We start from the raw sequence: 144179 nt of genomic DNA on the forward strand, positions 1-144179 counted from the left end.
CCAATCTTGTAAAAATATGAACTTCAATCGCTCATCAAAATTTTATTTGAATTGCGTATAGACAATTTTTTTTTTTAACAAAGGTAGGCAAACTTATGAGGAATCATGTATTATATTGTCAAATCTTATATTTAAATAGAAAAATGTTTATGAATTTCAAATCAATATAAATTGCATATTTTCGTGAATTTTACGTATTTTGTCAATATTTGAATTTTAAATGCTTTTAAAAAAAAAGTTGTGACTAGATTTTCTATATTTTTCATCTGTCTTTGAAACAATATATTAAGAGCCTTCTATAAAATTTCTAATATGTTTACCTTACAAATATAATTTTATTGATAGTTGTAACAGAGCAGTCTTCATCATATAAAAAGGTCCTTTTCAGGACCACCAATCACAACACAGTACATAATAAAGGACACCATCGTAGGGATTTAGCGGCGAATTCGACACCCTTCTAGTCACTTTACATCCCCAACAAGTACGGCTATGGAGGGGGTGGAATATGACGAAATAAACAACACCCGTCCCATAACCATAACTCCAAAACTACACAAATAGTGAGGTAAACCGTACCGACGGTAAGCACGGACACACACGGCAGCACACCCGTGGTTTACGATTCAGTACGGGACACCATATATAAACCGGTCACATCTACGGAGCAGCCATCATTCTTTCGTCAACACTACAATCGTCAACATCTACAGTTAAAGATGAACGACGAAACAGGTGACCAGCGTTTTACTGAATTACCAACGTGGCGGCGAAGACACTCGTGAATACGAGGCAGCGATTGACGACCCCGGTGTTCATCCTATTAAAATTACCAGCGGCTTATACGCGGTCTTGTATAACTTACAGTCGATCTACCATCGCGATTGATAGAAAAAAAACTTCTTCTTAGAACCGTCAATCTAGTCCCCACCCTGGTGCGCCTGCTTAGGTATCCACTACGAGTTTGCCCACTTGAACACGACTTACACAAGACCATGGAAAGGTGGTTGTAACTCGTCCCTCCTTGTTTTGTATAATTTTAAACGACCCAACTTTATATTTTTTGGTCACGCCTCTACAGGCCCGATACCGCCCGCCGCAGTCCGCTTATTTAAGCCAACCTCACGGCCCAGATGTAAAAATTCCCGATACACTGTTATACATTTAAAACTTAATTAATAAATAAATGTATTTATGAAAGAAAAAACAACCAGAATTTAATCATTCACGATCACGAGCCGTCGGATGTCAACAGACCGTATCATATTTATAGAACAAAAAACCATAAAAATTTGAATCTGAAAATATCCGCAAACAGCTCAAAATAAATCAAAATATTTTTAAAATATTATGGTGTACAGAAATGCTTGTATAAAAATTCAGTCAACATTTCATGTATCTGGTTATTTGTTTTAGAGTCACACAAATTGATTTTACGTAAAAATGTCCGGTTTCCCTTAATTTTTCTTTTGTTTTTCAAGGTGCTTTTGAAAACCACTGGTTTAAAGTACCAACTAGATTCACTTTCCTGTCAGAAAAGATACTGTTGAAGAAAATTCAAGCATTTTTACTGTTCTTAAAGGTGTTACGTATTTTATATATAAGATAGGCGAAGGTACACACACGAGCATTGACAAAGTACGACTGCTTTATTTATCATTACGCACGACGGCGGACACACATAATAATCACATAATGTTGTATATATATATATTTATCGTTACAGATAACATATCGGAGTATCGGACACACCGTACAATGTACATACATAACATCTTTCCCTTCTATATAATTTTAGTACAATAAATTAACTTATACAAAATTCATACAATTTAGAAAATAATAATAATGATTTAACATTTACAATTTTACACAATACATAATAAATATAACTTAAAAATTTAAATAGATAAACAATATATTTTTTTTTTTTTTTTTTTTTTTTTTTTTTTTTTTTTTTATTATTATTCAAGTTCCCTTGGATGTACCTCATCATTTAAATAACTCTTTTTCAATTTGTTTACATGCATTAATCTGATTTTATCACCAACCCGGACTAAATAACTGCACGTTCCCAACATTTTCATTATACGTCCAGTTAACCATTTCTGCCCTTTTGAATTATTTCGAACAAGAACTTTATCATTTATTTCGTACTTAGTAACATTAATATTTTTATTCTTTTCTACAATATTTGGTGGTTTTAATATGGACAAATGATTTTTTGGTTTAAAATTATATATTAAATCTGACGGACTACAACCTGTGCTTGTTGTTGGTGTGTTACGATATGATACTAAAATATTATTAATTTTTGATTGTATTCTTTTTACATCTCTCTCTACACACAAACTCTTTATTAATAATTTTTTTATCGTTTGCACTCCTCGCTCTGCCAACCCATTAGACTCTGGATTGTATGGCGGCGAATGTACTAGTTTTATACAATTTTTCTCACAATATGCTTTAAATTCATTTGCGCCAAAAGGTGGACCATTATCGGTTACCATTATCTCTGGGGAACCAAAACGACAAAAACAATTTTCTAAAACTTCGATTACTTTTGAAGCCGTTGTACTTCCCATTGCAAAACACTCAATCCATTTGCTAAAACTGTCAACAATGATTAATAATTTAACTTGATTTATTTCTAGAAAATCGATGTGTATTCTTTTCCAAGAATCTGATGGATTTTCCCACGGAATATACACTTTCTCACTAACATTCTTATCGTTTTGATTACATTGGCATTCCGTACACGTCTTAATAAACTTATCTATATCAATATCGATATTAGGCCACCATACATACGACCTTGCGAGCATTTTCGAACGAACAATACCCGGATGGTTTTTATGTAATAACATTAATACGTCTTCTCTTAATGACTTTGGAATTACTACGCGATTACCTAATATCAAACAGTCATTTACTAACGATAATTCTTCCCGTCTTTTATAATATTGTTGGCAATCTGATTTTAACGACTTTACCCCCGGCCAACCTTCTTTCGTATACTGACTTATTTCTTTTAATACTTCGTCTGTACTCGTTTTTTTGCTCACTTCCTTATACGTTAAAGGTAAATTTTCTAATAATAAAATTGAACAAGCATTTTCCCCAGTATTACTACTTTGAGGTAATCTTGATAACGCGTCTGCGTTACTTATGTCTACCCCCTTCCTATGTTGAATCTCGTACTGATAACTAGACAATATAACTGCCCATCTTTGTAATCTAGATGAAGCTACAACAGGTATATTCTTTGACGGATTAAAAATTGATTTTAACGGCAAATGATCAGTTACTAAAATAAATTTGCGTGCAAACAAGTATTTATGGAATTTTTTTACTGCGAAGATTATTGCTAACCCTTCACGCTCAATTTGTGCATAATTTTTTTCTGCCGCTGATAAGGTGCTAGACGCGAATAAAATTGGCTTCTCCTCCCCATCTATCAAATGACTAAGAACTGCACCGACACCATAGCTAGAACTGTCACACGTAACTACTAGAGGTAAATCTGGATTATACGTGACTAATAATTGACTTTTTATTAATACCTGTTTTATATTTTCAAACGCTGATCGACATTCGTCAGACCAATTCCAAGGTATTTTATTTTTTGTTAAATTGTACAAGGGAGCTAATATAGATGACGACATTGGAATAAAACGTTGATAATAGTTTATGAGACCGAGAAATGATTTTAATTGTACTACATCATTAGGGCACGGTGCGTTTCTTATCGCATCCATTTTATTTCCATCGGGATGTACGCCTTGACAATCTATTTTATGACCTAGAAATTGTACACTTGAACAATAAAACTGACATTTCTCAAAATTTACTTTAACTCTATACTCATTTAAACGTTCTAACACCGCATTAACATTTTCTTCACACTCTGACCTTGACGAGCCGCAGATTATTATGTCATCTAAATATACTTGTACTTTAGAAACACCTCGTAAAATATTTTCCATGACTGACTGAAATATACTTGGCGCTGACGCTACCCCATAACATAAACGATTAAAACAGTACAACCCTTTATGAGTATTAATTGTAAGAAACTTACGACTTTCAGGTGCAACCTGTAATTGTAAATACGCTTCTGCTAAATCCAAAACAGTGAATACACTTCCCCCGGATAACTCATTAAACACATCATCGACTCTTGGTAATGGGTGTTGTTCAATTTGTAATTTTGGATTTAAGGTAGTTTTTAAATCTACACATATTCTAATTTTATTATTTTTTTTTGGTACTACTACAATAGGCGATGCCCAGTCACTAATTGAAACCTTACTTATAACTCCTTCAACTTCTAATCTATTTAACTCAATTTCTACAGCAGACTTTAGTGCATATGGTACTTGATATGCTCTATGGAAAACTGGTACGCTATTTTCTTTTAAAGATAAATTGACCTCATGGTCTTTTATATAATCAGCTGGTTTATCATTTAATTTAACCACCCCGGGAAACTTGAGTTTAATATTGTTAATTACATCTATTTCACTTAAAACGCAATTATTATTATTTACAGAATTCATAATATTTTTCCCGATTTTGCAATCTACATTACTACTTATACAATTTAGACACATATTCGATCTCCAGTTTGAATATAACTTATCTAACCAAGATCGACCTACTAAAACTTTTTTTACAGAGTTTTCCGTTATAATTAAATATAGTTTAATATTTTTTTGATTTGACATCTCGACATTTACAAGTGTTTGACCTAAAACCTTGACTGGTTCACAATTTACAGAACTTAATTGAATATGTTTTTTTTCTAATTTACATGAATTATTAAAATACATATTAAAATATTTAATCGGCATAACTGAAACCGACGCTCCACTATCTACTTCAAACGGAATAAGCTTATTATTAACTTTGATTTTAATCACAAGTGGATTTCCCCCACTATTCTGAGACACATTATTTACTAAATCAATAGACTCTAAATTATTTTTAATTTTTGTCTTACACATTTTCGACGTATGACCTTCTAATTTACATGAAAAACATTCCCACTCTCTGGCTGGACACGTACGGACATCGTGCTTCCTTCCACATCTATAGCATTGACCAAACTTAAGACTTCGTGAACTTTGACTGCCGTGCTGAATTGACTGACCATTTTTTTGACCAGGTTTTGACGACTTCCCAGACCACGGTTTTCCACCAGAATTTCCGTTCCACTTGAGTTCCGACTTCGATGACGAATGTGTTTGACGAGACACATTTTTCCCATTATTGATAAAATTTACTTGTGATTTATTGTTCATTTGTTGTGTTTGATTACAAACCAACTCCGAATCCAAAGCAATTTTACATGCTTCTTCAAACGTTAGGGACTCTATACCAAGTAATTTTCGTTGACACGATTCATCACTTATCCCTACAATAAGCCGATCTCGCAGTGCATCGTTTAAAAACGAACCAAATACACAAAAACTTGATAATTTTTTTAATGCTGTTATGTACTCCCGAGTTGACTCACCCTGGTTCTGTGTACGTTGGTTAAAAATAAATCTTTCACTCACTACAAGACGACGTGGTGAATATATTTCTTCCAATTTGGACACTAACTCGTCGTATGACTTTAATTGTGGTTCCTCCGGCAAACAAGCATCTTTTAATTGACTATATGCTTCCGAACCAATGTATGCGATTAAATAGGACTTTTTATCAGCCTCTTTAACTTTTAAAACGGTCAACTGCGCGTTTAATCGATCTAAATAATTACTGAATGATTCCGAACCCGGTATGTATTGCGAAATATTCGACATTATAATCACAACAAGAAAATTAAATAATATTTTCACCGAATTTTCATCTTCGTCGCCAAATGTTACGTATTTTATATATAAGATAGGCGAAGGTACACACACGAGCATTGACAAAGTACGACTGCTTTATTTATCATTACGCACGACGGCGGACACACATAATAATCAAATAATGTTGTATATATATATATTTATCGTTACAGATAACATATCGGAGTATCGGACACACCGTACAATGTACATACATAACAAAAGGTACGACAGACACAAAAAAAAAAAATGTTTCATAATTTCAATTGAAATAATACGAAATTGAAAATATCACTTTTCTTGAAATATTCAATGAAATTATTGATAGCTAATTAATGTTTTATTGGGCCGAATTATGGCAATATGACATTTTTATTTTGTTTATTAGTATTTTATATATTGTCCATATTGATTGTTGTACGTTACTATGATAGTCATAAGTTCAAAGTTGTAAGTTGTAACTACCTACTTAATAACTATACGCCTATTATAAGTTTTAATTTGTGAGCTAAAATTATTACTTATTAGCATATTACTTATATGACCATAAACTATAAATAAATAAATACTATTGTTACAGCACAATTTATAATAACTTATTTATTTATTATTATGGACAAAAAGAAGCACGATGTTTCCAGATGTTTTCGTGATGAGTAAAAGAAGGAAATAAGTCTCGAAATGAATCATTAAAAAACATATGTAACTTTTGTTCTTGGTCGACATTTTCAAATGCTTTTCTATAACAAAAACATATTTTGAGTTGCACTAGCTGCTGCCTTCTGATGTAAAAAAGAATTTTAAACACCATCAAAAATGTGTACCTAGTGAAGTCTTCTATAAGTTCATATAATCATAACAGAAAAACTAGAATTTTAGGTGTTTAAAAATCAATAATCTTATACAAATATACAGTAAAGTAGGTAGTACAGTAGTATAATTATTTATACTGTTATATACGATGTACTTATAACTTAGTTAACAACTTTTAAATTGTATGTAAATATGTTATATATTTTGTTTGTTTCATATTATAAACCAACTTTAAAAAATATTCAATTGGAAGTTTATATATTTGAAGATATAATAAACATTTTTTTTATTTTTCATGGAAATGAAATATTTCAGGAATTTTCCATGAAAATAAATTTCATGAAATTTTAAAACCCTAATCTAAAGTATTCTCTGTGTTGTACAACTAGTAGAAACTCGACAACTGAAAATGCCGTATGTGGTATGTCCGAAGGCAGAATATAGAATATGCAAATGTTCGGATACAAAAAATATTATCTTTTATTAGTTTTATTGCTTTGATCGGTACTTTCATAATATTATGTTCACAGATATTTGACAATACAATTGTTTGTTGTACATATCTGTGCACTACTCATTAGGTAAAGAACAAGTGTGATAAAAACAAACTATAATAAAAAAAAGCAAGGTCTAAACTATAGAAAAGATAGTAAAATATTTTTTATATCTATTAAAAAATGTAAAATTCATTAGGTAGGTATTTTATTAACAACAATTTATATAATTCACTCCACACATAATAGGTAGGTAGTTTATTTTTAGCAGACAATTTGACAATTTGACATTACTATATTAATTATTAGCTATATAGTTTTAATTATTTTAACATTAATTATAGGTAATTAATGTAACTATTCAATATTTTTATAACAACCATTTTATATGGTTAAATTTGAGATACTATTTTATATAGTTGAAATTACTATAAAATAAGTTGGAGCCACAATAATTTTTTAACTAATTAATTTCAGTTGGACGTTAGTACGTTACTAAAATAGTTGTAAGTTCAAATTTGTAAGTTGCAACTACTAGTCAAAAGCCACTAAATAGTAACGCCAGAAACGTAGTTTTCCAGTAGAAAAAAAAGTGTTCAACACTAAATTAGTCAGTAAAGTTAAAATAATAATTATTCAGACATTAAAATTATAGTAGGTATGTTATTAGGGATATATTGTAAAAGGAAACTATAAAGCACAAAAAAAAAGTTTTCTCGTAACAGATAATGTGTGTTAATGAACTTAATGCTTACTGTAATGTATTAAATAAAACACCAATTAATGTTAAAACAATCTTTATTAATTAACAACTTATCTAAATTACTTAACAAAATATATTTATTTAAATTGACAAAAATGTGTATGTGGTGAGAGAGAATGACATGCTGAGAGCATGTTTTTAGATTCTGAGCGAAGCGATGAATGTATTGATTTTACAATGATGTGTGTTTTTTTTTAAATTTTTTTTTAAATTTTTTTAACTTTTTTTTTTATTTTTGTGTCTGTCATTACCTTTTAGGACAGTAAAAATGCTTGGATTTTCTTCAATAGTAACTTTTCTGATAGGAAAGTGAATCTAGTTAGTACTTTGGGGGGTCAAAAGTAAAAATTTCCCAGTAGTTTTCACAAGCGACGTGAAAAACAAAAGAAAAATTAAGGAAAAACGGGAATTTTTACACAAAATCTGTTTTCGAGAAAATCGATTTTGGTTTTTGGTGTAACTCTAAAATAAATTACTGTAGATACTTGAAAATTCCACTGAATGTTTATATTAGAATTTTCTATACACGATAAAATTTTGAAAATATTTTGACTCTTTTTGAGCTGTTTACGGACATTGTCAGTTTTCAATTTTTTTAGTTTTTTTTCTATAAATATCAATAAATTTTTATTTGTTGGGTAAAAAAGCGTGAAAATTTAATAGAAGGCTCCTAGGTTATTGTTTCAAAGGCAGATGAAAAAAATTAAAAATCCTTAGTCACAGTTTTTAATTATAAGCATTTAAAGTTCAAATTTTGACAAAATACGGAAAAATCACGAAAAATAGCAAATTATTTTGATGAGAATTCATAAAAATTTTTCTTTTTAAATCTAAGATTTGAAAATGTAATATAAGATTACTCATAAGTTTGTCTACCTTTATCAAAAAAAAAATGTCTAGAAGAAACTTCAATTAAATTTTTATGAGCGTCTGAAATTTATATTTTTACAACATTTGATATTTACTCGATTTCTCATGTAACAATTTTCTTATTTTATTGTAATTAAAAAACGAATGACTGTAGATACTTGAAAATTTCACTGAATGTTTATATTAGCATTTTCTATACACCATAAAATGTTGAAAATATTTTGACTCTTTTTGAGCTGTTTACGGACATTGTCAGTTTTCAATTTTTTTAGTTTTTTTCTATAAATATCAATAAATTTTTATTTGTTGGGTACAAAAGCGTGAAAATTTAATATAAGGCTCCTGATATATCGTTCTAATAGCAGTTGAAAAATATTAAAAATACATATGCACAATTTTTTTTTATAAGCATTTAAAGTTCAAATTTTGACAGCATTTATCAAATTTATAATTTATAAATTATTTTGTGGTTAAAAAATGTTTAACTTTTATGGCTAAGGATTGAAAATTTAAAACAAGGCTCCACGTAAATAGGTTATATATAAATTACTTTATTCACAATAATATCATCAAATATACTTGGTAAAATCATAGGCTGACTGACCGTTTTCGCTCCGAATCGTTTTTCTTATACAATAATATTATAATATTGAATTCAAATTTAACACCATCTATTACAGTGACCCACTTGTAACCTACTGTACAACAGAGCGACATCCACTTATCCACCTATTTATCATTATGTATATCAACAGGTTGTGTGATAACTGATCTATCAGTTATCACACATATTACTTATACTAATACTGTTTATCGCCGATACGCTCCTACGAGTTAGGCGGTTGGCGTTGTCGACTCGCAGTGTACAGAGCTTAGTAGGTAAAGGACGGAAAGGGTGACCCACCGGTGAATAATACTGGCGAATAAAATATAACGCTGTATGTACATACTAGCGGCGTACGAGACGCCTAACAAAACAATATATTAATATATGAATAGCATATTTAAGTAATTAAGGGCGCCCCAATATACAGTGGTATAAATTATAAACAAACAAAATTACGATTACACAATATTATGTAGGAAAAAACCTGATCCGCTGTCGACGGTTGATAGGTAGGTGGTGTGTGGCTCCGACGTGAATAGTAGTCCTGCACGGCGGCACGTTCACAGGGTACTCAATGCGTGGTGGCGGCCCGCTCAGCGATTAACGGCAACACACAATAACAGCGGCGGCACGCAAGGTAATAGCGGCGGCACACAAGGTAATAGCGGCGGCACGCAAAGTAATAGCGGCGGCACGCAAAATAACGGCAATGCCAGCGGCGGCACACAAGGTAATAGCGGCGGCACGCAAAGTAATAGCGGCGGCACGCAAAATAACGGCAATGCCAGCGGCGGCACACAAAGTAATAGCGGCGGCACGCAAAGTAATAGCGGCGGCACGCAAAATAACGGCAATGCCAGCGGCGGCACACAAAGTAATAGCGGCGGCACGCAAAGTAATAGCGGCGGCACGCAAAATAACGGCAATGCCAGCGGCGGCACACAAAGTAATAGCGGCGGCACGCAAAACAACGGCAATGCCAGCGGCGGCACACAAGGTAAAAGCGGCGGCACGCAACGTAAAAAATAACGGCAATGATGATGCGACTCCCCGTCGCACACGTGGAAACAATGCGCGTACAGGATTTTGGGGCACGGCGACGCGGAGACGAGGCGTCGTGCCAACGGTTAGAAAAAGACAAAAGACAAAAAGCGCGCAGTCACCGAAGCTGGGCTGGCGTCGCCGTCGTGCGATCAAAGCGCTAGAACACCCAGGCGGCTTCGAGAGTGTTCGGCGCCGACGGCGCAGCTGGTGGTCAAGTCAGCGGGCGCGAACCGGTGGTTCGACAGTCCGCGTTCGAACATACACCCCCCCGTGAGCTGTGCGTCATAGAAGAAGGCGAGAGAACCGGACCATGAACTGGAAGTTGACCGAGGCACTGGGTAGACGTTGGGGCAGGTCGATGATCTGGAACTTGAAGCGGATTAGCTTCAGGTTTTTTCCTTTACATTTTTTTTTTTTAATAATTTACTAACATAAAAATAAAGATAAATTTCAACATATAACAAGACATTATTACACAATATTCAGAATTGAACCAGTAAAATTCACCAAGGGGGTTAACCTCTTAATTCAACCAAAACAAATATATATTTTTTACAATGAGTGGCTTAACGGTGTATTTTGACCAGCCATCCCCTGGGGTACAGTATTCTGTGCGAACGCTCCCCGTTAGTCAGCAGTAGGTAACAGTACTATTTTTACCACTGGTCGTATCACGGTGCCCGCGCTAGTCAGCAAGCGGACGACGCGTATCTGCCCGTCAGATCCTGGTAACAACTCAACGACTCGGCCCATGCGCCATGATAGAGGGGGGCTCTGGTTATCGACAATGACCACCATGTCATCAACTTTGACGGGAGGGCTACCTTTGGTCCACTTGGACCGCTCTTGGAGAGTGGTCAAATATTCGGCGGACCAGCGCCGCCAAAAGGCTTGGTGACACTGGTCCAAGAGTTTCCAACGATTGGTCAATGTGCGACTTGTGTCCGGGCTTGACCGAGGGGGTACGGCTAGTAGCGTTTGCCCTATTAGAAAATGCCCAGGCGTTAGGCACTCGAAGTCATGGGGGTCAGTAGACGCCGGTGTCAACGGCCGGGAATTAAGAACGGCCTCTATACGGCACAGAACCGTTGTAAACTCTTCATATGTAAAGGTGTGATTCCCAATGACCCGAATTAGTAGTCGTTTCGTTGACCGTACGGCCGCCTCCCACAAGCCACCGAAGTGGGGCGCGCTCGGCGGGTTAAAATGCCAAGTACAAAGAGCACGCGCGTTACCTACCGCGGCCTGACCTTCGGGGCTAAGAATGAGTGACCGTAATTGCTTGTCCGCCCCCACGAAATTCGTCCCACAATCTGAGTAGATATCACTCGGGAGACCACGACGGGCGACGAAGCGGTCGAACGCAGCCAGGAACGCGTCGGTGGATAGGTCAGATACAACTTCCAAGTGCACAGCCTTTACGGCGAAACATACGAATACCGCGATGTATATTTTGTATTCACGCGACTTTCGGAGTCGATGTTCGCGCATTTGCAGTGGCCCCGCGTAATCGACGCCTACACACATGAACGGCCGTTGGGATCGCACGCGTGTGGCCGGCAAGTCAGCCATAAGGGGAGTCGGTGGTTTTGCGTCGAATCTAATACATCGCGCGCATGACGTCACTACGTGATGCAACACCGACCGCAATGAAACTACCCAAAACTGTCGCGCGATAAGTGCAGCCAGCACGCGTGGGCCCGCGTGGCCCGTCAACAAGTGCCATCGGCGACATAACAATACAGCGAAGACTGACCTTTTTGCCAATAACATCGGGTGCTTACAATCGTAATCTAGCAGCGAATGACGTAACCGACCGCCTACACGCATAACACCATCGGGATCAATGAACGGGGCTAACCGTGCCAACGGTCGAGACGAAACCGGTCGACCACCTGACAACTCCCGGTGCAACACAGCGAAGTGGATGCGTTGAGACTCGGTGACCAAGGCCCGAGTGACCCGGTCAAGTTCGAATTTTTGCAAATGCGTCATCACACATGTCCCTTTTCTGCGACATGCGTCAATGAAGCGATACATTCTTGCCACCACTCGTAACATGCGGTCGTAGGACGAAAACCTGTCAAACCATTCGCGCGGTACCTCCTCCACGCGAGCAGTACACGAAACGGGTCGGACCTCGGGTAAATCGCTTAGTGGTAACGAAGGCGGACAGGCGGCCCACACAACAGGGTCCGTGTAAACAATGGGTGGTCCACACCAATATAAATCAAGTTGTGCTAAAGCGGAGGGCGTTACTCCGCGTGATGCACAGTCGGCGGGATTGACGAGCGACTCGACGTAGCGCCATTCACAACCCGGCAACAGTGATTGGATTTGGTGTACGCGATTGGATATATACACCTTTACCGATTCGTGGGGTACGGTTAACCATGAAAGAACGATCATAGAATCCGACCAAGCGTGTATTCCAACTATATTGAGCTGCGACTCCAAAATACGGCGGAGACGTCCTAACCACCGGGCCAACAATAACGCAGCATTCAATTCCAACCGCGGAACAGTTAATGATTTTAGTGGCGCTAACTTTGTTTTTGTACCGATTAAAAAAACTGATTGGTGCGCCGGCGCGTCTCTCATTCGCACGTACGCAACTGCGGCATACCCGTGCAGCGACGCGTCGCAGAAACCTAACAGGTAACACGGGGCATTTTGGATCGAGTTAATATAACGCGGTACTTTAATGAGTTTTAACGACGGCAAATCCGACACGAAGGCGACCCATTCGTCACGAACGTCCGGTGGTAGGGGTTCATCCCACGACAACTCTTGTCGCCAAGTCCGCTGCATGATGGTTTTGGCCATAAAAACGGCCGGTCCGAAAAAACCTAGGGGGTCAAAGATGCGCGCCACTAGTGAGAGGATACCTCGCTTCGTCAGTACAGGCGACGTATCAAGGTGAAGCGCACAACAAAAATAGTCGCCACCCGGGTGCCACTCTAGTCCCAATATTTTTGTTCCGTAACCGTCAACGTCTTCGAATGACGTCGGTTTACTTACGCGGTCCGCGACCGGAACGGCGTCCAAAATCACCTCGGTGTTGGAAGCCCACTTTTTTAAATCAAGACCCGACCTTTTAAGAATGGAAATTAAATTCGATTGTAGGTTTAACGCATCGTCGATCGAATCGGCGCCGTCGCAAATATCATCAACATAAGTTTGGCGCGTTAAGGCATTCTGTACCGGCCCACTAATAGCGCAATCGTCCCGCGCAATAGCCTGCAACACACGCAACGCGAGGTAAGGTGCGCAGTTTACGCCGTATGTCACGGTATTCAATTCATATTCGATTAATTCGTCGTGTGGAGACGCGCGCCACAAAACATGTTGAAACTGCCGGTACTCGGGTAAAATTAACACCTGCCGGTACATTTTGCATATGTCAGTTGTAAATGCATACCTATGGACCCGGAAACGAGTTAATATATCAATAACGTCCTGCTGAAGTTTAGGGCCCGGCAACAATACCTGATTCAACGACGGCCCACGAGCACCATGCGCGGACGCGTCAAATACAACTCGAATTTTACCAGCGTTCACCTCGGGGCGGTAGACTGCGTGATGGGGGATTAAATACCGACCGGATGACGTGGCAATCGATATGTGACCTAACGAAATGTACTCGGACATGAACTGCACATATAGTGACTTAAGTTTCGGATCTTTTGACAATTTTCGTTCGAGAGACTCGAACCGCCGTACAGCTACGTCACGGGAACCAGAAAAGGTGTCGGCAGACACTGGTGTACGGAACGGAAGTGGCACTGAAAAACGGCCCGACGGCAACCGTACGTGTTGATCGCGGAATATTTGTTCACAGCGCCCCTCGTCAGTAAAAATTACGGGGGCTTCTTCCGGTTCTTCCACCTGCCAAAATCTTTCCACTAACCCTTCGAGCGAAACCGTCAACGACACGAGTAACGCTTGGTGCGGATGGGTAACACTATGCGACAGGGGGCCTATCAAAATCCACCCGAAAACAGAACTAAATGCCGCAGGAAGAGAGGTATCTACCGTCACCTTCCGACCGTCCATAATTGACGCGTATACGTCACCACCCAGTAATAAATCGATCGACGACGAGACGTTAAAAGCAGGGTCGGCCAATGCGAGGTTCGAATAACGGTTTAAGAGCTCACGCGGAAGTGTCTCTCGAGGTAAGTCTCCCGTAATGGATGGCAAAATCCACGCGTTTACATCAAGCAGGGGCTCATTCGCGAATCGTGGTTGCACTGCGAGATTTACGCGGCCCTGGACGTTCACAACCGGCACCCCCGCTAACCCACTGATCGGAGTAGTCCACCGCTTGCTCTTTAGACCTAAACGGCTGACACAATCAACGGTCACCGCGCTTATCTGTGATACGCAATCAACGAGCGCGCGCATTGTGTGCCAGGTACCTGAACGATCGCGTACATGCACTAACGCGGTACCTAATAATACAGCGGACGATTGGTGTTGAGGCGGCTGTATCGCAGCTGCACACACGGACGTGTCCGGAGAGGGGGTTTCAGTCACTTCGGCGGTCTCGGTCGCGGGAGGGTGAAGGAGGACATGGTGCCTGCGCGAACATTCTCGGCAACGAGTTTTTGATCTGCACTTTGGGGCCCAATGGCTGCTACTAAAACAAATATAGCACAACCGCTTCCCTTGAATCCATTGCGCACGCGCATCGACAGACCAAGACTTGAAACGCGCGCATGTCGTTAAACTATGAGGACCCGCGCAACATTGACAGACACTAGCACTATTGTTAGATTTTGAAGTCACTAACGACGTGGGCCGGGGACCCTCTACCTTCGCATGGCGCTCGCCGCCTTTACGGGTCTGTCCAGTCGCCTGTCCGGATTTTGAAGCGGTTGCTACGCCTCCGGTTTTTCGCGTTTCACCAGCAAGCTCGAGCACCGCCGCTCGGGATTGCACGAAGTCTAATAACTGCTGTACCGACGGGTAGTCGACGTTGACAGACGACTCAAAAAGTTTACGAGTATACACCGGCAAACAACGAAACGCAACAGTAAATAACATAAATGACCCTAAGTCCGGAATCTTGAGGGCTGTTAACAACGACATACTCTCGTTAAATACACTCACGAAATTATTCAAGTCTGGGTGGGTTTCTTGAGTAAAAGCCGGCGCGCTTAACATCTTATCAATTAAGGAGGCAGCGACTAAGCGCGGTCGATGGAAACGCGCGGCTAACGTGGACCATAACAAATTATAGTTGTCGCCGGACACAGAAATGCCACGAACGGCGTCGGCTGCGCTACCCTTTAAACTGCCAATTAAATAATATGTTTTGTCGAAGTCTGACAGGTGGGGCCATTGACTTAACACTGTTATAAACCTATCACGGAAGGAGGGCCAGTAGCGACAATCCCCGTCAAAAGTAGGTAGCGGGATCTCAGGTAACCGCGGACCTTTGACTGGTTCTTCAACACGCGTCGGGTTAGAGGACAATCTCTCGTGTAAGTATGACAGGTCAACCAAATCGGCACCTTTCGGGGCTAACGCGTCGGCTATTGCCTTGGCCGCATTTACTAACAACCGTACTTCATAATGTAAGTCCGGAGCAAACGACTCCATCTTTTTTAATGTAATGCAATGCTCTAGCACCGATTCATTCTCCACTTTAAACATCGTCCACGCCCCGTCGAGATCAGCCGCGTTAACCCTGAACTCAGCGGCCAAATCTGGCTCATCTTTGACCCGTAAAGCCATCGCGTAGATGCCACGGATTTGGGACACGGCGACCGTCCGCTTTGCCATAGCATGCTCCAGTAGGCGCGTACTGCGCTCCTCATCTTTCCTTTCACCCATAACTACCGGGGAACCGACCACAGCACTGCCCGAAAAAAAAACGTACTAACGTCTAGTCAATAGAACTACCAGCCCAAATACACCACTACTGAGACCTACGTAGAAGCCCAGTAACCACGCTCTGCTACCAAATGTTTATCGCCGATACGCTCCTACGAGTTAGGCGGTTGGCGTTGTCGACTCGCAGTGTACAGAGCTTAGTAGGTAAAGGACGGAAAGGGTGACCCACCGGTGAATAATACTGGCGAATAAAATATAACGCTGTATGTACATACTAGCGGCGTACGAGACGCCTAACAAAACAATATATTAATATATGAATAGCATATTTAAGTAATTAAGGGCGCCCCAATATACAGTGGTATAAATTATAAACAAACAAAATTACGATTACACAATATTATGTAGGAAAAAACCTGATCCGCTGTCGACGGTTGATAGGTAGGTGGTGTGTGGCTCCGACGTGAATAGTAGTCCTGCACGGCGGCACGTTCACAGGGTACTCAATGCGTGGTGGCGGCCCGCTCAGCGATTAACGGCAACACACAATAACAGCGGCGGCACGCAAGGTAATAGCGGCGGCACGCAAGGTAACGGCAATGCCAGCGGCGGCACACAAGGTAATAGCGGCGGCACACAAGGTAATAGCGGCGGCACGCAAAGTAATAGCGGCGGCACGCAAAATAACGGCAATGCCAGCGGCGGCACACAAGGTAATAGCGGCGGCACGCAAAGTAATAGCGGCGGCACGCAAAATAACGGCAATGCCAGCGGCGGCACACAAAGTAATAGCGGCGGCACGCAAAGTAATAGCGGCGGCACGCAAAATAACGGCAATGCCAGCGGCGGCACACAAAGTAATAGCGGCGGCACGCAAAGTAATAGCGGCGGCACGCAAAATAACGGCAATGCCAGCGGCGGCACACAAAGTAATAGCGGCGGCACGCAAAACAACGGCAATGCCAGCGGCGGCACACAAGGTAAAAGCGGCGGCACGCAACGTAAAAAATAACGGCAATGATGATGCGACTCCCCGTCGCACACGTGGAAACAATGCGCGTACAGGATTTTGGGGCACGGCGACGCGGAGACGAGGCGTCGTGCCAACGGTTAGAAAAAGACAAAAAGCGCGCAGTCACCGAAGCTGGGCTGGCGTCGCCGTCGTGCGATCAAAGCGCTAGAACACCCAGGCGGCTTCGAGAGTGTTCGGCGCCGACGGCGCAGCTGGTGGTCAAGTCAGCGGGCGCGAACCGGTGGTTCGACAGTCCGCGTTCGAACAAATACATTACACTTACTAACTTATTGGCTTATCTTTATATGAATCAGAAGACTAAAATCAGTAAGTACACTTTGATTTGGATTTAACTGCAAAATTCTGCCTTCTGATATCATTGAAATTTGTGTTAATAAATGTATATACATAATGTGTGTTATATATTTTTAGATATTTAATTAAGTTGTAATCACATATAAGTTGACTCTTAGTGGCTATTGTTTAAGGGGCAATATTTAGGCAATTTATTACCTCGTCATTGCCACCCGCGGTCGTTGCGATAGTCGTAAATGATTATTAATTAATGTGAGTGTGAATTCCTTATCAATTATCACCCAGCTGTGGGTTAACGAGGCGACTACATTATATGGCATACGTGCGTACAAGCACAATATTTGATCAAAAATATTTTTGTGCTTAAAAAAATATTGAATTCATTACCTTCTATTATAATTTCTATGATTTATAGGAGATCGATTTTGGGTATTTTTAAAAATATATGTATTACGGTTCCAAACAAAATTACTTAATTTCTCAAAATGAATAATATGTAGGTAGGTAGGTACCTACTTTAAAGGGCCGACGAGACAAAACATTTAAAAAGTATTCAAAACTAAAATTGGACTACTATAGAAGTATATTTATTTTTTGCAGGCTTAAGGATCTAAATGTATGATAAATCCAATCATTAGAGCCACCGCCAACCTTTAGTCTTGGCTTAAAAATATTAAATATAATAATATGTAGTCATTTATTTTTTTAGTGCATTTAAAGTTCAAATGTTGACAACATCATCAAAATCAAAAAAATGTGTAACCTTTTTCATAGTTAAAAAATTATAAATTTTTATTTCAACTATAGGCACTTATATAATAATATGTACTTCTATAGGTATTTGTACTAAATTGTATGGTTGAAAATTTGACATTACTATATTAGCTACAATAGAATAACAAAAAAACCGCTAAAAATAGGATTTTAATTTCTAACGCTTTCTTTATCACCATACCAACGAATAAAAATAATAATATAATATTAATTCAACTAACAGGCTATAATAAATACATAATTACAATATAAAAAAAGTGGGTAAGTGGATGTCACTCTGCTGGACAGTAGGTTACGAGTGGGTCAATGTATAATGGATTGTATTAAACTTGAATTGAATGATATAATATCATTGTATAAGAAAAACGATTCTGAGCGGAGACGGTTTGTCAGTCTGGATATTTTATATTGTTATTATTTATTATATGATGTAAGATGAATTAATATTATAATATTATTATTTTTTATTCGCTTCTATGGTGATAAACAAAGTGTTAGAAATTAAAATCCCATTTTTAGCGGTTTTTTGTAATTTTTGGTGGTTTTTCCCGTGGCATTAAATAACTATTGATAAAATCGAAAAATAACCTGTTTAAATTACCATCTTGATCCAATTTACTAAAAAATAAGGTACAATATGTTGAAATCGAATCACTCCTTCTGGTAGAAATTTTGTTTTTCAGGATAAGAAAAAAAAAAAATACCATTGTAAAACCACTAGCTTTCTCGCTCCGCTCAGAATCTAAAATCCAGACTGACCAACCGTTTCTGCTCAGAATCGTTTTTCTTATATATTATATCATTAAATTTAAATTTAATAAAATCCATTATACATTAAAAGAAAAATTTAAATATTTAAAAATATTATTATTATAAGTTGGTCCTTACATTGTGTTTACATAATATGTTTTACTGTTGAGAATTGTTATTTTCTATTTATAACTTTTTAACAACAAAATAATTTGTGAATGTTCAGTTTTAAAAAAGGTGGGTAAATGGATGTCACTCTGCTGTACAGTAGGTTACAAGTGGTCACTGTAATAGATGGTGTTAAATTTGAATTCAATGATATAATATCATCGTATAAGAAAAACGATTCAGAGCGAAAACGGTCAGTCAGCCTATGATATTACCAAGTATATTTGATGATATTACTGTGAATAAAGTAATTTATATATCTACTTATTTACGTGGAACCCTGTTTTTAATTTTCAATCCTTAGCTACAGAATTTGAACATTTTATAAATTTTTAACTACAAAATAATTATAACATTTTAAATTTGATAAATTTTGTCAAAATGTAACGAACATGATAAATCGAGTAAATATCAAATGTTGTAAAAATATGAATTTCAAACGATCATAAAAATTTAATTTGACTTTCTTGTAGATATTTTTTTTTGATAAAGGTAGATAAACTTATGGATAATCTTGTATTACATTTTCAAACTTATATTGAAAAAGAAAAATTTTTATGAATACTCAATTAAAAATAATTTGCTAATTTTCATGATTTTTTCGTATTTTGTCAATATTTGTACTTTAAATGCTTACAAATAAAAACTGTGAGTAAGGATTTTTAATATTTTTCAAATGTCATTGTAACAATATAGTAGGAGCCTTCTATTAAATTTTCAAACTTATTTTCACAACAAATAAAATTTTATTGATATTTGTAGAAAAAAAAACTAAAAAAAATAGAAACTGAAAATGTCCGTAAACAACTCAAAATGTGTCAAAATATTTGGAAAATGTTATGGTGTATAGAAAATGCTAATATAAACATTCAGTTACAGACCTACGGTCATTTGTTTTAGAGTTACACCAAAAACCAAAATCGATTTTCTCGAAAACAGATTTTGCGTAAAAATTCCCGTTATTCCTTAATTTTTCTTTTGTTTTTCATGTTGCTTTTGAAAACCACTTGGAAATTTTTAGTTTTGACTCCCCAAAGTACCTACTAGACTCACTTTCCTATCAGAAAAGTTACTATTGAAGAAAATCCAAGCACTTTTACTGTGCTAAAAGATGATGGCAGACACAAAAAAAATTTAAAATAAAATTCGCTCAGAATCTAAAATTAAAAAAAAATCGAAATTTTACGGTTATAGAAAATGCGATTATGAAAATTTGGTGGAAATTTCGTGTATCTATTAACAGTTAGTTTCATTTTCAAGTTTTAATTATTGTCAGCCATTAATATTTAATATTTTAAATTTGAATGATATACATAATATCAAATACTAATTAGTATCACATATTTGATCTACCTACACAGTAACTTATATTAAAAGTATTAATAAAATAATCAACAAATTAATAGTATTATTCATTTCTCGAACCATAATAGCAATAAACAACTTTACAACTTGTGATAATAGCTTTTTTTGTCATAAGTTATCGAATTCGATATTTTGTTAATTGTATTTTGTAAGTTGTGACTTACAGGTGTACATTTTTTATGCATGAACATAAAACGGGCCGATAACTGTCGTACATTAATTTGTTTGTGGACTATTATAGTTTTATAAATAACTAGCTGATCCCGTGCACTTCGATGCCCGTTAAATGTACCAACTCTAAATGACTCAAACTTTGTTCAATTTGTTATTTAATATTCGATGTATGGTGTTCAAAACTTATCTTAACTTTTCCGTTGCCCGGAATAAAAATTCTGGTTTGCAGCAGTAGGTATATTATACCTGCGGTATATCACGGACCCCGTGCTGTCTGTACGTATTTTTATGATTTAACTCTAGAGTATCAAAGTTATACCAAGTTAGTCATTTTTACTTAATTCAACTTGTGATGGATTAATATAATCAATTAATACAAAATCCTAATGTAACCGTACTAAAATCCGATGATTAAAAAAAATCAAATTTAACCCTTATTAAATTAGCCTATCTTCTTCCCGGAGGTATAATCTACACACAAAAATTCATTTATATGTATAAAATGGAGCGTGAAAATGTTACCTCATCAATCGAGAACAGCTGTTTTTATATATTGACAAAAAATAATAATACAAATAAAGAAACATGCCCGTAACCAATAGCAAACAATATACAATTCACTATTATTATTTTAATCCGAAACTAAATTTTTTATTATTTCGTTAATTTTTTTCTGGATAGATGGCGCCACTATTGTATTTTTTGACATTCAAATTTTCTACTTTTCCGGTGGATTTTCCTAAAATTTTCTTTCGTAAGAACTTTTTCCTGGCAATTTCAATCATCAATCTAGATTCTAGAGTAATGTGCAGTTTTTTCCGTTAGGTTAGGTTATATATATTTTTATACTTTATTTTATAATTCTAACGCCTGACGGTAGTTTTACAAAGATATCAATTAGTAATTTCGATATAACATCAATACACTAAGAGTAATAGATTAGGTAATACATGTAATCTTAACATTTAAAACAAAGTCCCTTTTTCTCGCTGTATGCTTAGATCTATAAAACTACAAAACGGATTTTGATGCGATTTTTTTTAATTGATAGAATGATTCAAAAGGAAGGTTTATATGTATATAACATGCATAATACTATTCTAGAGAAACACTGCCCTTTTTTGTATGTACGAGCATATCTCGTAAAGAACTCTACTTATTTTAATACGGTTTTCACTAATAAATAGGTCCAGTCATGGGGAAGGTTTTAATGAATAATAATTTTCCTTGGTGAAATGAATTGGATGGCTGAAACTCTGAAAGTAATAATAATCTATGTCTATATGTAACGTCATAAATTGGGGGTAGGATATCAGTTGTTATCATAATTTCATTCGATAGATTTAAATTTGTTTATTTATTTCAAAATTAATCAGATTACATAATTGCATAATTGCTACATCAGGTGTAATACAAGGTGAACATTTATCACCACGCTTATTAAAAAAACTAAAAACTAGTCAAACAGTATTTGATTTTTTTAGGTTAACTCCAATAAAAAAAACTAAGTGGATTTAGTGACCACTGTATAAATTTATATCTATCTCACCCCCCCCCCCCCCCAAATCAAGACAAAAACCTAAATACGCCATTGGACGACGCACAAGTTCTTATATTTTAACTTCAAAATTAATAAACATAATATAATTTTTAATCAATATAATATATCAAACATCAATTGATTTTGTTTTTCTGGTTTGAAGAAAAATAAACAAACCACGTATACACCGAATTATCGAATATGCTTTTAAACGAATATGATATTATTTTCTGTATACTGTATAATATTGTACTTTAATCAAAAATATTTTTAAAATATTCGTATTGATGAACACGTAACATGTATTTTTTTAGCACTATAAAATGTATAGGACTTTCGTTGTGCATCATGCGCAACATAACTTGCATAATATATTTTAATCTGCAACTCAAATTTTGAACACCAGATTTAGACACACCAAAAGTTTAAAGTAATTTTGACCTTGACCTAAATAACTATAAATTATTGTTTTTTTCAAGAATCATTCAGGGATTTTCCAAATTTCAATGTGATTTCACGTATTTTGTATCTAACTTTAACTCGTTGAAATTCAAGTAGCGTCATTTTTAAAAGATCCAAACCACTTAAAATAAAACACTCTGTAGGGTAGGTTATCTATACCTACTTTTTACACATCCATAATAGGTTAGTGTATCATGTTATTATGATTATGTTTACAAAAGTAATAGAAAAATTTCACTGCGTACAATGACAAAAATAATTTTTATTCAAGTAGAATTTAACAATAAAAACATATCAAAAGTACATGATAATATACAAATGATTTGATCATTACTCATCAATTTTATTTGTACACCAGTTATTCAATGTTATCGCATTCGTAGAAAAAATAAAACTTATAATTAACACAGACGAAACAAAAATAAAATATTATAATATTCTTAGGTTTTCTATTATCATTGTTATTATTATTATTATTAGTACTTAGTTGTTTTGTTAGAGATTTGATTTCCGAAGTCGGTACCCTTCGACAGTCGTTCCGAATGCATTTTTCGATGCATCGCAATGGCACGCGACGGATGACAATAATTTATTTCTCATAGCATGATAGGCGTGCGAACGGGTGTGCAGCAAACGGTACTCCGCCTTCGCTGCACCTGACATTTTTTTATGGATTTAGTGAATGTCTTATTTATAAGGCTTAGGTAGAATTATTGATTTTGAAAATATCGAGATTAAAATATAATTGAAATATGAATGTTCTCCAATGTTTATCAAATGAAAAGTGATAAACATATTAATTATCAAGGCGAAAAGACTACAAATAGATGAGTTTTATATCGACAGACACATCCGCACACCAGTACATCAGGGGCGTCCTTAGGCGTACATTTTTAAGGGAGGGGTTGGAACTAAATGTACAAACTCAGTCTTTGCATAATATTATATTTATTATTATATTGCTTATTGCTTATTGCTTTATTTTTATAAATATCTTTTAAAGGGAGTTGTATCCTCATGTGTTATCTCGGTCTTGGACATGGCATATTTTACGTTCAAAATATTACCCTGTTGTTTTATATTCACCTTCTATTAAAGTTAAACGTAAGATTATTATTTAGTGTTAGTAGATCAAAGTCATTTTTTGTACCTCTTATGACTTTTAAGTAAGTTACGACTCAAATTTGTATGTATTCACATATTTTTTCTAGTTGGTCGTGTATATTGTATGCCAAGCAAAAAATATGTGTGATTCGAAATACGATTTTTTTAGAGCATATTTTATAATTTTAACTTCGCATTTGGTCTTTTAATTCTTAATTGAAAATAACCTATCATGTATTTTATTTATCATATTTAACTCAAATGTCAAAAAAATTATTTTTTCTTTTGTTTATTTATGGGTCAGATAATAACGTATTGTCTTATAATCTTGATAAATAGTGTAGTATAAATTATTAAAGTCTACTATCCCTTAATAAATGATAGTATACTGATAATATTTAAAAACAAATTGGTTAAGGAAATAATAATAACAATTAAAATAGGAACATTGCTTTGAATTGTTTGATATTAATTTTAAGTCAATTTCATAATGATTTTTTTTTATAAAATAAGGTTTTATGGGCATATTTATCCATTTTATTGGCATAAACGCATTTTTTTAAGAACTTATTTCATGATTTTATAGTGCATACACATTTTGGCCCAAGTTATAAGTATTTTATTAGTTTAAAAAAATGCATTGCTTAAAAATGCTCATAACTTGTTATAAAATTTAATTATCAAAAAAATACTAATAAGGGCCTTAAGAGGACGCTACACAGATATTTGTTGTCTCCGTCTTACAAGTGCGTTATAGCAAATTTACGCTCAGCACATTCCGTTAGTTTAAAAATTTGAGTGAATCGACCTATTAAGAAACTTAATGGTAAGACTGTTTGCATGTGGGTTCTGTACGATAATTCAGTTTTAAAGTGAGTTATAAACATTTTTAATTTACGCTATATTAATATTATATACGCATAACTTGCTAAACAATTGAACAGTCGTAAAAAAATCACATACAAACACAGATAATATTCTTACCATTCGGTTTCCTAATAGGTCGATTCACTCAAATTTTTAAACTGACGGAGTTTAACGTGTTCTGCTGAGCGTAAATTTGCCATGTTTTGCAATTGTAAGACGGAGACAACAAATTACCGTGTAGCGTCCTCATAAGTAATATTTTTACTTTTCAATTAGGTAAAATTACTCAAACATTAGAAACAACAGAGCAAAATGGATTATTCTGAACTTAAAATTTGATATGTTGTGCGTTAATTCGACAACACGTGCGAGCAGGACTCTAGCACTCTACGTCTTCTCAAGAGGTTACGGATAGACAATTTTAACCTCATAATATTAAGGAACAAAATATAATGTTAACTTAAACATTTAACTTAATTACCTAGTAATCAGTTTGAATCATTCATATACAATTTTATTAGTACCTACTATTAATGTAAATTAAAAAAATTCAGTTACAGAAAAATTAACTTTGAAAACTAAGAATTTATTTTTTGAAAACCTACATGGTATGCGGGGGGTGGGACTGCCCACTTTTCCCACTTCTCGAAGACGCCCCTGATGTACACGTATCCCGTGGACATTATTATAGTATTTACAGCCGTACAATCGGCGCAGTGACACAGTTCGCATTTAGCCCACAACCCATGATTTGCTCGATATGTCTTGATACTTGACGAAATTTTACTCGATCGGATGACAAACGAGAACGTCACTATTTTATCCCATGCATATTCGTTTATCCGTGTCGTGATGAGGAAAATAGGTGATATGCTTATAATTTTATTATTATCGTACTGCTCGGAACCAGCGCTGCGCCAGAGCGACACACAACCCAACGAGCACGCCCATGACTTAAATAATAAGCATCTCTATATCATAATAATACCTACGAAGGTTGGGCGTATATTTATACAATTGATTATACAATAATAAATGTCCGTTTACGAAACGATTTAAAGTGTTTAAACGTTTTACAGCGTGGGTTCGTTTGCATATGATCCTATTTGAGCGTACATGTTCCGCACATCGTAACGCAAATTCTGTCCCCGAATGTTGTTGTCTTCATTGGTCTCGTTCGGTAAATGACCGTTTTGACGCGGAACCGCCGGCCCAGAAACCGCGTGTTCTGCCGCCGTAGTTCGCTTTTCCTGGTTGACTTGACGGATATCGGTGTCGACGTCGACACCGTGGTCGTCGTCGTCCCGGTGGAAAACTGGAAAGTTCTCGCCCTTCATCGTCTCCACCAGCGTGCCGATGAACGTATCTTGTACTCGCTTGTCGTCTGTGTTACCGTCCACCTGAGCCATTAACAGACACACAAATCATTTTAATGATCAACGTATCGCACGCAATAAAGAAATTGTATCCACAAAAAAAAACTAGGAAAACTGGATTTTACGGTGGAAAATTGACGTTCGTAAAGTTGGCCCACCTAAGTACTTAATTTTCTTTTAAATCCATGCATTTATAAAAAAAAAATATAAGTGAATAAATAATTTAAAATGCACAAAAAAACTAATTAATCAATTATAAAAAAAGTTAAGTTATATTTTTTTATCCAAATTACAATTATTATTCTATTTAAATTTTTTTTATTAAACTTGATTTTTTTTAATTTGGTTTTTTATTAAATATGTTATTTAGGTTTAATCATGCATTTTTTTATTCCATTTAAATTTTGTATTCATTTTAGATTTATTTAATAAATTATATTTTTTCAAAATTATTTTACTATTCAAATAACATTTTGAATAAAAAATGGACAATGGAAAATAAAAATCTAATTTAGATAAAAAAAAAGGCAAGTTATATTTTTTAATTCCTTTTAAACTGTTGTATTCAAAATAGATTTTTTATTAAATGTAGAATTATGTTATTTGACTTGATTTTTTTAATTCAATTTAATTTTCATTATTAGATATAGATTTTAGTGATATTCCACGACTTTTTTTATTCAAATTAGTTTTTTTTATGAATTAATATGGCATTTTTTCTTAAAAATAAAGTTTTTTGTGTCGGGGGCCTGCTATAAAATATGTCCATAGCTGTTAAAAGTATGGAGTTGCAAATTTCATAAAGCAAGTTGCAAATTAGTTTTTTGCAATAGATTTTTAGTAGATAGTTACCCTATAAGTCTTTACCAGTCGGGGAGCCAACATCAAAACACCCCGAAAACTGAAAAACTTCAAAAGTAAGTGGCCACTTCATAATTCATAGCGACCACCTAAATGACTTGCAAATTTTAAGTTGGGACTTGCAAATACTTGTAAATACTTGCAAATTAAAAGCTATCATTTGGTACCATTTTCAAAGTCTTAGGGCAAGTTGGGTGGGCTAACTTCGTAATTTTCAAAGCTCATACTGGCACCCTAATTACTTGCGAATTCTAATAATGAACTTTCAAACACTTTCTAACCATTAGCTTTTGTTTGATACCTACTTTGAAATTCTGGAACAACTTGGGAGGGCTAACTTCCAAACTTTGAAAGCTCTTACTGGCTTTCCGAGTTACTATCAAGTTCTAAAACTGGAATTGCAAATACTTGCTAGTCTCGTAAGCTTTCGTGAAATACCTATTTGGAAGTTCTGGGACAACTTGGGTGGGCAAACTTCCAAACTTCAAAGCTCATAGACCTAACGGTTGTACGATGAACTTGCAAATTTTAAAAACAGACTTGAAAATTCTTGCTAATCATTAGCTTTCATTTGGTGCTGATTTAAAAGTTCTAGGACAAAGTGGGTGGGCCAACTTTACAAGTTCAAAAATGTATAGCGGCCGCCTGATGAACTTGCAAATTTTAAAAATCAAAAACTTGCTAATCATGAGCTTTCGGTTAATACCGATTTCTAAGTTCTCGGTCAAAATGGGCGGGCTACATGAAGTTGGCCCATCTTTACATTTTTTGGATTCACGGTGAAAGTTAGGACTTGCAAATTCTAAAAAAAGACTTGCAAATACTTAAAAATAACTTGCAAAATAATAGCATGGATTTAAAATAAAATGAAGTACTTAGGTGGGCTAACTGCACGAACGTGGAAAATTGATAAATTTTAGGTACCTAATCGAGAATGTATTGAAAAAATAGTTTTTCCTCATAAAACATAATTTTTCCCGAAAAATCGGAAAAATATGTGTTGTCAATCATGTGTGGTTGACTGTACCTAATATAAGAGTGAATCGATATATTATCAAGCTTAAAGGTTATATAGTAACTAGGGTATATTTATTGATACGAAAATTTAAAAGCTTATTTAATAATTTTAAAATTGTTGTATTTTATATTTAAATAAGCTATATACACCTATAAAAAATATATCCTAAATAGTATTTACTATTTAGTATACATAATTAATAATGATGTAATTTTTAAAGGCAATATTATTATCTAACTATATTTTTAATTTCATTCAGCAGAATACTTTTTTGAATGATAATGATTTATTGAAACTATTTATTATTAGTTTATTATATTTTGATAATTAAATATTGTGTTATAAATGATACGACAATTGATTTTATCGACTTTATTGATGTTTTAATAAACATTTTTTAGTAATAATAAGGGCTGGTATTTGGATGCACTTTTTATTTTTTTCCAGAAGTTGCTGTACGATGCTCGCCTGGTCACAAATCCGTACATGTACTTTTGAACAAGAATAAGAAAATATTTTATTTTCATTTTTTTTGCATTTTTTGACAATTTTTGATTTTAACGTTATTTTTTTCATTGTTTAGGCAACTATAGGGTTTTTAGGGCTTTATTGGAGTTTTGGGTCCTAAATTCAAACTTGAAATTTTATTTTAAAATTTTACACGCTAACGCGAGTTTTATACGAGTTTTATACGAATTTATATATATATTGTTTTGTATATTAAACAATAAAGTTGGTACCTACTCGTATCTCGTATCAGTCGTATCGTAAACTTGGATAACGAATTTGTGGTGAGGCAAAGTATATTTAGAATTAAGAAGTTAAGCCAAAAGAAATTCTGAAGTTTAACATAAAAGTAATTTTTTTCACATTTTTTTATCACTCATTTTTCCAATTTATTAAAAATAAAAACCTAACAAAACCTAATTTACCTACATTTTTTAAGTGCATTATTTAGAATTTTTAGGGCATTAAAGCATTTTTTAGGGTTTTATAGGTTATTACATTCTCTGCCTTAGTAATAATCAACACTCCTTGCTATTTCATTCTACATATGTCTCTATATAAGTAATCCTATAATCAAAAAGAAATGTTAAAAAGTTGGATTTTTTTTAAAATCTTTTGTTATTCAATTTTTTTTAAATACAAACATTGAATATTATATGATGATTAAAATCATATAATAAAAAGCATAATATATTTAAGAATAACGTCGTATATTATAATTTTCTTTAATTTTTAGACAACAATTAAAGTATCTTTTACTATTGTTATAATACTATTTATATAGGTAATAATTATATTATTTTTAACTTGCTTTCACGAATGTACTGAACGTCTAAATTTGAATTCTCAACTGGTCAATTTTGTCAATTTTGTCCATAGCTTAATAATTTATTATATATTTTAATGTTCTATCGTCCACTCACTACGGCTAAGCGGTTGTCTTTATCCAGTGCCTTGAGCATCGGTAGAGTTTGTTCGCGAAAACTCTGCAGACGCCGGCGAAACGCCGACACGCTGTCGTCTAGCCTTCCGCGACCTAACTGCAACTTTGAGCAATCCAATAGTATCAACTTCGGCCGTTGAGCATACTGAAAAATAATGTCGGGCACATCGTCACACACATATTATTTGATATTTCACATTATATTATTCTCGTATTATTACGCAAAAGTAACTATAAAAGTATAACGAAGACAACACGTTATATGAAATAATTCATCCTACTAACGCCTAGTCATTAACTATAGTAAAAAGTTAAGTTAATTTCAACTAAGTCACATAACGAGTTAATTTTTTTATCGTGATAGATACCTTTTTTTCAAAATAGTTGAGCTGTCCAATATTTCTTGGATAACCATCGATCACGATACCCTCTGCATTTTTATACTTGAGTAACTCTTTATCTAATATTTCGTGAACGATCGACTGCAATTATGCAAAAACAATAATATAGTCAGTGATATAAACGATGATAATATTATCATCGTCACCTCTTCAAGGATATGTCCACTGCTGATCGTCTCTTGTAGCGGATCTAAGGACGATGCCAGTGACCTCATTAAAGGTCCAACGCTAACGTGCCCCCAACCGGCGTTGGCCCTGAGCACTTTTTGGCACAATGAACTCTTGTTGCTGCCGGGGCCACCTGTGCACACCAACACATGAATTAAGGATTTTTGGACAAAAAATTAGAGACCCTAACACGTCCCGCCCGTCAGAATCAAACGGCCAAAAAAAGTGTTAGAACTAATATATTTTAGTATAAAACTGTACCTAGGTTAGAATATATTATTCTTTTTTTAAATCCACACGAGAAATTTATTCAAAAATACTTTTCGAGCTCAATAATTAGTCGAGTCACATAGAAAGGTCGAGAAATTAATTTTCATTATATGTTGCTGAAAATGTGTTTGAAAAATAAATGATTTTCCGCTACTTGATGAATTTATTCTAATAAAAATTGATTTCAACTATATTGCCCAAACATAGATAATCCTCAAGCATCAGAATTTAATTCACTACAAAAAAAAATAGATTCCTTGTTTGTGGTTTAAATAAATTTCGTTCACGGGTAGCCATTTGGTAATCTTTCCGCTAGTAGAGTGTAAAGGCTGCACCTTTAAGTTATTAATCAAGTTGATTTGGAAAAAATTCCAAACGAGCGTAATGTGGCTAAAACACGATTTGCTCATTATTTCGTGTGAGGCCTACGACGTTTGTGTTATTCTCTTGATAGCACTCACCCACAACGCAAATGGTTCGCGGAAACGTTTCCGGTTCCGAGACGAGGTCCATGGCCCGTGGTTCCGGCACGAGATCGATGGTGCGGTGGCTGCTCGGGCGCTCGACGTCTACTTCCGGTTGTCCGGTACCCTGGTTGTCCACGGGCACGGTACCGTTGGCCACTGCTACTGGCGCCGGACTCTTGTGGGCGCTCAATATTTGCAGTACCGAGGACCGGAAGTCATTATACACTTCCGTCGGACTCCGCTCGCCATTCACCTTTGGACATGACAACGCGTGTTCAGTGACATTAGAATAAACACAAACACAGCACCCGCATAGTATTTTTATTATAATTATTATAATTCTCCCGCCATAAGCCATTTTGTTTAAATTGATAGACATTTAAATTCTCTATCGATTCCCATGATAAAAATTAAATGTATAATAAAATAACAATGAAGGTGGTAGATATATGTATATAATATTATATGCATTAAGATTAGAATAAAATAAGCAGTATATCCAAATACTAGAACAAGAAGTAGAAAGTTATCTGAAGTTACTGCGCTTTTCTCCCTAGTAGGTTATAAAGTAACCTAATCTAATTATTGTATGTACAGAGCAGTTTATTAGACTATAGGTATGTCCAACAAAATTCGAAGTTTTAGTTTAAATTTAACATTGGTCCCAAATAGAATTGAATAATTATTGATATTTATACTATGTTACACGTAAGTTGATATTAAATAAACTTTATTCATAATTTTAAAAAAAATTACTTTTAATGTGTTCATAGAGGTATGTTTTATAATTTTAGATATTTAAATGAGATATTATATTATTATCACATGTATATTTTAATATTAAATACATCTGAGTAAATATAACATTAAAATATACACGTGAGTAAACTTCAACTTAATTTAATATCTAAAATTGTAAAACACATAATATAGGAACATCAGTTTATAAACAAATATGCCAATGATATATCAAGGTATTTGTCAGTAACTCCAAATAAAAGCACACCTACTTATTGCTTTTCGTTTTTCTGATTCATATAAGCCAATATGGAGTAAATCCATTAAAACCCACGAAAATGTATGAATTATTTTTTGTGTTCAATAATTCTCGTAAGACATAATATAATAACATTCAATTTGTTTAATGTTTAAAAAATAATTATTTTTACTCTGCAGGCTAATTTAATGTAAAAACTGTTGAATTTTTTCCTGAAAAACTATGTTTGGTAATCACTGCATAATATAGTGGCTTTTGACATCAGATATTATTAATGACAATTTTCATTTCGATTCAACACTCACCGAAATGAGCATTCCCCTCTGGTCGTAAAAGTCCGACACTGGAGTAACGTTTTTGTAGAAGTTGTTCAACTCCATCCTGGCCAGACTCAAGACGACATGCCCTAACTTTGCACCGTAATCGATTTGCCGTTCCAGCACGTTTTGATTCCACGATATCAGAATAACTCCATTTACGACTTTGATCTAAACAATACCAAAATTATTATGCGTAAATCATTTGAAAAAAAATTCCGTTTTATAATATTTACAATTAAAAACGTTACACAATTTTTGTGTTTATTATTATTTAGAATTGAAACGTTATTCAACTTTTGCGTTTATCGTTATTTAGAACTAAAACGTTTTACAAGTTTTTCGTTAATTGTTATTTAAAAGAATGTTAATACCTACCCATTAAATTTTTAAATAATAACTGATGCGAGTAGGTAATGGCCCGGATATGGAATATAATATAATAAATTCTTAGATTGTTTGCATTAAATAAATGTTTCTAGTTTTCTACGAAACCAATAGACATTTTAAATAAATAGATTTTAAAATATTTCGTTTTGCGTTATTTTTTGTTCAATGATATTCTATAAATTACGATTTGCGTCATATTTATATACTAATACTCTATAAATTATACGTTTTGCGTTATGTTTTGTTTAATGATATATAATATATTTTGGTAATCGTTATGTTTTGTTTTGCGGTATTTCATTACTTTTGATCATCGCTTTTTATTATAATTACCTACGTTTGCAAATTTCAATCGTTTTTTTGTCAAATATGACGTTATTATAACGTTTGCAAGCCATGAATAATTTGCGCCGCAAATAATATTTTACTCAGTCACTAATCATTATCATTAATTAAACTATGTTTAAATATATTTTGTCAACGTCCACTGGAATTATAATATTATATCAACAATAAAAATTATATGATATATTATATCAATTTTAAAAGTTCCGAGTAAATTGATAGAACCTACAGGAGCTTAACATTTTTTTTTTTACTGAACACGATAAAATGCAGCTATATGTCAATATTATTTTCAAGTTCAAACAAATACTGAGTAAAGGTAACATAATATGAATAACTTACTACTATTTAAAAATTAAATAATGATTTGATTTAAATAGGTACCTTATTTGTGTATTCAACTACATCACGCATATTTCTTGGGAATCCCGATACCAAAAACGTTTTGGCTGCAGGAGACATTTTCAACTCCAACATCAATACTTCAGTGACAGTTTTACTGGAGAGTTTGCTGAAGTCTTCCATATCTGAATAACGGTTGCACAAAATTATTATCCGTAGGTACAAAACAAAAAATAAACACCTCCTACGATTAATATTCACACAATACATATTACAAGAAATTCAAATATGATTTATAATCCGAAAATAAAAATCGTAGATACCTACAGGCAAACATGCAGTTTGGCACTAAATAATATTGTGTCAAGTGGATATACTATTTTGTGGCTTACATAATAAGTCATTCAACTACCTTAATGATATTTACATTTTTTTAATATGAATAAACGATAACTTTAAGAACAATTAAATTTTAAACACACCTAAACACAAAAATTTAAGCAATAGGTATCTAAAAATCATTCAAATTCCACATATTATAGTGGATTGAACATTTGAAACAATTTTACTCATTGGTAGTTCATATTGTAACAAAAAATCTAAAAACAGTAATTTTACTGTTCAAATTTGGTCAAAATTAGATGTTAAAACGAAAAACAACGATTTTAGTTATTGTGCTATAATTTAAAAATATTGTTTGAGAGTACTAGACATTTTTAAAATATATAATTACATTTTATACACACTATGTATTTTCAAATGTAATTTTTTCGGTAAAAATGTATTTAACCTACTATACTCTGTATTACCTACTAATTCTTAATAGTAAAATAAATTACTGTAATCACAATAATATCATAAAATTGAATTGAATTCAAATTTCACACATATATTAGGTACAGTGACTTATCTATACACCTTATGTAAAGCAGTTACTCACTAGTCGGTTTTTTTTTAAACAGCACAATTTTATTCGTTACCTAGTCAGTGCGAATCGAACTCCAGAATTTTGAACTAATACATTATAACGCCAGTAAAATACTCAACAATTTGTGATATTATATAATATTATGTATATTATATAATATTATGTATATTATATTATATAAACATGAATGTCAACTTCTAAAAAAATCGGGTAAGTGGATGTCGCTCTACTATACAGTAGGTTACAAGTGGGACAATGTACCTATAACGGATTGTATTAAACTTGAATTCAATGATATATATAATATCATTGTATAAGAAAAACGATTCTGAGCGGAGACGGTTTGTCAGTCTGGATATTTTATATTGTTATTATTTATTATATTATGATGTAAGTTGAATTAATATTATAATATTATTCGCTTCTATGGTGATAAACAAAGCGTTAGAAATTTAAATCCCATTTTTAGCGGTTTTTTGTAATTTTTTGGTGGTTTTTCCCGTGGCATTAACTATTGATAAAATCGAAAAATAACCTCTCTAAAGTACCATCTTGATCCAATTTCCTAAAAGTTAAGGTACTTTATGTTGAAATTTGAAGCACTCCTTCTGGTAGAAATTTTGTATACAGCATATAAAAATAAAAAATAATAATAATAAACACCATTGTAAAACCACTATAGCTTCCTCGCTCCACTCAAAATCTAAAATAGAGTTTTTAAAATTCGAGTCCAATTGTAACCTGCATAAAGTATAAATCTTACAAATAAAATATGTTTATCGAAATCTAAATAATTCACGAGGCCTAAAATTTTGCCAACGAGGCAAGTGTTCGGTACTAAAAATGCGTCAGCTCTCTTCACTAAAAACTCAATTAATTTTTTATTGTAAAAATGTTGTGATACGTATTTTTACAGTTACCAAATCGGATTCTGTAATTAATTTGTTTTTAGTAATTATTTAATTTTAAAAAAAATACATTGATACAATATATTTTAATTTGTAAGTAAAGTAAATTGTTTTTGGAATAAACTATAGACAAATATCTTAATTGTAATAATATTCATAATTATTCATATAGTTACAGTGATTTGATAGTATTATTATTATTCTAAAAAATATCATATAAAATAAAGTTTTTATGTTAAGTTTTTTCTTTCTTAACTGTAACCGAATAATAATTATTTTTATAACAGTTAATATTACTTTTAATTTTTACAGTACCATGTTTAAATATATTTTTAGATTCTGAGCGGAGCGAGGAAGCTAGTGGTTTTACAATGGTGTTTATTCTTTTTTTTTGTATATCCTGTATACAAAATTTATACCAGAAGGAGTACTTCGATTTCAACATATAGTACCTTATCTTTTAGCAAATTGGATCAAGATTTTACTTTAGAGTGGTCATTTTTCGATTTTATCAATAGTTATTTAATGCCACAGGAAAAACTACTGACAAATTACGAAAAACCGTTTGAAATAGGATTTTAATTTCTAACGATTTGTCTATCACCGTAGCAACGAATAAATAATTATATTATTATAATATTAATTCAACTTAAAGGCTATAATAAGTAATAAAAATTTAAAAGCTCCAGACTGATAAACCGTCTCCGATCAGAATCGTTTTTTTTATACAATGATATTATATCATTGAATTCAAATTAAATACAATCCATTATACATTGACCCACTTGTAACCTACTGTACAGCATAGCGACATTCACTTACCCGCTTTTTTATATTTTGACATTACTTCTTGGTGGAAAATACTTCATAGCCCATGGGATATTTTAGTATTTCACTGGAAGGGAACGGTTATAAAAAAATGGTAACGAAACTATTAAATACAAATTTATTTAACAATGAAAATACATAACACCAATCCAAAGAATTTAACAGGTGGTTTCATGTGTTAAATGTTGTTGGTAATATTTAAAGATGTTAAAATACGATATTTTATTATTTTTTTTATACCATATTAATGTATTATGCCGTATAGAACCTTGCAATATTTTAAGTCACGATACCAATCCAGATATACCTAGTGACTAGAAATAATTTAAATTTAAAATAACATAGTTCCAAAATTACAATAACTCATAATAAATTATATTTTTAAATATCAAATTAATTTCCATATTATTTTAGCTCATAATTTTTTTATACAGCCTGTATACAACTACATTATATTATTATACCTACACATATCGTTTAGTATTACAAAAAATCACTAAAGAAACATTTTGATACGAATCAGCTATTACTAATAAATGAAAAGTACCTATTACTTCAGTATTTATTTTATAATCAACGTACTACAAATAATTTGGTATATTATATTTTTAAATATATTGTTACATAATATAAGCGTTAAGCGGATATTTGAGTATTTCAAAAATATTGTTTTACCTATTAAACTTTAAATTGTATATAACGTATGTTTATCCTGAATATAAACCACTATTAAATAATTGCACTATATTATTATCTAAATGTAAGCTTTACTACTAAAAATGAGAAGTACAATCAAAAAAGAAATCCATAGATACCGATGATGAGATACCATCGGAATACTTGAAAACATTTAAAATTTAAATTACAATTCATATATGGCACACAACACTATTATTTATATATTATACACTACAAGACCAATTGATTTTCATTGACATTTTATCATCATTATTATTATCTTCATCAGTTTGTATAGTTTTGGTTTGTTTGAATATAGATATATTATTTTGTCATACCTATGATTTTTTATTCTCACAGTTCGTACTGGAAAGTTTTTATAAATTAATGTTACTGTTTAAACAAAAATGTTTTGTACCCTATTACATACACTTCATTGTAACGTATTTTTTTGTACATCATAAAATATAAATGAGCCATTAAAACAATTCGTCGCCGGGACTCCTCCGCCCTTCTTATTTTTGATATGTATCTAAAAATTATAGACTGTCTGTTTGAGTGTTTACTCAGAGCTTCGTAGAAACCGATATGTGCTACGATTTCATTCATACATTACCGCCGACCTTGATTAAAACTTGATATTTACCAAAGCCCGGACTTTGGGTCAGCATATTATTATGTTAGTGTTGTTTTTAAGTTTTTACTGTTTAAAGGAGTAAGAGACCTTTCTAGACATTCAGTAAACACATCACATTTCGTTTTTAAACCAAAACGACCAACTGCTCCCAATTTGATTTAAACAGGTCAGGGACAAACGGCAGGTGCATTATAATATTATTTCGGCCTGATTGGTGTATGTAGGTAATTTACCATCATAAAAGTAAAACGTTTGGTCACAGTCAATACAATAAATTCTTGTTTTGAACATCCTTTTTTTCATTTTTAACACGCAGTTGTAAAAATCTAGCGGTCTTAAACTATTTTTCTTTTTGACATTTTTTTTTTACATTTAGAGCTGTATGGTCATCAGAAAATTGATTATTACACTTTAACATAAATCAAATGTTTTGTTGGAAGAAAAATGTTTAGAATCCCGTTGATGATTAATATTTTAGAATAAAAATAAAAAACCTTCATTTTTCTACAAATTGTTGTGGCCTGAAATGTTTAGTAATATATCATTAAGATCCCGGTGTATTATTTATTTATTATTATTAAACAGTTCAAATTATCGGATTTTGATGAACAATTAGGGTACTGGTGGACCTCGGTTGAAACCATGTTACCACGGTTTCTTATAATTATGGTATATTTTTAATATTTGTTGACGATTGTTGGGTCGTAAATGGGCGAGAATACAACTACTAGTCGTGATAACTACCTAATATATGAACTGTTAGTCGTGGTAGTGAGAGTCGTCAACAACCAAAAAAAGATAGGTCATGATTACTCCGTGAAACCTGCCGAATGTGAAGTTTGTATCGACCCACATTGGCACAACTACGAGGGTTCTAAAAGGCGGTGAAGCCCCACTAACTTAACTCTAAACACCCCCCACACCAACATCCTTGTCGTTATGATTTAAAATATCCATAGTTTTAACAAAATGGATAAAAAAGTTATTATAAAATACAATGAGTTCAATTTTTTTTTCTTATTATTTCATTGTGAATAGTATAATGAATAATAGTATAAGCTAAATATTGGCAATGTGTGATATTAGTGCTATAACATGTATTATAGTACCCCCAAGATTTGAACTCTAATTGCGCCGGATATAGGTACCTCGATGTTATACGGTTACACTTCACCAATCACCACATACAGTGTATAATACTTAAACATTCTGTTTTTGTCTTGTCATTAAAAATGCATAACAGTAATGTTATACCTACCATTTTTATAGCAAACATTATATCATTACTTATTAGTCATTATGGACTGATTTTGTAATTCATTTAAAATAAAGTAAGTAAGTGGATGTCACTCTGTTGTACAGTAGGTCACAATTGGGTCACTATAATGGATGATATTACATTTGAATTCAATGATATAATATCATTGTATACGAAAAACGATTCTGAGCGAAGATAGATTGTCAGTCTAGGTTTTTTTAAATTATATTTGTATTGTTAATACTTATTAGTTATTATTAATACGGTATAGTTGAATTATTATTATAAAATTACAAAAAATTACTAAAATCATAATTCTTGGTTATTTAATATGTAATTTTGTCCAAATTTGAACTTAAAATAACTATTTAAAAAAACTGTTTATGCATATTTTTTAGACTTTTTGGTTACAGAATTAACTACAAACGTACTACCTTGTTTTAAATTTTCAATCCTTAGCTATAAAAGTTGAACATTTTTTAAATATTTTTAACAACAAAATAAAATCCGAAGTTTAAAAGTTTATAAAAAAAAACCTTGTCTATGTATTTTTAAGCTGATATTGTAACAATGTCTGAGCCGCTTTGTATTATATTTTCAAACATCTTAACCCAACGAATACAATTTTATCAACATTTATAGAAAAAAAAAACTAAAAAATTTTAAATTTTAAATGACCGTAAACAGCTCAAAACGAGTCAAGACATTTTGAAAATTTTATCAAGTATAAAGGAATTGATAAAATAAACATAATATGGTGTAAAATTCAAGTGACTATCGTTATTAATTTGTAACAGAGTTAAACCAAAAACCAAAATCGATTTTGCGTGAAACTTCCCGTTTTTCCTTAATAATTTTTTTGTTTTTCCCGGCACTTTTTGAAATCTACTGAGAATTTAAAATGTTGAGCTTCTCGATGTACCAACTAGATTCACTTTCCCATCAAACAAGATAATGAAGTTGAAAATCGTTGCATTTCTTACTGCCCCTAAAGGTTACAACGGACGCAAAAACAAATAAAAAATATTAAAAAAAACACACATCATTGTTACCTAAATCAATACATTCATCGCTTCACTCCGAATCTAAGATAATAAATATCATTATTAGTTGTAACTCCCTATTTTTTAAATGAAAAAGTAATGTTACGCATGATAAAAACAATGTTTGGTAACATAAATGTAATTTATATAAAAATATTTAATGCTACGAGTAACGTAATTTTATTTATTTTCTTAAGTAATTTACCACACACTGTCTACCTTTAATACAAAGCTTTTGTTTATAGAATTGCGGCTGATATTATATAATAATATAGCTAGTAGACGAAAGTCCAGGGGCATGGCGTAGGTACCTAGGTAACTAGAATTTTTGTAAGGTGGTTGTTAATTATATATATTACACAATAATCAATATACATATTATACAAACTACAACTTTGATTTAAATTAACATAAATATTTATATAATGTATAATATTTTGTCTGTTATTATGATCAATAAATAAACTCCTTCGGATAAGTCACTAGAGTACTAGACGACACAGATATTTAAAGAAAAGTGAGTGAAGTCAGGATTACCGAAGGAGTCCGAGCACTAATATATATACATATACAAATACACAACGACCGACGTGGTGACTATCCCCACCCTTCGGTTGAGTTTGACAGAGCCGATAGCTTAATGTTAAGTCTACTTGCTCTGACATGTCAAGGTTGGCTTGAAGTCAATGGACACAATAAATAGTTATATAGGTTGAACAATCATTGATTTATTTATATATTATTTCGTTTCAATATCATTGATTGTATTAACATCATAGTTAAACATTTGAAATGTATAATTTTACAATGAACAATATATTATGAATTTTATATTATTTGATCGATTTTTACCAAAAAAGTATAACTCACTTATTTATTCGATCTTATCATTTTTATTTCAAGATTTTTCAACTTATTTTATTGCGTTGTCATAGAGTTAAATTTAAAAACACAATACATATTGCTTTATTAAAAAAAAATATATTTGCAACTTTTACCTTTTTTAGTTTTTTTTTTTCTTTAGGAGCAATATATGGTTAAATTCAATGGCTTTGAAAGGTCAATAGCCTTTCACATTTTTTTTCTTATAAAAGTATTTTTATACAAGTACAGTACATTTTTTAATGGTCGCCATTTTTTATAATTACATATTTTGAAGCATAATATTTTCTAGAAAATATGCACGGAATAGAAATTATAATAACATTTAAAATGGAGTTATTTAAGCAGTGTGTAGTGTCATGAGAAGAATACGGCCCTTTGCAGTCTTATTCCGCTTGCCCGAATTCCAACCTTTAACCTTTGGTGACACACGTGGAGGCTAATTATTTACCCCACTCTATTTTTAATATGTCATAAATTAATTTTTTGTGAATTTCCCATACTTTGCTATCTTTTAGTACCTTATTATCGTACAATAACAAAAAACTACAAAATACATTTTTTTACGTAACATGTATATCTACTTCAAAATATAGCGTAAAAATAAAATAAAAATGTTTTATAATTTCTGATATAATAATAAAAACACGTGGTAATTCATAAAATTGTATCAAAAATATTATTATTTTTTGAATGGAAAAAAATTACCCCTCCCGCACAACTATGAGGTCTGATACCACACGCGTCATTTAAGGTTAAATATTTATAAATACTTAATACAAGGAGTAAGCATGTAAATACTTGTAAGTCACCTTCAACAATTATAAATAAGCATACAATTAGGGCCCCAATCATAGTAACATTTTACGGCTGTAAATTTAAAATTTTTATAAAAGTATTGTGCGTCAGACTACAAATTAAAAATGTACCTACCTAGGTTAAAATTTAAAAACTTAAAGTTAATAGATTGATTATAAGAATGAAAAAATCAAAGCAGTATAAACTACCAGAATATTGCGTTTAAGTGTGTAACTTACACTGTCTTTTCAAAAAAATAAATTTTCTAAAAAGTTAGTATTTGTATTGTAATTATTAAAATAACTATATGTGCAAACTGTAAGCTATCGATTACCAAACGTGACCAAAAACCAATTACCAGCTACCATTGAAGCTCAATAAACAGAAAGTTAAGCCTTCGACTAAAATATATCATATCACTGGTGATGATTACAAAACGAACTTACCGTTTCCAACAGTGTATTGTTGTAGTAAGTCGGTCATGTTAATATGCACAATACCGCGCTTTTCTATCATCAAGTTGTCGCAGTGCGTGACCTTGCCACTTCCAGGTCCACCTGTATATGCGAAAAATGTCAGTCAAAAAGCTGAACACGACGTCCCTATCGCAACTTTATGCTTACCGAGTACAAAAATTACTGGAACTTTTGGTGTGTCAAATTTCACATGGCCGTTTGTGTACGCAAACATTCCAGTATCATTTCTGTTTGTATCGTCGATATCGTCTGCTTCCCAATTGTGTCTATCTTTGGAACCGTTTTTAAAATGCTCGTCATCGGGAATTTTGTCTGCAATGAAAAATTTTATAAAATAAATATAAACATACGAATATTATTCTTTTTCGGGGACGCAATTCGGTTGTATCATTATCATCGATGTTATCTTATCATCAAAATTAATGACCAATAGTTAGGTATTATAAGCCCGTTTACACGGTGACAGTGTGGTAGTAGCTGTTTTCACGATAAAAGTTAATGGCAGTTTCCGTGACACTGTCAACTATTTACTGTCAAGTGTCAACTATCTAGCAGATCTGGATATTTCGAATCAGGGACTGGAACCGAAACCAAAAAGAATCGTAATGTGTCACCGTAGGCGGCAAGAAGAGAAGATACATGAGTACGTAAACCGACGGGCCGGCGTTAATTGGTCGTCGGTCTTGAGAACAATTGAACCATTTATTTGAAAGACAACGTAAGTCACAAAAAGGTGATTCGGAAATAACAAGAAATACTTTTAACCAGTGATATATGGTAGATAAACCGTGAGGTCTAATGGATATAACTCCGCGAGATACACATTTAAAAAAAAAAAACTTTATTTGGCCTTGTGGGAGGAGCTGGGGTCCATTTGAAGTTTCTGCACTTACGTTGTTTCTACAATAACAATTCTCCGTAGTGTAAATTATTGGTTGAATTACCATAGGTTCATACTGTACTTACGTTTATACTCAAATAAGCTTAGTCTGCCTAATTACGACTGTAAAACATTATTTTAATTTTTCAGGTCCAGGACTTACGTTCTTTCTCTTCCATATTGGTTATTTACAGTGGTGAAACAGTCTAAAAATTAAATATTTTTTTCGTTTCGAATTGAAACTACGTTGTAGTTGAAATAACCTCAATACGGAACATTAGTAATTATTTATTAGAAAAATAAAAATAATTCACTCCTATGAGGGACTCAAACCCAAACCCCTAGATTTATACACATTACTGACCTATCGCCTTAACCTACCTACCTAACGGGACTACGTACAGATCGTGATAAAAAATAACAATTAGGTAAATGAATTTTGTAAACTAATGTAAGTATTCAGTACTTCGTCCACTGTGTTTGTGGAGAAAATTACAAATTACAAATTGCACATATTGTGTAAACGGTGGTGCTGGAGATTTCGCACACTGACGCGCGGCGCATTACCTCCTACCTAATAATATAATATAAATTTAAGATAAATATAGATACTCGAATGACCTTAACATACACTGAACGTTTATATTCTTGTAATATTGTTAATCTTGAGTTGTATGCAAGCCGACATATCCATATTGTTCTATATTATATCTGTGTGTACCGCATTGCACTTCGAGAGCGTTTTCTTATAAAAATAAAAATACTCGGCGTTTGCATTTGTCTATATTATATCATTATACAACCGTAGCATAACACAGTTAGTAGGTACTGACTTGAAGATAGATATATGTCGTATATTCGCATATTATTAACGAAGTGCAATCGATTTTTTAGTATCGATTTTTGGGACGCAAGTAGGTTATAAAAAAAAAGGTATACTGGGACGCAAGGTGGATATGACCTGTTTTTGACCTTTTGAATCCGGACGCAACTTACCAACATATTAAATACCACTCTGTGACTTGAGTAGTAAGTGTTTAGCAAGTTTCCACGTGAAACATATCAGGTAAACGGTTACATAATATTTAAGTTCTCTCGCATAAAAAATTCTCCCGTACGTAAGTTCCCGTAAAAAATTACTGTCGGGACTGACAAGTTGAAATTTGTTTGTTTTTGTGTTTCATAAAAAAAGTCTTTATATTTATAATTACCTATGATATTAAATAGTATGGACAATCTATATTTTGTTGGATTCAGTACTCGTTGATTATTAATTGAGTTAACATTTAATTACAATTTAAATGTAATGAACAATTTATAAAAATAGTTGTTATTAATCAAACTTTTTTTTTATGCAGCACAAAAACAAACACAGTTTAACAACGTCTGAAGTTTAAGTTGTCAGTCTTAATATAGTAAGAAGGAAATTTGTATTCATTATAATTTTTTTTCGCGTTAGAAATTATGTACGGGACTGATGTATTTTTTTCGTGAGGCAAATTACGTATAATACCTACTTTACTTTCATGCTTACTGATTTGTACCTATCTATCGTGTAGGAACTTACATTCACCCAAATAGTATGCACCAAATTTGAGAGTAGCCATTTTGGGGTGTATAAGTTAACTCTGTCAGGACATTTCGGGTTATAAAAAGGACGATGGTAAACTCAGCCCGATAATTTGGAAAACTATTCTCATAATATGACCACGATACTATAAGCGATGAAATGAACGACAATGTCTGATGACCTAGGCCAAACTTAAAGTAACAGACAATATTACAATATATTCACCAAGCCAAATTACATTTTTTGTAATGTGGTAAATATTGAACCAGACGCTCAAAATCTGCAAGTAAATTATATCTTAACGTGTCCTTATATAAGAAATAATATGTGGGTATAACGTCATAGAAGTATAGAAGAATGTCAATAGCTTACTTCAAATTCCTCAAAATTCCTTAAAATTCCTTAAAATTGATCAACGAAGTATATGAGGTATTAGAAAGTAAGTAGGTACCTATACAAATAGTTACAAAATATATAAAAACAAATTGTTCATTAATTAATATGACAAGCATGAAAAGATAATCATTTTTAAATTTGATTTAAATTTAAACGCTTTGCTCATCAAAATTTAGGAATATGTGATTGTTGATGGAACTTGTGATGTCCTCTGGGTAATGTGCTAGATTTTTCTTAAAAATATTAAAAGGTAATTACTAATTAGATAATAAAAGATCAGATCACGTTTTTTTTATTAGAAAATAATGACATAAATAATAATAACTTACATCATTTAGTGGCGTATTGGACTTAGTTAATTGGTAGGGGGGGGGGGGTGACAAAAAATTACTATATACCTTTTTATCAACATAATAGTATTATACAGGATGATACAACTAGCGTGCTCACCATTATGACAAAATTTCAATTTAAAATACTTTAAAAAAAACCATACGTCATTAATGTTTTTAAATTGTTACAATAACAACTTATGAACAACCTTGAAATAATTTTTCAAGCATTTGACCCAACAATAAAAAATGTATCGCCATATTTTAAAGAAAAAAAACTAAAAACATTTAACTATAAATATCTCAAAAATAGTCAAAATATTTTTAAAATTATATCATTTATATAAAATTAACATTTGGTAAAAAATTTAAGTTACCTAATAACAACATTGGCGTGGGGAACTTTTTTTAAAGAATTAAATGTACAGACAACTTCGCAAAAATTTTTAAATTACCAAAAATCAAAAATGTGTCCCCATGCAATCCCCATCTAAGATCGTTTACATACAATAATTATTACATCGATATAATTCACGCATAGGCTTTGCACTTTCGGAAATTATCAGGAGTGCGAACAAATGGAATTGACGAAGGGTACGGGATCAAAAATCAAAAATTATTTATATACGTCACCTATTATTTTTTTAGATTCTGAGCGAAGCGATGAATGTATTAATTTTACAATTATGTGTGTTTTTTTTTAAATTTTTAAATTTTATTTTATTTTAAAATTTTTTTTTTTTGTGTCTGTCATCACCTTTTAGGACAGTACAAATGATTGGATTTTCTTCAACAGTAACTTTTCTGAGAGGAAAGTTTATCTAGTTGGTACTATAGGTCAGTGGCGGCTCGTGCTATAGGGCACACGGGCACGTGCCCCACCTAAAAAAATTGAGAAGAAAGAAGAAAAATGTATATTAAATTATTAAAATTAAAATTGAATAGGTATTTCTTCCATCATGATATAAGTTGGTACTTGGTAGTTGGTATATTATCGAATATTATCGAAAAAAATGTTTTATCAAATACGGGTGCTCCTAGATACGATACGTGTATACTATATATACGCATTGGGCGGCGGGCACAACTAAGTTGTGCCCCGATGACCCGACCAACAGTACTAGATTTCCCCCACTTATCGACACGAATTAATACGGCATTGCCGGGCACAATCGAATTGTGCCCGAATTCTATTTTTATTATGATTTACAAGATTTTGTCGGTCTTATCGCCTTCGTATTGTTATTGTCGACCGCATAATATTGTGTTATAACTTATAAATATTATATTGTATTACATATTATAATGGCATAATAATTATATTTAAGAGGACGCTACACAGGCAAAATATGGCATAAAAACATTGTTTCGTAATTCCAGGAATACGGCTTATTGAAGCGTTTTACAGTATAAATACCTATTACAAAAATTGTAGAGGAGAATTTTTTCTAGAAACGTAAGAAGCCCGATTTTCGATATTCTTATTAATTAGTAAAATAATTAATTGATAAAAAGTTTAAAAAAACGTGTTAATTTACCATGCGATATTGGACGATTGGAACAAGATATCAAAAATCGGGCTTCTTACGTTTCTAGGAAAAATTCTCCTCTACAATTTTTGTAATAGGTATTTATACTGTAAAACGCTTCAATAAGCCGTATTCCTGGAATTACAAAACCATGTTTTTCGGTAAAAAAACATTTAATTACGCTCGTCATGTGCTGCGCCCATTATAGGCAGCGGCAGCGCTCGATACTAGGTGTTCATACCACCACCCCGCGCGCGATAACAGCAGTACCGCACCATAGGTCAAAACGGGTTTTCTATCGCAGCCGTGCGCCCGTACATAGTTTATAAATAACCCAGATAAGAAAATGATTATTATATTATATTTCATGACAAATATTATTTAATTTTGTTCGGTTTTATATCTTGTATTCGTATCCGAATTTCATACCTACTAATAAAAACTATACTTTTGTTCTTCAAGTAATACGGCTTATTGAAGCGGTTTACAATAAAACTACCTATTATAAAAATTGTAGAGGAGAACTTTTTTAACAATCGTAAGAAATCCGATTTTTGATATCGTATTACAATCGTCCAATATCACTTAGTAAATTAACAAGGTTTTTAATTTTTTAACAATTAATTATTCAACTAATTAACAAAAATATCGAAATTCTGGCTTCATACGATTGTTAAAAAAGTTCTTCTCTACAATTTTTGTAATAGGTAGTTTTGCTGTAAACCGCTTCAATAAGCCGTATTACTGGAATTACGAAACCATGTTTTTATGCCATATTTTGTCTTCTATAGTGCGCCCTCTTCGTATTCGAATTTTATACAAATAAAAACTATACTTTTGTTCTTCATGTAATACGGCTTATTGAAGCGGTTCACAACAAAACTACCTATTATAAAAATTGTAGACGAGAACTTTTTTAACAATCGTAAGAAATCCGATTTTTGATATCGTATTCCAATCGTCCAATATCACATGGTAAATTAACACGGTTTTTAACTTTTTATCGATTAATTATTCAACTAATTTATAAAAATATCGAAATTCGGGTTTCTTACGATTGTTAAAAAAGTTCTTCTCTACAATTTTTGTAATACGTAGTTTTGCTGTAAACCGCTTCAATAAGCCGTATTACTTGAATTATCGAACTATTTAGGTATGATAAAAATACTAATTATTGCGATATCGGAATAATTAATAATTATATAAAAAAAAATTAATATTAAATGTCATATAATAATTATATTATAATCGTTTGAATGAATAAATTATTATTACAATAATTAAAATATAAACTATGGTATCGGAGTATTTTGTAAAAAAATAAATAAACAAAATTAATTCAAATGTTATAACATTTATTGAACGTATTGTACACAAATTACAAATATTTAATTATTACTATTTACTAACGAAATGTCATATTATAATCGTTTAAATTACTAAATAATTACATAATTATTAACTGTACAAATAACTATAAATTATTATATAAATATTAAAATATTAAATAAATTAAATATTAAATACACATAAATCATTTATTAAATTTCTAAGACTTATATTTAACAAATGCGTGGATACGATAAAATCTGTATTCTTAAAAAATAAAGTATAACTACCTACTATTAGTATGAAAAAATGTATAAGAGATTTAAATTTACATGTATAAATGTAATTATAAATTATAAAGTAAAGTTTAGTGTTTTGGTGGAGCAATGGGCACAGGACAATAGCCTAAATTTATATTTTCTAAAGCTGAAATATTTTTTTTTTTTTTTATACAGAATTTTAGACTCGCGTATAATATTATAACAGCTATTATAATGATTAAATATTTGTTTGTATATACAAATTCATACGTCTTATTTAATAATATTGAATTTAGTAATTCATCTTGTGTATTTAACTTTGAAATGATTTTTAAAAAAGCTTCTTTGTCGAATTTTAAATTTTTTATTTCATCTAAATGAATTGGTTTTGGATAACGTTGATTAAGTGTAATATTGCAACATGAATCATTTAAAATACTTAACTCTAAAGGTAGTGTTGCAAAAGACGATTCTACTGTTTGCTCTGTTATTAATACGCCTTTAGAAGTATGAGCTTGACACCCAGCTTTCAGAAATAATTTGCCAGAACTTTTCAATGTAATTTTACGAATAAAAGATCGATTATTACAAATTATTGTAATTGTTGTAGGCTTTTCACACACAAAGTACCAATTATTTTTGAAAAACGATGGGTACCATAATTCTTTTTTAAATTCCGTGATATAAGTATCACATTGCGTAGGTTTAGTTAAAGAATTTTTTAATATTTCTGTTACACAAGTGGGATCAGTATCACTATTGTGTAACATTTCATTGAAACCACAAACAAAAATGTCGGAAACTATTAAACAGTTATTGATATTTGACCAAATAAAATATTTTGTCACTACATCATCTGTTAATAAGTACGTTGGATTTTCAGCGATATGTATAAATTGCCCGTGTTCATTAATTGGAACGTATATTGGTATAATGTAATACAATTTGAAAATTTCGCCGATACATAGTGGAATTTTTATTGAAAATATTATTCTATCGTTCATTGGGTGAAGGTCTATATGTAATATTTTGTATATTTCTTGTATATTATTTTCATTAAATTTGATAGGGATTTGTAAATTTTCAGGTAGAATATTTTCTATTTGTTTTATTTCTGACAACAACTGATCTGGTGTAATTATAAAAACATCTAATTTATTTGTTTGAACGTTTGATATCATTCTTTGTAACCTCGTTACAAATATATCTAATTCAAATATATTATTTTCAATTAGGGATATTAATCTTAGAACAATAATTTGTTTTTTTTCGTCTATTAATTCAATATTTATGTTGTTAATAGTGGTTTCAATTTTTTTAATATTTTTGTCAAATAACAATTTATTGTCATTAAATGTTGTTATGGTCTCATTGAAATTTGTTATTGTGCTCCTTAAAATAGAGACTTGGTCTTGAACTATGTGTATCATATCTTTTTGATCATTCTCTAATTTGTTAATCGAACTATCATACCTCCGTACATCGTCAGCATCGGCAATACCAAACATCCACTGTAGTGCCGAACCTCCAGACTCAAATGATCGCTTAACCTTTTTTCTATACCTAGCCATTTGCCTAATTACCTGTATATCTAAATTTATTTTTTTTAAATGCTTCTCTAAGTTATTTATAGTTATTTGGTAAGTGTTATTAATTGCATATGTGTCAATTGTTTTTACCATACTCCTTATATCACTAAGGCTATTTATTAAATATTTTAAATCTATAAATGTATTAATGGTCCAACTACTTTTACATAATTTACCTTCCCCTAATATCTCGTACTGTAACCCCGGACTATTGGTGGTAAGAGTGAGGTTGAAAAATGCATTGTCTTGATTTTCACTGGATATAATATGATTGATCAGCAGAAACTGTAATAGCATGGTACGACAAATCAAGTTCCAGACATCCATTTTCATTGTAATACTCTGATGAACATTTAACACAATTATAATATTATTAATAATAGAAAAAAAAATCAATATGAATTTATAATATTGGTACTTACTTTGTTTAGTAGTTTGACGTTACACTATAGGTATTTGACTATATTGTATTGCAACAAGTATGATATGTGTAAAAAAATATAAATGTAAATAATAAGTATGTTCGTATTTCACAAGAGGCAGTTATTTGCTCAAAAATTACAAGTATTCACAGCAGCTCTGCTATACTCAGCACTGATATAATTACTGTGTTTGTTATGAAATTGGTATTTAAAAATTATAATTATAGCTACAAATTGTTGACCTAACACTGGACCAGTGTCACTACTCACTGGTAATACTACGACCGACTGACTTGATTCGGGTTTGTGTGTTGTCACGACAGTGCTCCGTGTCACAAACAAAAACTCTTATTCAGCAGATCCCACGGTTGCAGCATCGTCCAACACACTATCTATGTTTTATAATTACAATAAATGTCATGACTTTGATTTAGTTTGTTTATGAATATCAGGACGCGTCCGTCGAACGTCTTGTTCTAGTTTCATTAGTGTATTTAGTTGATACGTGACGCGCGATGTAAGTAGATATAAGTCAAATGTGACATTGTAATATGCAAATACAGTGAATATATTATTAACTTTGATCTGTAATTTTTATTGTTTAAACATTTATATACTTACAAAGTTACAAATATGTTTAAAACAAATAATCAACCACATCATTTATATGTATTGACCAATCGGTTAAAAGTTAATTTACGAGAAGCAATACAAATGCTTAAAAATCCGAACAAAATATCAAACAGTGTTGAATGTTCAAAACTTGAGCCACAGCCAGGTAAGTGGTATATTTGTACAGAACATAATAATACAAAATTAATGTCAGATGGCATCGAGTGGCAAGCGACAGGCACAAATTTATTACCTAGTGATAAAAAACCAATTATGCAAGTCGAATACTTTGCATCGGAAAATGTATACAAAAGTATTTTTAAGTTGACTGGAAAATATCGATATAATTACTCGATCCGTTATAGACGAAGGTTGAGAAAATAATAAACATCGCTCCCGAATGAGCACAATTGTCGGCCGGCAGCCGACAATGTGTAGTGGGCGCGGCTTAAACGTCGCGTGCTTGCGGATCACGAAAACACCTAACAGCGCATTCTCTTGGTCATTGCTCGGTTTCGTTTGCCTGTGTAGCGTCCTCTTAATATTTATTTTTAAACCATAATTTTTTTTTTAAATTATTTGTTGTGCAAGATACTTTATAAGCGTATATGGTTTTGGTATCAAAGGTATCAAAAAATGTTTTATTTTATTTAAAAAATCAACAGGAATTGATGGTAAGTTCAAAGTTGTCATAGTGGAAAAAAAAGGAAATATTTGTGCCCCACCTTCAATGAACCCCACAAGCCGCCACTGCTATAGGTGGTCAAAAGTAAGTTCCCAGTAGTTTTCAAAAGCAATGTAAAAAACAAAAAAAAACTGGAATTTTTACGCAAAATCTGTTTTCGAGAAAATAGATTTTGGTTTTTGGTGCAACTCTAAAACAAATGACCGTAGGTACATGAAATTTTGACTGAATGTTTATATTAGCATTTTCTATACACCATAACATATTCCAAATATTTTGACTTATTTTGAGCTGTTTACGGACATTTTCAGTTTCCATTTTTTTTAGTTTTTTTTTCGATAAATATCAATAAAATTTTATTTGTTGGTTAAAAAAGCTTGAAAATTTAATAGAAGGCTCCTTGGTTATTGTTTCAAAGGCAGATGAAAAAAATTAAAAATCCTAAGTCACAGTTTTTATTTATAAGCATTTAAAGTTCAAATCTTGATAAAATACGGGAAAATCACGATGATTAGCAAATTATTTTGAATTCATAAAATTTTTTCTTTTTAAATCTAAGATTTGAAAATGTAATACAAGATTAACCATAAGTTTGTCTACCTTTATCAAAAAAAAAATGTCTACAAGAAAGTCAAATGAAATTTTTATGAGCGTTTGAAATTCATATTTTTACAAAATTAAATTTGATATTCACCCGATTTCTTATGAAACGATTTTCTTATTTTGTTGTAATTAAAAAACGTGTGAATGTAGATACTTGAAAATTCCACTGAATGTTTATATTAGAATTTTCTATACACGATAAAATTTTGAAAATAATTTGACTCTTTTTGAGCTGTTTAGGGACATTGCCAGTTCTCAATTTTTTTAGTTTTTTTTTCTATAAATATATTTGTTGGGTAAAAAAGCGTGAAAATTTAATGCGAGGTTCCTGATACAATGTTACAATAGCAGTTGAAAAATATTTAAAATACATAGGCACAATTTTCTTTTATATGAATTTAAAGTTCAAATTTTGACAAAATTTATCAAATTTTGATTATAATGATTAATTTGTAGTTGAAAATTTATAAAATGTTCACATTTTATAGCTAAGGATAGAAAATTTAAAACAAGGCTCCACGTAAATAAGTAAATATATAAATTACTTTATTCACAATAATATAATCAAAGATACTTGGTAATATCATAGGCTGACTGGCCGTTTTCGCTTAGAATCGTTTTTCTTCTACAATGATATTATATATTTAACACCATCCATTACAGTGACCCACTTGTAACCTACTGTACAGCAGAGTGACATCCACTTACCCACATTTTTAATTATTAGGTTATGTACGACTAATAATTTGAATTTGAATTATAAATAGAGCTAGACAACCGTATTCATGCCGAAATAAATATTAGGCGATGAATCAAGTAAATGTGAAACGTTTCGTTGTTATGTAGGTAATTTAATTGTTATTTTTGAACTTCATTGTTTTTCTACACTTTTGAGTACCTACCTAATACATTTCTTTGTTGGACTTAGGTAATAACTACGACACTGAATGACTGTAATTTCGTGGTATAACAGTATTACCTAAAATGATGGTGCCGTGATAAGCACCACGTGAATGTTATAATTTACCAGTTATCAATAATTAATTACCAATTATTATTATCTCGTCTCTCGTTTTAACTTTATATTTTAGACATCAATACTAGGTTGTATTAACAAGCCAAGTAATTTAATGATTCACTCAAATTCACTAAAACTAAAATTTAAATTTAATCATGACGTTAGCCCTATACTTAATCATAATATATTTTAAGATGTGAGCTCACTATTGATTCATTAAACGGTTAGTAATTGTTTATGTACAATAAGTTAACTATAAGTTAACTTGCTTACATACATGATACATCTTCCACTATCCGGTGTATTTGTTTTTGTTTTATTGTTATTATTTTTCTTTTTAATTAATAGTTTAAGTTCGAAAACTATTAAAATAAAATTAAAATAAATTTTATTTTTCACTTACAAGTTAATCGTGTATTTTAAAATTAACATAAAAAATGTAAAATTCAATTGATACGTCATTATAAACAATATAATGATTAATAAATAGAAATTGATGATAACCGTGAATTTATCGATATTTCCGGAAATTTCCAAACACTCTCGGGAATTCACCGCAGAAATTGTCCGACCCTATAATCACGCACAAGTCACATGCTCGAATGTGAAAATAATATCATAAAACCATGTCAACATAATACCACATAATTCACCACATTATACGCAGTTATATACCATACGCTTACTTTACATAATAATATGGGGTTGCGTGCTATAATAACATATTTTATGCGAGAGAGGTGAGAGGTTATTTGTTTATTCTCAAAGCTATTTGAAAGCTTTGTGCGTGACACTAAATTTTTGTACAGCCACGTGAAGGCGTAAATGCATAATACATAGGTACTGAATGTAAAGGTCAACGGTTTTTGTTTTTTAGCATATTTTACACAATATATTATAGGTATTATAACGTGCCAAACGAAAATTAATTTTTTGGGTGCATCCACCTATTTATGCCAAATTTACCGGAGTAAAATTTTACAATCACGACTTGGTATAGTTCATGTTTAAAGCCATGAAATAGGTACGTTATAATAAAAAAAATAAAATAATGAATCAAATATAAATTAAATTAAATTGTACACAATGAAAATAATCAATATTCCTTTTATTTTTATTTTTAACATAATAGTTATAAGTTTATAACAGACATTTTTCAAACCATATGACTCAATTCTATTTTTTTAAAATATGATTTTTTTTTTGTACACATTTTTTCGTCAACACCAAGTAATTTTATAAAATTCTAACGCAGGTAAATTTGGAGCAAATAGGCTGTACCCAAAACAAATTAAATTTTTTTGGCGCGAATGGGTAATTCTTCTAACGACTCATACGTACTGTTTTTCTTCAAATACCAATGATCCACGTTCAACGGCCTATATCACATGACTACATGACCACCAAAAATATAAAACTATATATAATTTGTACCAAAATCAGTGGGATATAAATGCCGATATAAAATTATAGCTTATATAAGTTATAACTTATAATATATGACATAAGCACTAAATATATTTTAAAAAAATATTATTTTTATATTTTTATGTATTTTAAAATATCCGAATTAGTCAATAATCTATAATCATAAAAACCCTATTTTTTTCATACTAAGATCTATACTTAAGATGTTTTATCGTTATTCATTTGTAAAATTAATTTTCACTACGGTTTAGATTACGTGAATTCCTAGGTACCTACTACAAAAGTAGGTAGGTACTTAGTACATACAATACAAATAATGTTATAATTCAAAAATGTGGACGTTCTATCGTAATCAAATAATACATATTTTGTCAATTGAGTGTATACATTTGGCGTATCGATGGATATAATTCTGAATTTAATACTTGAAATGAAGCACACATGTATTTGGGATTTCATAGAGTATAATATATTGTAAATGAGCATAGATGGTTGATTTTCAAATTATAACTTAAAACCTATTGAACAAGCCAAATATTGTTTAAGTTGCTATTGTAATGTCTATACGCTTTTCAATGTGATTTTGAAAAATAATAAATTGTTGAAATCATTTTTATAGATATTTACAAGTTACAACCATGATTAAAATGTATTATTATCATTTACTTTATATTGTTTTGTTTTAAATCCGAACTTTAAATGTTTATAAAAAAAGGTGTAACTATATTTTTAATATGTTTTAACTGCCATTACAACAATATATTATAAGTCTCGTATTCAAATTTCAAGCTTTCCCAACGAATAAAACGTATTGACATCTATAGAAAAAAAACTGAAAACTTGGAAACTGAAAAATATTTCCGTAAACAGCAACGCTCAGAATCTAAAATATATTATTATAGTATGTAATATTCTCTAATATTTTACGTGATCAAAATTAAAATAGATAACATATATAATATATATTTTGTTTTAAATACAAATACTTTAAGAAAGTATTTGAAATACTTTGTAGAGGTACTTTTTCCAAAATATTTAAAATTCGTTTTTGAGGACTATCTTAAAAAGTATTTGAAAACTTTTAAGTACTTAACAACACTATAGTTATAATGAAATAAATAATATTAAATATTAATATCTATGTATTGGGATGATAATTATAATATGGTTAAATCTGATGTATTAGTTCAGTCGTTCTATGTGACCACAGAGTCAAATTTTGTATGGACCTAAGACACTAACATTTTAATCGTATGGATGGTTATAAAACGTACTATGTTTTATCACTTGCACAAATATTTTATTATAGTTATTTCACCACACAAGTCAAACGCGAAAAATTAATATCATTCAATTATTGTAATATAATTGTCCTGGTTGTGTTGTCAGGTGCATCCGAACTGCGTGAGATTGTCGATGGATAAGAAATGTGAATTACAATTAAAAATACCATCAAATCGCGTGTGAGACGTAGAAAGTATAATAACTAATTTGATATATTATGTCCTATATAACCTAACCTATAGGTGCGTGCTAGACCTTTACGATTGTTCATTTTAATTCCATGTACCTACTATAAAAAAAAAAAAAACACAGACTTTAATTATTCACTACAGGTGGGTGGTGGCAGTGTTCACTTATGCCTAATATTTACTGAACTGGCATATTATGCAATAAAAAAACTGGACGCTGTGACTAAGTTATATCTACTAATATTGACATTTCAGTGACGGTTTGAACATAAAGTATAAAAAGGTGGGTAAGTGGATGTCGCTCTGCTGTACAGTAGGTTACAAGTGGGTCACTGTAATGGATGGTGTTAAATTTGAATTCAATGATATAATATCATTGTATAAGAAAAACGATTCTGAGCGAAAACGGTCAGTCAGCCTATGATATTACCAAGTATATTTGATGATATTATTGTGAATAAAGTAATTTATATATAACCTATTTACGTGGAGCCTTGTTTTAAATTTTCAATCCTTAGCCATAAAAGTTAAACATTTTATACACTTTTAACTACAAAATAATTAATAAATTATAAATTTGATAAATGTTGTCAAAATTTGAACTTTAAATGCTTATAAAAAAAAAATTGTGCCTATGTATTTTTAATATTTTTTAACTGCTATTAGAACGATATATCAGGAGCCTTATATTAAATTTTCACGCTTTTTAACCCAACAAATAAAATTTTATTGATATTTATAGAAAAAAAAACTAAAAAAAATTGAAAACTGACAATGTCCGTAAACAGCTCAAAAAGAGTCAAATTATTTTCAAAATTGTATGGTGTATAGAAAATGCTAACATAAACATTCAGTGAAATTTTCAAGTATCTACAGTCATACGTGTTTTAATTACAACAAGATAATAAAATTGTTACATAAGAAATCGAGTGAATATCAAATGTTATAAAAATATAAATTTCAGACGCTCATAAGAATTTAATTTAAGTTTCTTGTAAACATTTTTTTCTTGTTAAATGTAGACAAACTTATGAGTAATCTTATATTACATTTTCAAATCTTAGATTCAAAAAGAAAAATTTTTATGAATTCTCAACTCATAATAATTTGCTAATTTTCGTAATTTTTCTAACCAAAATCGATTTTCTCGAAAACAGATTTTGCGTAAAGATTTTGTTTTTCACGTCACGTTTGAAAACTACTGGGAAATTTTTACTTTTGACCCCCCCAAAGTACCAACTAGATTCACTTTCCTATCAGAAAAGTTACTGTTGAAGAAAATCCAAGCACTTTTACTGTCCTTAAAGGTGATGACAGACACAAAAATAAAAAAAAAAACACACATCATTGTAAAATCAATACATTCATCGCTTCGCTCAGAATCTAAAATATGTAAACGGTGAACGAATAAAGTTATGAATCTTTTTATACTCAACAAGAATAAAATAGAAATCCTACATAAAATAATGTGTGCTTTAAATTACGCTTTATTTGAAACAAGAAAATGTCTCCCTTTTGTTCTTATGGCTATACAACATAACATTACTTATCGTATGTCCTGACCTTGAGGTAGGTATATTATGATAAGAAAAGTACGAAATGCAATTTTGTGTTTTTTTTTTTTGTAGGCGTTAAAAAGGGACGAAGGGGGATGCATTTCAACTCCTAAAGTACTATTCATGAGATCATTATAACTTATAAGGAAGCAATGGTTTAAATTTCAAGTTTATAGGCTTCTAGCACTATAAGAAGTGCATAAAAAACGTTGAATTTTTCGTTTCACAATTTTTTTCTTTTTTACCCCCAACAATAAGACGTATAAATGATAAAATATTAAACTTCAATATTTATCAGAATGAATCATATCCATAATAAATATTATATTAAAACAATTAAAATGTGTTATATTATAATATATTTAAATGTATATATTATGGTGTAAATTTAGTAAATATGTAATATAATGTAAATTATTATTTTAAGAAAATTACGTCTGTACGATAAGGGATATCATCTATAATTTAGCATATTAAATTTAAATATATTGTGGACATTTTCATATATATTATTGTACGAGTATTATTTTTTATTATTATTATTATTAGTGTTTTTGATAATTAATGCTGGAGTCTGCAATAATTATTGTGAAGTACAATCTTAAGAAAAAATTAATATTATTTTAAATGGATATTTTAAGGATATTTAAAAGGATGTTTTCGCTATTAAAACATTTAGCAATTTTTTATTTTTGCTATTTATTCGTTGCAAATTTTACATACCTACTATATGTACTCATTATTATCAAATTTAATCTAACTAATTATATTGTTAGTAGCAAAATTGAAACTCTGTTATTATAAAAACAATCGAATATCAAAATTTTAATACTAACATTCAATATCCATTGTGCATTTCATCAAACACACCGGTATCTATTATACCATTATCCATTTCATCTGTTTAAGTACCTACGTTTATCCTATTTTTGATTTTAAATAACTTTACCAAGGACAGTTTACTTTTTACAATTTTACCACGGCTATGGGAGCTTTCAGACAATTTTACCCTGAACTTTTTCCTTTGGACATTTTTACCTGAGAAATTGTTAACTCTAACAAATTCATATTGATTCGTCAATGTCATTGGATAGTAATAATAATAATGGAATTCACATTACAATGGGAAAACATATGAAAGAAAAAACAAATTTGTGACTAATGTAAAAATGTGGATCGTATAGTTTTGTTTTATATCTAACTATCGACATGCAGAGTAAATAATTATGATCATCAGTACACTATAGTACAGTCCGGAATTCTAGATATTACACAACACGAACAAACGACGCTAAACACATTCGGATATCAAGATTAAAATTAAAATATTAACATTCACTATGAATACCAATTGTGCATGCCATCAAACATCGGTACCTATAATAATACTATAGGTACCATTATTATCTACTTCATCTGTATGGATTTCAGACAACTTTGCCAAGGACAATTTAATTGTTGACAATTTTATCGCGAACATGGTTACTTTAGGACAATTTTTTGCCGGACATTTTAAAACTAAACACTTTAATTTTTGTCTAGATTCGTAAATGTTACTGGATAATGTTATTTGTAATATCGCATATAATAGCATTTACATTAAAACAAAAAAAACATCAAATGACAGAAAAAATCTAATTGGTGCTTAATGTAAAAATGTGGATCATCATTTTGTTTTATACATATTTACTGACATGCTAAGTAAATAATGACTATCGATAAACTGTCTGGATATTGCATAACATGGACAAATGACGATATAATCATACAATATAAACATAGGCACAGTAGCAAATTACGCTGAATTCGTAAAAATGTATGAATTTTATTTTCAGTGGCTATAATACGAAAAGATACATTATTATAATTTATTATAATACTTGACGTGTTTTAGTTTACGATACACAAGTAAGCATGCATATTGTAAAGAAATTATGTTTATATTTTTTTCAAGTTTTACGTGTATACTGTAAACAACAACACGAAAAAAATAATAATTTCTTTGTAACACGAGTTTTAAATTTTTAACAGGCATATTATTAATAATATTTCAAGCACGGAATGGTGACTAGAGGTCGTTGACTCGTGCATTTCCACAAAGGTAGACGGTAGTTTTAACAGACTGTACAAAAAAAAAATAAATAATTAACAAATAAACTGACATTTTATTATTTTATTGTGTTATTTATTATTAGAAGATATAGTTTTTTTTTTACCAATACACAATTCTTTGTTTATTCGTGTTAAGTCCGTTTTAAGAGTTTTCTAAGAGTCTGTTAAAAATAATTAAGCATAAATTTACTTTAGGTCATTGTATAATATATTATAAATTAATTTTTCTTATCATTATCAATAAAAATAATGTAAACGTCACTATTTTTAAAGCTAGAGATCAATAGATAATTTATTTATTAATCTTCACCCAATTTTTAAATAAATTATTCTTTTGATGTACCACTCGACTATTTTAAATTTTTCATTGACTTTTTATGCCCTTTACAATGTTTATCAATATTATTTTTAAAAAAACCAAATTCTTTTAGTTTAAAGCCTAACCTGCAACATACGTTTTGTGTGAGCAGTTACTGATAATTTGAGTAGTTAGGTACCTGTAAAAAGTAGTAAGATTTAAATATATACATGGAATTGAAATGATAAAATATTATGACAATGATTTTATGATGTCGAATGTTAAAATTGGTAAGTTACACTTAAAAATGAAAAAAAAATATTCATTAAATGTTAATAAAGATTACCTATGTATTTATATAATAAGAAAACATCTGTGGTTTGGACATTTAACTTTTTATTTTAAATATTTTATTGATCTTTATTATTAGTTGAAAGTGAAATATTTTGCTGATGCCATCGGCAGAAAATAAGCAAAAAAAAACCTCTATGACAATTGCAACTAGGTAATCAATAATATTTTACTAAAACTTACGATGTTAATTACATATATTGTATCAAATGGCATTATCGGCCAGGGCTTGCAAACGTTATAATATCGTTATGATTATAACGTCATATTTGACAAAAAACGATTGAAATATGTAAACGTAATTATAACTGTCGTATATTGTAGACAGTCGTCAAAATAATATTATTTAATATATATGTAATATAGGTGGGAATATTTCAAATTGTAAATTATTGACATAGGTCAGGAAGCAATATGTGCTGAGGCGACGATAATATTTTCAATATAACACCGCCGTACGCGCAGGCACGGCCCCCCTTGTCGCTGAGTAATTCGGCGAGGACGTGCGTGTGAAAAAAATAACGAAAACGAAATATTTTAAAATCTATTTATTTAAAAGGTTTATTGGTTTCGTAGAAAAATGTATTTCATGCAAACAATCTAAAAATTGATTATATTATATTCCGTACCCGGGGCATTACCTACCCGAATTAGTTATTATTGTTAAATTTAATAGGTATTAAACTCTATTTTAAATAACGATAAACGCAAAACTTGTATAATTTTTTATTTCTAAATAACGATAAACGCAAAAATTTTGTAACGTTTTAATTGTAAATAACATAAAACGGAATTTCTATTTTCAAATGCAAGCCCTGATTATACCATGTTATATAATAGAATTATTGTGTACAAATAATTTACCCAAAAAATATGACTAGTTTATTATGAGTTATTTTTCTTTAAATATACCTAACTTAAAAATATTTATACTTAATTTAGTTAGTTATCGTTATAACAATTTTGCAAATTTTATTATTAGGTACTGACTATCTAAAGATTTACTGAACATAAACTTTTTCTCCTATACTCTTGTCATATTTATATCTTTTTTTAATGTTAATGCATTTGCGCCAGCTATATTTATGTATATTTTTGAATACTATGTGACATAATATTAAATGTGTATAATGAAAAAAAACAAGGGAAGTCGCTATGATATTATTATTATTCATTGAATATACATATTGTGTTCAGTGGCATACACAGTTATTTTCAATAGGAGGGGTTATAGTATTAAAAATACATATGTATAATATGTTTATATATCAAAATATTATTTTTATTTTATTAAAATAATATGTGTGCCCCGTATTCCACTGTAATTTGTAATAACTAATGATTATGTTAAATATAAATTCAATGATAAATCAAATTCTACGATGAAAAATTATTCTGAGCTTAGACCGTCGTAAGCTTATAATACTAAAATTAGATATCCAAACTCTAATAAATATTTGGTGAAAATGTCATGACTATTTTTGATTTGCCCGTTTATCCTGTAAAAGTGCTGGGAAATTCATAATTTTGATCAAAGTACAAACTAGATCCAATTTACTACCGTAGCTGTACAGTAAAGGTAGGAAAATAAAATTATTTTTCGGAATGCAACGTCATACTTGCGAAAATACCAAGGACATTACTCATGGCTGTGGTGTAGCTAAATTGTCTATCCAGAACGCCGTGTGATTATAATTAAATTATTGAATGGCACAACAAAAATAATATATGCGACGTATGAGTACCCTTAACTCCGTCTGACCTGATGACTAGTACAAACGCAGAGACGACATAAGGACAAATTTGAAAGCCCGTAACAAGTAATAAGAAGTGGTAGATACAAATTTGTATTGTCAAAATATTACAGCATACATAATAAAAATTGTATAGAGATATACCTAGGTATAATGTTATAATTTTCCTTTTTTAATTCCAAATTTCAAAATATAAAATGTCCAAAAATAATATAATATAAATAATAAGTATAATAAGGTATAAAACGAATATTTTCTTCTACACCCATACGCCGTCAAGTTCGCTGTCATATTGGTTGTACCTTGTTCATAGTTAAGTACGGTAATAAAATGTTCCTGGGAAAAAAATTTACTCAAACAATAAAATGTTTTCGTTTTATTGTTTAAAATGTTAATGTTGTAAAAATTTGAACTTCAAACGCCATAAAAATGTAATTTAACTTCCCGGTAGATTTTTTGTAGACAAAGGTATAGACAAACTTATGAGAAATCTTGTATTAAATTTTAAAATAAATTTTTTTATGAATATCTAACTTAAAATAATTTGCTCATTTTCGTAATTTTTAAGCCTTTTGCTAAAATTCGAATTTTAAATGTTTATAAAACATATTGTGACTATGTATTTTTATATTTTTTAGTTGCCATTGTAAAATTATATTAGGAGCCTTATATTACATTTTTAAGTTTTTTACCTAACGAATAAAATTGTAAAGACATTTACAGAAAAAAAAAACTAAGCAAATTTGAAACTGAAAATTCCGTAAACAGCTCAAAACAAGTCAACATTTTATGGTGTAAAGAAAATACTAATATTAACATCTAATAAAAATGTTATGTATTTAGGGTAATTGGTTTTAGAGTTACACCAAAAACCAAAATCGATTTTGTCAAAAACCGATTTTGAGGTGAAAATTCCCGACGCTTTTGAAAACTATTGGGAATTTTAAATGTCGACCTCCTCAGTGCACCAATTAGATTCACTTGCCTATCGAACAAGATACTAAATTTTAAAATTGAAGCATAATATTGACTGTTTTTTTGTACACAGATCCAAAAAACAAAAATTAAAAACACACAATATTGTAAAATCAATGCATTCATCGCTCCACTCAGAATCTAATAACAATATTGATAAATTCTTATTTTGATGCTTGATGGAAAATAAACAGCATCGTCGCTCATCAGGATATTACTATTACATTTTTATTATTTTCGGGTTCTGTCAGTGGCTTGAAAATATTAATAGTATGTATCGCTATTCGTTAATATTAATATTTGAAAATGATCATAACTCACTTAAAAATTAAAATATCATAAAGATACCAACAAGCGAACCCAGATAATTTTCTTACCTAAAAGTTTGATATTAAGTTAATTCACTCTAGTATACTAACGAACAGCATACTTTTAAAACTAGTGAATGAAAATGTAATATGTCGTACGTGTGTAAGACGGAGAAAGCAATGCGGGTGCGACGTACTCTTAAAAAGTAAAAAGTGAATACTTTCAGGCTTTCAGAATTCAAATATAGCATCTCAATTAGTGGCGATTGTTCGGTATACAATAATTATAGATATGATATGCAAACCGAAATACAGATAACGACACTAATGTCAGGTTTCATAAACAATCACTAAACATTTAACAAAAAATAGTGAGCTAATGAATAATGATCCCTTATATGTGATGAAGTGGCCCACATGATTGTAGTTCATTAAATTTATATTAAATTTGAAAAAAATTATTACCCTATCAAATTAGAAAAAATCCTAATTAAATTTTTCTAGACGTAATTTACTTCAAAAGCTCTTATAATATGACAATCAAATACTCATTTTAGATTCTGAGCGAAGCGATGAATGTATTGATTTTACAATGATGTGTGGTTTTTTTTTGTTTTTTTTTTTTGTGTCTGTCATTACTTTTTAGGACAATAAAAGTGCTTGGATTTTCTTCAACAGTAACTTTTCTGATTGGAAAGTGAATCTAGTTGGTACTTTGGGGGGTCAAAAGTATAAATTTCCCAGTAGTTTTCAAAAGCGACATGAAAAACAAAAGAAAAATTAAGGAAAACTCTAAAACAAATGACCGTAGGTACATGAAATTTTGACTGAATGTTTATATTAGCAAATTCTATACACCATAACATTTTCCAAATATTTTAACTTATTTTGAGCTATTTACGGACATTTTCAGTTTCCATTTTTTCTACAAATATCAATAAAATTTCATTTGTTGGGTAAAAAAGCTTGAAAATTTAATACAAGCTCCTACTATATTAGGTTAGGTTACAATGACATTTGAAAAATATTAAAAATTCTTAGTCACAGTTTTTATTTATAAGCATTTAAAGTTCAAATTTTGACAAATACGGAAAAATCACGAAAATTAGCAAATTATTTTGAGTTGAGAATTCATACAAATTTTTCTTTTTAAATCTAAGATTTGAAAATGTTATAAAAGATTACTCATAAGTTTGTCTACCTTTATCAAAAAAAAAATGTCTACAAGAAAATTAAATTACATTTTTATGAGCGTCTGAAATTTATATTTTTACAACATTTGATATTCACTCGATTTCTCGTGGAACGATTTTCTTATTTTGTTGTAATTAAAAAATGTATGACTGTAAATACTTGAAAATTTCACTGAATGTTCATATTAGCATTTTCTATACACGATAAATTTTGAAAATAATTTGACTCTTTTTGAGCTGTTAACGGACATTGTCAGTTCTCAATTTTTTTAGTTTTTTTTCTATAAATATCAATAAAATTTTATTTGTTGTCTACCCAAAAAAAGCGTAAAAATTTAATGCAAGGCTCCTGATATACTGTTACAATAGCAGTTGAAAAATATTGAAAATACATAGGTACAATTTTTTTTATAAGTATTTAAAGTTCAAATTTTGACAAAATGTATGAAATTTAAAATGTAATAATTATTTTTTAGTTAAAAATTTATAAAATGTTCAACTTTTGTAACTAAAGTTTGAAAATTTAAAACAATGTTCCACGTAAATAAGTAAATATTATATAAATTACTTTATTCACAATAATATCATCAAATATATTTAGTAATATCATAGGCTGACTGACCGTTTTCGCTCAGAATCGTTTTTCTTATACAATGATATTATATCATTGAATTCAAATTTAACACTATCCATTACAGTGACCCACTCGTAACCTACTGTACAGCAGAGCGACATCCACTTACCCACCTTTTTTTAATTTATCTTTATGAGATAGAGACCCAGCAGTGTTTTCATCTAGATTGGTATACTGTTGAACACTGACCTCGATGAACCCCGAGGGTCTTGGTCATCTTCGATAATAATCGATGAAACCCAATATAAATTAGTTTTCACACGTTGTAACCAGTGTAGTTTCGGTTACCTATTATTTTTTTTTATTCACTGTTCCAATGACGCATTGTGACAGTGGCGTTATTAGATTGTCCAATTATCGTAATTGCTTGTGTAAAAGTAAAAAAGGGGTTGGTCGGCAGCCGCGATTCTTTCGAACGTTCTAAATGGGGTGTTGAGTACACGTGGACAATAGGTATAGGCAGACTTGCATATAGTCTATAATATATAGCGATACACAGGTAAAATAGAAAATAATAATAATAATAAATAAATAATATCAAACAAAATAGGTCATGGTTAACCGCCTGACCCCGCAAAAACATTCAACAATGAGCTGCAAAATACGAATATAGGTATTAGATATATACAGAGTGATTCGCCATGCATGTTCACCCTATTTTCCGTTAATAATACATTTATTCAAAATCTGATTTTGGAATTTTTAAATATATTTATACACCATATTTTCATATCCTCAAAATTATTTTTGATTGCTGAAGAGAGTGGCCTGTGGAGATAAAAACTTCTATTTTTTTAAATGAAGGCTCCGATTTTCTACAATAGATAATTTAGTGCATAATTGTATGAATAATTTGTAGTACTGAAATCAAAATTCCAACGAATGGGTTTTCAGTTATTTACATTTGTATACCAAGCATAATGGACCATAATAATAGATTTAAAAAGGGGTGAGGGGAGGGTGTGGTGATTTCAAAATGTTGGTAATTAATGTATATTAATCTATCGATATGTATATAGGTACCTAATTTGCAAAAATGGTCCAAGTATAATAAATAGTAGATCCAATATTATGTACATAATATAATTTAGTTAAACCTATATAAAGGCTATCATACTTAGTTTAAAAATGTAATAACTGTGAAATTACAATGGTATGAATTAGATAAATTAACATTTAAAAAAAATTATCTACTAAATAATCTAAAGAATTTGAAAACATGGTCTTTAAGAAGGTATACATAGGTATTTCAAAATTTTAAAAACCAGAATTTGATATAGTCAGTGGTAAAAATTGGGGTGTGCGTGCTCGGTGAATCACCCTGTATTAGTATAATATGTGTTTTTTCCAATACAATAATATGATTGACCCGACTGTGTCGGATAGCTACTATGCTCGCGGAGAAACAATCAATATCTGACCTCTAATGTCGAACATTACAATTTTTGTTGCGCTTATTATATATTATTATTATATATCGTGATTGTCATAATTTTGCAACCGTGGTTTTATTTAACGCTTACCGCGGTTAAGCCTGGGCATCAACGAGTTAAAAAGTTTAAATCACTTTCAACTAAGTCGCATATCGAGGTAACTCTTTTTTTAAAAGAAATGTCTGACTTAACGAGTAATCATTTTGTGTTGAACTGATTGTAGAAAAAAAAAACAAAAAAAAAATAATAATTAGAAATACAACTGACAGTGTTGTATTATGTATTATAAAATGATATATTGTAAATTTACCGAAATGTTGAGTACTTAGTTTCTGGATTTCAACAGGGTTAAAAATAACATATAAATACGGGTCGTGGTAAATTGTGTCCCACATTAATTTTTTTATGTGAATTGTATTCCGAGTATATTTTGTATATGATGTGTACCTAAATAAATTACGTCGAGAGATATTTTTAAAAATCCACATGTTCCTATCATTTGGCAAAATATTATAATTGTATTGCATGGTTACGACTTAAAAATATTGGTTTTGCTGTTTGTTGTGTACTATTTTATGTATTGCACATACAGAGAAAATTACTATCTCACACAAACACATTAATTTAAAATCTCTGAACATTAGGAGATAAACCAGTTCAACGTTAAAAAAAACGTCGGCTTCGTGATACCTTAAAAATCAACTACCCTCGGTAAAAAATTACCCTAAAATCTAAATACCTAATTAATAACCTGGGTCTGTTAGTTGGATGCTATCGTTGGGTGGCCTTCTTTTCTGTTATTCTTTCTGTCAATAATGACACGTAGCTGACGTAGGTATATGCATTATTTTTACTATATTATATTTTCGTTGTGCCCATTATATTTTTATCAAATTTTCTAAATGTGCTTTGACATAGGTAGACTTAAAATATCAAAACCGATTTTTACTAAATTATGTTACTTATCCTTCTATTTTACAAGATGGACAAAAATAAAAGCAACTTTTCCTTGTGAGTTTTTAGTGATTTATTTTTCTATATTCATTTAAATTAACGATTAAAAAAAAATTACTTAAATTTATTACTACAATATAGAAAATTAACATCAAAAACAACGTTTAAACATCGAAGTCATAAAACAGGTGTTATCGCTCGAGTATACGTCATATTATTATTATCATTATAGGGATCGCGAGTAGTTTATTTCATTTTGGTTGTTTTTGTTACGTACACCCTACAGGTGTACAATATTTTGTGGGTTGTAGCTGAACTTAATAATGTTATTGTGCTTAATATCATAATATATCATGCTTCCGACAGTAATTATTATTATTATTAATCGAGCAGGGAAGTTATGCAAATTGTATACATATCCCCCTCGAATAATTACAGCAGTTTTTTTTTACCACGCATAGGTATATGTAGTGATTAATTTTTCCAGACCAACTATTATGTTTGATCATTATCCCGAGTTTTTTTACATCAGTTATTACACAAAAAGTGTATTAATTTTATTTTAACGGTGATCAATTTTCAATATCCTATTTCAAAATATGTAACTTAAAACCAGTGTTTGGAACGTTCATTAAAAGAGTGAACTCGTTCACGTTCACGTTCGTTGAGAAAAAACGCGTTCATTACACTTTCAGCATTGCCATAAAATCCTTAGATATCATTAATTATTATTAATTATATTACTAATTATTATTATGGACCTTATCTTCTATGTTCTGGAGTGATAACTTTTTTTATCAAATGAACGACAAAAGTCGTTCTCGTTCGTGTAATAATCGAACGCTTTTAAATGTCCCTCGATGAAGGCATTCATCGCTCGTTTACATAAAATAGAATACGTTCTTTCCAAACACTGCTTAAGACAGTACCAACTACCAACGTTCAATATTGCTATTTTAAAACTAAAATGATGATTTTTTAATTATTTCTCGAAGAGAGTAAAGTGGATATGAATATTAATCTATAATTTTGTATTTAATGTTGATAGATTAACAATAACAAATTAAGCTATAGAATGTGAATATAGTAACAGCTGAATAAGAAATGATTGTCAAATTTAAAAATTGTATTATTTTAATTTGTCCGATATTAAATTGAGGCGCATTGACAATGTCAAAAAAAATATCTTCTTGTGAGTTAATCGAATTAAATAGGCTACTGTTAGAAAATCGATATGAAAGTGAATGTTTTTAAAAATAAATTCTTTATTAAATTTAAAACAATAGTTGAGATCACGACGATCGTAATAATTATGATTTAAATTCTAAACACACATTCAATGAATCTAAAGTCATTTATAACTGAATAATGACTTTTGAATATTGAATCGAAATAATTTGCCATGTCAGAATAGAAAATTTTCTTAAAAGCAATATTTGACTGTCGTAAAAAAGTGTAATACCTAACACTAATTATAGATAAGAACATTTCAATTTCACTTTGGTGATTGACGGGTTGTTCGCACAGTATTTGAAATCATGTTATACGTAGGAAGTATATTATAGGTAGTAAATAACGTTAATACTGACCTGTCTTAAGTTTCTGACACTTGTCGAATTAAAATGAACGTATAACGAGTACGGTATTGACTATGTACAGGTACCTAATCTATATATATTATATATACTCTACTTGGTACGAAAAACGATATGTAATTTCTAATAGGCACTGACCTATTTGCAAATGAGTGGGTTTGAATTATGAAATGTATACCTACTTATAGTATATTATATTATATATATTATATTTGTTATCTATTTTATATTGTATATTATTCTATTATTATAGATTGTCCATAATTGCTTAGTTCTATACTTATTTATGTCCCTCAACGACAAACTAAGAATACTTATACTTTTCACAATCCTTTGCACAGAACTAACTATATAATAAATGCACCAAGACTAGATCCACTAGATTAGCTAATGATACCCAAATTGGTTTTTAAAATTTTCACTCAAATGAGTCTTTTTGTAATTGCATTAATAGATATTATCAGTAGTCACATTTATGTTTCTACTACTCAATTTGTTGTATTATTATTTTTCTACTGTTTTTCCTTTTGATTTATACTTATTACTCATCTATAATTATATTTAATCTCGCCTATTATTAAACACATATTATAAAACATGTATTGGGCTATAGCCCGTTTAAACAACTATAAATAAATAAATAAATAAATATTATATACTATAACATAGGACCGCCGAAAATATGAAAATATCTATTTGATTATCATACTAATATTATAACGCTATACTATTGTCCCATATGGTGGACGATCTGATATAAATGATCATCTCAAAACGAAAAAACAAAAATCATACTACTGTGCTACCAACAAGGCTGCCCACAGAATTTTTTGAACTGATTATCTAATTTTTTTTTTATTTTCATATGTTGCACTTGTTGATATTTATTACGATATTAGATGTAGTAGTCTAGTAGTCATTTGTTATTGTTAGTGTCTAGTGTTCGTTTTGTTCAATTACCTACTACTAGCTAAAATGAATGATTGTTGTAAGGGACATTTAGGTAAAAAAATATGATAATAAATATCAACAAGTGCAACATATGAAAATAAAATAAACATAAGATAATCAGTTATTTATTTATTTATTTCTACTTACATGAGAGCGAATAATGCCAAAAACGAAAGAAAAATTAATATACTTCTAGAAGTCCGATTTCAATTTTGAAAAATAATTTGAATTTTATAACTTCTTTTCTATGTTTTGTAAGAAATATATTTTCGATATTTTGTAAAGTTTTTGTAGTACAGTTGCAAATTAATTTACTTAATTTCTCAAAATTAACTTGTACTTTAAAGGTTCAATGAGTTAAAAAAATAAAAAGTTTTTCCTACAAAACATAGAAAAGAAGTTATTGAATTCAAATTAATTTTCAAAATTGAAATCGGACTTCTAGAAGTATGTTTATTTTTCTTTTGCATGTTAGTCTAAATGTACGCATTCGTCCTGACGCGAGTTTAACATTTTTTACCCATCACAAAAAAAGTGCATAACACCGCTAAAGAAGTTTTCACTTCAAAACGTAATATATTATCTGTACCGCGAAAAAAATTACGGCATAATTTGAAAAATGTATTTGTAAAGAGGACTGAAACTGCAGACACCAACAATATTTACGTATCTATATGAATTGTGTTTATTTTATTACAAACAATACCTTATAATATTATAAAATTGAATATTTTGTATTATAATTATATTACATTATGCATAATAAATAATTATGCATTGGTTTCTGAAACAGATTTCGGATTATGGATGGAAGTTGATTTTTCTGAGAGATAAACTTTTTAATGTAAAATAATTGTAATAGTTCTGAAGTGTTAAATTTTTAATGTAATATAAACTGTCATGTTTGTGTACGATAGTGCAATAAATGACTATTGTAGTTCACCACATAAATGATAGTACTTTTATACTGATAATTAAAGCACTTCGTGCAAAATTATTCCCTAACCATTCCAAAATATCAAAAATGCACGACGTTAATATTCAAGCTACTGGTACCAATTCACTTTTCTGCCAATGGAAAACACATCGGGTACAGACTAATAATTTTGTATGTATTATTCATTCTTTAAATTTTAAAGCTTAAAATATAATTATGTGTGTTACAATATTTATAATTATATTATATTTAATACATATATATATGATTATTTTATATATGTATACAAATTAAACAGATATTAAATTATACATTTAAAAAAACATAGCCTTAATCTAAAATGTTATATTTAAAAACAAAAACAAACCTGAATCACAGACTTATAGTGAAATAATTGAGAACATTAACCAGAACTTTGAGGATAGAAAAAAAACAAAAGGTACCCGTCATGATATACATACATTTGTATAAACCTCCTAGTCTCGAAGAGGATGCAGAATATTGGTTAATCGGGTTGAATCACTGCCGCTCAGAAATTATGCAAATCAATCGAGCTGCAATATTAATCGATATATATTTTAGAATTTTACGATATAACATGTATAATGAAATATTGGGTGACATCGGATAGTGGACAATTCGTCCAATTTACAGCTGTACAATGTTCAAATTCACCGCGGGGTTTATTCACTATATTTTGAATATAGAAAAATAAAATTAATGATAAGTAATGAATATGTTAAGGTGAATGACGACATTTGGTGAATGTCGACATTCACCGGTGAATGTCACATTCACCGAAATTTCTGGTGAATGTCAATTTCTTCTTAGATGTAGACATTCACTGGTGAATGTTGACATGCACCATTTGTTTTTGGTGAATGTTAATATGTTGTAAAAAAAGATGAATACCTAGTGATAAAATAATTTTTACAAATTAATTAACCATCAGTTAGGTTAGACTTTCCCCTTAAACTTGAGAACGTCTTCAACACATTTGTTATATTTTTCAGTACTCAAATAAAAATTGTTGTCTTCTCTTTTTGTACTTAATATAGCGTTAAATTTTTCGTAAAAAACTTCTCGTATGTTCTCCATTATACACGTGAACAATTAGTAGATATCTCGAACGTATCACAAATTCAATCAGTCACAACAGTCTACCTTTTCGTTCGTGTAAGCAAGGTAAATGAAATACGTCGACACTGGTCGATATAAACGTATTTTTCATCACTACTAAATTAGGTACGATGACTGACGTATCGCCAATTATGCGATTAAGCAAAAGCTTAGTGTGTGTGAGAGAGAGAGATAGGTAGTGGGTACAGGCAGACAGACACATACCGTAACGTTAAATACCTAAATGTCTATGATAATATTATATAGATCATTAAACACCGTTCGATTAAATATTGTGTGAACAATATCATATCTATAAACATTTACTATCTTAACGTATGAAACGATAACGTCTATACTCCAATTCTAACTAAAAATGTCTAACATTCACCAAACTTCAATTGTGAATGTCAACACTCACCGATAATCGTTGCGAATGTTGACATTCACCGGTGACTGTTGGCAAATTTTTAATATTCATTCAAAATGTTGACATTCACCAAAAACAGCAGTGAATGTCAACTTTCACCGGTGAATGTCAACATTCACCAAATGTCGTCATTCACCTTAACAAATATATATAACAAAAATATTAACAAACATAATATAATAATAGATAGTTTTAATTATTAATGCTTTTAAGCAAATAATAGTTACAATTAAATATAATCCAGACAGCAATTTATGATTAATAATATTATTATAACATTGTAATAACGAATAATATTAGTATAACGTTATTATAATACTATAATAATATTATCATTACAAAATGTTGTCTGGGAAATTAATTGGGGTAAAACTAATTAAATAATTTACAATCATAAGTCATACCTAATAAACAAAAATATTAATTGTTAATTTCTAAATAGTTAAATATAAGGGATAAAATAACCGTTATATACTGTTGTTACCTACATTAAATTTGAAATTGTGTAATAATGTATATAATCGGAAACTCAACAACCGCTCTGCAGAGCGTTTATACAGTGTTACACTGCTATTGTCACCACTTGGATATTGTTCAATATTGGAGCTGATTTTGGGATAGAAAATGGGAAATGTTTCCAATTTAATCAAACCATGATTTATTCATCACGAATCTGGAATCCGAAATCCCTTACAATATTGGGAACCGGAATCGAAACGAAATCGAATTTATATATTTTGTAAATAACCGGAATCGGAATCCATTTTTATAAATTAACGAAAAAATGATTATGAATATTTGTATGAACCTTTTTATATCATTTAATTAAGAAGATACTAAAGAATAAATAAAAATGAAACATGTTTTGAATTGTTCTAACATGAACACTAACCAGAAACCTTAAACTAAACTTTCCAGAAACCTGCAGAACTGGAACCATAACCCAATCATGTAATAATTAAGAACTGGAACTAGAATAATTGGGACCATAAAAATCAAACGGTCTGGTACCTGATTCAAATAAATACGTTCTTATGCTTCTATCCCACTAATGAAAGTTAAGTGAAAGCTAGTAAGGGTATATTCAAAACTTAAAATTGTCAAACCTAAACTTTTACAATACCAAGATGTTTTAACTTGACTATTTGTATAGAAAAAGAAATCATTTAATTTTTAAACAAAGATTAATAGGATATATGATATCTTCCAGCAATGAATTATAAAAAATAAAACTTCTATTTTGATAATAATTTATAATTTATTTAATTTATGTTATTTACCCTTAATACTCATTTTTTTACAATAGGGAATGTCATCTTTCATATAATGAGTGCAATTATTTAATAAACTATGTTTAATTAAAAATAAAATAATTTTATTGCAACGTATTAAAAGGCAGTTACATTTTTTAGGGGCCCAATCATGATCTATACCTTTACCGTAGTATTTCCTTTTAATTTCTGTATATGAAATTACTCGACTATGTGTGATATACATAGTTTATTGTTCAATTTGTAATTAATTATTTAATAACTCTCTTTTTTTAACTCCTCGACAACTATGTATACTGTATAGGTACATATTTTACAAATACTCGGCTGACAGATATTTACCTATTAAATAAAATAACGAGAGTGGACATTTTTGATAGGAGTGGGTCACCGTAACCACGATGTATCCGTTTCAAAAAACAAACAATGAAAATCGAAATTCGTATAATATGTGTGAAAAATTTATATCCCACTATAAAAAAATACACACGACGCACGCATTATTTCAAAATATTTGCATAAATTTGGTGACATATTTAATTTATATTACACTTACCTACTTTGGTTTCACCGAAATTACCTTTAATAATAAATATATATACATTAAACACTTTATATAGTAGTACCTACCTAATACATAATAAATGTGAACGGAGCAACCGAAAATTTTGATATTTGTCTCTAAACAATAATTAAATTATGTACGATAAAACAAACATTTTTACTACCTTCCTATGTTCTGACATGTAAACTAAACATACAAACAAAAGCACAGTAAAGAAATGTTTTTTTTGAGGCCCACCACGACGTGCATAGACTTTTGAGTTAAAATATCATTGATACGTGGGATAGGAAAGAATATGATAATATAATATAATAAAATAACACTGTAGCCACGTGCATATTTAATCGACAGTGGGTTTCTCATCAAGTCCGACATTGTCATCGTCGCAACAATATTAGAAATTGGGTCTATATAACGTATACAACAATTACTGTGTCAATAAAATAAAAGTACACAAATCCTATAGTAACATAGTGACAATATTATGATAAATAATAAGACGTAATATAAACATTTTTTATAAATTCGACTTTAAACAGTTCTGATTAAAAATCTATAATACGTTTCATAAGACATAAAGTGTAGACTGTAGATTATAATTAGAATTCATAATTTTTTTTCTTTGGGGGGGAAGGGAAATACATATTTGTGTGATGTATATTTGACTTATCTGGGGTATTCAGAGTATAATAATTAAATCATAATTTTAGGGATAAACATTTTTTATAAATTTGACTTTAAACAGTTCTGATTAAAAATCTATAGTACGTTTCATGAGACATTAAGTGTAGATTCTAATTCTAATTCATAATTCGTTTTTTCTTTGGAGGGATAAATACATTTTTGTATGATGTATATTCGTTTTATCTGGGATTTTCAGAGTATAATGATTAAATCATGTAGGTACCTACTATAATATAGTAGTAGTAGTAGTACTACTATACAGTCACATAAGTATTCTCTCAGAGATTTCTTACCACGAATTCTTCGATAATTATTCATAGTTATCTGCAGTATATTTAACGGTATCTATACAGAAAAAAGTTATATTTTGATCCTGAAATATTTTAGTATTAATTATTAAACAATAAACAGTAGTTAATGAATTATAAAATAAATAAATATTTAATAATTTGATTGTAATAATTAAAAATAAAATAATATTAGAAATATACTATCAGAAAACAATATTAAATCCGACAAATGATTCTTTTGAATTGGAAAAGCTTTTACATACCTAATACTTATATGATTTTTAAATACAATATTATTAATACCTCCAAGACGGTATTTTAGATATTTTAGAAAATATGCATAATTTAATAAGTATTTAAATATGCATTGTAGGTACTCAAATACTTCACTGTCCACTGATAATCCTTTATATATATATAATATATATAATACGTCACCATACGAAATAATAATAAATAATATAATACGTAGGTCAATATATCATGAGATATAAATGCGTATTTTTTTTTATTTTTTTGTTTTCAGCTACACAGAGTGGAAGAATATTGCTGGGGAAAAAGCACGAAATCATTTAAACATTGTTTGATAAATAATAATTTATTACGGAAACACATTTGGTGAATATGTGTTTAAAAATTGTCGTGACAATTTTGTTTGGGACTAATAACAACTCGAGTGGAACGTGTTGCGCGGATAATGCAGAATTAAACGATTTCCGAACATAGTTATTATTTTAAATTGGTAAACTGAAAATACATAGCTAATAAAAAAAACACATTTCGAAGCTTATAAGTACACTACTACCCATAAAATAATGGTTAGTCGTCAGTACGTCCATATTGTTTCAAATAACTCAAATGCATCAAAGGTCTTATCTTTTCGTGTTATATTCGAAGGGTGTGCGTTGCCAAGGGCATTGACTTTTGCAGAGTGCCTCGTCCGCACATCGCGATGTTTGGACTTTTTTCAGCGGTGGGCACTATGGGAACTCGTCTAAAACATCCCTGCCGAAAACATAGCAATAGGTACGTGTAACGACTATATTATTAAATAGGTAATACCACATAGGTTACATACCACATTTTATTGTACCATTGTTCAGAGCATATGATTTGTTATTTTTCTACATTACAGGATTCAATTACTCGTATCCAGGCCGAGAATATTAAAAATTAAATGTGTCGAAAGGATAACGATCAAATGATTTGTAAAACTGATATTTTAATTCAAAAATAACCTTACTTTTAAACAACACAATTGTTGGCCATTGTCTGGCATCATGTATCTTGTTTTTAGTAGACTACTAAGTACGTGGTATTATAATTCATACTAAAATGTATATCATAACTTTTAGCAATTTTTTTATGTATTATTTTGAAACCATTTCCATTTCCAAAACTAAAAATCATATGTAAACATAATATTATGATAAACTATTGTTATATAGGTACCTATAACAAAAAATGTAGTTTAAAAAATAATTATGCGTAACACTGTAACAGTGTAATACTTTACCTATGTATTAATATATTCATTTACTCGCATTCGCATTGTCACATCTAACAGGAAAAGGCTAACAAATAATAGACATATAATTAATAATAGGTACATTTTGATTAATAGTATGCGTAATATAAATATGCAAATAGTATACATTATTAAACATGCAAAAAAAGCATAAAGGACGAATCCATGAAAAGTTAAAATTGTTTCGAAATAGATAGGTACTGTGTACCTACCCATTAAAAATCAGGGCTGACATTTGTAAAATTTGTAAAGCACGTTAAAGGTGCATTAGACAATTTATTAGACGTATCTATTATAATTGAAGTTATACTATATTTCAGAGACAGCATTTCATTTTAATTTCATAAACATATTATGAATACAAGACAGAATGTTTATATGGCCTTAAATTTACTTGTTTAAATTAATGTTTTGAATTATATTTTAGTCACTTTTTGGTTATTATGTTACTATTATTATTATATTTATAAACTCTTACTTTTATTATGGTGTTCCACTATTATGCTAAATTTTTTTTTTTAATTTTGTTATTCATATATAATATATATTATATAACCTATTTAATTTATATTATTATTAAGTTGAGCATACAATATACACACAATTATTTTGTATTTTGCTTAAGGGTTTTAAAACCCGTTTAAAATATATAAATAAATACTGGACCCCACTGAGAAAACTCTTAAGGGGGCCATATGGGCTGTACTTAAAATACATTGTAATCTGTTTTATATATTTTGTGTTATTGCTTTAAAAGAAATTGGTAACAGTTTGAATGTATATATTATAGTATATTCATAATTACTGAAATAATGGATTGGTATTGGAAAGTAAATAAATAGTATAAAACTTTAAATGTTTTAAATATACCTACCTTTATAATATTTTTATTTGAAGATTAACAAATTCGTTTTATATTTTATGAAAGTTAAATATTTTAGGGTACCTGCTGCAAGTATAAGAGTATAAGACACAAAATATCTATGCATGATAAAGTCATTATATTTGTCCATGGTTACTATTTAAACATAATATGAAAAAAAAATACATCAAAAACGAAACAAATATTGTTTAACTAAATTATTCACGCGATTGTTATAAAACGAAACGTTATTGAGAGTTAGTATGGTAGAAATAAATGTCGATGAACTTACAACTTACAAGGTCTATTTATTTATCATTAAACCTTATTAAATTATGATACAAATTATACTCTCAATCTTTTTACAAGCGTACTTTTCTCCAGGTAGTATTATAATTTCTATTTTGTATTAGTGAAAACTATATAAGCGGTAATTTTAATTGTTTAATTTATACTCACTTTTTTCAAATGTAGGCAATTGTATCGATTAGAAACAACGATTTATGATGATTTTCAAACTTCTTTACTAGTACCAATATTTACTATGTTCAAGGGCGTCCGCAGGAATTTGTCAAGGGGAGGGCAAAATATTTTATATAGACAAGGAATGTAAAAATATTTATGAATTATACATACATGGTTAGTTAAAACTTAATCTTACAGTAATAATTTTAACTAATTGTTATGTAATTTTAAATTATCAATTACATTATTTTTTAATAAATAAAATGTTACAGTTGATTTTATAATTTTAAGTAATTTATAAAATTAAATATTTCTAGCTTATTCAGTCATTGATACCACAAAATTGAAAAGTTGTAACTATTGCAGGTATGCCATCTATGAGCATTTAATTTTTTTATCATAAAACTAAAATCTAGGTTGACACTGCAGTATTGCACTTGGTCCCACCACTACATCTCAAAATCTATAAAAAGCAACGTTCTTAGTTCTGACTCTGAATCGAGTGTAATAAAAATCACTCTGTAAAAAAATTAATGTCTTTATTTTTAATTTTAAAAAAGTGTATTTTGCGATATTTTATATTACAATGCTAATGATTGAGGTTGGGATTATAACGCACTTATTGCATTGTTTTCCAAATCTACGCGATACTCGTTTTCTAATATACCACATTGAATTTTTTTACGATTTGAAATTTTAAGGTCATTTTTGGTATTTAAAGATTTAAATTTAAAATTTTATTTTAAATTTTTACATGATTTTTATAATAAATACATGATCTAAAGTCTAAACCTATAGGTACAGAAAAAAAATAGTTTATTTTCAAATTAAATAAGTATTCCAAATGATAAGTTCTGTCTGTAAAACATTTAATCATTTTAAAGTTTAAAATGTATATTAGAATTTATACCTATCTTTAATATTAAAAATAATATAATTTAGTACACTATTTAGAATTGTTAGGGAATTTTTTTAGTTTTTTTAGAACATTAAAATCATCAATAATAATATATGATAATCAACCCAGAAAAAGACAGGGGGGCAATTGCCCCTACTTGCCCCCCTTGAGGACTATGTTATTTTTTAACAATATTACAAAATATGTTAATTGAACTAAAATTTTCAATCTCATAACACTTGAGTAAAACTTCAAAACTAATTAAATATATCTATTAATTCAATGTATTGGTACTGTATAAAGGTACCTATCCTAAATAAAGGTTTAACAGTCTTGTTAAGTATTCAATACTAGTAATTAAATACTTTTTTTTTATTTCAAATACTTTTTGACTTAAAAAATACTTTTTATTTGTATTTTCATTCTAGAATACTAAATACTTTTTTTACATTCTCATGTGCTATTCCAAATTCCAATTACTAATATTTCGGAATGTGCTATTTTAAATTTTGTTTCTAAAATATTATTTTAAAAGTGGTTCTAACTTCTGATAGCTTATAAATATGGTTTCGCCAAAATACAAACAGATAATAGAATGACAGAACACTGAATTCCAAGTTGACTCCTCACTCCCATATTATACCATGGCATACAAGACATGTCAGTGCACAGTGCACTGACCACCACTGGTTGGATTGGCATTTATCTTGAATCTTTAAATAGTCATTCTTCTTATTTAATGGGTACTGTGGTAGTAGTTTCTAATTTAGATTTAGAATAAATAAAGATATTGGTATTTATGTTATTGAACTTTCTTTTTTTTTTTTTGTCATATTTATTTTAATTTGAACAATCTATATAAAATATTTTTACAATAAGCACAGTTGATGTAGGGATACATAAGAGGGTTTGGTTGCCTTGATTAAAGAAACTATTCAATAATAGTACTTCATGGCGTGGGTAGTCGTGGATAGTCGACTAGTCATTGAATTGATTGAATTATTGATTATTCATTTATTGAACTTTAAAAAAAATATTTTGAATACTTTTAGAAGGTATTTGTTTTATATTTAAATACTTTTAAAAGAAAGCATTTGAATACATTTGAAAAGTATTCTTAACAAGACTGAGGTTTACACATACAATTATAATAAAAGTAATGAACAGAAGTAAAACAATTTAAATTGAGCTTTTTTTAAGAAATAATTTTCCACTGGTGATATCACTGTTAATTGTGTAGTATTTATAGTTTTTTTACTTTAAGTCTCAATAGTTAATAACTTAAGAACACACAATTAATACTGAGTAAGTGACCATATAATACCAGATACCCAATTGTATTTAAGTGTATTATACTCCCGATGATTGAGTAAATAAATTTATATTAAATAATTTTATAACATTCATAGATTAACAAAAGTATGAGTTGAATAAATATGTTTACATAAATCGATAATATATTATATTTGGGAATATAATTACATTAATATTATTTACATACCGGCTACCGCAAATAGTATATACCTAGTATTTGACATTGTAAATTAATGTTCTTAACTCCGTTAAAAACTTTCGAAAACCAAATTATTAAAATAAGGTACCTGCGTCCTATTTGTATAAAAAAAGGTTTTATATTAATTTTATGTAAAAATAGATAAAAAGGTACCTAAGTTTGTTTCAACTATTTTATGTGCTAGTCAATAAATACATAAAATAGGCTAAACTAAAAATAATTCTTCTGTTTAGTATCTGATATATAGGTAATGTAAAGTGACAAACAAATAGTTTTAAAAACCTGGTAATAAGATACAATGAAACAAAAATAAAAAAAAAAATCATTTTTATATTCTTATAGTCATTGTTTTGTACTTCAAGAGTATTTCAAAAGTATTAATAAAACAATTTCAGAGGTTCATGGGATACCTATTTTAGGTACCGCAATGTACTTATTAATTATACGCACTCCTAAGTAGGTACATATATGAATTTATTTTATTTTTATTTTCAATTTTTCAAATTACAAAATAAATAAACCTTATATAATTTAAGATTATAATGAAATTTTAAACATGAGTGTATTTACTATTATTTAAACATGTCTTCATCATTGTGTTCTGTTGATTATATCACCTGATATAGTGTTAAGTGACACAAACAATTTATATAAACAAACTTAGAAAGTCAGTTAAGTATTGTTAAGTGGCGAGTCATCGAGTAAAACGAAACGTTACTGTAACGGACGTGTTAAATTTTAATTCAATAATAAAAATTTAATAAGAAAAACAGTTCTGTCTCAGCATATTTCTAAGGATATTTTAAAAATTTTAAATAAGATAACATATTATATTAAGTAGTTATTTAGCTAACTTAGCTTTTTCCAGATTTAAAAAATTACGATAAACGTTTAGTGTTTTAAATTTTTGGTTTAATTGTTTATACATTAATAATTACTGTATGTATATTATACTATGGTCTTAAATCAAAATAATCTAATATTAGGTATAATGATTGTGATATGTAATAACTAACTACTATTAATACAGCAAATTATGTTATGTTTCTTAATCAAACCATGTTATTCATATATATTAATAAGAATACATTGTTACATTGTACATTGTTTATTATTTTTACCAATAATTTCCATAGACATATTTACTTATATGTCTATGATTAATACTATTAATACTATTATTATTATTATTATCATTATTAATATTATATTCTTACTTTGTTATACATTATCATAATGATTATATGTTGTTGTCTACTGTATCAGGGCCTTGCCTGTTTAATACTTAATAAATAAATAAATAATAAATACATTATTCTTTATTTATAATGATTAAATGGGTGAGCCCAATTATAATAGGTACCTAAGTGGAAACACACAATAACAATATACAGTAGCCAGTAGGTATATGATATTGCGAGAGGTAAAATATAGATTTAAGTAGATTAAACTAAACAACAGTTACAAATAAAAATATAAATTTTAAAATTATTTATAAGTACATGGTTCTAATTAAAGAAAAATTTGACCATATAATTTACAGTGGAATGGCACGTAAAAACTAAAAAGTGTCGGTCCATCTAAATTGTATGCCCAAGAACTAAAAATGTTAATTTCGATAACATATCTGGACAGTTAAAATAGCCATTCAACAATTTGTACATAAAACATATATCCTGTTTATCCTTCTAACTCGTAGAGTATCAAGTTTTAGGCATAATAATAAAGATGTATAATATTATGATGGGTGAGTCAGACATTGAATATTACATTTTTGTTACTTATAAATCTTAAAAAGCTAATTTTAATCACCTCAAGTGACTGAATTGGAAATTTGGTTACCAAAAGAGTAGGGAGGCCAAATTATTGAATTATAATTTAAAACTGATCGAACAATTATGTAATTCATGTACTAATTTAAAAATTAGATTAACTTTTTTTTTTTAATTCAGTTAAGTTAATATTTTCAATATTAACTTTAAACTTAATGAGTTACTAGTTACAAATTATTTGTTATTTTTGAAATATAGTAACGTCTAACATAACGATGATCTCATGTTCACATTACTTGAGTTAACTTAAGTTAATTATTTTCAAATGATTTCCCACATTTAAAATAGGTATATTAATATAATTATAGTACCAAGTATGCACCTACACATTAATTAGTTGAGTATCGGTATGTTGCTACCTGTTTCAATACATACCAAAACATTATTATAATTCAAAACTATGTAATGAAAACATTTAAACTATAATATTATACAACAACATTTGATACGACTGAGGGTCATATCAGGAATATTAGTAGGCCAATAAGAATTATATAGCAAACTACCAATATAGAAAGCAATGTTAAAACTGTAAGGTTACTTATTATAAGAGTTTGCATGTTTTCTAATATTCATTCAAAACATAACTCAGTGATATAGAAATGTGTATAATTAAACCAGGGAATCTATTATAGAAATTTTTTTTTTGAGCATATTTCACATAACATATTTTAAAATTAGCATTAGTATTTTAATTTTTCTTTAAATTGGTCAAAAAAATTATATGTTTACCTAAAATAATATTCGATTTATATCCATTTATAGTTTAAATTATTAACAGTGAATATTTTTTTATTTACGATGACTCCATACTTGTATAATGTATTGTAAGATTGTTATATTAGTTAGGGAATACTTTAATCAACCAGTGTTAGGTAGTTCCTCAATATCATATTCTGTAATCTTTATGATTTATGGTTTTTGCATACCTACCTAATGCTGTTGCTCTATCTTCGTGGATCCAAGCAATGCCTTTGACGGTATCAACTATTAAATATTTTTAAATCAATACCTAGGTATTATTAATAAATTATTTAATCTATTCAAATCTTGTTTAAAACACAGAAATTAACTACTCAAAATTACAAACACTCTAAGCAATGAACTAGAAATGATTAATGGTGTCCCGCATGGCACTGTTCCATCTCCTATCCTGTATATTATATATTAATATTATATTATAATCGGTCCTAGGAAACCTACAACTACAAGGAAGATAATTTTCCAATGTCGACGGTACAGCCTTAATTATATCTTAAATCAACTGGGATAAAATCACTCAAAGCACAGAATCAGACTTGTACAAAATAAATTAGTGCTTTCTAAGACACAACTTGAGGTTGAACCCCAGCAAAGTTAAGTTCAAACAAAGCTTTTTCCCAAGATAAAAATACACAACCTAATATAATCGCGTTAAAAATCCATAAAAAAAAACTTTAACTCAAACAATAATGACACATGTGAGGAGATTATAAAAACAATAAATATCAAATACCTTGGTATCACCATTTACCGACACTTGACAAAATGAGATGTTCATGTAAATAACTTAATAATCAAAGTACGGAAACTCAATTATTTCTATATAAATGCTAGAAAAGCACTCAACAAAACAAACATTACGAATAGTATACTTTGGCACGACACAGTCAATACTACAATATGGGATAACAGCTTTTGGCTGTTTAGGGATGGTAGCATGTTATAAACTAATAACAGCTCAAAAAAGTATAATAAAAATAATCCTAAACAAACTCAAAACCTTCTATAAAACTATTTACAGATTTTAGAGTTTTCAATATTCAACAACTATTCTAATGAAATTCACTACATTATGCCTTCAGATTAAATAACATATTATTTCAAAAATATGAAACCTTAAAAACAAGTAGACACTTTGTTAAAATAGGACTTGACTTACTAAACTATATACCACTATCTACATTAAACTGAAAAAATTACAAAAAATATAAATGACTTATTTATATATGGTTGATAAACCAAATCTACGATAAATGATAACAAAAATACTTTAATTTTTTTAATTTTTGATTTTGATTTTCTTCTAGTCTCTTAATTTCTTTATTATATAATTGTAATGAGAAAAACTTATAATCACTTAAGGTATTTGTAATTAACCTAAAAATATAAATCTATTTAACATTTTGATTTAGTTTAGCTCAATACGCATCATATACATTGTTTAACAACTTTAGTTGTATTTACTATACACATTTATATATATTTATTTTGAACAGTTAATTGAACTGTATAGAAATTCAAATTTCACCAACAAGAGGCACAAACTCAGTGGTGAATTGGGCTGAACAAACTTTATACTTATTCATTTGGTATTCCACATAATATGTATATTCTTTTTTTTTGTCCAATAATTATCTTGTCTTACCTCATATACCTATATACTTAGAATATTATATACTATGCGTGATTTAACATAGCGCTTTAAGTGAATTTATTTATACAAGTTAAATTGAATGATGTATTTATACTGTACTTGGAAACGTAGTATGGTGTATGATATCATATTGACACAAATTAAATATATATATTTTTAAGTTAAAAATATTTAGCTATAAATAAACGCATAACACTAAATTAGAACTTTTATGGTTTGCAATACCTACCATAAAAATATTATATATTATATTATATTATATATTTTTATATTTGTATAAAATAAAATCTCCCTATTAAATGTCAAAATTAAGATAAACACTGCTTACATTTCTAGTGTCAAAGGAAAATTTTTGGACCGGCTCAAAAAAACATTGTACCGTTTTTAAAGTACTAAATACACAACAGGTATATTCAATAATAAAAAAAAAGCAGGTAAGTAGATGTCGCTTTGCTGTACAGTAGGTTACAAGTGGTTCAATGTATAATGGATTGTACTAAACTTGAATTCAATGATATAAAATCATTGCACAAGAAAAACGATTCTGAGGGGGGACGGTTTGTCAGTCCGGATTTTTTATATTGTTACTATTAATTATTAATTATTATAGCCTGTAAGTTGAATTTAAATTATAATAGGTATTATTATTATATTTATTCGTTTCTATGGTGATAAATAAAGCGTTGGAAATTAAAATCCCATTTTTATCGGTTTTTCGTAATTTGTTAGTAGTTTTTTCCCGTGGCATTAAATAACTATTGAGAAAATCGAAAAATGACCTGTTTAAAGTACCATCTTGATCCAATTTGCTAAAAGATAAGGTACTATATGTTGAAATCAAAGCACTCTATCTGGTAGAAATTTTGTATACAGGATAAAAAAAAAATAAATAAATAAACACCATTGTAAAACCATTAGCTTCCTCGCTCCGCTCAGAATCTAAAATATAAAATTAAAAACAGTGACATCGTGGATATTTAAAAATAAAACAATCATAATTTATTATTGAAAACTTTACTAGGTACATGATAACTTAGGCTGAATTATCATCTTTGAATTATGCCCTTGGATCATAATATAGCAGAGATTCAGTGAGTGTGCGTCCGACGATGTACCGTCAAATTGCTACTATCGGCAAACCTCTGGTCGCATACGTCGCACGGATAGGGTTTCTCTCCCGTATGCGTCCGACCATATAAAATTAAGTCTATCACTTCGACTGAACCACTTGTCGCATAGATCGCACGGATACGGTTTCTCTCCCGTGTGCGTCCGACGGTGTACCGTCAAATTGCTGCTTTGATTGAAGGACTTACCACACACTTTACACGGATACTGCCTCTTACCTACTTACTTATATTCAAACGCATAACAATAATTAAAACATATTTTATTTTGGAAGACCATAATATATAATATATTTATTTAGATTTTTATACACAGATATCTGCTATTGTATGAAATGTAGTTAAGTAGTTTACTTCAGGTTTTATATACCTAAAGTGTTCAAATAAATTAAATCTGAAATATTAATACTTTTAATTTCACGTTGAAATATTTTACAAAAACATGGAGCGTTGAATTTCTTTTTTAAACATAAAATACTAATGATTAATATTTATTGGGTGGGAAGCTATTGGTTTTACAACTATGTTTAATTTTTTCATCCTGTTCACAGAATTTCTACTAGAAGGATTGCTTCAAATTAAACATTTAGTATCTTATCTTTAGCAATTTGGGTCAAGATGGTACTTTAGAGAGGTAATTTTTTGATTTTCTTCATAATTTTTTAACGCCACGGGAAAAACCACAGAAATTTAATTTTCTAACCTATTTTTTCTAACGCTTTGTTTATAGCCATACAAACGAATAAAATGTAAAAATTACTTAATTCCCACTAGGATAATGATTATCCTAGTTTAGTTTGTTTAGTTATTTTTAACAATGATTGAGGCGTGTACCCATGATTTTTTTTAGGACTACATCACTGTATATTATATACAATTAATGGTTACTTTTGTCTTTTTATATTTATGATTCATACGTTTTCTTTCGTCCAGACTCCAGACAGAATCGTATTTTATCGAATGCAATCATTGCATTCAAATCGAATACTGTAATAAATAATAATACACTATCCTAATGGACGATGGACAATCTTTCACCCCGCTGACCTACTCCACCCCACTGCACTTACCCGCTTTTTTACTATTCAATTTTACATAAATTACAAACCCGATCGCACAATTTCTGTTTATCATTTTTAAAAATATTGCATATTTGATATTATATTACTTATATGATGATGGTATTTTTCAGGAACTATAGACATAATAATATGATGTTTAATTTTCGTAATTTTACTTAACGTAATAGGTACTGTAATTTTAAAATCAATACAATCGAAATTAACCAATGAATATCGCTAATAAAAGCTATAAAATGTATAATTATATACATGTACATCTGTCATCATGGCCGAACATGTTTAAGACTCAATTATTACGCATAGTATATCGTCTATACGTTGTAGTTGGATCGTACAAAAAATTCCTTGACATTTTATCAACTAATAATATTTTAAATCAGCAATAACAATTAGCGAATTGTAATGTATATTTACCAAAATAATAAAAGAATTATTATTTTTTAAATCTTCACATAGTAAGTTATATGATGAACATTAAAAACGTTCATTCCATTTTTTTATTTTGGCAAAATCGTTTAACAAATTATTTATTACAATAAATATTAAAAAAAACATTAAATATTTCTACGTTATTTATTTATTTATAATACGACAATATATATTTTATCAGACTAATTTTACTTTAATGTTTTAGCACTTCCGGGCACTGCACTTAAAGTGCACTGGCCCCGTGTTGCCCCTAGCCTTAATTTAAAAGAGGGTGGCAAACCTCAACAAGATTTCAAATTTATTATAAATAAAAAACCAAGATGAAACCAAAATATTTTTCGTATTCTTCTTGTTAATATATTAAGACTGTCTTATATATAAAACTGTAGTCTTATAAATTAATATTATATGATTTTTATATACAAAAAATAATGTGATACAATTTTTTATGGGGAGGGTTGACTCAATGGCGTGCTGGCCAATATAATACTATTATCCATAGACGCAAATATTGAGGATGACTAATAAACCCAACAGTTGGGGGGCAACTTTACTGTTTTATAATCCCCTCCCCCCCCCCAAAAAAAAAACTGAAGATTTTACCGGAGTTTGTCGTTTTTGACAGGTAATACATTTGGTTGGTTGTTTGCACTTTCCGCATCACTTGTCTTAACAATTAAACAATAGTGAGTTTTAGATGTAGTACTGTAACATAAACTCGTATGATACACCATTGAACAACAAAATATAGATAATACAAGTATATCTCGGGTTTAAAAATATTTTAATTAAAATAATTTAAAATTTAAAATTCAAAAATGTTGTATTTTTTTAGTGAATTGACAAAACTAGTCAATCTAAGATAATTGGAATGAAAAAATCTGAAAACTTAAAGCGTTTTTGATAAATAGGAAAATAGTACAATTAATGTATCTCAGTAATAATGAGTATGGTAGGTTAGGTGGGTAATCAAGACATAAGGATAACTTTAATAATATAAGATATTAATGAATTAAATCCAATATTATTTCCATAGTCCATGCAGTACCTATAATTATTTAAATCCTGTAAATATCGGTGTGTTCAGCCATAAAAACCTCTATTTTTTGTTATCTATTAGATTAAACTATGAAAGCTAAATAGTTGGTTGATAACTAATTATTAAAAAAAGTTTGTCAATTAAATACAAAATGTGATATTTAAAAATTTAAAAAAAAATTGATTAACTTTTTAACCGTTAAAAAAAGTCAATTTTAACTAGATTTTTCTTCAGGAACGCAGATGTCCGAAACTGAAGAACGGAATTTGTTGTGAGAATCACATTGGCTAAGATAAGTGCAGTTAAGAGTTTCAGATATATAATATATACCTACCTATGTATTATATCTTTAACTTTAATAGCCGTTCACTAGAGACCTTTCAATTTGCAGGTACATCATAAAAACACACACACACGTGTAAACAAAAAAAACCTAAGTACCAAAGTCAAAAATTCATTTAAAATTTTAAAACTGCTAAAAATTACGAGGTGAGTTCTATAAGAATAGTACAACTAAGGTAGTAAAAAAGGGTGAACATTTTATAGAAACGGATCGCTAAAATGTTGTATACTTGCAAAAAAATTAGTTTCGGAGTTCAGAAAATTTTATATTTACGACCTAATTTAATTAGTTTAATCCTATTTTGATAAAACGCACCTACACGTAGTTAATAATTCTCCAAAAATTTAAAATCAAGAAAGTGGCTGTATACAATTATAAGCCGACGCCGGCATGGCAAGCGTTATTATAAAGCGGTACCTATAAGTTTATAATTGTATAACTATTTTTTTGTGAATGTAAATAATGCGACCAGTTAATGAATCTAGTCAAACATAGATGCGGTTACATCTTACATTGATTTGTTTTCAACTTTTTTTATAAATTTAGTTATGCGCAAACAGCCTATAAAAAAATGTGATTCTTAACAATAATTATGAATAGGTATAACGACGCACAAACGTCCACGTCCAAATGTACACATCCAAAACATTTTTTTTTAGGGATTTTGTAATAATAGGCATTTACCAGAAAAGCCTCACAAACCATTCCGGTATATGAGCCTCGGCCTCTCCCCGAAAAATAAATTGTCAAACACTACTCGCGTCTTTTATCGTTTGTCGCAATGTTAATACAATATTATGATGTCGTTAGGTGTTATTATGTTCGTCGCGAAGACGACTAAAAAAATAAACCTCTGAGCGTTTTACCTGTGTCCAGACAAATTCCCATAGTCCCATTCGCCGGGTTTCAATTCGAACGGCACGACTCGCTGACCGCAGGCATCACGTCTACGGTCACCCTGTGTACGCGTGGACAGCAGCTATGGTCAGCCGTTGATCTGTCGCGGTCGGGTGGGCGCACGCCGGCGTGTGTGTCGAGTTTAACCGGGATCACTGGGGTCGCACATGTCCAGGCGCCGCCGCCGCAGATAACGATACTGTGGATAGCGTTGTGGCCGACTCGGAAGCGGAACGCAAAACAAAGTCGGGTCCCGTGTGAGAACACTGTGGTTATTGTTACTCGTTTAACTACCGGATACCGTAATAATAATATAACTGTTAGGTACGTGCTTCGGCAGACGATCGGCGGCCAACGGTGCCGGACGAACACTGACTCGGGTACGTGCGTGTGTGTGTGTGTGTGCCTACCTGCCGACTTTTATTTTTATATATACCATAATTACGACTAGGTCTTGACCGCGGGTACCACCGCCGTCACCGCCGCGACCAACTGCGCCGCCCGTGGGGACGTCTGTCGTCGGCAAGCAGCGCCGATGCGCACCCTCGGTGACCGATGCTTTGCGTTCACGACGTCATCGTCATCGCGTCATATCATACAAAATATGTCTATCGAAAATACTCGTATGAACGATGAGCAGAAAAATGGCTTTTTAGAAAAGCACAAAAGCACTGATAGTATCGGTCATCCGTGTAGGTATTGTGTAACTTAATATACAAATTGTAACAGGAAGACCCGAAAAAAAAAAATGATGCTATTTAAACATTTGACCCAATTTGTCAAAATTATATGATTAGTAAATAATTTAAAAAATATGAATCTGAGCGGAGCAAGAAAGCTAGTGGTTTTACAATAGTGTTTTTTTTTTATATATCTTGTATACAAAATTTCTACCAGGTAGAGTGCTTCGATTACAACATATAGTACCTTATCTTTTAGCGAATTGGATCAAGATGGTACTTTAAAGAGGTAATTTTCTCAATAGTTATTTAATGCTACAGGAAAAAACACCAACAAATTACGAAAAACCGCTAAAAATGGAATTTTAATTTCCAACTCTTTATTTATCACCATAGAAACGAATAATTATAATAATAATTCCTTATTATAATTTAAATTCAACTTACAGGCTATAATAATTAATAATTAATAATAACAATATAAAAAATCCAGACTGACAAACCGTCTCCGCTCAGAATTGTTTTTCTTATACAATGATATTATATCATTGAATTCAAGTTTAATACAATCCATTAAGTCCAACTTGTAACCTATTGTACAGCAGAGCGAGATCCACTTACCGCTTTTTAATATTATAAAATTACAACAAAATAACTAAAATCTTTATTCTTAGTTATTTAATATGTAATTTCGTCCAAATTTGAATACAAAATAACTATAAAAAAACTGTGTTTTTATATTTTTGAGATTTTTTCGTTACAGAATAACCTATACCAACGTGGAACCTTGTTTTAAATTTTCAATCATTATTTATTAGTTATAAAAATTGAATGTTTTATAAACTTTTAACTACTAAATCATTTTTAAATATTAAATTTTAATAGTCAAACATAAAAATGCTTATAAAAAAAACTATGGGTATGTATTTTTAATATTTTTCAACTACTATTGTAATAATAGTCAGGATAATATATCAGGAGCCTTGTATTAAATTTTCCTATCAGAAAAGATACTGTTGAAGAAAATCGAAATGACTGCCCCAAACGGTGATGACAGACACAAAAATAAAAATAAAAAAATATACAATATCATTGTAAAATCAATACATTTATCGCTCCGCTCAGAATCTATAATATCTATAAACAAGACACAAAAAAAGTATTAGTTGAGAAATAAATAAAACAAATATATAATAGCCTTAAGATTATAATATGTAAAAATAAAAAATGTGTATTAGGTTTAGGTACTTACCTAGTTGTATTTGTAATGTAAAAATGTATTGTAAGTAGTAAGGTACCTACTTATATCAATATTTTTCTAAGATATTATATTTGTCTTTTTAAAAGAGAATTCACGGTATTGATCGATACAATGTCAAATGCCTAAATTATTAATGACATACATAATTTACAGATGACAACTAAGCACTTTACAATGGTCCAAGTAGTACCAATATAGAATATTATAATACATTAATACAAGACATAATGCAGGCGGATAGAAGAGTCAAATTCAGACAGCTATGATGGCCAAAATACAATCAACAACAAACAAAGTTTGTTTCTATACTGTATCATGTGGATGCTTAAAGCCAATTTGTGACTATAAAGAAAAATAATAAATATATATCTGTAAACTTATAAAAATAAAAAAAACATTGTTTGTGACTTATTCAAAAGTTATGGTTGTATAATTCTGTTTTAGAAAAAAAATTTTAACTATTAGAGGTTAGTTTCTCGTGCCTAATTTAACGAATTCTCATCGAACAATTTTCTTATTTTATTTTTTTTAAATAAAAAAAAAAAAACAGTATATATTTGAAATGTTAACCAAATCTTTATTTTATCATTTTCTATACATGATAATATTTTAAGTTAAAACTTTAACGAAATTAGATATTTAAACGAATAATAATGATTTTAGTTATTTTGTTAAAATTTAAAAATAATATTCGCGGGTACTCGAAACATTTAGTGTATATTATTATTTATCATATTTTATACACATAATAAAATTTTTTAATTAGTTCATCGTACTGTATTCTTATTGTAGTGAAGTCTAATAGTAAAATAAATTACTATAATATCAATAATCAAAGGTGCACAAGTTAATAAAAATAATTAAATCAAGTTTAAGAGAAATTAGTTTAAGAGAACATAAGATCGATAAGATAGAAGTAAACAAATCCTAAATTTATCTCAATCGGGAATTTAAAAGTTAATATGGAAACAAATATTAACTTAACTCAGTTTACAAAAGTGAATCTACTTTTCTTAATTAGTATAATATATGTGGCTCACATAAAGTCTGATAAAGAATTCTTTCTAATTTCCTAAATTATAAAGAACAATTTTTCTGAACTTTTATCGTTATGTACAGTGTACTCGTATATACCTACCTATTTTACTTTACATGATTATTAAATATTTAATATTTAAACTATACACATCTCAATTAATAATTTAACAAAAATTATTATTTTTATATCGAATTGCAATTTAAGGTCATATAAGTAATATTATGCCTATCTAATCTACTAAAAAATATCTATATACAAAAATTTTTTACAGAATTAATATAAAAATCATTACAGTATTGGATTATTATTATTTTAATATTAATATTTATGTATAAGCCCATAAAAACAAAAAAATGTTAAAATTGTTTAACTTGATGGATTGTTTTTAAATTAAAAGACATCACAACACTAAAAACAAGTTTGCTTAGATTTAAAGTATGTCATTATCTAAAAAATATGGTGTAGATCTCACACTTAACACTAATAATTCAGTGATATACAGGCGTTTGAATATATATGTGTGACGTCATAGGGCCGAAAATCTGAACGTAAAAACGTATCATTAAAAGTGTCTAGATTTACAACGGTGTCAATCATTAAAACAATATTTTTTTATTTTTTTCATATAACCTTAAGTGTTTTTTTGTGTTTATGACACTGGTGTGATTATAATATTGATATACTTTCTGGTTTTTTCATAGTAGATACTCGCCCTAAATTCGATTTTTATGTTTCAAAATACTTAGACAAATATTCTGCTTTGGAATATGAAATTAAAACTCTATGTTATCATTCAAAAAAGTAAAAAACTTAAAAATTATAAGGATAAAAAATATTTGAAATATAATTTTTTAATAAAAACGTTGTTTTGTAAATGACTTGAAAATAATATTATTTTCAAAAACATTTACACTTCTTGAAATAATGAGTGTTCAATGATAATATAATCACCCTGTATTTAACTAAGATTCTGTAATAATATTTAATTAAGATTGAGTACCTAATAGGCAATAAATTACATCATCTGAAACTTATTGTTCAATCTATCTTTCTTGAAGCTCCCTAGCTATACGGTTAAAGTTATAATTTAAAGGACTCTGAATTGTCTATATGTTATTATTTATTATAACTGCGGTTACCTGACCCCGTTGTACTTATTTTTTTTAGTTTTGAAAATGAAATGTTCAGGCTATTTATTCAGGCACCTAAGTGTATACACACTTATCAAGTAGGCGTGCTATGGCGTACTGCATAGGTACCTACGTTACACTTTATGCTTATTACTAAGAACACTCGATAAATAAAAAATCAACTGAAACAAATATTGTTAAAAGAAACTACGTATTATTTCTCGTAGTATTATGATGCTCACTCGTACTAATATTATATCATATTATTATGTTGTCCTATTATAGCTACAAAGTAATTTGGGGCATTTTGAAACAACCATAATATTATAATATAGGTATATACCTATCCGTATAGGTCGTATAATGGAACATTTATTGTTGTTATTTTACAAGGTAGGTAGGTACACACGTGTGTTGTTGTTGATGTCCTCGAATTTAATCTGATAATGTAAATTGATTTATTCCAAAAGAAAATTATATGTAATAGCCATACTTCATTATTATTATTATAGGGTAGGTACTGATATTTGATACTGATCAGAGCGAAGAGTGTATTTGTTTTAGCTTTTTACAATATGGACATGTTTGTAATGATTAGGGATTGGATTTTGTAGCAAGTGACCCCCTCCTCTCACCCCGACGAAATGACTGGGAACGTTTTTAAGAATTAAGTATGTTATATGCATTGCAATATTACAATATAAAAATCATTATCAAATTATCAGTCAACACTTTTTTCCTAGAAAAACTGGTCTAAAACCGATGCCCGATACATAACAGATAACTATTTAATACCTATCCATAGGCGCAAATAGGCTTAATATTTACTTTGGCTGTAAGTAAATTAACTAATAATAAAAGCGTGCGAATATACATAGCAGAAATGGAAATGAAAACGTTTAAACACATTAATTATAAACTGTTCGTGTACAAAATATTTATCTACGCTATCTACGCGTGTAACAATAAAATAATAAGCACAGCTATTGTGCTGGCTAAATGTTAATCTAATTTACACAAATAATTATGAAGAGCTTCATTAATTGTAAAACGAACTTTTATAGTGAACGAATTGTTTACCAATTTTCTAGTATATTTGTACTTAGGAATTTTGATTTCGGGTGGTCAGACCTTTTCCAGCGTTGTAGATTTGAATTAACTTTGTATTCATTGTTCATTCGCATTATGTTGGCGTAAACATCTGTCAAATTGTGCACTTTTACCGTCCTATTGAATTCTAGAATAAAAAATAATTTTAGAATCGTCTTCTGACACTTTCTTGGCTTTAAAATATAATATCAAATAACTTCAAAATCAATTAACCCTTTGAGGCATAGTGGTATTGTACCGAAACCACCTTTTTGTTATTTTTGTGTGTGCACATTCACAGTGGTATTCTATTGAAACCACTTCCAGTTGAAGTACTGTACACTATTTTTTTTAAAACTTTTTTTATTTTTATTTTGATATTTTAATAAAAAAAAAATGTATGTGTGGCTGCAAGGATTAAGAGGTTGTTTCCGTAACAAACGTATACAACAACAAATTTTTATTCACTAGTTTCAATAGTGTGATGTTAATTATGGTATTAAAAGTGAATTGACCTATTATCAAACTTTAGATAAGAACATTATCTGTGCGCCACCTGTGCTTAAGCGTCGACGATTTTTTGATATTTTCATTTTCAAGCCAAATATGAATATATGAATATCAAAAATTAAAAATGCACATATATCGCTTAAAAATTAAAATATCGAGTAAAAGCCGACGCTTTAGTATCTATAGGTTCTTGCCTAAAAGTCTGATAATAGGTCAATTCAATCTAATATCAAAACTAACAGCACTTTTTCACTGAAAACGGTGAACGAAAATTTGGTACGTAATACGTGTGCAAGACGGAGACAACAAATGCATGGGTAACGTCCTTTTAAGTCCTTGAGAGGTTAGGTTATATAAAGGTTATAAATAAGAAATATGATAATGGTAATTAAAAATAATAGCCACACCTGTTAGTTCATAACAATCAAACTGAAAGGACTGTAAATTAATTTAATTCAAAACTGCTGAATTTAATAAAATGTGTGTACGTCAATTAGGTACCAATCTAATATATAAAATCAAAATAATAATTGGTCAAGCCGTTGTAAGAATATTAATTTGTGATTTACAATATTGATTTTGTGAAAAAAAATATAAATATGCCATAATTTTACGTGTTTTGCCATTTTTCAGTGGGTTTTCCTTATGCTTACATAAAAAAAATGACCTCCAAATAAAATGTCAAATTAAAAAATAATGAGGTCACGCAAAACTTTTACAACGACGTTCCTAATAAGACAGCTGAAAGATGATAACAGATAAGACTTGATAACAAAAAAAATAAAAACCTATTGAAAATCAAATACATTCTGCCCTTCGCTAAAAAAAAAACCTAATAATTTAAGTACTTTTGATAGATTTTGCAACCTTCAATCGTGTAGTATAAACAATTATATTTAAATGTATTAAAACACAACGCCTTTAAAAATACACATTATAAAACCAACGGTTTAATCGAATTGATCGCTTAAATAAAGAACAAAATTATTTCAGCTATATTTCAGCTATATGACATAAGCGCCAAAGGTACAAAAATGACATATCATTTGCGCCAAAATTTGTAGGACATAAGCGCCAATCTAATATTGTATACCTAGTACCTAACCTGTTATACCCAACACATGACAGAAGCGCGAAAGATTTTAAAAAAATTACATACCATTTGTGCCAAAATTAATATAAAATATTAATATATAATATTATAACATATTTACGTGGAACCTTATTTTAAATTTCCTTAGCTATAAAAGTCGTCGGGTGGCACTACTGAGTGCCCTCCCCTATCTGTTATTCTCGACATGTATATACTTTATCTAAATTACTTATTGTACCAAATTGTATAGATTGTAATTATATTTTAAATAAAAAAAAAAAAAAAAAAAAAAAAGCTATAAAAGTTGAAAATGTAATACATTTTTACCTACATAATAATTATTGAATTTGATAAATTTTGTCAAAATTTGAACTTTAAATGCTTATAAAAAAAATTGTGCCTATGTATTTTTAATATTTTTTAACTGCTATAGTAACAATATATCAGGATTCTTGCATTAAATGTTCATGCTTATTTACCCAACAAATACAATTCTATTGATATTTATAAAAAAAAACTAATTAAATTGAAAACTGACAATGCCCGTAAACAGCTCAAAAAGTGTCAAAATATTTTCAAAATTTTATCGTATATAGAAAATGAACATTCAGTCATAAACATTCAGTCAAATTGTCATGCATCTACAGTGGTTCATTTTTGATTTACAACAAAATAAGAAAATAGCTACATGAGAAATCGGGTAAATATCCAATGTTGTAAAAATATGAACTTATCAAACGCTCATAAAAATTTAATTTGACTTTTTTGTAGATATTATTTTTTTGATAAAGGTAGACATACGTCTTATGAAGAATTTTGTATTACATTATAAAATCTTAGATTTAAAAAGAAAAAGTTTTTTTCCGTATTTTGTCATTATTTTAACTGGAAATGCTTATAAAAAAAACTGTGACTAAGGATTATTAATATTTTTCAAATGTCATTGGAACAATATAGTAGGAGAATTGTATTAAATGTTCAAGCTTTTTCACCCAACAAATAAAGTTTTATTGACATTCATAGAAAAAAAAACTGAAAAAGTTTGAAACTGAGTATATCCGTAAACAACTCAAAATAAGTTAAAATATTTTGAAATTTTTTTTCATTTATATAAAAGGCTAATTTAAACATTCAGTGAAAATGTCATGTATTTACGATTATTTGTCATAGAGTTACACCAAAAGCCAAAATCGATTTTGTCAAAAACCGATTTTCCGTAAAAATTCCCGTTTTTCCTTAATTTTTATTTTGTTTTTTCAAGGTTCTTTTGAAAACTATTGGGAATTTTAAACTTTGACCTCCTAAAAGTACCAACTAGATTCACTTTCCTATCGAGCAAGATACTGAAGTTAAAAATGGAAACATTATTTCGACTACTAATCGTTTACACAGACACAAAAATACAAAACGAACATCATTGTAAAATCAATATATTCATCATTCCACTCAGAATCTCAAATTTAAAAAAAAAAATGTAATGTTTTTCATGTAAATACTATTTTTAATATTAATTACTATTATTGTTTAAAAAAATTAATAAATTACTAAGTGTTCCAGAACTTCTACCAATACCTTCTATTAATGTGTGTCGTTACATAATAAATTCCAAAAATGAATCTAAAATAATTTTTATAGTCTTCGCGATCGCAGTAGACTGTTCCAGTTGTTTTATTTTTGTAAATAGTATTGTAATATTCTATTCTTCGTTTTCACGGTAATGATTACGGTGTGGAATTGAAAAATTATTAAAAATAACAAATATATAATTCGAGGCTCAAACATAAAATTTCTAGAGGGCCCGGGTGGGTATGGCCACTTACCCGCCCTGCCAGTCCGCCCCTGTACACATCACCTATAAGCATTAGCTTGTAACGGTGATGCTGGGTTCACAAAAAATTTAATTAAAAATTACCTATATATTATATTTATATTAATAACGTTGTTTATATTATATAAATGCATTTTTAGTGTCAGCCTGGCTCGTGATTAAGAATCTGACACAAAGAGTTTCCATGGAAATAGATATATCGTGGACTCCGAACCAAAAGGTGCTAAATATATTTTTCTGAAAATCCACTTTTTGATACATACAGGTTTAAAGATCAATGCTCTATAATCCAAGCTTACATCCAACCCTGTAGGTCCATTATTTTAAGAGTTATTCAGAACCAAAAGGTGCTAAATCTATCAAATTTACACATTAGTTATTTGATAGCAATCTAAATAGCACCTTTTGGTTCTTAACAAAAGTTGAAACCAAAAGGTTCTATCTGCATGATAAAATAAAATATTTGTGATAACTAAAAAGTATATCTCATATTCATTTTATTAACCATACAATAATAATATGATGTAAATAATACACTGTTTAAATTTTCCAATATTTTATCACAAAATTCTTTAGGATTTTGACTAATGGTCAAATGTTAATTAAATCTAGTACTTTTCAAAATAATTAGGAAAAACTATAACACAGAACAACTGGAATATATATTTACGCAATATCGGTGTTCGAAATTGTAGGTAATGCTATTTAGTATTTATGAACATTTGAAATTGTCAACTTTTTAAGTTTTTTTTTCGATTTATAATGATAAAAATTGTTAATTTTAAATCAAAAAACTTGATGATTTTTTATAACATTTTCATACATGGAATGAAAGATAATCCAATATTTTTAAATCAATTAAAAACAGTTTTTCACTTGCTCAGCCGGCAATAGTTCTGAATACCTCATATTATGCACACATGCGTGATATGACGTCCATGTTATAAGTTTAAATTTCCAATTAAAAAAGGCTCAAATTAAGTTAGGTGGTCATATTTGATATCACTACTTAGCAGCATAATATAATTTATTTTTCAAATCGATCTATCGCAGTCGAAATTTGTCGAAAATCTTGTCAAATTAATAATTATTTGAAATAATTCTGACTATTGCATTAAAATGTTTGTACCGATACTTCATTGTGTAACATTAGGAATTTAAGAATATGAATTTTATATGAGTTATGACTTATAAATTATTAAGTGTTTTTACAAATTTATGATTTGTATGAGGTAAAAGTACTAAGTAAGTATACTTACATTACAAATCTTTTGTTAATGGAACTTTTGGGTTTGGCTATATTTTTAAATGTTTATCAATCATGATATTATATTTTATAACCTTATCTCATAGTGTCAACATTTAATTACATGATACAAAAATAAAACAATGGTAAAAAATATTGATTACAAAATAATAATTAGATAATTGATTCATCACCTAACCTATTCATAAATAATAATAAATGGAATTGCTTTGTTGTATTTTCACTCAACTTATTATAATATGTGTGTAGGTATTCTTAGTGCGTATTCTTTTTAACATAGCTGAGCATTAACGAGTTAAAAGTTAAAATTAAGTTAAAAGATTAAGTTAATTTTAGTTAAGTTAATTAACTCGTTACTTTTTTTTTCAAATTAACTTTTAACTTAATAAGTTACTTTTTTTTCAAAACTGACGTGTTAACTTCAAGTTAATTTTATTTCAAAAATATTTAAATTAAGTTAATTTTTGTCCGAAGAATAATGCTAATTTTTGAATGGGTTTTTGCTTTGATATATCGTTTTAAATTTCCCCAGTAATTTTCTTGAGCGTAAAGAAAAACTATCTAATAAACCATATTATGTTTCTGGAAATTTTTATTTTTGCAAATTAGCAAATTTTAAATTTACACCAAGTTAATTTACTTTTTTTTCAAAGTTAACTTTTAACTTTAAAATATATTAAATAAGTAATATTATGACCATAACCACTTCCAAATATTTCCCCTAAAAATTATAAAAATAGGTATTATGAATATTGATTTTCCATCTATCATTTAAAAAAGTTTAAAAAAAAATTCATTAGCTCTTTTACAGAAAACCATTAACATTTTGGAAGCTGCTCATAGGCGTCTTCAGACACAGCTCGGTATGACAAATCCCAAACTATGGCGGTTCATAAATGAGCTGAAAGAATTGCAGGCAGACCGTGACATATATTAGTGTATGGAGTATGCACTAAAATTCGAGAAATAGTGTAATATTATACCATTAAAATACTAAAATAAGTATCGTCTTAAAATAATATGCTATTAAAATTTAAAACTGTATACATCATATTTGTATAGGAGCATTTATTTTACACTATAATTTTGCTATCTCCCTCCTGCCCACCCTCGGCACATGTACAGCCACAGAACAATTCCAAATAATTTTCATAATAATAATTTATACGCTTTATCATTATTATAGTGTACAACATTGTAATATTATTACGAGTTATGACGTATAATATTATATCCACGAGTGCGGTACACCCGTACTATCATATTATTATTATAATAATAATTAGTGACGAATCGTAGATTTTAATTTGATGTATTTATAATAATATGTAAACGGTTTGCGATAGTCGACGAGGACGTTCCGGGGACGACGGTGATAACTTAATATAATATGACTAAGCACTATATTATTATGTAATAATACGAATAATATGTTACTATTAAATTAATTTCGCAGATGATAAAACGAATAAAAAGTCAGATGCGCGTGTCCGAACAGCAACAATAACCATGGTTATTATGCCGAACGAACACAACACGGGTATAATGTTACCTACCTACGACTTGTGCAGCTATAACACAATATAATCATATTTTCATCGTCGACATGAAAATGTCATCTGTCAAGTGCTGTAACCGATTCGAAAGCGTTCGGTCGATATGCTTATACCTACCGACTGCGTCTGTTGTTATTATTATATTTTGTATTGTTCTAGTGTTACCGCGTGCAGTATATATAATATAATAACAATATAATTATTATTTATTTATTAATCACATTAGTCGTATATTGTTTTAACATATTAATTATTATTATTTGTTTACATTTAAATGATATTACAAACTATGTTCGTGTCCTTGAGATTTGTGCACAGTTCATAATATGAACGCAAAATATTATATCGAGTCGTAAGCGTTATTAATCATTAATAAATAATAAAATATAACATTATAATATGCGGTGATGAGTTTGGCATACGGTCTTAGCGAGAAAAAATTCTCGTGATCGGCTCGTTTGCCATCGACGAACTTGACTATAAAGTATATAAATACTACGCTGGGCCTTCAATTTAGGGTTGCCGGACGACTGTCTCGAGGACACGAACATGTCTCTCGGGGCCTTAAAACATTGTAATCCAATTTTTTTTCCTCAATTTGTATTGGCTGTCTCAGCCTATCATTTTATAACTCTCGTTGTGTCATATATTATTAATTGTTTATCGATGTCATCAAGCGCACTGGAGTACACTGGATTTTTCAATAAGGGGGGGGGGAGGGCTCGAAAATCAGGAGCTTTCTATTAGTATTATTACTGATATCTTACATAGAAGTATATTTATTTTTTTAAACTTTTTATCATAAAAATAATTGTTAATATAATGCAAATTTATTTTATTTTGTCCTAATAATATTAATGTTCTTATACGTTTTGGTGTGGTTGGTATTTTAACATGTTTGTACAACTTAAATTTCTGTCAATAATTATTCTTTTTTTTATTTATGTTGGGCGTCAACTATCACACTAATCTATTGAGACGTATATATGCATGCATAATACATGTCCTTACTTGTTTACAACAGTCGAAACTTTATAAAAGAAAAAAAGTAATATTATTATACGGGCAATGGGGAGGGTCTTGTACTCGAGCGGGTCTCCCACTGCGACACTACGTACGCCACTGATCAAATGTAGGTACTGATCGTTCATGATATTATGTTATAGATAGTCAAGTCAATAATAACGAAAAACCCAATTTAACTTTATCATAAAATCGGTATGTATTCGACTAATATAATATTTTTTTCAATAATATAATATACTGATCGGTATTAATATGCTCTCCAATATTGGTCAGTCGTATCGGCCAAAATATTATGTGTTTTATCGTTTTCCACGTGACTGCAGCTACTGAACTAGATTTAATAATATAATATTAAACATTATATTATTATTATTATTATTATATTGTAATTAATAGACTTATTAAAACCAGAGAGGCCTTCTGGTTATTCGAGTTGACATTTTTTTCAAATAATTAATTTTTCAAAACACGATAATTAATATTTTTAATCGCCGAATGCAATTTTCATTAATTACAAACAACTATTATACCTATTATAGTAACTGCTCAGTGCGTTGTCTTTAATTTATGCTACGACACCATACAACATACGATTTACAGTGTAGGTACAATCCAAACAGTGAACGTCAATATTGTTTGAGAATTTATTGTTATTTGCAGTTCGAATTCTAAAATAATTAATTGATTATAATCAAAGTTCCAAGTTGAAATCGTCCAAACCTATTTGTCTAACAACGATGGGGAATACCTAATTATAAGTGACGATTTATGTTTTTTAAGTATGCTATAATTAATTGTTATGTACACATCTTTATTCGTGTATCTGCTTACTTACTGATTTGTCTCCGAACAACGGCATAGTTATAATATAAAATATTTTGTTTGCAAGGAACATACCGATGAAAAAAAATACAAACATTAATTATTATATTATAGTGATATTGACTTATCCAATCAGAATGACTAACAAACTGTCAATACAAGTTAATAATAAAGAAAAAACGCAGTTTTTTAATTAAATGCTTTGCTATCAAAAATAGATTACAATGTTTATCATAATAATATTATTAACGACTATCCAAACCATTTATCGTTTATTTTCTAAATTCACTTAAACCGATCTGTACCTATACACTGTACTCGGGTTCCGCAGGTTAGTCGATCATATCTATATTCACCATCCAAGGCAATACCTAATTAAATCAGTTTTAATTCCCTTACTTATTTATTTGTTTTGATACAAGATTATTATTGTAATTATTTGTTATTATTATTGTTATTATTATATTTTAAGACTTCAACTCAATTTTGGTTTTGACGTGTTTCAAGAATTAAATAAACGAATATCATGACATACGACAACATGTATCGCGCAGGTAAATATGAATAATTATGATATGGATAAAATATTTTGTTAATAGATTTGTGTCGGTATAAATCTTTGAGAAATTATGGATTTTAAAATGAAATTTCTTGTTCCGGCATATTTTGTGTATTGAAACAGAATGTAAATGTAACAGCAATAATTATATAAAATATATTATATTATGTGTGTGCTTAAAACAAGTATTTATTTTTATATGCTATAACAGTTTCAATTCTCTATATATTAATTTATTAGTGTTAAAATTCTAGTAAAAACATTTAAATCTTTGCACGTGTTAAAACTATTATTATCCGATTGCGATTGAGTATTAAAATTTAAGACTAATAATTATTGTTTAAATTAAATTAAATTACATTTATGAACTGTGATTCCAATGGTAGCTATTTATAATTATAAATCACTTAAAATATTTTAGGTGCACACATGACGAAATAAATCTTCACAACGCGTTATGGTAAAATATTTTTATGTCCAGGTACCATAAACGCGGTGAAAGAATATTTAAAAAAAATGTAGTTATTTATTTGTACATTTTTAACTACCTATTATATAACTAGTTATGTTAGAACGCTATAATTACCGACACAAAATGTATATTGTAGAAATATTATTAATGATAAACTAATGAATAATTGTAATTAAAAATGTAAGTAATAAAATACATTATTTTTCAGGAATTAGTAACAGCTTCTTTAATAAATATAAAAATATTGTCTAAATTAATAAACCATAAAAACATATAGAAAAAGAAAATTGTTGTTTAATTTCCGAATGAATAAAATATTATAAGTTCTGTAATAATACATATTATAGCCATACAGGAGACGAAATTATTAATTAATACTATAATTGCGTTGGGCATAGACTTCTTTGACGCAGTGTGCTATGAAATGTAAAATATATTATAAATTCAATATGGTACCTAGCTGAATAAATTACTTGTTTCCAATTTAGGAACTTGACAAACGGGAAATGAATAGGTAAGGCAATCGCCAATCGATAAGGTAAAATAAAAGGTATTAGGCAAATTTTATAGTAGCAAGTACCTACCTATCAAAACTAGGTTGGTACTAATGTACTATATAGATAACCATCGTATACTCAACTATTTTAGATAAACACTTTTGACGACTGTATGCCATTTGATGTCACATTCTAAATATATCTAAGATTACATTTTTAAGTTCATAATTATTAATCATATAATTATATCATATTATTATATATTAATCAAAATAATATAATATACTAGTAAATCGTCTATGATCCACAAACATAAATTGTTCGTGTTCTCTAGTTGTGATGTGGGTATTGATGAAAGTTCAGTAGATTAAATAAATCCACGTGGTTCATTTATTTTCCAACAGCTGTCTACCTATTGCTTAAAAACAAAAAATGTATTATTTGTCTGTATTTCGTCGTCACTGTGTTGCCTTTGTTTACGCAAGACAAAGAAACACCAGTCAAGTGACCTGGTAATTCAAAAACAGTGAAATGTCCCGAATTTTTTTGCTTTTTAACCATCGTTTTAATTGTTATTGTTAGGCTATTATTACTATAACTATTATTATTATAGGGATTAGACTACGTGCATGTTATGGACCGTCGGAATACGTTTTTGAAATGTTTAAACTGACGGTGTCATAATATGACATGGAAGTTTCGTTGATATTATTTTGTTGTAATAAGTAAGGCAGGTATTATAATAAACCTCATTTTTTGTTTTGTCTCGCTTTTTATTAGTCAGAGAAGTTAATGACAGACGACAGTAACAAACATACAATATTATACATCAAATAAATAAGTAATTATGAATGATAAATGAAGTCAAATACCATACTATCATAATAATATAAAATAGGAACACAAACTAACTATATACAATATACTTTTATTACATAACATGAAAAATATACTACTATGTAGGAAACCGATCGAGGAGTTTGGTTACAATAATATTGATCGTTGATGTTTTTCACTACTTCTGCATGTCATTTGCATAGACTATATACGTAGTACTATATACCTCGCCATACTCATGGTGAGTGATGCAATATGTCCTATGGTTTTCTCACAATTGCAGTTTGGCGAATCATTTAAGCCCCCTTTATGTGTGCAGGTATTGGCATCATCTGCAGTTATGCCTTTTCTCTATCCACCCAATCTCATAACTATAACGATTACAAATTTACATATTTATAAATTTATTATAAATTTGTTTACATTATAAAACACACAAAATACAAAATACAGACATATAGACATACAAAATAATATTAAAATAATGCAGATAACAAAAGATAATGAGTTTAATTAAAAAATATGAGTATTTAGAAGTGGTCAATGGGAGCCTCATTGGCCAACTTCATCATGCGAAAACAGGCTTGTTGTATAAATAGTTATTATTTAGCATATAAATTTCACCGGCGATTCGCGATTCCGCATTACACGATTTCGCACATACCTTTTCGTTTACGCGATTCTGCATAAACCTAAATTGCTACGTTTCCGATTGTATTTTAAAAATAATTTTAGATATAAAAATATCAATATTACAATAATATGTATTATTAGACAATATTATAACATTATTTTAGTTTTATCCAAAATTCTAGCTTATCTGAATAGGTATACGGTGTACCTAATTTTTATCTGGACGCATCAGTTACCTGGTCGATCACTAATATACGTATATTGCGATCACATTTTTGTGTCTTATTGTTGACTTTTATTCCGCGTAGGTTTATAAATAAAAATTAATAATTCAGAAATTTGTATTATTGTGTCAGAGAAAAATAAGAAAAAAACATTTTCTTGTAAATACTTCCAACATCATTAAATAATAAGCTTTACTACTGTTTAAAATATTAACTCATTTTTACTATTTTTTTTGTTATATAAATTTTAATTTAACAATAGTTTGAAAATTAAAATGATATACAATTATTTGTACATAAATATGAAACTACCATATTATTCACATTTATAATAAATAAATTTGTCGTGGATATTAAGGAAACTTTTAAATTAAAACTTAGATTAAAACATTCTGGTATTGTACGATTGAGAACGTTTTACCTTTTTAGTAACACGATTGAGAACAATATAAGAGAAAATTCTAATCGAAAAGCTGAAGAAAATACATTTGCAAGACCTTTAAAAGTTATTAGAACCGAATTTACCAAAATATTGACTTATTTATGACAAGAAAAGATAACAATTTACCCTACTTCTTAAAATGAAGCTATATGACAATTAAATAATTTGCAAAATAATGATTTATGTTTATTTAAATAAACCTAAACAAATCGAACTTTTCGGAGAAGGTACTAATGAATTTGCACCAAAATTTTTTTTACAGTTATACATAATATACATTATACACATACTTAAACGGATTTTATGTGCCTATAGGTATTGCTTTTTTTTTTACCAGACAAAACAAAACAACATAGCAAATATCACTCTCAGCAGAACACGTGTAGCTCTGTTAGTTTAAAAAATAGAGAGTGAATTGACCTCTTATAAGGTTTAAAGATAAGATTATTATCTAGGCAATAACATCGGCTTTTTATTTTAATATAATTTTAAAGCGAGTTATGACTTATGAGTATTTTAAAATTGTAAATTTTTTGTACATCTTAAAATACTCATAATTCGCTTTAAAATTAAAATATAATAAAAATCCCACGAGGTTGCCTAGATAATAATCTTACCTTTAGATTTTATAAGAGGTAGATTCACTCTAATTTTTAAACCCACGAAGGTAGGTAGAACATATGTTCTACTTAGCTTATGCTTATATGTTACGCACTTGTAAGACGGAAACACACATGTGAGTACAGGGGTGGCTCCAGGGGGCGGGCCAAGCTGTAATTCTAAACAATTTTATACTATTAAAAACAAAATTGCAAAAAAAAATCATCGAAATTGTCTGAAAATGATGACTTGCTCCCACCAGTGGAGCCGCCCCTGTGCGGGTATCACGTCCTTTTAACGTTCAAAAGCTGCGTTTGGACTTCGAAATCGGTGCTGACGAGTCTCACGAAGCTGTCAAATAAATATTTTCAAATGTCATTATTGAAACCTGACGTATGCCTTGCCAAATGCGGCAACGTAGCATATAACTTAACTGGTAAGAACGTTTTCAATCGTGTTATTAAAAAAATAGGTACGGCCGATAAGGACCGTTCTCAATCGCGTTCTACCCAAACATTCAACTACGATATCGGTGTATAGATGTATGAGATAAAGCTTAGCAATATAATTTGAAGTTAGGTATTGCACTTATCTTATTATATTATATTATTGATAGACTGCAGATGTTCATTAAATTATAAAATTACTATTTGTCGGCTATCGCATTATTGAAACTATTCTGAACTGAAACGTTTGATGAAATTTTGATTTCCGATATATTCTGATATTTTTCAAACATTTTTTTAACAAAATTTGAAACTAGCAAATTCATAAACAGTTAATAACGTTCCATATTACCTATATCATATTGTCTGCGGTGAAACTATACCTATGCATGAAACTTTTATAAGCACATATTCCATAATATTATTGTCATATAAATATACATTAAATATGTACGGGTACTTACCAGAAGTCTTAAAAAGTAAAATTAAACCATAAATATATAAAAAGTTGCAAATATTGTAATGGTGTGACTGTAATTATATCTAACTATACCTTTTTATTACCTACTTAGCATTTGGCTAATATAGCCATATAAATCATAAACCATATAGGTACCTATACATTATTTACCTATTTACATGGTTTCCGTTAATTTTTCCAGAAAACAAAGTTTAAAAGTATTTGTGGTGTTTTAATAATTGATTTAAATTAAAGCACAAAATATTAAATTGTTTGTAATTATGTTATCCTATTTAAGAGTTAATAATACCTATTGTTTTGTTCAAATGGTTTGTTTTTAAAGAAGAGTATTCTTATTTTGTTTGGCTGAAAAATAAGAGATTTGATAGTAATTTGCTAATTATTATAGGATACAGATAAAAATAGCAAAATTAGCTATATATTTGTTTTATTCACCATGGACTCCAAAGTCCAAATAAGATCACTATTATTTTTATTTTTGAAGTATTTTAGATTTTTAGTGCAATTTTTCGCTAATATGTATAAGTAATATAATGATTTATTTAATATTTATAAATTATATTTATATTGAATGAAAAGTAGAGAAACAATTTACTATTTATGTGAATCCATAAGAAAAATACCCACATTTTCATTTCATATAATTATATATTTTTAGGTAGGTAGTCTAGGGACATTGACCCATCGAACAGTATATAATATATTATAGACTATACCTGACTATACCTAGTTAAGACTTCTTATCAGTTATTGTACTTATAATGTAGTTTTGTACTTTGGTCTAATAATATTATTTAATAAATATAAGTTTTTTTAAATTGTTATCAGAAGAACAAATGTTTAAAAAAAAAAAATGTTTATTTTGCTATTTTTATGTTTTTATGGCATATATATTATAGCGCTTATTTAAAAAAATTTTAGGTCATATTATAACACGTAGTTTAGTTCTTTCGGTGCTATAAAATCTGAGTACAGTATTTATTTCATATTATAATATTAGAAACTATAGCCGCTATCAACTTAATAAAATAACTATCGATTTTAAAAAATATAATAAATATTTAAAATTCAAATACGCGTGGTTCAGAAGTAATTTTACCTATCGGAAAGCTAGAATAATTTTGCGAAAAATGCTCATTTAATAAAAAAATATCCATTGATAATAACAATTAATTATAATTTTTAGTAGGTACCTAGGTCATAATATATACAATATATTTTCTTGTAATAATACATTTTAAATGGATTAATAATATATCTATAAAATAATTTTAATTGTTATTTATCTATTTATCAAAAAATCAAATGGCATTAATTTCTATACATAAATAAACAAGTTTAAAAAAATAATTAACCCGATACATAGTTACAGTTCCTGTTTTATGGGATTTGGGGTTTTTTTGTGTCATTTGGGTGAGCATTTATTTTTTAAAAGCCACGAATTAAATTTTTTTTTAAATACGAATTTCTGAGAAAAAAAATACAAGATATAAAAATAAAAACAATAACATAGGTACATGGGTAGTTTTATCATGTTGTGTATTGTGTTGACTATTAATAAGTATTAACTAACTATTATTTACCTTTGTTTACTATTAATAGTTAATACAAAAAATTATATTATATTTGTACGATAAAAAGCATAAAATTGCAATTTAAATTAATTGATAAAAATGTATAAAACTATTTCGGAACATAAGAAAGTTCATTTTCACATATGTAATAGCGTTTTAAAGTTTTGTTAAAAATTAACTTGACCGGTGCACGATAAATGAATGGCGTCCTTTCTTTATCAGCAAAAAATGTCTCTTACACGGTACCGGGGCATACACAACATAATAATATTAATAATAATAATAATATATGTCTTCGAGCAGCTGTATGCAATAATATTGTAATCGTAACACGCCTACGCGTCATTGTCGATACCAAAGACTATTGTCTTTTGTCTGTGGCCGAAATACAGACATATTATATTATTGTTTTGTGTCTCAATTTATCGTCATCGCGAGTGCACCACAGTATGGGTAACATGATATTTATATTATAATACACGACGACGGTCTACACATGCACACCGAACATGGCGGCTGAAAGTTAAAAAAAAAAAACGATGAGGGTGTTGACATGTTGAAAAAAAAAAATTTAAAGTAGAGCACGTCACGCGTGCATCTATTGGACTAGACCTTGACACTTCTGTGGTGGCCGAATCTCTATGGCAACAGTCCCGATTCTTCGTTACATGCAAATAGTCATAATCTCACCATCTGAGACCTCGCCAAATCGAATGGGGTAAAATATATTAAATAGGTAGGTACAAAACATCGAACCATATATTAATATAATAGGTATAACGTATTAAAATATAATACAGTTGGTGGTCAGTCAATCATTTGTTGTTATTATTATTATTACTTTTTTTTTTGCCATTCATTCAAACCACGGTAGGTAGGTATAATGCCTGCGTTATTATAAAATACATTAATTCATTATCAATCTTTACTCATCTATATATTATTAACTTCGTACCTAATAATTATTGGATACCTACCCATGATTATATATTTTGTGAGCTATACCAAGCTCAGCCAATGTTTAACCCCCCCCCCTGGACTGCAAAGGTAATACCACACATACCGTATATATTATAATATAAGCGGTGTTGGGAAATATCTATAGATAAATCTTTCTGAAAATATGCAAAATTTGAATTAAACATGAATTTATCTTATATTTATCTAGATAAATTATTAGTTATCTATTCCCAACACTGAATATGAGTATGTGTATTATATTATTTATGATTTCGATCGTCCCGTATTTAAATATAAATAAATAATGTACAATTGCGTCTGTTATATTACAATTATAATTTATAGTTTTTTTTACATATTGTACCTACTTGGGTATAGCATAATATTATTATATATGACGAGGGCTAAGGATTTACTGATTTCTTACGAACCCAAATCCTTAATCCCTATTATTATAAGTGGCCATTTCAATGTTGCCTCCGTGTCCGTGTAAACCGTGTGAGCAGTGTTGAGAATTTTGTCGTTGTACACCAAATGAAATAATAATTTTCAGATAAATTAATTAATACTAGTCATTAATAACACATTTATATAACAACCGGACCCACGGTAGAATAGTTGAGTATTTTCAACTATTTTCGGGTACCCATATATTGTGGTAACGTGTTAACCACACATGCCGCTTACACAGAATACGGAGACAGAGTAATAGTCCCTTTATCCCGATGTAACGAGCAAAACTAAACGGATATAGGTACCATACCTCGGTAAGCTTTGTATTTTGAAACTGAAAGTTGAACTTTATCCGTCGTCGGTTTACAGTCACCGATTTCGAGAGCGATCTTTGATTCGGCCCTAAATAGATGCATATTATACATGAGTTCCATTTTTGTTTTTAGCTCGGCTAATTCACGGTGTATTCCATCGAAGTCGGCGTTACGGTTGTGTAAATCGTAAATAATTCGAAGCATCGAAGTTTTCACTGATTTTGGAAGTGTTCGTGTATTGTAAATTGTAATAACTAACAGGGAAAATTCGATAGAAAGGAATCAAAACCACCGATAAGTGTAAATTATTTGTACTACAACACATACATTTAACGTAATAATAATATAAAGTAGCAGGTACCTATATAGTATAAACGTAGCAAAAAAATATGAATTTTTCATCCAATTAACAACAACAATCTATACATATAGTGACCATATTATAATAAAAATATAGTATATACATATATAGTATATATGTACAACTTTGCCTACCAAATAATGTTTAGCCTTGTACATACGTCCGATTTTATCAATCGATGGCCAAGGAAAAAAAGACTAATATTATAAACAATAACTATGAAAACACAAAAACATTTGAAACCACCTACTTTAAATAAAATATGAATTCTGTAATATATTATTTTTTTTTCAAATTTTAATCAATTCGGTCGTGCAATAATGTTTCATGTCCGAACAAAAAAACAACTATGATTTCGTGTACATCAATTATAGTGCGGTATACAATAGTATTATTATCGTGTATATACGGTTAAACATTAGGTATATTATCATTATTGCGATATGACGAATTAGTTCGAATAACAATCGATATTCGTAGAGAACGTTTGACAAAGTAAAGCATAATGATGGGATCATAAAAGCGGCAATTAAAATAATTAGTATTGTGATTAAGTCAATGGCCAGTTATGTTATACAGTCAACTTATCAATAAATATTAAATAATATTAAATAGAAATTATAATTTTCGGAGCACTAAAATATGATAATATTAATCATGTTGGACATATTATTATTATATTATGAAAACGACAAAAACCTGATCTTTGTTTACTATAATATTCTACTTTGAATTTTAAACATGACTTTGAACTTACAACATACGTTCTTTGACATTTACTGTATTTTAAATATTATAATAATGTGTTAATGACTCGACTACAATTACTTAGGTACAGCTCTATAATCTATTAATAATATATTTAGTCGTATTCAAATAATATGTTTCATGACATTAGTGCCAGCTAAGGTAAATAGTGTAATATTGTAATACCTATACTATCGCAAATTATATTTTGTGAATTTCAATTACCCATTTTTACTGAGAATAGTTTTTCAAAACCCTTTTTTGAAACAATAATAACCTTTTGTTAAATTTTTTTCGTTATTATATTTTACTGTCCTCTATATTATAATACTTTATTATAAACAATTATTATTTCCTTAGACAGTCAACAAATTGCATTTCCTGAAAATGTTTCGTATTAGCCGCTATAATTTATCAGTATTGTTATTGTTCAGGATGATTCACCAAGCATGCTCACCACCAATTTACCGTTAAGTAATGAAATTATTCAAATACAGAATTTTTGACTTTTTAAGTATATTTAAAGATCATATTCTACACCATTTCCCTGCGACGGTATATTTTGGCCAATTATACCAGTTTCCACAAATATTAAATAAGGTTTGATTCCTATTTTCATCATCTTACATGATCAAATTGTTTTAAAACAACTATATAGATCAGGAAACGGGTGGGCATATAGAGAGAGCTGTATAGTAGCTGCGCTTATGGCACCCACACTGCAGTTGTAACGTAGATTGAGAATGAGCGAAAACAATCACTAAAACTAAATTTTTTTTTCAGTTCTAAATTTGAATGAGTAATTTCTCATACTTATTAAAATATTTGGAATAAGGATACTAGTCCTTAAAAATGGTTTTACAAAAATATAAAATAGACGTAATATTGTAACTAGTATTTATTATACTTTGGCCATCTATACAAATTATTAATGACTGAAATGTTCCAATCACCATAACCCCCATATATCTCATAAACCCATTACCACGGACCTTTTATCCTTAGAACATAAAGTTCAATAATTCAAAAACTACCCGTATACGAATTTTGATTCTGGTACGTCCAATTTTTCAGAAAAATTATCCACTAAATTATTATTTACAGTTGAAACCGGGGGTTCTCGTTTGAAAAACAGAGGTTTAATTATATCTCCACAGGACACGACTTGAGTAGTACAAAAAATCTCAATAATTTGGAAATATGGTCTTATAAGTATATTTGAAAATTCCAAAAAATCAGATATTGAATAACTGCATTGTTGGATAAAAAAGGGGGGTTAGCATGCTTGATGAACCACCCTGAACATAGATTAAACAGCTCCCACGCACCGCATTATTATTTTGCAATTAATCGAACACCACGGCCTGGAATAGAGATGAAGAAAAAAAAATTCACCGAGATAATAATATAATACCACACCTACATAATATTATTATAATTATCAGGATGCAGAAAATATTGATTCGTTTGCGATTTTCTTTGTTTTTCGTTGATACCTAAGCAGTCGTTAAAATTGCACCGATGAAATTTCAGTTAGTACATATTAAGTATTCTGCAGTCCGTTATTATATAAGAGTATCGCGGATTTACATACAATAAAAAATATTTTAAACGTTTGTACCGATTCAGTTATTTGATTATTTAGTGATATCGATTGAAAATAAAACATCGTGTATATATTAAATCAAGCTTAAAAAATCATTAATTTTATTATTATCTACCGTATCAAATAAAAACAGGACTCCGGTTGACATTCTTCATTTTATTAACTACACATTTTATTATTATTATCTATATTTAATTTGTATTTGTATAGGTTTATTTATTTATAAATAGTTATAATATTATGTTTATTTTTTATAAGCACGTCTCGATGGTCAGAAGGCAAGTTGACATAGGTGACGCATATTTCATAGTTGACTTTTTGATATTTTGTCGTAAGCGTCTTAATTTTAAAATAATATATCGATTAATCTTACTTAAACATCGGTATGGGTTTTTTTGTAAGAACTTATAAATACAAATAATATTATATTATATTATATTATAAAGATACAGATTATTTTTTTTTATTTGATTTGTGTCCTCAGAAAACATTTGAAAAATTATTGAGATAGAAACCAGTAATATGCTAGGCTGTTTTAACAGGAATTTATTTTTTAATCATATATTAATTATGCTGCAAAATGTAAATAAATAATTATTATTAATTTTTAAGACTTTAAACGTTGACCAATCAATTAATTTTCAAATTTAATAAAATAATAATAATATTCTAATGCATGGTCAAATACTCAATTTTCTTCCAGGCGTCCGAAGTCGTAATAAGAATAAAATTGTCTTCAATCCGTACTCTGAAGTAGCGATATATAGGCAACTACCAACAATTTTTAGATTCTTAGAGGAGCGATGAATGTATTAATTTCACAATGATGAGTGTTTTTTTTTTGTATATGTTTATACACGAACACGATACGTAGTTGAAATAATGCTTCAGTTGTTATCTTTTCTGGTAGGAGAATCAAAATTCAAAATCAAAAACGTTGGGAAAAACAAAAAACAGTGATTTTTACGCAAAACAAGTTCTTGTCAAAATCGATTTAATTTTTTTTTTGGTGTAACTAAAAATGTTGATAGTTATTAATTGAAATTATTAAAAAAACTGAGCGTAAATCTACATATAATTGTTGAGCGTTAGATTTTTTACAAAATTCGTCTACATCACAAAAATTTGATTAATTATTTTGAGTCTTTTATTTAGAAATTCGTAAAAATGTTTTATTTATAACTAAGATTAATTTTAGTAAGGCAATTTAATAAAAGATCCCTTATAAGTTTTCCTACCAAACAAAAAAGTACACGAGAAAGTCAACATAGTTTTTATGAACGTTTGAAGTTTTATTTTTTCGACATTGGATTTTGAGCCGTAAATAAATGAATTCACTTCGAACGATCTTCTTATTATTTTGTTGTATTCTAAAAACGAATAACGGGTACGGAGTGAGCGACCGGTTCATAACCTCGGCAGTGGGTGGCATTTTTGTTTGGGTTCTGGTGTCCGGAGAGAAGTGCTACCATCCCCCACCCGGGCATACGGGTGCCCACTAAAAATCTGCCAAACTAACACGTGTTTAAATCTGCAGTACCCTCCCCTACAGTTAAAAACCACCTAATGGCCTAAGTTTCCACAGGTTAACTAATGAAAAAAAAAAACGTAACCATAAATAATTGAAATTTTTACCTTATGTTTATTTTATAATTATAATTTTTTTTTTTTGAGCTATTAATAGATATTTTCAATTTTTTTCTTACATTTATATTTTCTATAAATGTCAATAAAATTTAAAACAATGCATCTTATAAATAGTTCATATTACTAAAAAGTCAAAAAATATATATAAACACAGTTTTCGTTATTGCTATTTTTAGTTCAAATTTGTACAAAATTAGATATTTAAACAAAGAATAACAATCTTAATTATTTTGTTGAAATTTAAAATTTTTACTATGATTTAGGCTGACTGACAGATAGTCTCCGCTCAGAACCGTTTTTCGTATACAATGATATTATATCATTGAAATTTGAATTCAATTGTAACACCATTTATTATACAATATGATCCACTTGTAACTTTCTGTACAGAAAAGCTGCACAACCACCTTTTTTAAAAATGTTATATGATAGTTTCTGGAAGTTAAAGAGATTTGACATTTTATTAAATTTTAATTAACGTGTTAAAAAATTGGTAAATTTGTCCAGCATTGGACACTGCAATATTTAATATAAATAAATGCATGTAGATAAAATTAGGTCTACATAATATATTAAACTTTCCAAAATAGAAAGATGCGAGTAAAGTGACGAGAAAGTTAAAAATAAAAGCTAGGTCAGTAATAAATTGCTAAAAAAAATATAATTAATGAAGGCCACATTCGTTTTTTATGAGCGTTTGAAACATTATTTATAAAAAGGACTTTAATTGAGTCTGAGCCGACCAGTTTTTATAGTACAAAAACCTCCTTCATAAAAAAACCCTCATGCCTCGTGAAATAGTTGTATTTTAATATTTTTGAAAGTTAAAAGATTTATATAGGGTGATTGATAGGATGATATTGGACTTCAATTTAAAAAAATCCATTTTCAGTAATTTGAATAGAAGTTTAAACTTATATATACTATACTATTTTTAGTATTTTTAATGTTAATAAAAAATTAAATTGTAATCCAATGCAGACCGATTACCTAAATAATGTTTTCCATTTTCCAATATAAAAATTAATAATAATCCGACTGTTCCAATTATCGTTGAAATGGTACCACGTATGACAGGGATCTAGAAATATGGAATGGGTGGGGGGACTAAATTATTTCACTAAAGATACAATAATAATTTTAGTTGACAACATAATAGATCATAATATTATGTAATATACCTATAGGCCATATTATTATAACATTATAGTTATGATATGATAACAATCTTAACATTTTTATTTATATCTTACATCTATGGATTTTAAGTCACATAAACTATTTATTAAATAAATAATACACATAATGTACAACATTTCCAGGGGGGGGAGGGAACTGAAAATGGTCTGAAGTTTACCCCTTGATAAATAGCATTTCCGACACCCTTTAATAGTAGGTATACATATTATCATAATCTCAATATCGGATATTTGTACATCTAAATAGGTTTTGGCTTTCAATCACAATAATTGTATAGCCGCATAATATTAATAATCTATTTGAAATCTATACGATTATATTATTGGTAATACGTAGTCTATAAATATTTTTTTCATTTATTCGTATGGGGTTCACAATTTCAAATATAAATTCATTAAAAACCTATAGTTATTATAAACTAAATAATTACAATTTACAATACAAATTTCTCACATAGTAAAATATCATTATAAATAAATACATAGTTTTTTCTTTGCTTACCTACATAGTATAATGTAGTATTATGCAACAATCGTGTACACTAGTTAAATGACACAATAATATAAAGCTATAAAACTACAATTATCAATAATTACTAGCATCATCTTCTAATCAATATAATAAGTATAATGCAATAATCCTATACATTTATTTTAAGACTGTCTATATTTTGTTCTTTTAGTAGGTACCTAGACAAAGTTTAATTTTTTTTTAAGAATCTTGTAAGAGTTTCTACGTTTAATTTCTAATGGTAATACGTATATTGTACATTTTTTCACCGATATATAAGTAGGTATAGAAATATGTGGATTGTTAATTTTTTGCGCACGGTTGGTACTTTGATTAAAATATTTGTCTGGCATTATATCCGTGTTCAGTTTTAAAAGTAAGATTGTTTTTAATTATGTAAAGTACCGAAACTCAATTAAATTTTTTTTTACTGCCATTACATTTATGTCGTCGCATAAGTATTTTGTGTGGTATAACTATCTTGAATCTTTTTTTAGAATAATTTTTAGTATTTTTTTGAATGGCCATCACTCTATAGTTGTTTTTATACGTGCCTCCCCATAAAGAATTACTACAATTTATTATAGATTCTATTAATGATACACTACGATTCAGTACTATAATACGACTATACTATAACAATGCACATATTTTATATACCTATCTAGTCGACAGTTTTTACGGTCTTCCATTGGGCTTTTATCATAATTTATTTTTGACGAAATCAACCTAAAAATGTTTATAATTTTATTATTTTCTAGTAAACGTCACAATAATTTAATGAACCTATACTACATAATATTATGTTCGAACGCAGTTTAATAAAATAAATAAACAAACAGTAGCATATAGGTACCTATACAGTACCCAACATATACCTAGTACAGTATTTGAAGGTACCTGCACTCGGCAGTATTATAAAGTTGTATATTGGTGACACGCTAGGAGAGAAAAAAAATTGTAATAATAATGACAAAAGTGTTAAACACTGTGACAACAAACGAAGGGAATTATTATTTTTCCTATGGGCATGTTACAATGCACTTACGCGACCGCGAAATATATCATGTTCTCGGTAAATCGTACATACATAATGTAGGTACATACATAATAATAAAAAATAATAATAATATTATAATATTTTACGGCGGCGTTGTGTTCACGCTGAGAAAAAATAGTGAAATTTATTTTTGCCGATTTTTTTTCGATAGACGTCTATTAATTGTTACAACAAGCACACTGCAGTCGTGGCTCCTGTGGCGCAGACAACATTATTGTATCACCTATTATACTAAGTACCAGTAGCTATGTTTTAAAATATATTTATTTGACTTGTGTTTTTTCTTTTCGTCGTTCAAGTTCAACGGTCGGAGGAGGAAGCGGTACAGATGGAACCGTTTTCGGACGACAGTAAGAGACACGGCCAAGGAGACTCGCAGGACATCGACGAATGTGACGAGAATGACAAGCTGATAATGTGTCGCATTTGCTACGACGGTATGTACATAATATGAATATTATACTAATATTGAGTACTGAGTAATAATAATTAGTGTCATTTTCCTTACCACTGTCCATTTTCCTCTAAAAAAAAATAAAATATTTTAACTATTTTCCTCCAATAAAAAATTAAGAATAGAATAAACATATTTTAGTCAAATTAAACTAACCAAAATAAAAAAAAAATTACCCTTGAATTATTAACAATTATTTATTTTTCAATAAATATTATACTAAACCAACTTTTACAAAATATACCTATAGGCCAAAATGTAAATCAAAAATTAAAAATGGGACAGTAATTTACAGTAACTATAAATAAAACGCAAATTTAAAGATAAAATAACAGTTAATTAGGTATATCAAACAACCAAGGCTGGACATTAACGAGTTAAAAAGTTAAAGTTAAGTTAAAAAGTTAAAATTAAATTTAACTTTTTAACTTAACTAGTTACTTTTGGCTTTTTATTTACTTAACTGTTAACTTACTAAATTTCTTTTTTAATTAACGTGAAATTAACGAGTTAATTTTTCATTTTAAGAAGTATAAGTTAAGTTAATTTATTTTGTATTTCATTTTATAATATTTCACTATTTCAGTCTATTTTGTTTTCATGTCAAAAAATATGTATCGTAAATTGTTAGAAGTTAAAAATGTATATCATTCGAATCTATCTTATGCAAATAATGTATGAAGTATTAACACTATATCCTATAATTTAGTTTTGGGTTGGAAAAAAATTAAGTACGCTAGCGTTGTATGAACAAATTAACTTTTTTTTAACTTAATTAAAAGTTAACAAAAAGTGTGTATTAACTTTTAACTTAACTGAGTTAACCTATAGTTAAATTAACTTTTAACTTTTAACTTTTTGTTATTGGTGCATATTAACTTTACTTAACTGAGTTAAAAAAAATCATTAACTTGCCCAGCCTTGCAAACAACCGATATAAATGCTTGAGATGATTTTTTATATTGATGTACAAATATGCAAGGCTGAAGAGTTAAAAATTTAAAAAGTTAATTTAATTATAACTTTTTAACTTAACTAGTTATTTTTGGATTATAATTAACTTAACTAAATTTCTTATTAAATTAACGTGAAATTAACGAATTAATTTTTAATTTTAAGAAATAAGTTAAACGCTAGCGTTGTATAAACAAATCAACTTTTTTTTTACTTAATTTAAAAGTGTGTATTAACTTTTAACTTAACTGAGTTAATTATAATTAAATTAACTTTTAAATTTTAACTTTTTGTTATTGATGCATATTAACTTTACTTAACTGAGTTAAAAAAAATCATTAGCTTGCCCAGCCTTGCGAATATGACATTTTTTTTATGTAATATTGTCAAAACAAGGATCCAAATATCCAGTTTTTAAATAATTTTAAATAATATAAAGTTAGAAATAAATATTGGAATTTCTCCGTTTTGCCTCATGTTTCCTAAATTACGATATATACTGTAAAATTAGAGACTATCGCTCGCGAAATATTTTTATATCTAAAAACTATTATCGTTTAAGCAACTTTAAAACATAAATTAAATTATCGTTGATTTCATTTCGTCCACAAAACAAGAGCAAATCAAATGACAAAATATACCTAATTAATATGTTTTTAAAATTTAGCATGGGGAAATTCGTAAGATAAATTAAGAGAAATAATACAGTTTAAGCACAGTAACCATAAATAAATTATAAATTTAAAAATGATTAAAGTAATTGTTTGAGAAATATATAATTTGTATTATTTGTAAATGTCTAATGGCATCAATATTTTGATATTTGTGTTGGGAAAGTATCTATTAATTGAAAAGAGTTAGATACCATTGAGCTTTGTATCCCACAAAGCACACGTCATCTGCAGGTCACAATGTAATATATACTTATGCCCGATTAAAATATAGGTATTATTAATATTATTATTGGATAATATGACAAAAAAATTCAATTTGAAATATAGTAAGGTATAACTACTACGCGTACCTACTTGTACGCGAGTTTCGTGTTCCGTCATTCTGTGAATACAATTTAATAATATTATATGTTATTTAATGTGAGCACAATAATATATTTGACGTTTTTACAACTTAATAATATAATATACATTACATCGCCCTACTTATCGAGATCAAATAAATGAAAAAATAACCGATTATCAAAATAATAATATACAAATACACAATAAATGTATAAATATTTGAAACAAAAGGAATGACAATGCGGTAATATCCTATATTTTCATTAACTGTACAATCTACTGCATAATCTCTCCAATATTCGTCACAACTATGTAAGTCCTCAATGCTATAAAATCATTGGAAATAATGCACAAACAATATTATGTGTAACAGAGGAAACCTACAAACATTTAGTTTTATTTTCCTTTTTTTAATCATGACACATGCAAGTTAATCAGAGGCATTTCATAATCGTCGTATTAATAATTATTGAATTATTACACATGTTCGTAATAAACGGTTCCTAAAAATATAACATTAGACATTAACAAGTAACGACTATTGAATAATTAATTACAAAAAACAAACATAATGCAATTACAAGTACATTAAACTTTCCTAATTACAATCCTGGTGGAAAATGATGTAATCTATATGACTATATTAGTAATACCTATAGTTAGGGCTCAGATTTGTATGCAATTTGTAAACAAATTTTGCTCGAAATAATTGATACTGCGTACATGTAAGTGAGTAAGCAAGCACAAAATATTTTTTACGAATTCTTTTACGGCATGTTTAAAAATAATTATAAGGTCATACTTGGTCTTTTCGTGGCATATCGCGCTATTTTGTTAAACAACTTAAAAACCGTAAACATTTCGAGAAAACAAACATTTTTATATAGACTGCTGCCGATTCTATAGTGGTTATAGTGGGAGCAAAAAGATAAATTCAATGTCAAACTGACAATACCTACTACCCAATGATTATTTTATAGTCTTACACGATAATATTTTTTTCTGTATTATACTTATACTTGTTTAGGACACATACAATAATAAATTAACAAATCGATATTTCTGTAACTAGTGCAACTCGTTTTGTAATAATTTAAAACTAAAATCATACTTTTTAAAAGGTTTTACAAGCATGTTTGGCCATTTTTACTCTATAAATGCACATTTATACAACATATAGGTATTTCTAAATTTTTACTTTTTAGTACATGTAAATCCGAACCCTGCAGTTAACATACCCATCTAGTTATAGATTATTATTTATAACTTATCAGCAAAGATCATCGGATATTGTCATATCAATGACTTGCAATAATTATTGTCCGTCTGCGTATAATCTTAGGTAAAAGTTCAGTACTGACCTACGAAAGACCGTGTCGTTGTTCCGATTTTAATAATATATTATATTATTATTATATGAATATTACTGTTTTACAGTTTTTTATTTTTCTTTCGCCTGGGGCAGGACACAGTTAAATGGTACGTATTATTATTATGCATTAATATATTTTTTTTTATTTCTATTTTCGCATTATTAGAATGAATGTACCCACTGATATAGACCGACGCCGTTTGTAAAAAAAAATATGTTTTTTCATCTAATACGTACAATATTATTATAGGCCCCTATCACCTGTTGTTGTTGCGTTCATATTTCTAATAGTTATATTATAGTACATCCATACCCAAGTATCTACAGGGTGTCTCATCAAGCACGGTCACTCTCGTTTTTTCTTACACGATGCAGTTATTCAAAATCTGATTTCTAGAATTTTTAAATAGACTTATACCATAATGTTTTTAAATTCTTGAGATTGTTCGTACCATCTTAAGTAGATATAAACCTGTAGCGCTAGAAACTTCGGATTTTCAAATGAGAACGCCCATTTTTATTGTAAAATATTATTATTTTTTTTTTTTTTAAATTACCTGATTCAAAATTTGAAAAAGTATAGTTTCTCGGTTATTTAAATGTTTATACTAAGGCTAATATTATATTCCTTAAAAGTGATTTATCAAAAATATGAAATAGACGTTATATTGGATCTATTATTTATCATACTTGGGCAATTTTTACAAATCATAGGCAATGTATTTATGGTTTTTATAGGGGAGTATATTTAAAAATTCCAAAAAACAGACACTTTTAATAGCTGTATTATTGAAGCAAAACAATGGGTGATCATGCTTCGTGAATCACTCTGTATAATATATGTCTTCTGTAATAAGATAACTGCATTCGATATTATAATAATAACTAATAAATAATAAACTGACAACGAATGCATCAAGTTGCATACCATAATGAACATTATACACATATTAATATATTGCATATAGAGTACCTTACCTACCTATTTTGTAAAAACGACACACTTTCAGTTTTTTTAGTTCACGCGAGTATCCTTAAGTGTTTTACGGTAGTGATGCTGCAGATGATTATTATAGCTATATTATATTTCATGAAATATTTTCATCATTGCTCATTATTGTGACGTTTATGTTGTTTAGACGATAAGAAGGAAAACACAGTGTCGCCATGCAACTGTGTCGGATCTCATGCGCACGTCCACGTGACGTGCCTCGAGCAATGGCTATCCGTATCAAAATCCAGTACATGTGACATCTGCAGTTACACTTTCAAGACAATCGAACGTTCTTTGACTATACACGAGGTAAACTAACATAGTAACATACCTATTATAATATACCTTTTTTTGTGTGTATGGTATCACGGTACTACAGGGGGGCACTTCACCCATTATAATATATCTAGGAACCTATAATTATAAGCACAAGACAAAACATCAAACATGTTATTATAATAATATTTTATTAATATCAGAGTCAACAAAACCAACGGAACATGATATTATTATTATATTATGTTAGGTTAGGATAGGTATTTATATGTAGTGATAATTTAAATTCATGCACCCTATAATTTACAACAAATTAATATACAATTTTATTTTGCAACGTGTGTGTGTGTGTGTGTGTGTGTGTGTCGTGTGTGTATGTGTCTCTTCCTCTCTATTTTTTTTTTTTTTTTTTATTATTCGTTTAGTTTAATAAATCGTTTTATGGTGTAAACAAAAATTATTTAGGTAAGTACCTATATCTAGGTATATTTCATAGAGTGATTGTTTTCTTATGTTTGTAATTTATCAGTGTTCACAAAACAAAATACTTAATAATTTTGTAATCAACCGAGCCACAATAAGTTTCATTTTCACTTCGATACTACACGATTGATAATATGATAATATTGTTCATAATATATTTTTGTAATTACAATTAATATCTATTTCTGTTAACTTTAAAATAAATGGTAGTTAATTAATATGACATATCAGTTTTAATGTGGCAGAATCTATTAGATTAATGCACAGTCCCGTATTCCATTATTAATGAGACTTATAGAACGACCGTAGAACATTTATTTGTAATTTTTATTAGAAAGAAATGAACTTTATCTCTATATTGTTCAGTGTCTTTTTTATTTTACTCTGATAAGCACTTTTTTCTTACATTTCAATAAAAAGTCACGATCATTTTTATTTCCGAGAAAATTATAATAGTTAGGTGCATAAAAAAGTATTGACACTTCTACGGAAAAACTAATTTTTTTTAATTTTAACGAAAAAAATCAATGTAACCGTTCACCATTCGACAATAAAATTAATCACAACTGATAAATTACGAAAACATATTTTTTTACGAAGCTCGTATGATTAAACATCAGTAAATAATGGTATGTATATTTGTACTAGCACGTGATACATGCAGGGGTAGACTGGACCACTGTGCTAATTGCCAATTGCTCAGTCATAATATTATAATATGATGATTTTATAACATTGAATTCAAATTTGACATATCCTCTACTGCGGTGGACCACATGGCACCTAATACACAGCAGAGTGGTACCCACTTTCCCATTTTTTATTCTTTATACTGAATGACATTTTAAAAATATTTAGACTAATTTTAAGCTATTTTACACCATTTAACTAGAATGTAAGTACCTAGTATGACTTATAATTTTATGTAATTTTATGTATTTTAACTAACATTATGATACAATCATATTATACTAATAATTATTATTATTTTTTTTATTATTATTAATTAACTCGCGGTATCTTAGGCCATTGGGTGGCATTTAACTGTGGAGAGGGTATACTATAGATTTAAAAACGTGTGTTTGTTATTTGGCAGATTTTTTAGTGGGCACCCGTAGATATCTGCCATGCCCAGGTGGGGGATGGCGGCACTTCTCTCCGGACACCGTGACTTGCCCGAAGAAAAATGCCACCCGTGGCCGAGGTTTTGAACCGGCGTCGGTGCGCGTCGCAACCGACGCTTTAGTCCGCTTGGCCGTCCCCCATACTAATTATTATTGAATAAATTATGTGATATTTTTGGTAGAAATTAGTTTAACCTACCGCATCACTAATAGCAATATAAATAAATTATGCAGACGTATCGTTATAATTGATCAAGAGTGCTGACGGTGTGTCATATATATTATAATATAAACTGTACCTATCTACATAAACTCTTGATTGATTCATTATCTATTGATTCATCATTGAATTAAAATTTAACACATCCATTACAGTAAATTACAGATATTATAATTTATAGCCCGAATAAACGGTAAGTATTTATTATTTAATCAAACCGTGGTTTTTTCGGTTGAATATAACATCTGGTTTAAATATTGTTGTATGTATTAGATATTCTAAAAAAATAAATAGTGTGGTTGTGTTATAACTTATAACTGTGTAAGAGTGAATCTGTATAATGTTTATCATACCTTATTTTGCTAAATGTCGAGTCTCCAGCCCCCCTTAAAGGCCTAGTTAGTAGTTACTCACATGTACAATACCAAGTGTGGTAATAATATGTACGATGTACATACCTATCACGAAACTCTGACAGTTATAGTATTTTACACTGAAATTATCTGTTACCTTGGTCCTTATGGTTATACACTTATACATACATTATAATATTAGCCATTAGGTAAACATCTATAAACAAACTTTAATATATATATATATTATTATTACTAGGGCTCGGATTTATATGTAAATACATATTTTTTCTGCGACATGATAAACTAATTTCGGCAAGTGATAAATTTGTTTCACAAGATTTTTGATAAAACGTATTAGTATTTATATATTTTTACATATTTTGTCAAAAATACATGTTTTTACATATTTTACAACAATTCAATCTTTCCTCACATATTTAGACAATTATACTGTTCTAATGTCTTTTATTCAGAGTTCAGAATGATTTAAAGGTTATCATGACTATATTATATTATATCGACGATCTTTTGAATTCGAACATTTTAAAGTGCATGTTATTATCTATTGTAATCAAGATAATTAGATAACTAAATAAATAAAAAAATTTTATTACATTTTATTTTATTATTAATTATTATAAACATTTTACGACAATTTCGGCGATCTTTTGGATTCGAAAATTTAAAAATGAATGTTATTAATTGTAATCAATATAATTTATTAGATAAATATAAATTTTTATTATATTTTACTATATTATTATTATTATTTTTTTTTTTTGATAATACATGTTTATGTACATATTTTTGTTGTATAAATACATACTTTGGCTATATAAATACATATAAATCCGAGCTCTAATTATTACTATTGTTTACACAATCATTGTACATAAAGTTATAATCATCATCGTTGATCGTCAATATATTGTTTGTGCATAGTGGTTGCGGGAGAGAAGAACCTGCCAAGGTTTCTGTCAACAGTTCACGGTCATGTTCTTTTTCGTTGCAATATGGGGTTTAGTGCTCATAGCCTGTGGATTGAAAACGATTGAGTATTTCCTAGACACAAATGATAAAAATTCTGTTTCCAACGGGTTTCTCATGACTATCATAACGTTTGCAATGGCTGCCATGTTGTGGTTTTGGCTCGTAATTTTTTCATCGTCAGTATATAAAAATAGCACTTACCTATAATTTTACCTACTATACCTATGTATATTATTGGTTCCCGGATTTATATGCAAATGCATAGATACTTTTATATATTTGGTTTGAAATAATTTGAATTAAAACTATATAGGTACGTTATTTCATAATAATTAATAATAAGTAGATTCAAATGCTAAAATGTACTCTCATATTTTTGCATGTTTTTGAATAAAAAGATACCTAAATGGCTAAGTATAAGTAAGGGACCGTCTATTTTATAAACTCAATTATTTTTTTTTTATACTAGCTTTTTTTTGTAAAGTGTTAAGCAATTTTTTCAAAAACAATTCTAAAATTCTTTGACTCAAAAAACTTATAAATATTTTTAAACTATCATGGATACTACAAATTAAAAGAAATAATGAGTGGATGGTAGGAAATTGATGAACTGTCAGCTAAAGATTCGTTCAACTTTGAATATACACCTATTGTATCAAATTATCTATGTCAGAAAAAGTATAGGTATGAAGTATAAAGTATTGTACGAGTAGTTATAAGAACTTTAAATTTGAAAATCTTAAATAAATGTTCGTATAATCGCATAACATCATAGTTCATACTCTAGGTATAGTGTTACACATTTCATAATAATAAATATAATAGGTATAGGTAATTCAAAATAATATTACGCGAATTTAGTTTTGATTTTCTTATAGGTATTATTAATATTTTATTTAAATAATAATATGTCATGCAAAAGATTCCTAATTATTATTATTAAAAATAAATTAACATAATATATGGGGTGATCCATTTAACGTAAGACACTCATTATTACAAAAAACACTGACGTTTTAAAAGATATTTTTTTACATAACTTAAAATCGTCAAATAAAACAACATTTATTGGAAAAAAAAATTATAATTTTTTCTATTTTTTATCATCATTATTTATAGTTTTTACTCTTTTGAATGATGCCACAACCATTTTTATTTTCATAGCAGAATATTATTCGAAGTTTCTCGATCTATAAAAGTGGCGGACAAGTAGTTATTACTTATTATTCATTATAACTTATAAGTATTTAAATATTAGATAGTGGACCACATTTTTCGGGGAATCTACCTGTATACCCCTGTTACCAGTCTACTCTGCTTAACTAAACTTTAATTTATATTAATTATAACTCAAAAACATTCAATTTTTATAAATTAAAAAACTTCAAAAAAAATTCTGCTTTGAAAAATGTTTTAAATTAAAACAATAAAAAATAGTAAAACATGTTTTATTTTAAAAACAATTTGTTTTTAAACGACTTAAAATTAAGTATGTAAAATTTTTTAAAAACGTTAACAATTTTTTTAATAGTGAATGTCTTACGTTAAATGGATCACCCGGCATACAGTCGTTGTCAGATAATTATTGGTATATAACAGCGGCTGCGTGAATAATAATTTTGCAAAACCAGTGGTTCAGGACTGGTTCTACATAATAATATCTATGTAATTTACAATTATTTTAATTATTTATTATTTATTTAAAACTTTTGTATTATTATAGATTATAATATCATGATATTGTGTTATTAATTTAAAACCGAAAATGCCGCTGTGGTTGTGCCAAGTGCCCGCCCGAGTGTCTCGTACCTACTTGGTAGTGATTAACAAATACAAAAAATAAAAATTATTTTAAGATAAGGGATTTTTTTTGCATATTTTACGAGTTTCTTGCATATAAATCCGGACCATATGAATTTAAAAACAATGGTACCTATACCATAATTTAGGTACGCCATTATTCACCTCGAAACACGTTTTTATTTACAGGATATGGAAGCGTATGAACATGGTGATACGCTTGGACAAGAACTATTTAAACGGTGCCGATGATATCAACAATGCGTTTGCTGTCTGATAAGCCTGGCTAATTTATATTATTTTATAATATTAAGATTAATCTCTACTTACTTAATTGTTTATTTTTTTCTAATCAGAGGTGAAAGTTATCATTAAGTACCTATTATAAACAATATTAAATGTAAATTCTAAAATATATCGATAATCATAATACATAATTATTTATCATTATATGGGTATGGGTATCTATCGGTTAGATTCTAACCTATTTGAGTTCTAGGGAAAAATTATGTAAAACAAAATGTATGAATTGAAATATATAAATAATTATATCAATATTTAGGTACATAGTTTGTATTTAGTATTTTAGTGTGAAATTGAGTTGTACCAACTTATAATATGAATACCTATATAATTTTTTCTTTATAATATGCCTGAGGCTCTGAGCGGATGTTCCGTGCATATTGAGGAGAGTTTTAGAGTTTTACACCATTCAAAATTCAAATTATTCAATATCTATACATTATACATATTACGGTCTAAGCATTTTTTCTGGTTAAGTGTTCAACCAAATGGTAAGAATTAATTTATGCATTTTTTGTTTATATAGGTACCCCGTTATAGTGAACAAAATAAAAGGCCAAATATACTGTATATGATAGGCAGACGCTACTGGCACACCTATATATAAGAGTGTCAACATAAACTAATAAAAGTTAAACCTAACTGAGAGTTAATACTCGATTCAAAACTATCTCATTCTAATATTACATATACATTAACGTGAGTTAATAAGTTCCGTGCCCAACTACATAGGTGCCTACAACTTATTAGTCGATATGTTAAAACAATAAAATTAACTAAATTTCAATATATTAACTCGTTAATCTTCTGCAGCATTATCCTATAATAACCACAATAACCATACCTGGCAAGTGACAATAATACTTGCACACGTTATACCTAATACCTACCTTATAACTTGAGCAGATAAGTAGGTAGTAGGTACTCTAAAAACCAACTCAAAATAATAAGTAAGTTGACATGCCCCCACTAAAAAAATTATTTATTTATATTTTTAAATAGGTTTATCCCCACAATACTCCTAAGCTTGTGATGCTTAAAATTTAAATTTAAATGAAAATCATAATTATTAAAGCTAAAATAAAATAAATGGGTAGGTACCAGGAATTAAAATAATTTCCTTGTATAACAGAACGTTTTATTTTATTCAATCTACAAATCGAACTAAATAGAAAGTATAAGATATTTTTTAAAATGTAAAATATACCTAAGCTTCTGGTAGGCCAGGAGGGGAATGTGGAGCTAACTGCCAAGTGAAAATTGCCAGTAAAAAAAATAACAAATTTATATCAATAAATCAAAATAATGGGGGAAAAAGTGTAGATATTTGGTATATTCTTTGGAAATAAATGATTACACTACTATATTACGCTTTTGTTGTTTTCATTTTTGTTATTTTCAAATATATAATTTTCACTCCATCTAGTGCCAGTGGAATTTGAGTACACACCATTTTGTCACATCAAAAACGCCATAAGTAATAATTATTGTTGTTATTACCTATCGGAGTTAAAGTTTTTCCAACAAATTAATTGATTATAAAATAAAAAAGTTGTTAGAAATGCATCGACAAAATTGATAATATCACGGAAATAGATGGTGTGAGTAATGGATCTATGGGAGAAGGTCATGGGTGGCAAAGTAGTTAGGAGCGAAGGGCGGAGGAAATAAGTGTTGCAAGACCTGAGTGCTCTACCACCATTTTGCAATTTGTTTCCAGTCCTGTATATCTTAGTATGCGTGAAGTTTAGGTTAGACTATAATAAAGACTACACATAATTACAAATATAACAAAAACAAATTTGGAGCAAAATTGAATTAAACTTATTCTAGGTACTATAACTACTAGCAACTAGGCACTAACTAGTTATTTTACCAATCTTAGGATTTGACCTAACCAGTCTTTGTTTTTATTTTCAAGGAACTGACTGAAATAGTTTTAGGTTCTAACTTACCTAAGTACTTATATGTTTTCATTTTTTTTATATTTTACATATAAGAATATATTATTATTTTTCTGTTTTTATTTTGCACCACATTCTGACAGTTTAAGAAAAAAAATCATGATTCAATATTGATTTACAACTAAAAGATTTAATCTTGGTTAATGCAACCCCATTAAATAATTGATAAAATGCATTAAATTAATCAGTTTTAAATAATTATTAAGTATTTTATAATAATTCAAAAATAAAGGTGTTATTATATATAAACTAATGGTAACTAAAAAAAATGGTTAAGCAATAAATTGATAATTTATAACACTAATTTTAAATTTAAATATTAGTATTTATACCTAATCAATGACAACGGCTACAATTAGAATATTAAATCTACTGATTCTTAGTTAACATTAATTATCATTCATTACATTATTACAATTTTCAAAAAAATTTTAAAATGTATATTTTTGAGGAATTTAGAAATCCTAAATAACTTATGTAAGTACCTACATAATCCTATAAGCCATAAGCGTGCACACAGGGCCCATGGACCTTACACCCAAGGCCCTAGTTATTAAATAAAGACCCTAATGCCTAATGGATTGGTTAGTTTTCGATGTTTATTCTTTTACCGAACTATGTTTGTGAATAATGTTATTACCGGCGTTATTACTTACAGTAGGTATTTAGTTTTTGGAGCTTTACTTAAATTAAGTACTGAATATCAAAAGCGCAAAGCTAAGTATTATTGTTAATGAAAGCTGCCACTTGCAACAGTTGCAACTTTGTCTTTCTATCAAAAGGTACTGGCCGTATTGGAGTCGTTCACTGAACATTTGAATTATCCCAATTACCAATTATTTATAAAGTTCATATTTTTATTGTCTTCTAAAAACATAACTTGGTTTACCTATAATACATATGCTTATTTTTATTTGGATAGAGTTTTTGATCAATTTTCACTGTAATAATTGTTAAAATTGTAAAAAAATTGCCCGTACCTATATTATAATGGTATTCTTGTGGGCTCTAATTTATCATGTACATTGTGCACCCCCTCCTCCCCCCCCCCATAAAAAGTCTACACACGCCTATGTTAAAAACCAAGCTGTATATTCTGTTTTGTCGTCAAATGCGATTGATCGTCACTAAACTTTGTTTTCGATATCACTACACAGTAGTTGTACCCTGTCGGTTGTCACTCTTCAGGCTCATCTTTTTTCACTTTCAAATCTCACATCGAATCTTTCTTTAACCGAACACACTTGTAAGTTGTAAGACTTACCTACCACGATGTACTGTCGTAACTTGTAGGATACCAGAAAAGTAGAAAGTAGAAATTACAAAACCATATTAAGCATAAGGACATAAGATCGCGAATGCTGACTGTTGTAGTTGTTATCAGTATTATTTTGTTTTTACGACGACTGCAGTCGATAAGGGCCACAAATCGTTGTTATCGTTGTTATGTTGTTATCGTTTTGGCGTCTACAATACCGCTGCTCACGATCAGAAATCAGATGTCTGAAAGACTGAAACTCTGAAATGGCGATAACAAGTAACTAAAGTAACACCACAGCTAACGACAATAATAATTTAGTCAAAATATACTAAAATTTTTTTGGCTATTAGTGTTGGGCAATTTAACTGTTTTAACTAATAACGCAATACCTTCGGACTGTTGCAAGTGTACTTACGCAATATTGTAAGTCCCCACCACGCCCGTCCTTGCTTAAAAGTCGCTGCGAACAAATAATAGGTTAAATCGTTGTAGACGTTTTAGGTGTTTTAAGTTCACATTCTCACATTTACCAGTATTGACATCAGTCAGTTGTTGTTGATATTGTCTGATCGTACACAACGAGCGTGTTTGGCAACAGCTATCGTACCTACGTCATGGACACGGGTGGTATAGAGTTTTTGTCACAAATTCAAGAAGGACAACTGTACAAGTACACAAATGTGGTCAAAGGATGGCAACACAGGTGGTTTATAGTGGACCCGAGAGAAGGAACGCTAAGTTATTTTTTGGTAAGCTACAGAGACGTACATATTATTTTGTAACATAATGATAGGTACTTTTGATGGTGGTATACGTATATATATAGTTTTCCATCTACATTGTTATCTTTTTAAATCTTAGACTTCTTACACTTTCTTGGTCAATAGTTTAAATGCCATTATATTGTTTTGCTTTCAACAATTATCCATCTAAATTAATTGCTATTCAAATTTAACACCGCTTGATTTTTTCAAAATTCAATATAATACCTTATATTAACACACACTTATACCCATTTATTCAGTTTTAAAATCATGTAGCTTTGTAAAAAAAAACCATGATTTACTTTATGAATTTAGATATAATATGTTGTGTCGCATATACGTTCACTAAATATTTAATGAATCAATATATTTGACTATTGGCCCCTCTCAAACATGATTTAGAGATTGTTGGCTAGTTATTGGTTTACAATATGTTAATGAACAATAAACAAAACTGTTACTATTGTTAGTACTTTTAAAATTGTTTGTATCAATAAAAAATTCAAACTAAAATTATATCCATTCAATTTAAAATTATTCAATTGTTTGATTGTCAAATAATTATAAAATTCCAATAGGTAATAAAAAAAATTAATACCAATGTAGGAAGTCGTATGATTATTCATTATATTGATTTAAAATTTTTAATATCACTCAGAAGTTAATTTGGTAAATTTAATTTAATACCTGTTTCAGAAAGCATGGTGTTTATGGTATATATAAGTGTATAACTAAGTAAAATTATTAATATTATGTAATATAATTTATAAAAATAAATTTGAACAACTTGTTTCATTGATAGTGTATGTATAATATTAATTTACTATTAAGTCATACAAATAAAACTGGTTAAAGTATAACTGACTTATTTTTATAATATAAAACATCTATTCGAAATAACTTGCTGGTAATATAACATCATTCGCAGAAAGATATACACTCGTCTATATAAATGGTTTAATAAAAAATAACGGTTAAAAACTTAAAAATAGTGTGCCTACAAATCTTCATTTTTACTTTGAATTTAAATGTGGTTCTGAAGGATGAGGCCAACATTCTTATTGGTTATTATTTAAATCGATTGATAATTTATAAAATTTCCTTCAAACAAATGGTATTTACTATATCTCATATTAATATTTATGCTATGTGCTAACTAATTTACTGCAAAACAATTGAATGATTATACTAATACATCCGAACAAATGTAAATGTAACCTACATAAATTATCAAAAATATATTATAGTCGAAAAATAATAACTAAACTATTAGTTATTACTTATTACCATTGATTATACAAACCATATATTATAATATACAATTACAGTGAAACCTCTGAATAGCGGACACTCTTGGTCACCAACATTTTGTCCGTTATTCAGATGGGATAAATTTTTGAAATTTATTTGTATAATAATGTACTATGTATGTACATATATGTAATGTTTTTACTTATTATTTATTGTAAGTTATTACATTTTTATATTTTTACAAATTACATATTATTATTTAAAGTATATTTTTACAATCAAAATCAAAAATTATTATTTATTATTTATTATTACATTTTTATATTTTTACAAATTACATATTATTATTTATAGTATATTTTTACAATTAAAATTAAAATTATACAAAATACATATTTTAACATATTTTTTAATTATTTTTGTTTGAAAAAATCGGTGAGCTTTGTCTGTTTATAATTACACCGTCTCTGTAAAATCTCATTAATAATATCATTCGCTAATGTTACAGCAGAAGTAAAAATAGAATGGCTCTTTACCTCTATTGATGAAATGAAATGACTTACGCTCTTTACAGCAGACAAAGCATCCTGTAAACTTGTAATTTGATATTTTGAAGTTTCTGCTTAGTTTGTTATCGTAATTATGTTACATTATTACAAGAGTGCATACGAATGTGAATACGTATTACAGATAGGCATATTACAGATTGTATTTTCAAATAATGATTAGGGATTTACCATTGTTTTAAAAATTCCCTAATAAAATATGTCCGTTATTCGGAGAGTCCGCTATTCAAAGGTTTTCCTATTGAAAAGTAGTGAAAATGTCCCCATTTCCCCAAAAAACGTCCACTATTGGGAGGTGTCCGTTAGAGGAGGTTTCACTGTATATCACTAATATAAGCTATTACTATTATTATTAAAAATTATTTTGTTTTATTATGCAGAGTGAAAATGATACAAAGCAACAACCACGGGGATTTATTTTTTTGGAATCTGCTGTTGTATCTCCAAGTGATGAGGATTCAAATACATTTTCTGTGAACTCTTGGAATGGTGAATGTTATAAGCTAAGAGCTGTTGATGCGCGAGCTAGACAAGATTGGGTGAATCGTTTGAGAGCTGCTGCTGAGTATCATTCCCAAGTATATATTATTAAATAAACTTTAAAATGATTATTTAAACCAATGCTGTAACTACTTTCCTATTTATAGAAAAATGTACAAAAATATTCACGAACAAATTATGTATATGATTTTTGTCCAAGTGGTGTTAAAAGATCATTGGCCAACGCACGACAATACTTATCTCAAGCTGAAAACAATTTTATTGACATGGCTAGAGTCATAGAGAAGTTACCATCTCAAGGTTAGTTGTTGTAGTTAAAATATAATGTATAATTTATTATATGTCGAGAATTCTATATAATATATCATAGTGTAGAATATTGGTAGGTATTAATAATATTTATGAGACCACACCAATGTGTATTGTAAAAAATATTTAAAATAGATCTAAAAAAAAAAAATTAAACTCAAATACTAAATATACTTTTTTTTTTTTTATTGAATAGTTATGTTTACAAGAGTCCACAATATTTCTAATTAACAAACAATGATAGTTATTTTTTTGTACATCTTAAAATACTCATAACTCGCTTTAAAATTAAAATATAATAAAAATTCCACGAGGTTGCCTAAATAATAATCTTACCTTTAGATTTTATAAGAGGTAGATTCACTCTAATTTTTAAACCCTCGTAGCTACATGTGTTCTGCTGAGCGTAAAATTTGCTATGTTACGTACTTGTACGACGGAGTCAACACATGTGGGTATCACATCCTCTTAACAGATATATGTATAAATGGTTATCAAACATTTTATAGCTATATTAATTTCTTGTTTATTTTTTACTTAATACTATATACAATATATACATAAGTACAGTTCATTTTTCAATGCACATTTTAAATTACTATAATATTGTTGAACAATAAAGGTTTTTTAAATTAAATAGTGAATACAATATAAATAATTTTGAAATAATTTAGTTTATTTTTATAGTTTTTAGGTTGTTTAAGTATTTTTTATTTATCATGTTTGGTACATTTAAAGTCATTAATATTCTATTTCTACTTATTAATAATACCTATTATTTGTTCTTTATATCATCTTTCCAGTCATCAAAATGCGGTGTTGCCCGATTGATGCCCAAACACAAATTGATTCACCAAATAACGCATAGTAGTATAATATAATTAATAAAAATAAAAAAGTATTATAGGTAAATAAATGTACATATTTTTTATGAAACATATTATATAATAATATATTTAAGTACATAGTCAAATTATTAATACTTATACCTAATAATTTATACCTAGTCTAATTAGAAAAAGGTTCCTATACAATGTATACAAAAAAATGTCATAGTAAAAATATAATAAAAATTAATAAATAGTTAAGTCAACTCAATAGTATAATTATTAGTCGAGCAATAATAGATTAAAATAAAAATTGTATAATGTTACAGGCTGATAATTATAAACACAAAATTAGATATTTTATTGATTCTTAGTTTTTCAATTTGAATTTGTGTAATCTTTTATTTATTTTATTACTTTCCTAGGAGTACAAATCATTGATTGCATTTTAATTTGAGAATCTGTTTGGCGTTGTTTTAAAATTTCTAGAAAATAAAATATATTTGGATAGGAAGTTTAAAACTAGTATAAAAGAGTTGAATTTGGCATGAAAACTTCCACATGCATTAGTTGTTAAATACATACAATAACTATTTGTAGCCCATATTTCAGGGAGGAACTCATAATCTTTATCCATAGTCTCAACATTTTTTAACTACCTTTTCAGTTTTTTGGCATTTTTATATTTTATATTCTTTTCTTTCACCATTTGCTCAAAATATTGTTAGAGCTCATGTGTGTGAGCGCTGTAATTCTATTTAAATCAAAATAATATTATGCAAGACAATTGGGATATTTATTTAGTTTTAATAACCATTGAAAACAGTTTTCCTTACCTACTTTTTACGGGCCACAATTGAAATATAAAAAAGGAAAAATATTCACTTTGGGCCGCAATCGGGCAACACTCAAAATTATTCTGAATGTTAATAGCAATAAAATAATTACCATGCTGCTAGAGTATATACAAAACATTGATGTGCCATGAAGCTGTAATTACTATATAATGTTATGAAAAAAAATATATTTGCTTAGTAACCGATAACATAGATTTATGTGGATTGAGTAACTTGGTATTCTATTGTATTTTGTAAAATTTTTTCAGTTGACTTAAATAACAGTGATAAAATACCGTGTAGTATTTTTATAGATTTATATTTATTATCAAATTTAAGGAATATTGTTGTATTTAGTTGGATTTTTTAGTTAAAAGCAAGTTATGAGCATTTTTATCTAAACATTTTTTATGAATAAAAGCTTTAAAATTAAAATATAAAAAAAACCAGAAGAAAGATCACAAATAATATCATTATCTTTAAAATTTGATAAAAATTAAATTTACTGTAATATTAAAAATAATAATATAAAATGGATACTACACATCTGAGTAAACATTAGGTATCCTAGTAAATACAACTATACAAATTAACAAGAATAATAGAAAATAAATCCTTGTTTTATTATTGACTGGTGATCATTCTAAAAAATGGCCAAGTAACTCAACTGTATCTATAATAATTGCAACTTCTAACCTTTGATTTAGATTATTATATTGTTTGTACTATTTGAAATATTGCCATCCAATTATCACAACATTTTATATTTTGTTATTTTTACATTGTTATCGTTTAATACAATATTATCTAAAAAAATATACAAAAATATAATATATTTATAATAATTTAATAAGTAATGCACACATTAATATTGTACACTTTAAGTAAATTTGTTTTTCCTTAAATAATAATAATAATTTTGTTTTTATTTTATACTATAGGTCCACGCTTAAGAAATACTGATCCAGACTTGTTAATAATAAAAGCAACATCGCAGTCAATGATGTGTGCGTTAGAAAACTGTTATAAGATTCTACAACATTCGAGCATAGAACAACCAATCATTCGAACTTATTCATTTTTGAATTCAAAACAGTCTTCCTTAGCTACACATTCAAAAAGAAAATCACATACAACAAGTACTTAACTAATAAGTAATAAATTAACATCATGTTTCTCTTTTATTTTTATACCGTGATTTATGTATATTCCATTCATTTTAATTGATTATTTATAATAGTTATTAAATATAGTATTACGTTTTAAAAACTTATTGTTATTTATGGAAATTTATTTTTTATTTTTATGTGACTAAATTGTATTATTGTATATCAATTTTAATCGTTCAAAAATTTGTCATAAGTTTTTTGTAATTCTAGAGACAGGAGGTATAATAATCTAGTTACTGAAATCTCAATAAAATGAATCAAAAGTATTAAGGTCTTTGATTAAAATAATTATAATTATATGTTAATAATATTATATTATAAAGTATTATCGAGCTGGACTAAATCGGATGGTTCATTTTGTACGATACATTCCAGTTTTTCAAACTAAAAAATGTTATTAGGTAGACTATTTTACTGTATGCTTTTATGTTTTTATACTTTTAGTGTACTATTAATTTTAGGGCTTCTTATTAATTTTTTTAGTTAAATCAACTTTATATTTATATTATTATTTCTATTTCAAACCCTCCAAAAGAGTGAAGAAGTACTTATTGATTTAATAATGATATTATTATATTTTTTTTTTAGTTAAACTAATGGTTTTTGAGAATGTATCAACTATCTTATGTAGCACATAGTTTTATTTATAACAATTTTTATCATTTTTGTATAGTAAAATCACAATGTATTAATTATTAATTAGTAAAAACTGAAATATTATGATCACAACCATGAAAAAAATACTTGTTGGTTTATATAAAAATAAAAATTATAATTATATCATAAAATGTGTTTATATAAGTTGTTGTACAGTAGTATAAATTTTGACATTAAGTAAATATGACCTGAAAATAAATCACCTGATTTTCAATGGTTTTTCAAATAGAAGCACTGATGAATATTTACAATTGGTTGAATATAATTAAAATGTTAATTTCTGCTTTAGATCTTTAACCTAACATTATGTACTGTTGACACTATGGATATAATATGTACCGGGTAATGTACACATTGCCAATGTGGTCCTGTCTTGGCAATTTGTATCATGGACCCAAACAAATAGTTTTTTTATTAAATGTATTTATGTGTTCTTACTAATAATTGCATAATATTCATGGAAAAAACAAAAAAAAAATAACTACAATATTATTAATACTTATTTATGAAACTGAATATTTTAAAATAATGATAATAACGATAATTACATACCTAATATTGATGGCATAAAATACAAAATAAATAATTTATTATATTTCATTATTATAAATTAATTATTTAGAATTCTAGTATTACTTATTATCTGTCCGTTTTCCTACAATAGTATTTAATTTTTACAAAACTGTACAAGTAGTTCAATGATCAGGTATATAACTATTATCAATATTATAATTATTGTTTTAAAATATTCTTAATAAAAAAAAATTAATGATTAATTATCATTGTTTTAAAATATTTGTTATATAATAAGCAGGTGATAAATAAATCAATTACAATTAATACTAATTGATTATTATTTTTTTTTTCCATCAACATTGTATAATTATTATTAGTAATAATAAATTCGATAAAAAAAATGTGCACTGATAATAATTTGTGTTTTTTTTTTGCGGCTCGGATTGCTCGGGCTGTACTAAATTAACTAGGAAATGTACACTTATAAAATTATAACTTATAAGTAACAAACACATCACTTCATTAGTATACACTTTCAAATAACTAAACACAATATGTTTACAACCATAATATTGTTACAAATGAATGTCACATGTTTGTTAGCAGTACTTGAACTGAAGAACCCATGTCCCATGTCCCTTTTTCATTTAAAAAATATTTATGCACTCCTTCTATAGTTATACCATATGAATAAGCCATTTAAATATTCAGGAACGCGCATTTTTTTTTACACTTTTGCATCCTACTATAATTTTATCCCAATTCAAGTACTGTTTGTCATTAATCTGAATAATTGCATATCATTTCACAACAGTTTAATTTGTTGTTTACACCCAATATATATTTCTGTGACCCCATGGCTCATACTAATTTGCTTACTGCTTTTAAAAACAATTTTTTTTTAATCAACAAATTCTTAAATAATTATTCTTAATTCATTAAAAATGTCTACTCATTCTCTGAAAAAATCCATCAATATTTTCCTCACAAAATAAATTTAAGTTTTCACTCAAATCTAAAAATTAACTTAAGATTGAATACTCACATACATGTTGTATTTTATATATCTATCATAGGGTGTATCTAGAACTATTTCAGAGATCTGGCCATGAATTATTTTTCAGAAATTTCCTAATAAAACCATAAATTCCTCCCTAAAAGAAATTCTGAAAGTTAGTCTTGATACAATTTAAATTCACAAGCCTGGCCATGAATATAATGCATGCCTATGATTATTGTTTATATTTAATTCATTTAATTAGAATTACTTTAATCCTGTGTTAAGTCACAAAATACCATATTATGTATAAATAATATGCAGGTTCCTAAGAAGTTAAGTAGGTTCTTAAATCCAGTGGTGGCTCGCCAGGGGAGGCAAGTGAGGCTGAGCCTCACCTAACTATTGTACAGAAAAAGGAGGTTTATATATTATAGTTATAGTTATTTCCATTCGATTTTAAGAATATTATTTTCAAGAATATAATGTACATTTTAAAATACAAAAGCTTTTTGTTATTATGTATTATTTTAATGACAAAAATACAAAATAAATTTATTTTGTCGTAAATAATATGAATTATCATAGTACACATGATTACATACTAGATACTTCGTCAGTACGAATGTTATCAAAAATCACGACGAAGACGTTCGTTGAGCGATATAACGATCTCGACGAAAGCCGAAGAGTGCCGAGAGGCTAGTAATATTTAGCCGCAGACGAGATGGACGGCCGTACAATAAAAAAAATAAATAATGGTAGAGGGGGAAGTCGGAATTTTATTATGAAATGAGGCTGAACGATTCGGGCCTCAGAGTTTGTCAACATTTTCCATTAGTCATTTGTCGAAGCGACGTAACTTCCACTAGTTTAAACTGGGAGGTTGTCATAGTGGACATAATGTCGTGTAGTGTAAGTGTATATACCTACTCACAATACTTTTATCACAAATTAAAGATATTGGTTCATATCAAAATATATCAATCACACATCGAGATGTATGTACTACACTAGTGTAGTATATACATCTCGATGCAATCAAATAACAATTAACATTATTATTATTATTATTTTGCCTTACTCCCTTGTAGAAAGATTATCTTCCTTAGCTACAATCTCTACTGAGAAGGAGTTAATAAACACTTTATCAAAAAATGATGAACAATTCTATGAAAAAATAATTGACAAATTTGCATTACTCAAAGACAGAATAATAGATTTAATTTGCAAAACATAATATAAAAAGAGATTTATTTTTGTTTTTGTTTCAGTAATTAAGATTTATGTGATAAGTATTTTTTTTTTTTATGTATATGACATTTGAAAATTGAAATAAATATTATATGGTTTATTATTTATATGTTTTTAAAGGTTATAGAATTGAATATTAATTGAGTTATATTAAAAGTTAACTAGAAACTCATTGTTATATTTTAACAGCATTTTTTCTACAATACATTTTGAAAATATCTGCCTCACCCCTCATACGGTTCACGAGCCGCCACTGCTTAAATCTATGTATAGGTAGCTAAAGGTAACTAGAATATTAAGTACATATTTTGTAATATACATATAATAATAATGAAGAAGGTTGTTTTGAGATCTTATTGATTTTTATGGAATATGGTTTTGGAATTTTAACATTTTGATTTTACAATTTTTACTATCTGTAATATCTGTATGAGCTATTATTATTTCATATTATATTACTTGTTATCATATTCAAATACCTACATGGCTACATGCTTACATCAAAACCTTTTGTTTTAATTGTGCCTACCAATAAAATATATTTAAATAGATAAGACGTACAATATTCATATATCATGGGTTACATGTTTATTAACTTAACAATGTACATTAACTACTTATTAACAAATCCTTTAAAAAGCCAAAATAATTTTGAGAAAAGTAGTTATCATTTTGAAATTTTTAATCTGTACTTAAATACTTACTTGGTGTGTTATAACTTATAAATTATAATCATTTAAGTAACTTATCAATACAAAATCAAAGTACAAATACCAAATTATAGATATATTTTCTAGCGGCCCAACACTTATAATCAGGTACCGGCCACTGTGCTATTTAATAGTGTATTTAAAATTCTTGGGTAGTATTCGGAATACTTTTTTAAGTATATAGAATAATTTTAAAACACTTTTTCAAACAGTATTCTGAATAACTATTTAGAATATTAATAATAATTGTGTTTTCTTGTTTTTCTGGAAATTTTTACAATATTATACACATTTTAAAATTTTAAGTTTTTTATTTTTAAGTTTTCAAAAATACCGGAAAAAACAAACAAAAGCAGCCACTTCCCCTCCTCCCCGAAGTCGAAAATTTGGTGTGAAAATTCGATTTGATGCATGCTTGTACCTGATCTGCCTGATTAACCAATAGCAACCAACAATAAATAAATACTATTTCTATTAATTATTTCTCCTATAACCAATAGCAACCATTTATAAACAAATATTTCCATCGTAAATCTCAAAATCCATGTTTGAGCACTTCTATTATAGCCTATAGCCTTCATCGACAAATGGACTATCCAACACAAAAATAATTTTTCAATTCGAACCAGTAGTTCCTGAGATTAGCGCGTTCAAACAAACAAACTTTTGAGCTTTATAATATTAAATAAATAATAATAAAATAAGTATAGATTGGTTGCCATTGGTTAGTCGGAAGGATCAAGCGTGCATACGATAGAATTTTCGCACAATGCCTACTTGATAATAATATGGTGTAGCACATAAGCACATTGTCCGCGATCCGACGGATTGCCTACCGGAGTGTTTGAGTTGCACTTTCTGCAGCGACTTATACCCAAGAGGAGTTGAACAATCACAATTTTTTTAAGAGTTGACATTTTTACGGTAAACAAAGTGTGCAGGCTTATAATAAATTAGAAGAAATATGTTATGTACAATTTGTACAAATATAATTATTAAAAATACAAATCTTTGGTCTGGACAACGTCGGGCAGGACAGCTAGTTATTTATAGTTTGTATACATTATCATATTATATTTTAAAGTGTATACTTATATAATGACGTACTTATTTTGAGTTCATGTATTAAAACTAAAATAAATAAATTTAGTAAAAAGCTTCGTGTACATGACTTATTTGTTTAGAGGGCGCCACCAGATACTCTGCACACACATAATATGGCTCCGCTTATGCCAAATATGTATATACTTATGAAGCCTGGGTGGGCCTTGCCGCCTTGGCTCACCTTAAAAAGTCTTATGTCCCCCGTGACCCATCCCAATTATTGAAAATTATCTCATGATTTATAAGAATATAAAAATATTGAGTCGTAATGTATGACATAAACAACGTTTTGAATGATTCAAAACTTCAAACTATGCACTATGCATTCAAGCCTCGTGATAGGTAACGTGTGTTTACCAGGATCTGAATACAAAAATAATAAGTAATTAGTAAATACCTACTTAAAAAAGAGAATGCTCATTTCGTGAGTTGTATATTTGAATTGGTACTACAACATATAATATTTATTGTCAGTTTACAATATTTATAGTTATATGTTTTATGATAGTTGTACTGAATTATACTACAGCTGATGCCTGTTGTTATTCTTAGTATTGGGTGTAATTTTGGGTTAAGACTTAGGAGTTAGGAAGGATCGCCACTCAGGTTCGTGAGCAGGA

The 144179-nt window shown here is 29.0% G+C and overlaps 6 protein-coding genes across 12 annotated transcripts; 3 read left to right on the top strand and 3 right to left on the bottom strand.

Annotated features, from left to right (window-relative positions):
• Nucleotides 1–1964: 1964 nt before the first annotated feature.
• On the bottom strand, nucleotides 1965–5807 carry LOC132953834 (uncharacterized protein K02A2.6-like). The gene is made up of 2 exons (XM_061026169.1): nucleotides 4867–5807; nucleotides 1965–4524 (listed from the first exon to the last, which is right to left on the bottom strand). The coding sequence occupies exons 1-2, from the start codon at nucleotides 5805–5807 to the stop codon at nucleotides 1965–1967; spliced, it is 3501 nt and encodes a 1166-aa protein (XP_060882152.1).
• A 1252-nt stretch (nucleotides 5808–7059) lies between these two features.
• On the top strand, nucleotides 7060–17281 carry LOC132953835 (uncharacterized transmembrane protein DDB_G0289901-like). Its single transcript, XM_061026170.1, has 3 exons — nucleotides 7060–7071; nucleotides 9982–10381; nucleotides 16911–17281. The coding sequence occupies exons 1-3, from the start codon at nucleotides 7060–7062 to the stop codon at nucleotides 17279–17281; spliced, it is 783 nt and encodes a 260-aa protein (XP_060882153.1).
• Nucleotides 17282–23089: 5808 nt separating this feature from the next.
• LOC132936975 (adenylate kinase isoenzyme 5) lies at nucleotides 23090–89977 on the bottom strand. The gene is made up of 10 exons (XM_061003800.1): nucleotides 89574–89977; nucleotides 41786–41950; nucleotides 41609–41719; nucleotides 33245–33387; nucleotides 32114–32296; nucleotides 30806–31064; nucleotides 30053–30207; nucleotides 29874–29987; nucleotides 29486–29650; nucleotides 23090–26200 (listed from the first exon to the last, which is right to left on the bottom strand). Exons 1-10 carry the CDS (start codon nucleotides 89593–89595, stop codon nucleotides 25874–25876), a joined length of 1644 nt encoding a protein of 547 aa, XP_060859783.1. The 5' UTR covers nucleotides 89596–89977; the 3' UTR covers nucleotides 23090–25873.
• On the bottom strand, nucleotides 47798–50072 carry LOC132935495 (uncharacterized). The gene is made up of 2 exons (XM_061002068.1): nucleotides 49946–50072; nucleotides 47798–49865 (listed from the first exon to the last, which is right to left on the bottom strand). The coding sequence occupies exon 2, from the start codon at nucleotides 49854–49856 to the stop codon at nucleotides 48042–48044; it is 1815 nt and encodes a 604-aa protein (XP_060858051.1). The 5' UTR covers nucleotides 49857–49865; nucleotides 49946–50072; the 3' UTR covers nucleotides 47798–48041.
• Nucleotides 89978–100816: 10839 nt separating the features above from the next.
• On the top strand, nucleotides 100817–129135 carry LOC132935372 (E3 ubiquitin-protein ligase MARCHF2-like). Of its 7 annotated transcripts, XM_061001901.1 has the most exons (9): nucleotides 100817–100873; nucleotides 100958–101409; nucleotides 102224–102275; nucleotides 103378–103459; nucleotides 118828–118965; nucleotides 122393–122434; nucleotides 123467–123630; nucleotides 126723–126946; nucleotides 128760–129135. In XM_061001901.1, exons 4-9 carry the CDS (start codon nucleotides 103432–103434, stop codon nucleotides 128845–128847), a joined length of 684 nt encoding a protein of 227 aa, XP_060857884.1. In that variant the 5' UTR covers nucleotides 100817–100873; nucleotides 100958–101409; nucleotides 102224–102275; nucleotides 103378–103431; the 3' UTR covers nucleotides 128848–129135. The 7 variants fall into 7 exon arrangements, with proteins under 7 accessions (XP_060857884.1, XP_060857882.1, XP_060857886.1 ...); XM_061001899.1 differs by lacking the exon at nucleotides 102224–102275; XM_061001903.1 differs by lacking the exons at nucleotides 100817–100873; nucleotides 100958–101409 and having other exon boundaries at nucleotides 101823–102275.
• A 3140-nt stretch (nucleotides 129136–132275) lies between these two features.
• LOC132935370 (oxysterol-binding protein-related protein 11) lies at nucleotides 132276–139849 on the top strand. Its single transcript, XM_061001897.1, has 5 exons — nucleotides 132276–132521; nucleotides 132591–132847; nucleotides 135060–135257; nucleotides 135327–135480; nucleotides 138094–139849. The coding sequence occupies exons 2-5, from the start codon at nucleotides 132713–132715 to the stop codon at nucleotides 138297–138299; spliced, it is 693 nt and encodes a 230-aa protein (XP_060857880.1). The 5' UTR covers nucleotides 132276–132521; nucleotides 132591–132712; the 3' UTR covers nucleotides 138300–139849.
• The last annotated feature ends 4330 nt before the right edge of the window (nucleotides 139850–144179 follow it).

Source organism: Metopolophium dirhodum, chromosome 1 (genome assembly GCF_019925205.1).
Source record: "Metopolophium dirhodum isolate CAU chromosome 1, ASM1992520v1, whole genome shotgun sequence".
Taxonomy (NCBI): domain Eukaryota; kingdom Metazoa; phylum Arthropoda; class Insecta; order Hemiptera; family Aphididae; genus Metopolophium; species Metopolophium dirhodum.

Bases quoted from the DNA above. Each gene is read 5' to 3' on its own strand.
- LOC132953835 (XM_061026170.1), top strand. The intron at 10,382-16,910 runs GTAAAAGCGGCG...GCGGCACACAAG, and splicing joins TGCCAGCGGCGGCACACAAG to GTAATAGCGGCGGCACGCAA.
- LOC132935372 (XM_061001901.1), top strand. From the start codon at position 103,432: ATGACATACGACAACATGTATCGCGCAG. The intron at 122,435-123,466 runs GTACGTATTATT...TATGTTGTTTAG, and splicing joins GGGCAGGACACAGTTAAATG to ACGATAAGAAGGAAAACACA. The intron at 123,631-126,722 runs GTAAACTAACAT...GTTTGTGCATAG, and splicing joins GTTCTTTGACTATACACGAG to TGGTTGCGGGAGAGAAGAAC.
- LOC132936975 (XM_061003800.1), bottom strand. From the start codon at position 89,595: ATGGGAATTTGTCTGGACACAG. The intron at 33,388-41,608 runs GTAAGTTCGTTT...ACCGTTATTCAG, and splicing joins ACAATACACTGTTGGAAACG to ATATGGAAGACTTCAGCAAA. The intron at 29,988-30,052 runs GTGACGATGATA...GCATAATTGCAG, and splicing joins GTGGACATATCCTTGAAGAG to TCGATCGTTCACGAAATATT.
- LOC132953834 (XM_061026169.1), bottom strand. From the start codon at position 5,807: ATGTCGAATATTTCGCAATACATACCGGGTTCGGAATCATTCAGTAAT. The intron at 4,525-4,866 runs GTCGGTTTCAGT...TTGCGTTTTAAG, and splicing joins TTTGAAGTAGATAGTGGAGC to TGAAATAGATGTAATTAACA.
- LOC132935370 (XM_061001897.1), top strand. From the start codon at position 132,713: ATGGACACGGGTGGTATAGAGTTTTTGTCACAAATTCAAGAAGGACAA. The intron at 132,848-135,059 runs GTAAGCTACAGA...TTTATTATGCAG, and splicing joins GAACGCTAAGTTATTTTTTG to AGTGAAAATGATACAAAGCA. The intron at 135,481-138,093 runs GTTAGTTGTTGT...TTTATACTATAG, and splicing joins AGAGAAGTTACCATCTCAAG to GTCCACGCTTAAGAAATACT.
- LOC132935495 (XM_061002068.1), bottom strand. From the start codon at position 49,856: ATGAAAATGGATGTCTGGAACTTGATTTGTCGTACCATGCTATTACAG.